Source organism: Phoenix dactylifera, unplaced genomic scaffold (assembly GCF_009389715.1).
Source record: "Phoenix dactylifera cultivar Barhee BC4 unplaced genomic scaffold, palm_55x_up_171113_PBpolish2nd_filt_p 000257F, whole genome shotgun sequence".
NCBI classification, from domain to species: domain Eukaryota; kingdom Viridiplantae; phylum Streptophyta; class Magnoliopsida; order Arecales; family Arecaceae; genus Phoenix; species Phoenix dactylifera.
The window spans coordinates 122,628-266,806 of record NW_024067750.1 but is presented as its reverse complement, the minus strand read 5'-3'; the positions used below and the strand labels follow the sequence as shown (position 1 = coordinate 266,806).

Sequence of the window (144,179 nt, the reverse complement as noted above, 5' to 3'; positions counted from 1 at the left end):
CCGGCCGCCACACCTTCGCACGGACTGGCACCTTCCCCCCATCTGGAGTCGCTGAAGCTCCCACGAAAGGGTCCACGACCGGTTCAGCCCTGGGCGGACTCCTGAAACGCTTCAGCAGGCTCAGGCCCGGTCCACTCGGTCGAATGCCCCCACTGGAACTGGGCCGCACCTCTATCCGGCTCAGACTCGGCAGAGCCCGGCCCAAGCACTGAGTTGCCTCGGCACCTGACCCGGAGCCCGCTCCGAGTTTACTCGTTTCACCCGTCAGCAGACTCGCTCCCGCCTCTGATACATCCTTCTCTGGCGTCCTCCAGCGGGCCACCTTAGTCGGCTTCTGCCACCCTTCAAGATCGATCGGTGAGACCGTTGATGCCGACCCTTCCTCCGTCCGGCTCGGACCGGGACCGGGCGACGAGGGCCCCATCCCCTTCCTTGCACCGGGGCCGGATTTCTCCTTCTTCCAGGATGCCGACGAGGTTGACCCAATCCGATTAGTCACAAGCCATGGGCCAAAGACACCTTCCTCCCGGGGCCGATCTCCCCCTCTCTCGGCTTGCGTAGGAACCTCCGTCGCAGCATCCCCATTGCCAGCCTTCTCAGATCCAGTTTCAGACTCCGCCAGTTTCATCCCCTCCGCCACCGGAGACACAAACTCACAAACTGCCGCCGAATGACCAACCCGCCCACACTTGGAACATGGGGCTGGCAGGTTTTCATAGACGAAACCCTGCCAGAACTTTGTGTCTCCACCCGCCGATCTCCCCAACACCCATGTTCCCAGCACAAGTGGAGCGGAGACGTTCAGTTCCACCTTCACCCTCGCAAACCCGTACCTCCGTCTATCCTCCGTGTAACCATCCAAAGCCAGGGGAATGCCAGCCCTCGCCGCAACCTTGAATATCGTTTCCTTCTTTCAGAAATCCAACGGCAGTCCGGGGAGGCGGAGCCAAACAACCACCCGCCTTACGCCGCCGGTCCCCGGGGCGAAGTTGGGGCGCCACCGATCCATAGCGAGGAGCTGTCCCGCCACTGTCCACAGACCATTCCGCATAGCAGCCTCCCGGTCCTCTTCGTTAGCAAATCTAATGGCGATGATGCCGTCCACCAGAGAGAAACATTCGACATCATACTTCAACTTTCCGACTCGCCGGATTTCCTTCGCCACCCAATCTGCCGGAATGTTCCTCCCCAAGCTTCTCACAAGGACTGTAGTGCTCCTCCACTCCGACCGCACGTCTTCCAGTTTCTCTTCCGATACTTCGACTACCTCAGTGAATCTCTTCTACAACTCTTCCAGGTCACGGGAGGGAGTCCGATGGCAGATCCACGCCGGCTGCCTCGGCGCGCCTTTCGCCACCTCCGCCCACGAAGGACGCTTAGCCGCATTCCTAGGAGTGGTTTTACTCTGCTCCCCAGCCTTCGCCGACACCGCCGGCGCCGGCGTTCCTCCCCCAGCCTCGGCCATTTCACCCCACCAGCACTGTTTGACTAAATTCCCCAAAGATCACCCCCCTTAGCACGGATCTCAAAGCAGCCGCCCGCTCGCCCCCCGCTCCTCACAAATTCCAGGTCTAATCCCTTTCCACACTCGCAATGCGTACTTGTGGGCGGTTTTGTCCGCGATGGCGTCGGACAAATGTTCGGCGAAACGCGCCTGTCGGTGCGCGGATTCCCAGCTTGCTCCTTAGAATTGGTTCATTCCTCTAGATGGCAATATGGATGTTCGTTCTTTCACCACGGCACAGTGGAGCAAGGTGCAGCTCCTAGCCACGTGTCTTCCTTCTTTTCGTAAAGACTTATTTTTCTTTTAGAAACTCTGTATGCTCATTTCACTCTCCATTTCGTGTTCTAAGAATTTGATAGTCTTTCTTCTTCTTCTTCTTGATATGAAAAAGTCTCATAAACATCAAGCCATACACCAAGTGATAGCTCTCTCCGAACACCCTTAAGACATATCTGGTTTAAAAATTAGTATTTAATCTTAAAATTTAATAGCTCTCTTTCTCTTGAGGTGGAGGCTGAAGCAGCCTAACTCCGACCTCCAACCATGAGCTCACACATGCTATTAAGAAAAAAACGAAAACTTTCGTTAGGTGAACAAGTCTTCCTCGGATGGAAGCTCAAGAGTCCAACATCGATGGGATTAGAACTTCTCATTTATAAAAAAGGATTTGATGTACCAACTATGCGAAGAAAAAAAAAGAAATACACCACATAAAATACAGTACTCTACTTTCTTTTCTAAGTTTTACTCTTCTCTGTTGTTCCCCAAAGTTTTCTCTCTGATTGAAGCATCAAAAGGCATCGGTCTGTTGCTGGAAATTGGACCCGGGGGCGATCGTGAGCCGAGAGGGGAGGAGGCTAGTAGGTGGTGGAACAGTAGGTGGCGGCGCGTCGGCTGGTGGCGTCCTCCTGGAGGATCCTGCAAGAAAGCCGGTGGCCGGAATCTCCGGCGCCGGCCCTCCGATGCTTAAGTCAGAGGGGGGCTAGTATATGAGTGGAGTAAAAGAGGAGAATGTTTGTTCCTGTCCGTGTTTTTTTTTTTCCCCAGGTTCCCTTTTATAGAAGGATATTATATTACCTGAGAGGTGACAGGGTGAATTGTTTTTTTGTGATAATTGGGCACGATCATGCTCATTAAATGGCGTTGTGGAGAATAAGACCGGATCAGACCGGAGTCAGCAAACTGTCATGGTTGATCGGATCTGTTGGAGTGGTTGAACCGCCGGCCGTGGTGGGCCTGGGGTTCGTAAATGGCAAGTGCATTGATTGCTGAGTGAACCGGTGATCAGGGAGAGCCATACGCTTTGATGGTCCAGTGATCCGGAGATCATCTTGAGCCATGTTCATTTAATGGTTGAGTATATTGGAGGTCCGCAGGGGTCACACGCATTAATGGTAGGACGTGCCGAAGGCCTGCGGAGATCACGTGCCTTAATGGCTTGAGGACAGAAATAGAGTACGATGGGGTCGGGTATTTAGTTGTCAGATTCTCTAGGGGATTAGGCTGAGGTTGAATATTTGGACAAGGCATGGGCTCGGCACCTGGTCGGGCGCCGAGCCGAGCTAGTTGCTCGGCGGGGTGCCTCCAATTTGAGTGTTGAGGTCGGGCGCCCTTTTGGTCGAGCGCCTTTCTGGTCGCGGCTCCCTGGCCGAGCGCCTTTCTGGTAGGCGCTCCGTGGTCGAGCGCCTTTCTGGTCGGTGTTCCCTGGTCGAGCGCCTTTCTGGTCGGCGCTTCCTGGTCGAGCGCCTTCGAACTGGCACGACTTGGGTTTTCCCCCCAACACTACCCCCGACCTCCGAGTTCCAGCTGGCCATCAGCTTGAGCGCGGGAAGTAGTTTTAGTCGGGCCATTATAAATTAAGGAAATTTTGAATTATCGCGCATTTCGAATAATCGCGCGCTTCGAGGTGCTTTTAATAGGTGGCATCTCTTATTTTCTGAAACGTCTCATTATTAGGGTGCCTTCTCCGAAGCGTCCTCGCGTCGTGGGCTCATGATAGGGCTGCACGATCCGACGAGGCGCTTCTGTATTCGAAGCATCAGCCCGAATTGAATGTGGCGCTCCGTCTTTCGGGCCAACACGCGTCGTGATCTGAACGGAGAGCAGCGTTTTTTCTCGCTGATCTGGGCCGTTGGAGGGATCTATATAAATCCTCACCTGGCCTCCAGCTACTTTCCTATTGTCTTCTTCCTCCAGCTTTTCTCCGTCCGAAGCTTCTTATCTCCGGCATCCTCCACAGGTCCCCCCCTTTTTTTCCTTTTCTATCTTCTCAGAACCCTTCTTCTTCCTAATGGGTCCCGGTCTGAGTGATATCGAGTCCACTATGAGTGAGCTAGAGGTCGAAATGGTCGAGGAATGGTTCTTTCCTCGACGAGGGTTCCGTTTGGAGCCCGCGAGATTGGGGGATCGAGTAACGAATCCCCCGGTAGGCCGGATCGGAGTGTACGTGGAAGCACTCTGGGCCGGCCTACGTTTTTTCTTTCACGGGTTCGTGAACGAGTTGCTTACGGAGTACCAGTTGGTCCCGACGCAACTCGCTCCGAATGCCTGGAGGACAATCGTCGGTTTCCTGTCGCTGTGTTTGGCGTTTGGGATTCCGACCTCTTTAAATATTTTTCGACAACTTTTTGTGTTGAAGTCGAACCCGGAAGACGGAGAGTGGCTCTACGTCGCCCTTCGGGTGGGTCGGCCACTCTTCCAGGGTGCCCCATCATTCATTCATGAGTGGAAGAAGAAATTCTTCTTCCTGGGCTCCGAGCGGACATGGAGGTTTGACCCTAGGTGGAGGCCGAGCCGACTTAGGACCGTCAACAAAGTCTCCAAGCTTTCTATGCGCGAGCAGGGGATCCTTGACACCGTTCGCAGCCTCGGGGACGGTATTCTGCTGAGTGGCCTCATAAGCGAGGACGCTTTAGTGAATATTGGCCTGAGCTCGGCGCATCCTCAGGGTAAGGGTAATAATAGAAAGTCACTTCTTTATTCTGCTATTAGTCTGTGTTCTAATCCTGCTCGCCCTTGCAGATATCGCGAAAATGGTGACCAAGAGCGAGGTCCTGTACGCCCGATTTCAGAAGAGGGAGGCCGAGCTCGCGGGGGAGCCGACCGAGCCGAAGAAGAAGGCGAAGGTCTCGGCGACCGCGGCGGCCGAGACGGGCACTCCCAGCACCGCACATTCTGAAGCTGGTCGGAGGGAGGGCCCAGGTTCTAGGAGCGCGAGCTCCGGTGGGGCTACGATAGCGCTCCCGTGCCCGGCGCCAATTTCGCAAATTCCTGGTCGGCAGGAAGCCCCGAGCGCCGACCAGCGGGGGAGGAGTTCTTTGGCGGGTTTGGCGCTTGCACGCCCCGCCCCAACTTTGCGGCAGTCAGATCGGCCGCCTGTCCGACCCCAATTCCCCAGTCCCGAGCCGGGGAATAGTCAAGGAGCTGCGGGGTCGGCTCCGCCCAGGCCAGCCGAGGCCGGCCTTCCGGGCTCGTCGGGCCCCCGAGAGCGGGTGCCTTACGCTCCCGGGTGGGCAGTTTTCGAGGGCGACTCGGCCCTCGATAACCCTCAGGTAGCGTGCGAGGTTCTTCGGGTCGCGCTGCTCTCGGCCGACCAGGCCAAGATCCGGTCCATGAATTATGGCGCCTTCATGGATTCTGCCCTTTGCTCTGCCGTCCGGGTAAGTTCATCTCTTCGTTCGTGCAACTATATTTGTGCAAGTTTTATTTTAAATTTGTTTCTCACGCCCCTTTTTTACAGCATCTGCACGAGACGGAGATGCTGATGCATATAATCCAGGATTATCGAGAGCGAGCCCGAAGGCATCAGCGGGGGCACGAGGAGGCCGAGGCAAGGCGTCTCGCGTCCGAGGCCGAGCGCCAGGAGCTCCAGGCGAGAATGGGGGCGGCCGAGGATGAGATTCGGGCTCTGACCGCCGAGCTCGAAGAGGAGAAGGGCGCGCACGCACTTGTCAGATCTGAAGTGCGCGCCGCGGAGGCTCGTCTGGTGGAGGCCGAGTCATCACTCGCTATACGCGAGCAGGAGGTGGGGGAAGCTCACCTCAAGGCCCAAGAGCTCGAGGCCCATTTGCTCGACGCGCAATCTTTGCTCGTTGATCGCGATCGGAAAATAAAAAATTTGGAGTGGAAGGCCGCCTACCATGAGGCTCGGGAGAAGGAGGCTCGGGAGCAGGCCCGGGACACCGTTAAACTCTTCCATGAATCGGAAGAGTTTCGCGACTTACTGGAAGAGGAAGGCGTAAACGGGCTCATCCAGGGCTTCAAGGACTTCCGCAACCAACTGCGGCGACTTCTTCCAAACTTTGACCTTAACCTACTTCAACTAGGAGCGGGGGTCGAGGAGTCGGAGGCAAAGACGGAAGCTCCAGCAGCTGACGGGGCTGCCCAGGGCCCGGCCGAGGCGCCCGAGGCTGCTCCCGAGGCCGCCGAGGTTGCTCCCGAGATTGCCGAGGCTGAGGTAGGAACCTCGATCGCAGAGGAACCGGCCGTTCCTGAAGTCGCCGAGGACAGTAGAGCTGAGCCTTAAAAGTTTTTCTGTTCTCTTTACTTTTGTAAATTAGGATGGCCTCCATATTGTTAAGGCCGAGCCCAAACTTTGTACTTAGCCTACGGGCTTCTTTAAATGAATACCTTTAAATAAATATTTTTTCGTAACTTATAATTGGTTTGTGTTTTCGATTTTTGGTAGACCTAAGTTTCTTCACTTGGGTCCGCTTTAGGTTCCAAGGACTTGGGCTCTGCAGCCCCAACTTTGTCCGCTACATAGTTAGACCTGCGTTTAGGCTCGGCGTATTTATCCAGTCCGAGCTCAGGTCCGAGTTTTCGCTGCTCGGACCTTCGACCAGCAATATCGCAATGCTTATGTCTAAGAGGATATGCTTGGGCTCGGCAAGCCTTCTCGAGCTTAGCTCAGGATTCGGCCGAGCCCTAGGACCAAAGGTCACTAAACTCGAATTTTATTCGGACTTAAAACTCAGACTTTAGGTTGCCGAGGCGGATTGTCGGACTTCTTTCGACAACCGAGTTGGATGTCCCGAAGCTCGGGATGAGGATTCATCGAGCTGCCGGTATAAACTAGGCTATGGCTCGCGGTCGAACAGTGCATGTGGGACGGGTGAGGCCGAGCAATGATTAGCCCGACCAGGTACCTCGACGCTGGTCGGGGTTTCATTCAGGTAATTAATTAATCAGGAATGAAGTAAATGAAATAATGTGAAGACATTAATCGAATGGGTACCTGGTACCATGGGCGTCTTACGCCGAGGCTGTGAACTTTGCTCGACGATTTTGAGGATGCTCTTCTTGCTCGGAGTCCGTTCTTTAGGGATGCCGGCATAATAGAAGCCAATCGCCATCAGAGATTGTCGCCAATCACAAATATTTCACTGATCACGAACAGGAGATCGAGCCGAGCTCGATGTTCGATGGAGATCGAGCCGAGCTCGATGTTCGATGGAGATCGAGCCGAGCTCGATGTTCGATGGAGATCGAGCCGAGCTCGATGTTTGATGGAGATCGCATCTCGAACTCACGAACTCACGAACCCACGAACTCACGAACCCACGAACTCACGATCATCTTCAGGGAGACCACGTAGGTGCTCCGTCATCCCGAAGTATCGGGGCATCCCGACCGTGGTCGAGGTATTTGATGGAGATCGAGCCGAGCTTGATGTTTGATGGAGATCGAGCCGAGCTCGATGTTTGATGGAGATCGAGCCGAGCTCGATGTTTGATGGAGATCGAGCCGAGCTCGATGTTTGACGCTCCAAGATTTCGTCAAGGCGTCCGGCTCCGCTTTATGCTGATTGACGAGCCGGGCCAGGTCTGGCACCATGAGACAATCATTAGGAGAATTGGCGAATTTGAACAAGCGCACATAAACTGTTGTAAAATGAGATTTATGATTAAAAAATGGGAAACCCCTCGGGGTTCTACTGGTAGTACACGCAGAGATTTTCAGAACTCCAGCTTCGTGGAATGGGAGTCCCATCGAGAGACTCCAGCTTGTAAGTTCCGGGCCGCCGGACGCGTGTGATTCGGTAAGGTCCCTCCCAATTTGGAGCCAGTTTTCCTTGCTCGGTCGGTCGGGAGGCCTCGGCTCTTCTAAGGACGAGGTCCCCTGTTTTGAAGGATTTAACTTTGACTCTGGCGTTGTAGTACTGCGCTATCTTTTGCTGGTACCTTGCCATGCGAACTTGGGCGGCCTCCATTGTCTCCTCGATTAGGTCCAGGTTGTTTTTGAGCTGTGAGGAGTTGGAGCTGGCATCATAGTGTTCTACCTTCGGAGAAGGGAGTCCGATCTCCAACGGGATGACAGCTTCCGTTCCATATGTTAAATTGAAGGGAGTCTCGCCGGTGGGGACACGGAATGTGGTCCGGTAAGCCCACAGGACATTGTATAGGTCTTCGACCCACTGTCCTTTAGATTTGTCGAGCCTGACTTTGAGTCCCTGCAAAATAGTACGATTTGTTACCTCGGCTTCTCCGTTTGTCTGAGGGTGCGCGACCGAGGTGAAGCGGTGGTCGATGCCAAGCTCGGAGCAGAATTCTCTAAAGCGGAGGTTGTCGAACTGGCGGCCGTTGTCCGATATGAGGATGCGGGGGAGTCCAAATCTGCAGATTATTGACTTCCAGACAAAATTCCGCATCTTCTGCTCGGTGATCCGGGCGAGTGGCTCGGCTTCCACCCACTTGGTAAAATAGTCGATGGAGACGACTAGGAATTTTATTTGCCCGGTCGCCAGAGAGAATGGTCCCAGGATGTCGATTTTCCACTGGGCAAAAGGCCAAGGGGAGCTGATGGAGGTTAATGGAGCCGAGGGTCGGCGTTGGACATTGACGTTTCTTTGGCATCGGCCGCACCTTCGGACGAGGTCCAAAGCATCCTTTTGGAGTGTCGGCCAGTAATACCCTTGGCGCAAAATCTTATAGGCCAATGCTCGTCCCCCCAGATGATTTCCACAAATTCCTTCATGGACTTCACGCATTGCATAATCAGCCTCTGCCGGGCGGAGACATCTGAGGAGGGGAGAGGTGAAAGATCTTCGATAAAGCTTTTCCTCGTGCAATATGTACCAGGCGATGGAACGCTTCACTCGGCGAGCCTCACGTTCATCACTGGGGAGGACTTCGTCTTGCAGATAGCTGATGAGCTCGTCCATCCAGCTTGGCTCGAACTCAATGCAAAGGGCCTGCTCGAGCTCCTCCGTGCTGGGTTTTTGGAGATACTCCAGTGCCGCTGTTCTGGGAAGCTCGCTCATGCAAGAGGACGCCAGCTTTGACAGCTGGTCGGCTCTAAGGTTCTCTGACCTGGCAACATGTTGGATGTGGAAAGAATTCAAGGTCGAGGTGAGGTCTCGTACCTTCCGAAGATACTCCTGCATTGTGGGGTCTCTGGCTTCGAAGTCACCCAGGATTTGGTTGACGACGAGCTGAGAATCGCTAAAGGCCCTCAGGTCCTTCACTCCTAGCTCTCTGGCCAACTTGAGCCCGGCAACGAGTGCTTCATATTCCGCCATATTGTTGGAAGCAGAAAACTCGAGGCGTAAGGCTTGTTCGGCAACCACCCCCTCCGGGCTGGTGAGGATGAGACCCGCTCCGCTACCCCCCGAGTTTGAAGAGCCATCGACGTGCAAAGTCCATGCCAAACTCGGGGTCTGCTCTGTGGGCGTAGGCTCAGGTTCGGGCTCGGCCTCGTCCGGTATGGTGCACTCGACTATAAAGTCAGCGAGTGCCTGCGCTTTGATCGCCGGTCTGGGTCGGTACTCGAGGTCAAATTCTCCGAGCTCGACGGCCCACTTGGTAATCCGGCCTGCGCGGTCTGATCTTTGCAGGATCTGCTTTACTGGCTGGTCGGTCAGCACGGCCATCATGTGGGCTTGAAAATAGGGTCGGAGGCCCCGAGCTGAGATGACCAAGGCATAGACAGTCTTCTCCAGCTTGGAGTATCGGGTCTCAGCATCCCTCAAGACCCGGCTGGTGTAATATACTGGCTTTTGGAGCTTGCCCTCCTCCTGAACTAGGACCGAGCTTACTGCTACAGGGGAAACAGCTAAGTACAGGTAGAGGAGTTCACCCTGCCGAGGCTTTGTGAGGAGGGGAGGGGAAGCAAGAAGGTGCTTGAGCTCTTCAAAAGATTGCTGGCACTCGGCCGACCATAGGAAGTTTTTGGCTTCTTAAGAGTCGCAAAAAATGGGAGGCAGCGCTCGGCCGATCGGGAGATGAATCTCCTGAGAGCTGCGACTCGGCCCGTAAGCCGTTGTACCTCTTTGACTGTCCTCGGAGGCGTCATCTCTTGGAGTGCTCGGATCTTTTCAGGATTGGCCTCGATACCCCGCTGCGTAATGATGAAGCCAAGAAATTTGCCCGAGGTGACTCCGAACGCACATTTGACTGGGTTGAGCTTCATTTGGTACCTTCGGAGTGTGGAGAATGCTTCATCAAGGTCGGTCACATGGTCTTGCGCCACCTTGCTTTTCACCAACATGTCGTCAACATAGACCTCCATGTTTCGGCCTATTTGGTCTTTGAAGATCCGGCTGACCAACCTCTGATAAGTTGCTCCGGCATTCTTTAAGCCGAATGGCATTACTTTGTAGCAGTAGGTACCCCCGTCGGTGATGAAGGCCGTCTTTTCTTCATCTTCTGGCGCCATATGGATCTGGTTGTATCCGGAGAAGGCGTCCATAAATGCCAATAGCTCATGTCCCAAGGTGGAGTCCACGAGCTGCTCGATGCTGGGGAGTGGGAAGCTGTCCTTTGGGCAGGCTTTATTCAAGTCGGTGTAGTCCACGCACATGCGCCATTTCCCACTAGCTTTTTTGATGAGGACCACATTGGCGAGCCACTCTGGGTAGGATATCTCCCGAATGAAGCCAGCCTTGAGAAGTTTATCAACCTCCTCGGCTGCTGCTCGTTGTCGTTCAGGAGCGGCACCTCACTTCTTTTGTCGCACAGGCTTGCAGGTTGGTTTTACTTGGAGCCGGTGGACCATGATCTCTGGATCTATCCCCGGCATATCCGCGGGCGACCATGCGAAGACATCTATGTTGTTCCGCAAGAAGTTGACGAGGCGATCCCGGGCTCTACCCGATTCTTCTGAGGGCCGACCCGTGCCTCCAGGGTTTTAGCTGAAGGTTGGTCTGTTGCTGGAATCGACACTTCGGCCGATTGCTTCGCCTCATGGGTCGCCATGTAGCATCGTCTTGCTACCGCCTGGTCCCCACAAACTTCGCCAACTCCTTGGCTGGTGGGGAATCGCATGAGCAGGTGGCGAGTTGAGACCACGGCTCAAAGAACGTTGAGACCTGGTCTTCCAAGGATGGCGTTATAAGCCGAGGGCAGGCATATCACAAGGAAGGTCATTCTCACGGTACTTTCCCGGGGGGGCGAGCCCGACCGTGACCAGGAGATCGACCTCGCCCTCTACTGGGACCGAATCCCCAGTAAATCTGACCAACGGAGCATTCATCCTCCGTAGTTGCTTTTCTGTCATCCCTATTTTATAATAGGCATCAAAATACAAAATGTTCGCCGAGCTTCCATTATCGATTAAGATGCGTTTTACATCGAATCTATTCATAACCATAGAGATGACCACAGCATCATCGTGGGAAGTTTCGACTCTCTCCAAGTCATCATTTGAGAATGAGATAGTTTCCGAGGCGCGTAGGCGCTTCGGGGAGGTACCTTCCCCTGAAACTTCTCCGACCGAGGCTTCGCCTCGGATGGTGTTGATGGTGCCGACGATGGGCCTGTTGGCGTTTGAATCTTCAGGCTGTGCAGCTCTCTCCGCCGGCCTCTTTTCTTCACGCCGGCCTCGCACAAATCGATAGCACCCCTCGGCGGATGAGCGCTTCGATCTCATTCCGGAGCTGGAAGCAGTCCTCCATATCATGGCCATGATCCCGATGGAAACGGCAGTACTTCCGGGGATCACGCCGGACTCCAGGATCTCGTCTTGGAGGCGGGGGCCAGAAATAATCCCGACCCTCAATCTCCATGAGAATTTCGGCCGGAGGAGCAGTAAGGGGAGTGTAGTTTTCATACCTCCCTTCGGGTGCTCGAGCCCGTGGTGGAAACCTCGGGCGGAGTGGTAACCTCTGCTGAGGCGGTCCCCGTAATCGGGGTGGACTCTTCAGACGGGGCGGATTCTTGGCTCGGCGCGGGGACGGGCTTCTGGGCTGGCCACGCTCCTCGCGGCGTCTTTTCTGTTTCTTGGAAGTCTGCTTGGTCCCGCTCCGCCTAATGGCCACGGCTTCCTCGGCCTTTGCGTACTTCCGCGCCCGAACCAGCATTTCAGTAAGGTCCGCAGGGAAATTCTTCTCGATGGAGAAGAGGAACCTATAAGACCGGGCTCTTGTCTTTAGTGCCGACATGGCAATTGACTGGTCAAGCTCCCGGACTTCCCATGTCGCGGCGGTGAATCGGTCCAGATACTCTCTAAGGGACTCTTCCTCCTTTTGTTTTATATCAAGGAGGGAGTCCGATGTTCGCCGTTGGGGCTGGCTGGCAGCAAAGTTGCTGGCAAACTGCCTGCCGAGCTGCTCGAAGGAGGAAACGGTACTCAGCTTCAACCCGGTAAACCAAAACCGGGCTGGTCCTCGGAGCGTTGCTGGGAAAGCTTTGCACAGCATGGCCTCCGAGGCTCCCTGTAGAGCCATTAAGGCCCGATAACTTTCCAGGTGGACAAGAGGGTCGGTCCTGCCGTTGTAAGGCTCCACCTGAGGCATCTTGAATCGTGGCGGGACCGGCTCATCCTCAATTTGTTGGAAGAAGGGGGACTTCGTGGTGAACTCGAAGTCACCATCACGTCCCGACTTCCTTCCATGGAGCGCCTGAATCTGGCGCTCCAGCTTCTCGACCTTCTTGTCGAGTTCATCATTCTGGGGGATCACCGCGGCGGCCTGCTTCGGAGCAGGTTGCCCTGGGACCGACTCAGCCTCTGATGGTTGTGGCCAGCCACCAGGACCTCTAACTGGATGTTCTCTCCAGAGGGAGGCCTGGACTTGAGAGTCCTGACCTCGAAGGGGGAGTCCGCTTGCAGGAGGCACCGGCTGAACTGGGGCCGGAGGGAGCGGTGCCGTCGGGATGCCCCTGGGTTGCAAGCTTTGGACAGCGGTGGCCAAGGCCTGCACTTGTTGCACCAGGGCATCGAACTGCTCCGGCCGAACTTGAGTTGACTCGGCCGGAGGCGGCGAGTTCTGGACAGAGTGTCCAGGACTGGGTGGAGGACGTCGAGAGGCATTGGAAGCCCCCTTACTTCTCAGTTTCATGGCCGCAACTCGGGCCCTTCCTCTAGCGCCAACTGTTGCTGGAAATTGGACCCGGGGGCGACCGTGAGCCGAGAGGGGAGGAGGCTAGTAGGTGGTGGAACAGTAGGTGGCGGCGCGTCGGCTGGTGGCGTCCTCCTGGAGGATCCTGCAAGAAAGCCGGTGGCCGGGATCTCCGGCGCCGGCCCTCCGATGCTTAAGTCAGAGGGGGGCTAGTATATGAGTGGAGTAAAAGAGGAGAATGTTTGTTCCTGTCCGTATTTTTTTTCCCCTCAGGTTTTCTTTTATAGAAGGATATTATGTTACCTGAGAGGTGACAGGGTGAATTGTCTCTTTGTGATAATTAAGCACGATCATGCTCATTAAATGGCGTTGTGGAGAATAAGACCGGATCAGACCGGAGTCAGCGAACTGTCATGGTTGATCGGACCTGTTGGAGTGGTTGAACCGCCGGCCGTGGTGGGCCTGGGGTTCGTAGATGGCAAGTGCATTGATTGCTGAGTGAACCGGTGATCAGGGAGAGCCATACGCTTTGATGGTCCAGTGATCCGGAGATCATCTTGAGCCGTGTTCATTTAATGGTTGAGTGCATTAGAGGTCCGCAGGGGTCACACGCATTAATGGTAGGACGTGCCGAAGGCCTGCGGAGATCACGTGCCTTAATGACTTGAGGACAGAAACAGAGTACGATGGGGTCGGATATTTAGTTGTCAGATTCTCTAAGAGATTAGGCTGAGGTTGAATATTTGGACAAGGCATGGGCTCGGCACCTGGTCGGGCGCCGAGCCGAGCTAGTTGCTCGGCGGGGTGCCTCCAGTTTGAGTGTTGAGGTCGGGCGCCCTTTTGGTCGAGCGCCTTTCTGGTCGGCGCTCCCTGGCCGAGCGCCTTTCTGGTCGGCGCTCCCTGGTCGAGCGCCTTCGAACTGGCACGACTTGGGTTTTCCCCCCAACACGGTCCATGAAAGCTCCGACGATCTCCTCTCTGTTCTGCTTCTTGTGTGCAGATTAGTGCTTCTTCCTTCCATGCAAATTCATTAGTGCTCTACAGACCTTCGGATCGGATTTTGACGGCAGGGACAAATGAGCCACGGAATAAAGGTAGCCCTCTCCCAACAAGCCTGAATTATTTTTTTTATATGTCCACCATCTTCGAACCTAGATTTCAGATACGGCCATCTAAAGACTTTATGAATAGACGTCTAAGCTGGCAGATTACAAAATTTAGGTCTCTAACCTATGAATACATAATTCAATAAACTAAAGCGACAGCAGCAAAAAGTTCGTAAGATCCTCACCATTTCAGAACCCAACACAACAAAGGCAGAGAAAAGATTATTTCTGCAACCACTTTCCGCAAATGCACCTAATCAAATCCTAGCATATTATGAAAATATTATTTTCTTCCTTACTTCAAGAGTCTTTTATCTTTTCATCGAGACACAAACCTATGCACCTTGAACCTGGCATTGTATGTTGCAACATCCGGAGGTACACCCTTCTTCTGCAACTTATCCATAAGGGAAATTGCAACATCACAGTGTTGGATCGTATTATAGATGCATCCATATTCCGAAAAAATCTTCGAGGCATCGTCAAGATTACTAACTTTGCAGTAACCATGCATGGATCAGAGCACCATAAGTAACTACAGAAGGCTTGCAACAATCATCGACTATCTTGTTCACTGACCACAGTTGGAAAATTCCCAGCTTTGCATGAAATAGCGATTAAAGTTGTTGAAAAAGAAGAAAGAGAAAAGAGAATTGTATTTCTGCCTGTCTGTTATAATATACAGGAGCAGCCTTTATATAGACTAGGAGGCTGATGAAGTTTAGTAAGACCGACTAAGTTTAGCACAATCAATCACAAATTAATCAAGATGAAGTTTAGTAAGGCCGACTAAGTTTGGCACAATCAGTTATAAATTAATCATGATCCTAATCAATTATATGATTTTAATATTCTTCCTCAAACTCAAGGTGGTAAAGTAGACACCAACTTGAGTTTGAAAACAAGAGATCGCAAGATGCTAGGAGGATGAGCTTTGGTGAAGACGTTCGCAATGAGGCAAAGAGAAGACAACCAAAGTTCAATGATGCTTGTAGAGAAAAACACCATAGAAGAAGAGCAAGAGATCTTGAACTGGATGATAAACAAGTCGAGGTAGCAAATATAACCGAAAATTGAGGACTAGGATGGTGCCATGCAGATGTACGCCTCCATGATCGAGAGAGGGACCACGCCTGCCAAGTTTAACGCTGCTGACGGTACGGTTTGACGCGCTGCTGCCGGAGTTTGGAGCAGGACCGCACCTACCAAGTTTTTCCGCTAAGTTTTTGACGGTACGGTTTGACATGCTGCTCCATGCTCAATGATGCGGTGGAAGAGAAGGTCACCGACACGGAGGAACAGAAGCATGTGCTTAGGGAGCTTAACTCCCTCAAAAGGAGCACTGGAAACGGGTGCTCAGGGAGCTTAACTCTCTCAACAAGAACACTGGAAGTAGATACTCAGGAAGCTTAACTCCCTCAATAGGAGCATTGAAAACGAGTACTCAGGGAGCTTAACTCCCTCAACAGGAGCACTAGAAGCGGGTGCTTAGGGAGCTTAACTCCCTCAATAGGAGCACTGAAAATGGGTGCTTAGGGAGCTTAACTCCCTCAACAGGAGCACTAGAAATGGGTGCTCAAGGAGCTTAATTTCCTCATCTCCGGTGGAATAGGCACCATGTGCAGCGTAAAGAAGAAAGGAAGAAAAATAACAAAAAAATAATTAAAGAGAAAAAAGAAAAAAGAAAGAAAGTTAAAATTTTAACAGAATCTCGATAAGAAAAAGAAGGCTTTGACAGTCGTCGAGACCGAAGCCCCGGCTACCCCCCCAAATGAGGCAGGAGAAACAGAGGATCTGCGAGCGACGACGACGACCATAGAAAAGAAGAAGAGAGGACGACAGTAGGTTACATGATTGGTGGCTCTAATACCATGTTGAAAAAGAAGAAAGAGAGAAGAGAATTGTATTTCTGCCTCTCTGTTATAATATACAGGAGCAACCTTTTTATAGACTAGGAGGCTGACGAAGTTTAGTAAGGCCGACGAAGTTTAGTAAGGCCGACTAAATTTGGCACAATCAATCACAAATCAATTAAGATGAAGTTTAGTAAGGCTGATTAAGTCCAGCCGCCTCCATTGCGCAGAGCAACTCACGCCTTATCCAGCTTCTTCTTGCAAAGTATCAAGTCGGAAGCCATTCTTTTCCACAGATGACACCGTAGGGGCATGCATCCTCCAACCTGCCAACCTGACTCAATTCAGATACAGTGCAAACTACATATATGACCAAGTCCAGAGAATGTCCCTCCCTGATCATTTGTTCGCAGGAAGAATTTTTCCTCAATAGAATATTTTTCTGGAATGCTGATGCTTAGATATATGATGCTTGAAAAATTGAATTTTGCATATTTGATTAATCATAATAAAAACTGACTTATATTTGGTTGAGCATCTACTTTGTTTGGAAATATTATGTAAAATATATGTTACGCTCTTAATAAAAGAAAAGATTTTATTTCATTTTATTAAATGCTTAAGAATATTTTTGAAAAAAAATTATTTCAATCCTCAGCCGATGTAAATTGGACTTTGCCACATTCTACATGATTTTTTTTCTATAAAAAATCAAAATTTTATTTTTATGAGAAAACTATTTTTTATTTTTTTTAATTTCAATTAAACATGGAGTATTTTTTTATTTTTTGTTAACCATTTTTTTTCTCTTTTGTGCATTAAATGAATCCTGAGCGGCTGCACTTCCGGTAACATCAGCCAGAGCATGCTGTTTTCATCAGTATTTGGACTGGTGCCTCATCCATGAGACGACTTGCAGAGTTGGCTGATAAGGATCCCATAAGTCAAATTCCGGATGTCCATCAAGGCTGAAGGTGATGACGAAGATTTGAGGCAAATGCGTGGATCGAGTTGAAGAGTGCTATTGGATCAACTTGAAAAGACCCTAGCTTAAGTGGTGAATGAAATCCAGATAAATGGCCAAAGAGGATTTCATTTAGCCGGATGATAAAAAGTAATTCACTTTCATCTTTTATTTAATCTGTGCAATTTTTATTTTTTTCAACGGGTACAACAGTTTTATTTTGATAAAGTTATTTGTTGCGGAGGCCAAAATAAAATTTTTCATATAATTGAAAAAAGTTTTCTTCCAAAGATTTTAAAAATAGTATTCCTTTATTAACACCTATTCAATCATGCAGAATTTTTAATTATTCTTGTTTATTACAATTTTCTAGTTGGAATTGATGGAATGATTAACTTTAATGAATCATAAATCAAACCTTGAGTCACTATATCCATCTTGAATTGAACTCTGAGATGCGTGCACAGCTTCGATCAATCGAGATTGCTCTGATTTGGACAGAGATTAGCGAGAGATCTTCTAGAGAGAGAGCTCTTAATGCGTGTATTAGAGAAGAGGTCTAACAGGCTATTTATAGCCCTCTTCAGGGACCAAACGCCGTGGTTAGTTACACCCGTGAAGAGTCAGCCCCCATCAAGGCAATCTTTCACTGCCATGCAATTACCTCAATGCCCTTGTGATTATTAGGATTTACAAGTGACACTTGTCAAGATGTGGGTTCTAATTAAACGGGATTAGGGTTTTATTAAACAGGACCATATTGACGCCATTTGTCAATGTGGGCCACAACTTGATGGGATCCCAACATTCTCCCACTTGGACCATATTGACGCCATTTGTCAATGTGGGCCACAACTTGATGGGATCCCAACATTCTTCCACTTGGACCATATTGACAAGTGAAATATCCTTAGCACTTGAATTTTATAATCTTTGTACGCGTGTTCTTTCTATTCTGATATCAATTTGGGCAAACTTTATATTTGACTACTTTGAAAATAATAATACGAACCATCATGGAAATAACACCTATTTGATTGGCGTATAACCTTCCATGATCACTATATTACTAAACCATCATAACCAAACCCTTATGAATGAACTTCTTATAAAATCCATTCTTTGGTCATAATTTTTGCTACCATAGTATGCATAAACCATATGAATTTATTAAAACAGAAAATATAATAAATGTGATTTACAACCATCTGAAATGTGCACAATAATACATCAATTAATTTATACAAAAAAGGCCCATTTGACCGACATGCTCCTTATGCAATCCCGGGGCTATTGCTTTGGTCAAAGGATCTGCCAACATAAGCACAGTATTGATGTATTGAACTGAAACTTTATGGTCATCACAATTTTTCTTTATAACAAGATATTTCACCTCCATGTGCTTATTTCCATCAGATATCTTGTTATTTTTTATTGAGGAAACTGCTGCTAAATTATCACAATATAACTTTATGGGCCTTGAAATAGTGTCCACAATCTGTAGGCCCGTGATAAAGTTCCTCAACCAAATAGCCTGTGTAACTGCATCATAGCATGCTAATAACTTAGCTTCCATTGTTGAAGCAGCTGTCATCTTTTGCTTCGAACTCTTCCACGAGACTGCACCACCAGCTAGTAGAAAGATATAACCTGATGTTGACTTTCTACTATCTGGACATCCTGCAAAGTTTGAGTCTAAGTATCTAACTATCTTCAAGAGATAGGATTTGTTGTATGTGAGCATATGATCTTGAGTTCCTTGAAGATATCTCAATACTTTCTTTGCAGCTCTCCAATGTTTCATTCCTGGATTAGCTTGAAATCTCCCCAGTAATTCCACAACATATGCTATATCAGGTTTGGTACAGACTTGAGCATACATTAAAGTCCCAATTAGTAAAGCATATAGAAATGCTTTCATGTGCTCCCTTTCAATTTCATTCTTCGAAGATTGTGATTGGCTCAACTTTTCACCTTTAGTAATAGGCACTAGGCTTGGTTTGAAATTTTTCATACCAAATCTCTCCAACATTTTCTTAATGTAGGCTTTTTGAGATAGACAAACTTTTTTCTTAGATCTATCTCTATGAACCTCAATGCCGATGACATATGAGGCTTCACCTATATCCTTCATATCAAAATTACTGGAGAGAAATTGCTTAGTCTCTCTAAGCAATGCCAAATCACTACTAGCAAGCAAAATGTTATCTACATATAGGACTAAAAAAATAAATCGACTCCCACGATTTTAAGATAAATACATCTATCAACAACGTTTTCTACAAAACCAAATATAGAAATGATGTTATTGAATTTAAGATACCACTGTCGGGATGGTTGCTTGAGTCCATATATAGACTTATTTAGCTTGCAAACTTTTTGACTCTGACCTTCTGAAACAAAACCTTCAGGTTGTTTCATGTAAACTTCTTCCTCTAAATCTCCATTAAGAAATGTAGTTCTCACATCCATTTAGTGCAGCTCTAAGTCAAAATGAGCCACCAAAGCCATAATTATCCTTAAAGAGTCATTCTTTGAAACTGGAGAGAAGGTCTCATGATAATCAATACCCTCCTTTTGAGTAAATTCTTTGGCAACAAGTCTGGCCTTATGTCGCTCTACCTTGTCCTTGGAGTCTCTTTTAGTTTTAAAAATCCATTTGCAGCGTACTGCAGTAGCTCCAGGAGGTAGTTCAACTAGATTCCAAACATTATTTTTAGCCATAGAATCTATCTCATCTTTCATAGTATCTAGCCATTTGGAGGAATTTACTGAATTTATGATTTGTGAGAAATTTATTAGATCATCTATATTTCCGATGTCATAATCGCTTTCTTGAAGGTATACTATATAAGCTGGTGGAATTGGAGATCTCCTTACCCTTGATGACCTTCTTAAAGGTATACTATATAATCTGGTGGAATTTGATCCATTGGTTCTATAGGTGGAGGCGCAACATTCTCAGTGATAACTGGCACAGATTCAAGTGGAACATTAATAGTAGCTCATCCTCCTCCAACTCCAAATCATTATCAATGATAGATGGAGGAATCATTGGCTGCTTATTTGAATCTTGAACACCATACGGAGTTTGCTTTTCCTCAAAATTAATTTTTTGAGATTTTATACTCCTACTGATTTGGTCATTTTCAAAAAAATCTAGCATTTCTTGTCTCTACAATCCTCAAAGTATAATTAGAACAGTAAAATCTGTATCCCTTGGACTTTTCTGGATAACCAATAAAATAACAACTAATGGTTCTAAAGTCCAACTTTTTCTCTTGTGGGTTGTACACCCTTGCCTCAGCTTGACACCCCCAAATATGTATATGTCTTAACTAGGTTTCCTACCTGTCCAAACTTCATAGGGTGTTTTTGGGACAGCTTTAGTAGGAACCCTGTTTAGGATATACGCAGCGATTTTTAAGGCATCACCCCACAAAGAAATTGGAAGAGATGAGTGAATAATCATACTTCTTACCATCTCTATTAATGTTCAGTTTCTTCTTTCCACAACTCCATTTTGATCAGGAGTACCAGGCATAGTGTATTGTGCAACTATACCTTGCTCTTGAAGAAATCGAGCAAATGGACCTAAATGTTGTCCAGTTTCAGTACACCTACTGTTGTATTCACTACCTCTATCTGATCTCACAACTTTAATCTTTTTATTAAGTTGTAACTCTATCTCTGTTTTGAAAAGCTTAAAGGCATTTATTGCCTCAGCCTTATCATACAACAAGTAGAGATACCCATAGCGTGAGTAATCATCAATAAAGGTGATAAAATATTTATGACCAGTAAAATATGGGGTCGAAAAGGGCCCACATATATCTGTATGTATGAGATCCAATAAATTTGTGCTTCTTATGGCATCTTTCTTAAATTTGTTAGTCTATTTTTTCTTGATGCAGTCTAAACAAGTTTCAAAATCATCATAGTCAAGAGTTGGTAAAATTTTATCATTTACTAATTTCTTGATTCTTTTTATGGAGATATGGCCTAATCTTCGGTGCCATAACATAGAGGAATTTTTATTTATCATGTTACGTTTTAATCCATAATGTTCTTTATTTTGCAAGGATAAAAGGGATAGCTCAAAGGATGTATCAAGGTCTAATTTGAATAAACCATCCTCTAACAAGCAATTACCACCAATAATATTATTCAAGGAAAGGTTTACAAATGACCGTCCAAATGAAATGGTAACAATGGAGCAATACCCAACTAAAAGAAGATATTGGGTATTGCTCCATTCCTTCAATGATTTATATACACTAAGACAAAAGGAAGTAAGTTTAGAAACAGATATCAAGTTTCTTGAAAATTCAGGTACATAGAAGGTATTTTCTAGATACAAAATATGGCCAGTCTTTAAGGTCAATTTGAACGTTCCAACAGCTTCCACATGTGAACGCATCTTATTTCCCATTATGATGCTTTGTTCACTTTCCGTTGGAATTCTTTTGTTCAACAATCCCTGCAAAGTTTTACATATATGGATAGTAGCACCGGAGTCAATCCACCATATGTTATGAGGTACATCAATAAAATTTGATTCATAACACACTAAGAAAAAAAAGTACCTTTCTTTTCGAGCTATTTCTTGTACTTGGTACAGTCCTTTTTCAAATGTTTCTGTTTTCTATAGAAGAAGCACTTTATTTGCTTTTTATCAATCATTTTAGCTGACACTTTCATTTTTCTTCTTCTTGACAGGAATATGATGACTGGTACAGCCAATCTCTTTATGTCCTTTTCCCCTATAATAGGTGAGATAAACACTCTCTTGCCTCTCTTGTTTTATTCTCTGCTCCTCATCAACACACATGGCTAGAAGTTGATTTATAGTCCATTTTTCTGTATGTGTGTTGTATGAGATCTTAAATGGTGCATACTCTATAGGCAGAGAATTAAGAACAAAGTGTACAAGAAAAGTCTCTGACATGTCTACTTCCAATGATTTTAATTGGGCAGCGATGTCACGTAACTCCATAATGTGCTCGCGTATGCCACCATTATCATAATACTTTAAGGAAGCAAACCTTGATATTAAGATGCTGGCTAGGGCTTTCTTTGAACTCATAAATTGCTCTTCTACTGTTGTTAAGAATTCTTTTGCAGTTTTGCAATCAGGAATTGAGCCCCTTATCTTTCTGGAGATATGATTTTGTATGAGTAAAAGACTTAAGCGGTTTGACCGCTCCCACCTCTCATGCAACTTTTTCTCCTCTAGCGTAGTTTCCTCCATGGGGACAGGTAGCATGTCCTCACGAAGTGCCAGATCAATATCCATGCATCCTAAAGTAAATGTCAGTCTTTTTTTCCATTTCGAGAAATTTGAACCATTAAGTATTGGAATGCATGATGTGGATTGTGAAAAAACTGTCGGAAACAGAGCTGCAAAACATATGCTTACTATCAATATGCATGCTATAATTACACTAAAACCTTATCTAAATCACTAACCTATATTAGCAATTTAGTGAATAAATCAAAATTAACTTTATATGATTTACCCCTTTATGATAAAACTAATGCATTAAGTGTGACATTTAATGAACTTTATATATCTAGTTAGAAAAATCCAAAGAATAACAGCCAGATCAGCTCCAGATCGGTGGTGGAGCACTAGGCTCACTTAAGTACCAGCCTTTCTTAGGCACGTATGCCTTTTTGACAAGTTTTTCTTAGACACCGTTATTCAATGGATAAAATTTTTCTAGATATTGTTCAATATTAATAAAGAATTCAAGGCCTTTGGGCAACAAGATTTCATCATAAATATCATACTAATAACATTATTTCATCCCATCATTAACCATGTATAATGACTTTCCTTTGGGGCCGGTTCATTTTATATGATGCAACTATTCAATTTCATGAGATGGTGATAAAAGACTTTTTATTTATTAAATTAAATTAAAGCATTCTAAAATTTATGGGATACTTTGGCTCGTCACCACAAATATGCAAAATTTAATCATTTTTTATGTCTTTTCTTATATAAGATGCTTTGGCTCATCTCATGCATACATCACCCTTGACTCATGAAAATATGAATAATATAAACAATCATGTATCATCATAAGAAAGCATATAAATTGATCATTTATGCAATAAATTTATTACATGGAGTAATACATAATTGTCAAAGTACTGTTCTGTAATGAAACTTTAGCAAAGGGACCACATAAAAATATTTTAGGACCCTTTTGATAATTCAACTTTCGGCTGGGGACCATATATGAATTTCAAAAGCTCCTTTTTCAGAATAACATATTGTCAGGGGTTTAACAGCAAAATACACAGTTTAGTCAAAAGGATTCGGGTTTCGGGTTGTGGGCCGAGACCCAATAACCCGAAACCTGTTAATCTCTTCACCCTTTTTATTATTATTATATATATATCTATATTTAAATGGATTCGGATTTCGGGTTGGAACCCAAAACCCGAAATCCGATCCACTTACTTCATCTTCCCCAAACGAGGCTGATCGAAAGAAGAGGAGGAGGCAGCCAAAATCAGTGATCTCCTCCCATCCTTTCGGTGGTGCAACCACTGCCGCCGGCCGCACGGAGGCTGGTAACACGGCCACAGGCCGCGGGGACGGCCGCAGGGTGGGGCTGGAGGCCGGTCGACCGCGGAGTTCGGTCGCAGGGTGCGGCGCAGCCCGCGGTCGCGGGCCACAGGGGCGTCGGCCGCAGGCCTTGCTGCGGGTGCCGTGGGAGGCGCGGCTGGCGCCGTAGCAGCAGCCATGGCCGCTTAGCGGCGGGCCGCAGGCCATGACGGCCAAGTCCCCCTTTCCCTTTTTTTTTAATTATGCCGACGAGAAGAACACTTCCCCTTTGCACGGTGGCGCGGCCGCTAGCCGGTTCGCTCGCCACCGGTGGCCTTTTCGGCCACCCATGGGAGGAGGGTACGGCGGCGGAAGCCTGAGCGCCGCCGCCCTTCTTCCTTTTTCCTTTCCACCCGCCTCGGCCATGTTGGCCACGGCGGTTCGCAACCGCTGTAGGCTCGCCGGGGGTGGGTCGCAACGGCAGCCGGGGAGGCGGCGGCCATGGCTGCCTTCTCTCCCTTCTTCTGTTCTTGAACATGGGTGGAAGGGGTGGAAAGGTTGAAGGGGTTTAGTCCCATATCGCCCAGACAAACATAATTCCTTGCTTTAAGTAATATGGGCAAAAGTTCTGATTTCGAGATAGGAGTTTAGTCCCACATCGGCCAGAGAAAAATCTTTCATATGTTTAAATAACATCGGGGTCTCCAATTTTCTCAACAAACAGATCAAACGGGTATGATTTATTTTGGAATCCAATCTACCCACTCTGATACCATTGATGGAATGATTAACTTTAATGAATCATAAATCATACCTTGAGTCGCTATATCCATCTTGAATTGAACTCTGAGATACGTGCGCAGCTTCGATCAATCAAGATTGCTCTGATTTGGATAGAGATTAGCGAGAGATCTTCTGGAGAGAGAGCTCTTAATGCATGTATTAGAGAAGTGGTCTAACAGGCTATTTATAGCCCTCTCCAGGGACCAAACGCCGTGGTTAGTTACACCCGTGAAGAGTCACCCTCCATCAAGGCAACCTTTTCCGGCCGTGCAATTACCTCAATGCTCTCGTGATTATCAGGATTTACAAGTGACAATTGTCAAGATGTGGGTTCTAATTAAACGAGATTAGGGTTTAATTAAACGGGATCCAACAGGAATAACTCATGAGTCACTATGATCAATTATTCCAACTGTACCGAATGCTCATACGGAGAATCTGAGCATTATGATCAAATTCAATTGCATTTTGACCATATATCTGAATATTCAGCATCCACCATGGAAAAAAACTGGGAAAGAGGGAGAGCCACCATTCATCTATTTTTTTTTCTGTATTTTTTTTCTATTTTTTTTCACCAGCAAATTCATACATCTCCAAAATCTTTTCATGTTCCCAAAAACAGCTTACTTTCCAAATTTTACAATCTTAGCCGCTCATTCTAATCATACTTTGACTCTAATTAACAAAAATAACTATGATAAAAATTAAATAGAATTTAATTTGACAACATATTAACCATAACAATTCTTACATGTACACAATGCTCATATAGGAAAAAGAACTCCTAGGTCTGGAATCATAGTAGTTGCTTCAAAAAATTCTTTTTTTCTTATCCTTTCCAAGAGGTACAAACACCCTGCGTAGATTATAAATGATAGTTATAATAATGGTGGAGAAGTAAAGGGTACCCGATGGCATTCGGAGATGAATGTAGACTTGTTGGGCAAAGATAATCATTTTGGTCCGGGTAGAGGTGGCGACACGGGTCTGAGCTGAGGAAAGCATTTTTTTTTTTAATTAGATTAACTCTTTCAATTGAATGAGTTTGAGTAAATGATGTATGAACGAAGACACAAATGTTTATTCGCAATCATAACTAGATCTTTATTTTTTTCAAAAGAAAAATTGAAGCCAAAAGCCATAAAACGATAATTTAGGACAAGGGGCCCTGGAAAATAAAACCAGACCGCTTTCTGAGTTACAAGAATAGTTGAAGGGGTTTATTTGTAACACTATCTGTGCTTTTACTAATATCTCATTGCACCATGAACTATCGTAATCATCTGTTGAACTTGGAAGTTGATGCCATGGGTGTTCCCTCATCCAGCGGCAGCTGCAAGCGGCATTGTTCGTCGAGCAGAGGGGCCGAGGCACCGACGAAGGCCGCATTCATGTAGGTGGTGGGCTCTGAGTGTATAGATTCCGATCTAACATCACCAAACTCGTCATCGGCATTGGGGCCACCCACAATCGCTCCAATGTGAATGTTGGCGTTGGGTTTATCGGTGTTGAAATAATCTGCAAAGCCTTCCCCGCATCCCACCTTTTCTGGATGAACTTTGATGGATGCTACGGATGCACCTCGGTGGTGTATACGCTGGGGGTATTTGGTGCCGTACCCCACCATGTATGAGTAGCCCAGTGGGTTGTCTCCTAGTATGTAATCCACCTGAAAGAAGAATCGCATTAAAAATTTCTGCGAGCAGGAACTGATTCAATAACCAGGTTGTGCATTTATTTAACCGAAGCTGTATTTGTTTGCCTGCGATTTCGCAAATGCTCTGATTTGAGCAGTAGAATAATTAGCGGAGCTGCACTGGACTCCACCAATTCCAGCAGACTCTAAACGATTGGAGTAGTAAAAGAGCACCATGGCAGCACTGGTCACGTATTGCAAGTTGACAGTGTCGCGCGTGAACAAAAGTCCTCCTGGACGTGCATGACAATAAGTTGATAATACGTTAGCCTACGAAGAGAAAGCATAGGTGGAGTTTAAATTCTGTTCTTGCTCAAGAAAGAAGGATGCAGTACCCGGTGTTGTTTGGATCTTGACGGTGCCACTTCCCGGCATCAACGAGCATACAAATCCATCAGCATGGGTCTTGTATATAGCTAGATCATTCTTCCCTGCCAAATATTCCTGAAAGAAGAATCACATCGAGGGTGTTATATGGTGGTTTGTGTCGTTTGCAACGGAGAGTATGTATCAAGGAAAGGATATATATACCTTTGCAAGCAATGCCTGTGCTCCAACGAATTTGTTGTCCCAGCTGAATTCTGGAACAACATCACTCCAGTTCTGATTATTCGATACGAATGTCAGATATTGGACGTCTTTAGTTGCTTTGAAGAGCCAAGTAGCACCCCATAGAAGCTCATCCTATAGAAAAGATAGGATTATTATTTAGATGATTATGATGTGCAAGATAAGTCGTTTGGAGAGATTTAGAGCTGATTCATGAGAGCAGAAATCTTGCCTCATAGCCAGAGAAGGAGCAGTAGAATGGACAAGAAGCTTGGTATGATCCTCTATACTTATCGGCAAATTCGAAAAGCTGATCATCAAAACATCAATAATAAGCATAACACAGAGAGGGAAATCTTGTTCCCAAAGAAACAATCAAGTTAGATCCAGACCAAATGGATCAAGGAAGAGAGTGTAGCTATTGATATTTGCTTCACTTACTGCTTTTGCTTCCTCTAACAGCTTCGCTGCATAGTCGGAGTCGACACTCTCGAACACCATGTAAGCAGAGGCAAGGGCAGCGGCAGCATCTGCAGCCACCTCTGTGCCTGGTGTAGCAGCAGTGATCTCGAATAGATTCCGGGGTGTGTCCATGTCCTCTGGGCGCTCCCAGCAGGAGTGGTCTGATCCATCACCTACCTGCCAATTGCCAAAGGACGCATCTCATATGGTTGCAATGGATGCATCGATAGGTTAATTTAGATGTCACACAAGCAAAAATATTGACCTGAGTATAGAGTGTGGTTGGCGAAGTGTGAGCTTTCAATATGAAGTCCGCCCCCCATCTAATAGCTGAGTGCAGGTAGTCGAGCTGGCCAGCAGCGGCAATCTGTGCCTCGTACTCGGTTGCTGCCCAGCTCAACAGTGCGACGCTGAAGGACATTGGCCATCCAAACTTGATGTTGTCTCCAGCATCATAGTAACCACCAGTCAGATCAACCTGAAGAGAAAAATAACTGTTGAAGATTTTTTTTTCTTTGTCAAAAAAAAGTATTCCCTAAACTCATTTACGTGTTTCATGTTAATTCAAATCATTTTCGAGCATATAATTATTAAGTTGACCAAATGGTTAACACTTTTCTTATGTTCTATTCTGTTGGTCCTGGGTGCGATCATGCATCTAAGAACTAGAAGTCGCAGTGCACCAAAACGCAAAACAAGAGAAAGAGATAGAAACTCAATGCAACATGATCTAATTAATGTCGGATTGTTTGCTAAAATATACATAATATGCTACTAGGATTACATTGTCTATCTGGCCATCTGTCAGAGCTGAGTCCCCTCTCCACTCGACTCGCTGGTCAGCCGGCAGCTTTCCAGAGCGCTGCCCTTCGAAGAACAAAATGGCCTTCGCCAGAGCATCAGTGTAGTTGTAAGACCCATTCGAGAGGCCCCTGACATCACCACACTGATCTACTGCCTCACCATTAGCCAGGCCAAATACCATTGCCCATAGGCACACCACAATGACCAAACTGTTCTCCTTCTTCCAAGCCATTGCTTCTGGTTGATAGATACTGTAGCTGTATCTCTTGCTGTGATTTTAGTCTTAAGGAAACATGTATATATAGTGATCACAGAACAAAAAAGTTCGACTCTTTAAACTCCCTCTCTGCACCCAACGTAACAGGCTAAAGGTAAGATGATGGACTCCCCATACCTTTCTGTTTCTCCATTTCACTCTTTGCACCCCCCGGCCCATACTACCTTTGCCTACTTCCCTGCAAATAAGCAATGATTTCTTACTTGAAGAAGTATTGAGTAACATAGGCCTTCGCAATTTCTCTAGAAAGTGAAACTTTCGAATGGTGCGAATTGATTATTTGGTGACGTGAAGAAAACGAGAACAGTTTCAGAAACTGAAAGGAAAAAGACGGGCCGTTTGGTAGTTTTGTGGTATTTAACTTTTTCGTATATTTCTGTGCCTCAGATTGTCAGAAAGAGTGGAAATTGGCGCGTGTACGGCTGGGATAAGAAGTTGCAACCAAGTTTTTTTTTTTTAGGTGGAACTAAAGGTTGCAACCAAGTTGCCGCATAGTTGGATGAATGCCTCCACCATGTACCCCCATAGTTGTTTCGTGCTATAAAGCAAAACAGCCAAATAAGCTCATGATTTGACGTAATGTGCGGGGCCCACCTTGCAGGCCATTTGACATTCTAACCCTTCAACTGAGGCTAGGATGAGGTCATATCACACCTAGCTGAGAGGGTCCGATCCCTTCCGATTTCGGGGTATGCGGGTCCAGATACCCGAATGTGGAGCACATCGTGTAGAACCGAAGTGAGGGTGAAGGAGCTCTCCCGAGTGCTCCGGCTGGAGCATGAGCCAGGTTCAGAGTGTGTCTGGGTCTGGCGCCTAGGCCTCCATCCGAGGGTCGCACTGTTATTATAGAAGGTCGTATGAGATTGGCTTCCGACGAGAGCAGTGCTTAGCGGACGGGGTTTGAGGGTGCCCCCGAGTGCGTGGCATGCAGAGCCGTTGAGTCGATGGGCCATGCACTGTTTCAGTGCCCATGGGCAAAGGCGGCGTGGCGTGCGGCGGGGCTGCCATGGGAGGGTTGGTTTCAGAGGGACCAGTTCTTATGGACCATCCGTTGGTGGTCGGACAACCCACTGACACGCCAAGAGGCAGCTAGAGCGACCTGCACAGCATAGCAGATATGGCTGGCAAGAAATGCTCGAATTTTTGGCGAGCAGAACATGCCGCCAAGGCTCGTGGCGGAGAACGCCCGGGCGCAAGCGGTAGAGATTAGTTGTGTTTCCTCCTTAGAAGGACTTTTGATAGCTCAGGATATCTGGGGTTCCCATTCTATCTCGGCAGCTTCTTGTACGGTGTTTTTCATCTGAAAGCCCCCACCCCCAAGCTTCCTCAAGGTCAATTTTGATGGGTCGGTGCTGGATGGTGGCATAAAAGGTAGAGCGGGTTTTGTCATTAGGGACCCGAGCTCTAAGGTCGTGGCGGCGGGAGGTTGTCAGTTATTTGACTGCACGGTTCCTGGAGCGGAGCTGAGAGCTACCTGGGTGGGTCTTCGATATGCTCAGCATGTGCTCTCAGCTAGTTCAGTCATTTTGGGGGGTGACTCGGCTATGATTATTAGTTGGATCAGGGGGGTCAGAGAGTCAGTGCTGCCGACCATCCCTTGATACGCGATATCTGAATAATGCTGAGGGACGGAGGGGTGGTCCAGGCGAAGCATGTGTTTAGAGAAGCCAATGGAGCTACAAATTGGGTGGCCACGTATGTGGCTAACCATGCTAGTAGTATCCTATGGGCAGGGGATGGAGAGCTGCCTCGAGAGCTCCGTGATATTTTATTTTCCGACTTTATTGGGTGCATCCGTACACTACCAGAAAACACGCGTATAGTGACGGAGATTCCCGTCACTATACCGTGTTTCCGGTTACTAATATGGAATTTGTGACCGGAGCTTCCGTCACTGACTTCGTTACAAAAACACGCGTCGCTAAATTCTCCGTGACGGCGGCGATTCCCGTCACTAACCTCCGTGACAGAACCGCCGTCACTAAGCCGTTACAAATTCAAGAATTAAATATTTAAGAAATTATGTATTTCCCGTCACTATCCAGTTGCGGAGTTAGTGACGAAGGCAACTTGGTCACTGATTTTGTCACAGAATGCGGTCACAAGTTTGGTCACTAATCTGTCACGACCTTTAGTGACAGATTTAGTCGTCACAGACATGGTCACACATTTTGTCACTACATTTGTCATTAATCCCGTCACTGACCTAGTGATAAGTTTACGGTCACTAATTGGTTACAAACGCGCTGAGCAAAATCAATTTTTATTGACCAAAATCCTGTCACTAAGTTTATGACTGCTCGTCACAATAGTTGGTAAACAATTTAGTAACCAAAATTTGGTCACCGATCACAATCTAATAACCTGGTACATTTGGTACATTGATTGGCACATAATAATAATAACAATAATATCATTAATAGCAAAGGCATTCAACATTACGCAAAAGTCATTTTAAATGTCATTCAAAATTGGCATCAACATGTCCTGAATCCATCAAAATCAAAGTCTAAAAATATGTCATAAAGATCAACAGAGATTTCATTCCTCCTAGGAATGCAAAGACCTATCATCTAAGGCAAAAACAATTATAATGAAGCATGATCAGCAGAACCAGAATCACCATTACTCCCCCGATCTGCATGCCTTGGTCCAAAGCCAATCTCTTCTCTCATCTTTTGAAGAACCTCCTCTTGCCATTTTTTCTTTTCCTGCTCAAGAATACGTAGAAGGTCTTCATGAGTGTACAGCTCTGGAGCTTGACTTGTAGAGGTGGAAGCAGATGATGATTGCCCAATAATTCCAGTGAGATCCTCTAGGGGACTAAAGCCATAGACATGGCCATGAGTTGGGACACCAGTTGCCTCAAACCACAAGTCATAATCACGTGGAGGAGCATCTGAGGTGGAGGCATCACCATATTTTTTGGAGTATTCAGCTGAATACTTTGCCTGCCAGTTGATTTAAAAGAAGAGAAAAACATTATGGTGGATCAAACAAGAGATAAACATGAGCAAGCTCAATAATATTTATGAATCATAAAAAAATTATACTTACCATGACAGCTTCACTTCTCTTATCTACATATCCTCCCATGCCTTGCTTTGTCTTATGCGTCCGATTAAAAGATTCAACTATTGTTGGCTCCCTGCCTAACTTTAATTTCTATAAAAGAGAAAAGAAAAAATTCATTAACATATAATGGGCTAATTTAAGATGACTGAACAATAATATAAAAATTATTATAGAAATCTAATTGAATAAAGATATGTACCAATCGTTCGTCATGATTGACAAATGTGATTGATCCTCCACAGTGTTTAGAGATGCTACCGTTCTTCATGGTGTTTCTATTATTTTTGTTGGCTTCTGATTTCTTCTTCCATTTTGGGGAGATCCAAATATCAATTAGCTTATTCCAATTTTCTCTAGAGATCCAATTAGGGGGTTTATCACGGGCTTTGTTTAAATCTCCTTTTGCTTCCAGAAGCTTTTGGCTTCTGACCTTCCCTAATGAGGTTGTCAATCGTCGCTGACAATGCTTGTTCCAAACTTCATGCACATGATGCAATTGTCCTGGAAGAATTGTGTGTATCTCCTAACAATATATAGATCGCAAGTAATCAGACTTACTATTTGTTAAGGGCAAAAGTTAATGATAAGAAATATAAATTAATTACATCACCTCAAATTTGTTCCACATTCCAACTTTAGCATGTGTAGGGACCTCCCTCCATGACAACCACGGACCATTAAAAAATTGGCGCATGATAGCAACAGCTTTGTGACTGACCTCATAATCAAGAAACCTGCAATTTAAAAAATATTCATTAGAAAATAAATTAAATACTTTAAATGCAACAAACACATAAATTCAAATTAGTGATATAAGAAAGTGATATTTTCATACATTCCTCTTTTGCACCTAACAATCACTTTTCCATTTGCATCAACAGGGGCTTTAAGGGTTGGTTCTGGGCCATTGCTCTGTCTTGGATCAATTCCAAGTTCATCATTCATCTGATCCTCATTCATTGTATCCTCATGATTTTGCACTGCACCATTCATTTCTTCATCATTTATTTCTTCATTTGCATCCAACTCTTCAATCATGTCCCCATCAGGAATGTAATCATCATCATCATGACATTCCTCGACACGCTCAGGCAACCTAGGAGGTTGAGGAGGAACTTGAGTAGCAGCCAGTATTAAAGCTGCTTTTCCATTACCTATTGCTTTCCCTTTTTTCTTGGCCATAACTGCACAACAATAAAAAGTTATAGTTATTTCACAATGTAAATGTCAACAAATTCAATCAAAGTAAAGAACAATCAGTGGACCTGTTGCTTTCCCTTTGCTCTTTCTCATGTCTGCACAACTATAATTTATAAGTCTAAAATTAGTTATATTAGCATTCATAAATATACATGTTGTATTTTAATCTTCCTCAGCCTCATGCTCCTCTTCCTCAGTTTGTTCATCTTCAAAATCTTCTTCTTCATCCTCAAGATCCTCTTCCATTTGGTTAGTTGTCAACTCAATTTCTGCTGCATCAATATCTTCTGCATCTCTATTAACACCAACCAAAATGTCTGGGTCATCAAGCTCATCTGTCATCGAGATTGGGGTAGGAATCCTGTAGTTTTCTTCTTGATAAAAATCAGAAAAATTTTCTTCTGTCCCACTAGGAAGGAACCTACCTCTAGCTTTTGTCTTAATTACTGCCCACCACAATCTTCGATTCTTCTTCTTACCTGGGTAACCAGTATAGAACACCTGATGTGCTTGTTGAGCTAATACAAACGGATCATTGGTTGGAAGTCTTAGTTTGTAATTGATCTCAACGAGGCCATGTTGAGGATGCACTTTCATACCCTTATCTCTGTCATACCAGTCACATTTGAATAACACTACTTTATTACCAATCCCAAAATAGTCTAACTCGATAATGTCAACCAACATCCCATAATAGTCACTCTCAAAGTTATTGTAACTGCTTCCCTTAATGCACACACCACTGTTGAAGGTTCTTTTATCCTTTCCATATTCTTTGGTGTGAAATCTGTACCCATTCACAAAGTAGCCTTTATAACATTTAACTTTATTCCCAGGGCCATATGATAGGTCCTTTAAGCGCCCATCAACATGATTTTTACTGTCATTAACCTAGCATGATAAAAATAATATCGTAAGAATAAATCAAGTGAAAGTCTAATTTATTATTATATTTATGAATTTACAGCTCACATATGATCTAAACCAAGCCGGAAACTCCATTTCGCGTCGTCTTTCCAAATCAATTTGGCTTATATTTGGACAAGATTGCCGGATATAATCATCAAAATACCTACAAGACAAAAGCTATAATCACATATATTGTACTCCATATGCATTTTTAAGCATGATTATAATTAAGTACTTGTGTAACTTACTTTCCAAAAGGTTGAACCTCCACACAATTAAGAAGAACATATAACTCAGCAGCATTAAACTCCTGAGTAGTCAAATGCCTTGCAGAAGGTTTTCCAAAAGGTCGACCTTGATGAGTAAAAATGGATAGACGATCCACGAGATCAAACTCCCCTTCATCTTCATTACGGGAAACTTGATTTAACCTCGTTTGTATAGAAGGCTCAAAATAATGCGAACAGAAAGTTGATATTTCTTCTATGATGTAAGCCTCGACAATAGAACCTTCAATCGATGCTCGATTCTTTACCTTCTGCTTTATATCATGCATAAGCCTATAAATAAGATTAATATGTTAATTTCTCAAATTTAATGGATACAAAGAAACTATATTAATGGATTTACAGAAATTGTTACCTTTCAAAGGGGTACATCCATCTGTACTGCACGGGCCCCCCAACCTTAGCTTCATAAGCTAGATGAACAGGTAAGTGCTCCATTGAGTCAAAAAATGCAGGAGGGAATATCTTCTCAAGTTTGCAGAGAGTTACCACAATATTTTTCTCAAGAACCTCCATATCTTGGACACGCAAAGTTGTGCTGCATAAATCTCTAAAGTAACAGCTTAATTCTGTCAATGCATCCCACACTGGTGCTGGCAATACTTCACGGAATGCAATTGGAAGCAATCTCAGCATGAAAACATGACAATCGTGACTTTTTAACCCGTAAAACTTATAATCATCCAGGTTAACACACTTCGATATGTTTGAAGCATATCCATCAGGCAGTCTTAACCCTTTCACCCACTCGCAGACCTCCATTGCTTGGTCTTTGGACAATACATAGGAAGCTGGAGGCTTAACTAGCTTTCCATTAACAAATTGAATCCTCAACTTAGGACGCTTGCAATACAACTCCAAATCTTGCCTTGCTTTCACATTATCTTTAGTCTTCCCTTTTACATCCATACAAGTGTAAAATATATTGAGAAACACATTCCGAACAATATGCATGACATCTAAATTATGTCGAATAAGTAGTGTATGCCAATAGGGCAACTCCCAAAATATGCTCCTTTTCACCCAATTATGATCTTTACCGAATCCAGGAATGGTGTGCTTAGGAGCTTTCAAACCAAAAGTTATATTAGGCAAAGCAGAGATCCTATTTTTCAACTCCTCACCAGACAGTCGACGAGGTGGGGGGTCTGTCTCTATTCTACCATTGAAGAAACTATCAACTTGGTATCTGTATGCATGGTCCATGGGCAAGAATTGACGATGGCAGTCAAAAAAAGAAGTCTTCCCACCATGTTGTAGTGTAAATATTTTTGAGTTCTCCATACAATACGGGCAGGCTAACTTTCCATGCGTACTCCATCCTGAAAGCATGCCATATGCAGGAAAATCATTGATAGTCCATAATAAAACTGCCTTCATTTGAAAATTCTCTTTTCTAAAGATGTCATAAGTGGTGACCCCTACTTCCCATAATATTTTAAGTTCATCAATCAAAGGCCTAAGCAAGACATCAATACTTTTGCCAGGGCTCTTAGGTCCAGAAATGACTAAACTTAGAAAAATGTAGGGTCGTTTCATACATATTGATGGTGGAAGATTGTAAACTGTTACGAAAACTGGCCAACAAGAATAAGGACGAGCTGATTGGCTAAAGGGGTTAAATCCATCCGTACATAACCCAAGTCTAACATTACGAGGCTCGGTAGAAAAGGATGGATGAATGCGGTCAAAGTGCTTCCAAGCCTCCCCACAAGCAGGATGCACCATCTCATCTGAATCACCTCCCTTCACATGCCATGACATGAGTTCAGCCATACTGCTTGACATAAAAAGCCTCTGAAGTCTTGGTGTTATTGGAAGATATCGCAACCTTCTATAAGGAACATCTTTTCTTCTACCACCACCATCATTTCTTCTGAGTTTATAACGAGGATGACCACAAATAGTACACTCAATCAAATTCTCTGTTTTCTTATAGAATAGCATACAATTATTCTCACAAACATCAATACTTGTATACTCCAACCCCAACTTCCGAAGCATCTTCTTTGATTGATAGAAATCAGAGGGTAGCTTCTCACTTTCCGGCAACATATTCTTCACTATTTTCATGATTCGATCATAGCAAGATATACTCATATTAAATTCAGACTTGCAATTTAATAATTGACTAATAGCAGATAACTTAGAGTGTTTTTTACACCCTTCCCACAAAGGTACTTCTGCATCTTTCAACAAAGAATAAAAATCTGCAGCATCCTTGTTTGGCTCTTCCTCATGATTAACTTCAAATGCACTTCTCAAATGAAGTTCCTCTTCTGGACCCATAGCTTCCATCACCATGGTTCTATATTGCTGACCATGTTCACAACCAACATCCATTGATGTGGATGCTTCTACTGCACTTGTCCTTACAGGAGCAACTGCACCAAGTAACTCCCCATGTGCAAACCATGTTGAATATCTCGGTGTAAACCCCTTTCTCAACAGATGAACATTGACCGTATCACGGTTAAGAAATTTCTGGTTGTCACATCTTATACAAGGGCATCTAATCTTATCACCACTACAATACTCTAACTGAGTAAATGCAAACTCAAGGAACCCTTTAACTCCATCACAGAACTCAGCTCTTATATAACCATTTTCACTAAGTCGGTGGTACATCCAATTACGATCAACTGACATAGTTCCTCTAAAAATCAAAAAAATAAAACAACATAAGAAAGCCTAGAAAATATTAGAGAGATGATAAAAAAAGAAAACAACATAAGAAAAACCGAACCATTAAAAACACGAAAGGCAAGATCGTAAAAAATGTAAAAGAAACAAAAACTGGTATGATATTTATGAAGATGAGAAGTTATCATAAGCATGACAAAAATAAGTCATTCAATCTTGTCCCAGCATCATTGACATTAAGAAGGCATTCAATCTTTACAAAAAGCTGAACATAAGGAATTAACCTTTACAAGTTATCTGTTCATTCATCTAATACCAGCAATATTCAAAAAGCATTTAATCTTTACAAAGACAAGGAATACAAGTCAAATCATCCAAATTTACATATGGAATACTATCTGCTTCACATAGAACAAATGTGAATATACATGATCGCCTCTGATGCTAGGAAAGCATGGTACTTCTTAGCAAGCTTTTTGACCAGCTTCTTGATTGCACACTGGAAATAACTCACAACCATGAAGCAACACCACTTTCCACCACTTTCCATTATTCCTTGCAGATGAACAATGATTGTAAAAATGAATAACATGACGAAAAAATTAAAATCCATGAACTTTACATAATCCCAACCCATCAACCCTCAAAATTACAACAATAATCAGTGAAGCAGTCTAAATATATGCAAACCATTGGTAGGACTAACAAATGTGTCAGAATAAAAATGCATAATATTAAGGAGCTCCTCAAGTACAACATTATTTTTGTCTATTTTAGCAACAGTAAATTCGACACAGTGCCCGTATCATGATTTACCCAACCAAGTGATGTGTCCAAGTATCATAATAAAAGCAGCTACTCAGATATATCAAAGTTTCTTTCGTCTATTTTAGCAAAAAAAAAAAATTCCTCCTCTCTTTCTCTGTCTCCCGTCTCCACCCAAAACAAAACCACTGTCCCCACTCCCCACTCTCCCACTGTTCCGAGCTGTCTCGCTGCCCCACCACCTCTCTCTCTCTCTCTTTCTCTCTCCGGGCTTGGGCAAAATCTACCGGGATCGAGCTTGAAGAGGAGGAGGAGGAGGAGAAAACTCTTACCGGTGACTGTGAGTCGGTGACCGGAGCCGCGGAGGTTGCCGTCCGGGGGAGAAGGACGCGAAGAGCCACCGGCCGGTCGTTGAAGAGGCGACGACACCGAGAGGAGGCGGCTATCAGGCTCTCAGCGAGGGAAAAGGGGGGGCGGGGGCGGCGGCGGCGGCGGCTCTCAGCGAGGGAGGGGGGCCGGCGGCGGCGGCTCTCAGCGAGGGAGGGGAGGCAGCGGCGGCTCTCAGCGAGGGAGGGGGGGGTGCGGCGGCGGCTCTCAGCGAGGGGGTGCGGCGACGGCTCTCAGCGAGGGAGGGCGGCGACGGCTCTCAGCGAGGGAGGGGGGCCGGCGGCGGCGGCTCTCAGCGAGGGAGGGGAGGCAGCGGCGGCTCTCAGCGAGGGAGGGGGGGGTGCGGCGGCGGCTCTCAGCGAGGGGGTGCGGCGACGGCTCTCAGCGAGGGAGGGCGGCGACGGCTCTCAGCGAGGGAGGGGGGGCGAGGGAGTGGGGGGGGGGGGGCGGCGGCTGCTCTCAGCGAGGGACGGGAAGGGAAGGGAAGGGAAAGGTTAGGGTTTTGGTATTTAAGTCGGTTTGCAAGCCAAATTGTATATAGGCTGATTTGGGCTAAATCGGTTTGCAAGCCAAATTTCATATCAAATTTTTTTTTTATTTATAAGGCTGATTGGATGGGACTTGCAAGGCAAAAATATTTTTGAACTATAAAGTATGGTAAAAAAATTCTATAAAGCAGGAAACTTGCAATAGGGGTGCAAATGGGTCATGGCCGACACCATGAGATTTTAAAATGAGAAGAAGAAATTTGAGTTTTATAGAGAGCAATTGGAATTTGGATTATCGAAGAAATTTGGGCGGAACGGCGGGCACACTTAGTTTCATTTTGGATATTCCTCCTTTTATTTTTTCTTTTAATTTAGGTTTACTCAAAAATAATATTTTTAATATTTTTGGAATTAAAAATTAAATTTGGTGACAGAAATTTTTGTCAATAATCTGTTACTGCCAAAAATAATCTTTTAAAAATTTATAAATACTAGAGTTACTATATTTGTGACGGCTGCATTTGTCACTGTCTGGTTGCAATTTTGGTTATCATATTGCTGACAGATACCCCGTCACTATGATGGTCACTAAGGTTTGGCGCCCATCCTACCCGCGCATTCTGTGACCGGTCTGTCACTAAACGGTCACTAAGTTTACACCACGGTGACCAAATTTCTGTCGGTCACTAATCCGTCACAAATAGTAACTGATAACGGTCCGTCACTAATTTTCCGTCACTATACGCGTGTTTTCTGGTAGTGGTATACGTGTTGTATAGATCACTCGGTATAGCAAAAAAAAATTATTTTTTCTTTTTTTGGTAGCGTGCATAAGTTCTGGTGATTCTTAATGAACAAAATTTGCACGCAAGCACCCACGCAAACATTTTTTTTTTTTTGACTATTATGGCAAAGTGCGCGCACACACATTTTGATCTTTTTTTTACCATTATGGCAACATGCATATACATTTCAGTGATTTTTCTTCTTTTACTATTTTAGCAACGTGCATGAGTGATCCTCAACTAGCAGTACATATATTTTTTATTTTCTTTTTTTTACCATTATGGCGACATACATAGATTCCAATAATTTTTAATTAACAATATCCATGCATGCATGCACAAATAAGGGAGAGGTGTACTAAGTCGATACCTGTAAATACCAAGAAATTCATAGATTTTTTGGAATATGAGCAAGTTGGTTACCAAAATATTGTTTGTGCATATTGCACTAATGACCTATCTTATAAACTGGCAATTATGTACAGATTGGTAATGCAATGGCATAGATCACCAACTAGAAATTGCATAAATCCATTGAAACGTGGACCCATAAGTAAGTTCATCTATTGCAGTTGCCATCATTCTTTTTGCCCAAAAACCACAAATCTATCTGTTTATGGCTACATAATGGAGACCTAGAATGTGTGCATTGAGATGCCTGTTTGCATCATGATCCATTTTTTAATGTATTGTTGAACTTCTACATAATGGAGACCTGATGCAATAGACTCTTTCCATTTCATTATGATTATCAAAACTAGCCACAAAATTTAAGTACCACATTAGAATTGAGTTTGAATCCAATAAAATAAGTTTCCAATGATATTTCAGATAAAGGAGTTTTAAATGATATAGTTTGAATTGGCAAATGTTCTCCAAGCGTCCTAACGATCATAGAAGTTATCAAATTCATGTCCTCCTTGAATTTGAGTTTGAAATAGAGGGATTCAGTCTCTCAATCATGACTAGCTACAGATTACGCTGGGGTTGTGATTACGATGGTCCGACGTTGTACGTAGAACAACGAGTTGTATTAGATCATGCAGGGCTCTCTCAATCGCAACTATTGTACAATACACTGGTTGCCATAATTGATAGGCTGGACATCGATCTCCCGGTTGTCATGGTGACGGATTTAATACTATTACTAATTTGATTATTCGATTATTGATTGGAAGGGTGGCCATTGAAATTAGCTGGAACTGTTGCTTGCGGCTACAAGGCCCCCATTCGAAGGGCATGCTTGGAATTTTAATGAGATGAAAAAATATATATACTTGTTTCTTTTTTTTTACAACGGACAAGTTACATTCATCTGGCATAAATATATCCAAGAAAGTTATAAAACAACAAGTCTTCTAAGTAACTCCACCTCTCCAGTCCAGAGGACCACACCCAAATGGTCGGCCACGAAAGAAGCCACCCAACCCGCAACCCTATTCACCTTTCTACATATATGCCTCACCCCCAAGAAGCTAGTCGCACTAGCTAAGCTCCATATGTTTTAAAGTAGGGGGTGGCATCGTACCTCCCTGGCACGCTCCTAAATTTAGCTATCCATTATGGTTGAGTCACTTTCCAGCAAAATGGCGTTGACTCTCAGCACACGTCGAGCATGACAAAGGCTGGCCCAAGCAACCTTCAATTCTACCCCAGGTTCCGAGATGTCATATATCGGGCTCCCCCTTGCTGCCGCCACTCTAGAGTCCGTGCCTTTGATCACAAAGCCTGCTCCGCCCCTCCTACCGCCATTTATCACGCATTCATCAAAATTAATCTTGAGGAAGCTCGGGAGTGGAGACTCCTGAATGCTAAACACTATCTGAGATGCTACAAGAGCAATGGCAGAGTCCCAAATGCCCCGAGCTATCAAAGGCTCTCTAATAGGACCAACATGGATGATCTCTGCTGCCTGCAACCGAGCCTTCTCCAGGACTAGCCCTGGCGGTGAACTGCTCTCTCCTAAAATTCAGGCATTGCTAGCTATCCAAATATGGTAAGCAACATATGCGGCCATAACCGCCCTAGGTCGGAAGTGTGGCATAGCTGACCACCTTCTCAAATTCTAAAGAAAGGAGTTAGCTGAGGTCATCGTGCGATACACCTTCGGTGGGACATCGCCATGATCTCCACACGCACTCTGCTCTGCCACACCAAAAGAGGACACGATCGAAGGACTCCTCCACCTCGCACTTGAGGCAAGCCGGAGGAATGCTAAATCCATGTTTGCTCAAGACGGCTCCAATCGGAAGGCTTCCCTAGATCATCTTTCAAAGAAATACAACATTTCTCGGATGAGGACCAAACCTCCAAATCCAGGCATAGTCCCATCTCTGAGTCTACTTTCCCCTGAAGAGGCCATAGAGATCCCTCGCTCTGACCCTCGAGTTGCAAGTAGAGCACCGGATCCTCAAATCTAGAGCATTGCACCCTAGAACTGCAACATGCCACACTCTCTTTGCTAGGTGCTCCTCGAAGAAATAGTTGAACTGGCTGATATCCCACCTCCTTCCTCCGGGTAGAAATTGATCACAGACCTGCATGCTGTCCATAGCCTCAACATTGATCGTAGTTGGCTGGAGCCTCAGAGGGAGGTCATCCATCCAAGAGTCACCCATCATGTCCACACATCGCTCATCTCCAATCAGCCATTTGGTGTTGGCCAACACCATCAAAGCATGCACGCAGTGTTGAAAATAAAAAAAACTTAAATGCGCACACGGCCAAAATCTCGGGCCACGTGCGCATTTGAGAAAAAGGTAACGCCCAGCGGGCGTTACGCATTTGAAAACGGACGCGTTTGAAAACACGTCCGCAAAAGACCAAATTGCCCCTGTAAAAACTCCTATTTAAACCCCTTGATTTCATCTCTTTGGTAGCACAAAAAATTTGAGAAAAATAGTGGAAAAATTCTGAAAAAATTCTTCTTCCTCTTAGCCACTTCCAATTTTTGTTTTTACATTTTTATTAAGTTTATTTTGTTCTTTTCATTCCGCTCTTTGCTGGATCTGCAAGTCCGATCGGGTTCGCTTTGACTTCTTCCGAGACGTGCCGAAGAAGAAGTTGTAGGGTCGTCGTATCTCCGAGAAGGATTGCCGGGTGACCTGTACGTGGGGGCAAATACTTCTTTAGGACAGCGTCTACGCGCTTCGACCTGCCTTCAATCAGGCTACTTTCTTCTACTTTTGTTTTTAATTTAATATTAGTAGATTTGTAGGATTTGAAATTCTATAATCTAAATTTATTAAATGCATAGATTTATTTTGTGCTAGAATAGATTTATTTTGCATTGAAATAGAATTATTTGGATGCCGAATAATATGCATGTATATTATTCCCTTTAAGATTTTCCTTTAATTGAATTAATAGATTTATTGTTTATTTATATGATATATTGCTAACAATCCAAAGAAGTATTTGTTTTTATTTATTGTTAGTAATATATAATTCATTAAATTCTTTATTACAATTGTGGCATATTAGATTTTAATTGCAATAATTGTCTTTGCTAGCACATCATTAATAATAAATTATTCTAAAGAGGTAATAATTTGGTTAACCTCCAAGATGTTTATTATACCTCCATTTGGACTCCTCAAGGAGTAATTTCCAGATCCTATTGAAACGAAAAATTCGGAAATTGGTTGATACATAATAATAAATCTATTGAATTGACTTATTAGATCTCAATCAATTAGTCTAATAAAGAAATAAATCTTTTAATTCATTGAATTGACATCTTAATTACAATAATTGATTTGCTACAAAATTAGTAATTAATTATTCTAATAAGTAAATAAATCAATTCTAATATATATAATTCATTGAATTGATAAATTAGATTTTAATTACGATAATTGTTTGCTAGAATTAAATTTAGTAATCAATTGTTACTAATTCGGAAAGGTCAAACGAAAAATTCAAAAATTAGTTAATCCGTTTAAATTTGCATTTAGGTTATTTTAAATATTGAATTTGTGTGATTTCTAGTGATTATATCCACTAACTAATAGTGTCTAAGAAAAGTTTGTCAAAAAGGCATACGTGCCTAAGAAAGGCTGGTACTTAAGTGAGCCTAGTGCTCCATCACCGATCTGGAGCTGATCTGGCTATTAGCTTTTTGGATATATCAATTAGACATCCAAAGTTCAATATAAATATTAGTGCAATCTTTTGACATAGATTTTTTGCCTTCAATCAGGTTTCTGTCTCTATTCTGTAACCCTGATCCTATGGCCTCAAACACTAGTGACCACCTTAGTGCCAAACCTGAAAAATTTGATGGCCATAACTTTAGGAGGTGGCAGAACCAAATGCGGTTCTGGCTCACGACATTAGAGTTAATCTCAGCCATAGGTGAAAGTACTACCGAAGTTGATAATGGGTCCAACCCAACTATCTCTTCCAACACTGAACATTCTGCCTCCACTGGCACACCCTCTAGGATATCTGATGAGATAGATTATCATTGTATCCATAGAATCCTAGGTGCTCTTTCTGAGATGCTGTATGATATCTATTACACAGCCAAGAGTGCCAAAGAACTCTGGGACACCCTAGATAGCAAATATGGTCTTGATGATGCTGGGGTAAAGAGGTTCAAGGCCTCCGATTTCAATAAGTTTAGGATGGTGGACTCAAAGCCTATGAATGACCAAATTCATGAATTTGAAACCCTGATCCACCAGCTTAGGACTAATGGAACCAACTTGGATGAATCATTCCAGGTAGCCTGTTTGATAGATAAACTACCTACTTCCTTGTCTGATTTTGCCAAGACCCTGAGCCATACCCAAGGAGTTCTCACCCTAACCCAAGTCTTAAACTCTATTAGAATTGAAGAGCAGCATAGGCTCAGAAATAATACCTCTACTGGACCCAAAAATGATGCATATAATGTAGAGGCTCCTCCTAAGAAAAATCAGAACCGACCCTTCCGTAAGAATTTCAAAAAGAAACCCTACAATCCTAGAAACTCTAACCACCACTACAATGGGAAGCCTATTCAATCCCAGGAGCAGAAGAAGAAGAAAGAGGAAGGTGGTGCTCGTTTCTATTATGTGTGTGGTCGGACCAACCATTTGTCTCCCCAGTGCTTCTATAAGAAAACTGCACCTCTTCAATCTAAGAAGAAGGGTCCACACACATCCAGTGCTCAAGTCAACATGGTGACTTCCGGCGCTGGCTCCTCTGAGACAGCTTTCAGGTTTGTTTCCTTCACTCCTGAAGTTAACATGACTTTACAAGCACTTGATTGATGGATTGATACCGGAGCTGGTATTCATATTTGTTCGGATCGCTCCTAGTTTTCTTCTTACCAGATCTCAAGTAGAGGAGCTGTGATCATGGCAAACAGCTCGGAGGCGCGTGTGTTAGGAGTAGGACGTGTGGACTTAAAGCTTACATCTGGAAAAGTCCTGTCCCTGCACGGCGTCCAACATGTTCCAGTTGTTAGGAGAAATCTCATTAGTAGTTCCTTGCTTGTCCAGCAAGACTTTCGTCTTGTTTTTGAGTCCAATAAGGTTGTAATTTCTCATGGTGTAATGTTTATTGAAAAAGGATTTCTTAGTGAAGGATTGTTCAAGTTGAATGTAATAGCTCCTTTAATAAATGAAAATCCTTTGATTATGAATATAGAACCCCCTTCTATTTGGCATGGTAGATTAGGTCATGTAAATTATAATTCAATTAAGCAACTTATGAACCTAAATCTAATACCAAAAAGTGATCTTAAGAACCATGAGAAATGTCAAATTTGTGTAGAAGCTAAACTTTCTAGGAAGCCTTTTAAATCTGTTAATAGAGATTCTGATCTATTAGAGTTGATCCATAGTGATGTTTGTGACTCTGGTAGAACTTCAAGGGGAGGCAACAGATACTTTGTAACATTTATAGATGATTTATCGAAGTTCTGTTACATCTACCTAATTAAAACCAAGGATGAGGTGCTCAGCAAATTTAAAATTTTTTAGATCGAAGCTGAAAACCAACAGGAAAAAAAAATTAAAATCCTTAGATCAGATCGGAGAGGTGAATATACATCAAATGACATAACTTAATTTTGTGAAGATTATGGAATCATTCATGAAGTGACTGCTCCCTATTCTCCCCAATCAAATGGAGTAGCAGAAAGAAAAAATAGGACTTTAATGGATATGGTTAACTTCATGCTTATAAGCTCAGGAGTACCAGAGAATTTGTGGGGGAAAGCTTTAGTTTCAGCCTGTTATATCCTTAATAGGATTTCCTCTAAAAATAATGATCTAACCCCATATGAAGTTTGGAAACATAGAAAACCTAATCTTAGCTATTTGAAAGTGTGGGGGTGCTTGGCAAAAGTTAAAATACCTAATTTTAAGAGAAAGAAAATAGGGCCTAAAACAGTGGATGCCATATTCATAGGTTATGCAGCCAATAGTAATGCCAATAGATTTCTAGTGATAAATTCAGAAGTAAGTGATATTAGTAATAACACCATCATAGAAGCCAGAGATGCAACATATTTTGAAGACACCTTTCCACTTAGGACTAGAGTAGATAGCGGTATAGCTAGTAGCTCTAGTAGAATAATGACAAGAGAAATAGAAGTAGAAGCAGAACCTAAGGAGGAGTAAGAGATCCAGGGTAGAGAAAACATTTGGAGATGACTTCTATATTTTTCTTATAGAAGACTCTCCAACTACCTTTGAGGATGCAATGAAATCCTTAGATTCACCTTTTTGGAGAGAAGCTGTGGACAATGAGATACAGTCAATTATCCAAAATCATACTTGGGAATTGACTGATCTTCCTCCTGGTTGTAAAACTATAGGGTGCAAATGGATCTTAAAGAAGAAACTTAGGCCTGATGGCTCTGTAGATAAATTTAAGGCTAGATTAGTTGCTAAGGGTTTTACTCAGAGACCTGGGGTAGATTTCTTTGATGTTTATGCACCTGTAGCTAGGATTACTACTATTAGGATCCTTATAGCATTAGCCTCCATTCATAGATTAGTGATTCATCAGATGGATGTTAAGACAGCTTTTCTAAATGGAGACTTAAATGAAGAAATTTATATGGACCAACCAGAGGGATTTAAAACCCCAGGCCAAGCAAATAAAGTTTGCAGACTAGTCAGATCTCTTTATGGTCTTAAACAAGCACCCAAGCAATGGCACTTGAAATTTGATGAAACCATAATGACATTTGGATTTGAAATCAATAACACAGACGAATGTGTATATCATAAGAGAGTTGGACACAAATTTGTGATCTTGTGCCTCTATGTAGATGATATACTGATCTTTGGGACAGATCTTCAGATAATTGATGAAGTAAAACAATTCTTAAGTCATAAGTTTGATATGAAAGACTTGGGACAAGCTGATTTAATTTTAAATACCAAAATAATTAGAAATGCAAATAGTATTGAGTTATCCCAAAGTCATTATGTTGACAAGATACTCAATAAATTTAATTATTCCGATTGTCAGCCTGTCTCTACTCCATTTGATCCCTCTACTCATCTTAAGAAGAACTTAGGAACTCCTATCCTTCAAAGTCTATATGCTCAAATCATAGGCTCACTAGGATTCCTAACAAATTACACCAGGCCAGACATAGCATATACTGTAAATAGACTTAGCAGATATACTGTTAATCCAAATAGAGATCACTGGACAGCATTAGAAAGGATCCTTAGGTATCTTAAGGGTACCAAGTCCTATAGATTGCACTTTAGTGGATTTCCAGCTATTCTAGAAGGCTATAGTGATGCCAACTGGATCAGCGACACCTTAGATGTTAAATCCACCACAGGATATGTCTTTCTTCTACGAGGTGCTGCTGTGTCTTGGAAATCCACCAAACAAATCTTGATATCTAGGAGTACCATGGAGTCTGAACTGATAGCTTTAGACACTACTAGCACTGAGGCTGAGTGGCTCAGAGATCTACTAGTAGACCTTCCTGTAGATGAGTCACCTTTACCACCTGTCTCCTTACATTGTGACTGTAAATCTGCAATAGATAAATGCAACCAAGAAAATGCTAATGTAAAAATGAACAGGCACTTAAAAGTACGTCATAAATCATTGAGATATAAATTGAAAAATAATGTTATTGCCTTAAATTTTGTTAAATCAGAAAATAACTTGGCTGATCAGCTTACTAAAGGCTTGTCTAGAATAGTAGTTCTAGAGTCGTCGAGGGGGATGGGGCTTCGCCCATAAAGATAGATCACCACGGTGGGAACCCAACTTTAAAAGGTTCAATGGGTAGCAACAAACCGGAGTGTGACTAAGAGGAGCACTATTTCATGTTTTTCTCATCCCTATGGCGCTAGTGCTCATAAAAGCAAGCGGTAGGATGAGTTCGTTTGTATAACTCTTAATGAGTCCGAGACCCAAGTGGCAGGAGCTTCCTTGCTAGCTTCCTTATTAGGACTCACCTATATGTGCAGTCGTGAGGCCGCGATTATGGAAAATGGGCGATTTCCTAAAAAGCACATGATGGATATCTGCGCATGGCCATAACAGCGCAACCCGCTTAGAACCCAGATCGGGCTATATTATGTGTGTTGTGGATTTAATCTGAGCCATGGACCGAGGTTCAAGGTTAAGGCCACCTTGGCTCCACAGATGTAATCAATTGTCACTAAGTGAAGGTTCAAACCGAAAGGTACCTATACCTATTACATAATATAAGATATCCAGCATTTTATTTTGATTTTAAAATTATTTAAGTTTTTTGTGGGGGATTGTTGAAAAAAAAAACTTAAATGCGCACGCGGCCAAAATCTCGGGCCGCGTGCGCATTTGAGAAAAAGGTAACGCCCAGCGGGCGTTACGCATTTGAAAACGGATGCGTTTGAAAACGCGTCCGCAAAAGACCAAATTGCCCCTGTAAAAATCCCTATTTAAACTCCTTGATTTCATCTCTTTTTTTTTTTTTTGCTAAAGTGATTTCATCTCTTTGGTAGCACGAAAAATTTGAGAAAAATAGTGGAAAAATTCTAAAAAAATTTTTTTTCCTCTTAGCCACTTCCAATTTTTGTTTTTACATTTTTATTAAGTTTATTTTGTTCTTTTCATTCCGCTCTTTGCTGGATCTGCAAGTCCGATCGGGTTCGCTTTGACTTCTTCCGAGACGTGCCGAAGAAGAAGTTGTAGGGTCGTCGTATCTCCGAGAAAGATTGCCAGGTGTGATGCGGGATGAATGCGAGGGATTTAAACATAAGGATTATCAGTAAGTTATGTTGATTAACTAGCCTAATAGCAGCAGAAAATTCAGTCACATATGGGATAAGAAAACATTAACATGAGCATAGTAATTTCAAGACTAGTTACCCGCATGTACTAATTCATTTAGGACTTAGAAGAATGGACCGTTGTGGTTGAGAAACCACTTGATTAGGACACTTCCTTCAATAAATCAGACCTAGAGTTGAGGTTTACCAAACATTGAACTTCTGAAATTTTTTTGGAGGAGGATCCTTGATCTCACTCTCGAAGGTTGATGATTGGATGACCAAGCTTCATCTTCCGTTGCAACAGGGCCCTTTTGCTATTGGTTTGGAAGGATAATTGACCCAATGACATGGAGTACTTTAAGGACCTGCAAAGAAATAGGGATTAGAACTTTGGCGTGAGAGGGGAATGGAAATCACAAAAGAAAAAGGAGGCGAGAGGAGGTAGGGCAGCGGTGGATGTGGTAGTGGCTTTAGGGCCTCACGCCCAACTTGGAACAAGGGCCTCACGCCCAACCTTCTCTCAAGGTGACAAAGCAAGATTGCTAAGGAAGAAAGAAGCACTTTTTATTCATTCATCAATTGAAATTACAAGATATCATGAGGAGGTATTTATAGACTTTCCTCATGATTTGAAATTTAAACACATAATGAATGGCGCTCCACATTTGAAGGCTTGGTTGCTAGAGAAAAGGAAAGAAAGTTGGCCGGCTTTAAGGGGGAGGATTTGAAAAGTTGTTGGCTCCCATTTGAAATTTTCTTGCATTTAAATTGTGGCCGACCTCTTGGACTTTGAATTTGGGTGACGTGTCAACTTGTATGAGGTGGCATGGTGATTGGTTCTTCTGATGAGGTGGCATGACGTTGCATTGGTTTCTTTGATGAGATGATGTGGTCGGCTCCTTATGCTTGACTTCATCCTGGTTGGCGTGCTTCCATTGGTTGGAGTGGTGGTGAGGTGGCCAGCTGATGTTGATGTGGATGCCGAGGTGGTGCTCCAAGGGTGTGCAAAGGTGGTGGTAGAAACATGCAACATGTCCTGACTTGGCTTGCTTTCTGACTTATTGAGGCTTGCTTTCTGACTTATTGAATTTATTTACAGGACTCGATCAAAGCCACAGTGACCTTGAGTTAATTGATTGGAGTCTTTTCTGGATTCTGGTGCCCGCACCAATTCTCCCGGGGTGGGAAGAATTCGACTCTGTCGAACAGGGGTTGGTTTGGCTGTGGTACTTTTCTAGGAGATCTGGGTTAAGTCTCTGTAGGTCCTCTCGAGTAATCCATGAATCATCAGATTTTGGTCGACCCTCCCAGTGAACCAAATAGCGTTGGTACCCTTTGTTCCGGGTGGTGATAGCTTGATCATCCAAAACATGTTCAACCCTATCTCTCGATTCTGGAAATGTGGCTGGAGGGCACTCAGGTGTGGGTTCACTCTCAATGGGAGCATGATCAAAAGGCTCACTAGGTATCAATGTTGGTCCCTTATACTCTATAAGGTCTGAGATGTTGAAGGTCGAGCTAATACCAAAATCAAGGGGTAAGTCAACCACATAAGCGTTAGGTTCAATTTTCTTTAATATCCTAAATGGACCTGCACTGCGGGCATGCAATTTTTTCATAGTTCCCGGGAGAAACCTTTCAGGTTTTAGTCTAATCATTACATAGTCTCCTTCAATGAATTCCTTAGCCCGTTTGTGACGATTAGCTGCTTGCGCATAAGCTTTGTTACTCATGTCAATTTTCTTACTGATTTCATTATGTAAATCCCTGACATGTTGTGCATATGATTCTGCTGTCTCTGAGACTCGTGCATGTGAGGGTAATGGAATAAGATCTACAGGTTTCCTAGGTTTATATCCATGGACAATCTCAAAGGGACTCTTTCCTGTGGATCTATTGACTGAGCTGTTATAAGCGAATTCAGCGCGTGATAATAGGAGATCCCAGTTTCCTAGGTTGTCACCGACAAGGCATCTCAATAAGTTCCCTAGACTCCGATTAACGACTTCGGTCTGACCATCAGTTTGAGGGTGGTAGGCAGTGGAGAATTTGAGTTTGGTTCCTAGCATATGCCAAAGGGTCTTCCAGAAATAGCTAGTGAACTTAACGTCTCTATCTGATACGATGGTCTTGGGTAAACCATGTAGCCTAACCACTTCATTTAGAAAAAGTTTAGCTATTTTTGAGGCATCATAAGTCTGGGAACAAGGTATGAAATGTGCCATTTTGGAGAATCGGTCTACCACGACATATACTGAATCATGTTTTCTCAGGGTTTTGGGTAATCCTAACACAAAGTCCATGCTAATATCTTGCCAAGGGCATTCGGGGACTGGTAGGGGAGTGTATAGACCGGTGTTTTGTCGTTGTTGCTTTGCTGTGGTGCAGGTTCGACATCGGGCTACTATTTGGGCAACGTTTTTCTTTAGACCTGGCCAAAAGAACTGGTCTTCAACTTCTAAGATGGTTTTGTTCCTACCAAAATGACCAGCTAGGCCTCCTGCGTGGATTTCCCAAACTAGAAAGTCTCGGGTGGAGGTACGGGGAATGCACAACTTATTTCCTTTGAAGAGGAATCCGTCGTGAATGGTAAAATCGGAAAATTGGCTCGAGGGTCCTTGACGGATTGATTGGTAGGTTTCCTTAAAGTCGGGGCAATGTTCATACTCCTCCTTGAGCCTTTCAAAACCTATGACTTCGGTACTAACAGAAGTGAGGAGCATAGATCGTCTACTAAGGGCGTCGGCAACACGATTTTCTTTTCCAGCCTTATGTTTCAGGACGAAGGTATAGGCCTGGATGTACTCTACCCATTTCGCATGTCTAGGGTTCAACTTTTTCTGAGAGTTGAGGAAACGTAGGGCTTCATGATCGGAGTATAGGACAAACTCTAGTGGCAGAAGGTAGTGTCTCCAGTACCTTAGGGCTTGGACCACTGCATACAACTCTCTATCGTAGGTAGAATACCTTAGCTTGGCATCGTTTAATTTCTCACTAAAGAATGCTACTGGGTGGTTTTCCTGACTTAGAACGCCTCCAATCCCGACTCCTGATGCATCACAGGCAACCTCGAAAACTTTGGAAAAGTCGGGTAATCTCAATATAGGTGCTTGTGTCATCTTGTCCTTAATCTCTCTAAAGGCCTTTTCAGCTGCCTTGGTCCACTCAAAATTTCCTCTCTTAAGGCAATCAGTAATGGGGGCGACAATTGTGCTGAATCCTCTAATGAATCTCCTGTAGAATGTGGCTAGACCATGAAAGCTACGAACGTCATGAATGTTTTTGGGTACTGGCCACTCGATTATGGATTTGACTTTTTCGGGATCGGCAGATACTCCTTCAGTGGTCACGACAAATCCTAAAAAGATAGTCCTATGTGTCATGAATTCACATTTCTTTCGATTAGCATAGAGGCTATCTTGTCTAAGTGATTGACAAACTTGTCTAAGGTGATTTAAGTGGTCATCTTTTGTTTTGCTATATATAAGAATGTCATCGAAATAGACCACTACAAACTTTCCAATGAATGTCCTTAAAACTTGGGTCATGATCCTCATAAAGGTACTAGGTGCGTTGGATAAACCGAAAGGCATCACTACCCATTCAAATAAGCCGTCCTTAGTCTTAAAGGCGGTTTTCCATTCATCCCCCGGCCTAATTCTTACTTGATGATAGCCACTCTTAAGATCGATTTTGGAGAATACCGTGGCTCCGGCCATCATATCTAACATGTCGTCTAGACGGAGAATAGGAAAACGGTATTTGACGGTAATCTTATTGATGGCACGACTATCTACACACATTCTCCAAGTGCCATCTTTCTTAGGGGTCAGAAGGGCAGGTACTGCACAAGGACTTAAACTCTCCCTAATGAACCCTTTCCTAAGTAACTCGCCAACTTGCTTTTGCAATTCTTGGTGCTCTGAAGGATTCATCCTATAATGGGGTAGATTGGGCAAGGTGGCTCCTGGAACTAGGTCTATGGCATGCTGAATGTCCCTTAAAGGTGGTAGGTTGTCAGGAAGATCTTTAGGAAATACATCTTTGAACTCCTCTAAGATTTCAACCACTTCTTGAGGGTGTGCTACTGGGGTTTGGTCCAGGGTCTCCTTAACAGCCAACATCCAAATGGGTGAACCTTCATTGATCTCTTGCTCTAATTCCTTAGCATTGATTAGGTTCAATCCAGGTTTCTTTTCCTTCAGACTACTACTAGCTCCCCTCTTAATGTTGTCCTTAGGTGGGGTAGGGTGAACTACAATTTTCTTTCCATTATGATTGAAGGAACATGAATTTGATCATCCAAACAGGGTAGCATCATGATCGTATAGCCATGGTCTGCCTAGGATAATGCTACTTACTCCCATAGGAAGGACATCACACCATACCTTCTCCTGATAGGATTGGAATTGTATCTGGACTTGGCATCTAAGTTTAATGGGTATTGAGGTCGAATTTATCCAAGATACCTTATAGGGATTGGGATGGGGTACGGTAGGCAACCCTAAACTCTTGATGGTGTTGGTTGATATGGCATTGACACAGCTTCCACTATCTAAGATGATTTTGCAGGCTTTTTCTCCTATTTTGATAAAGGTTTGTAGGATGTTGGTCCTACGCCAATCTTCTTGTTCTTTAGCCTGGGTCAATATACATCTCACAACTCCTAGAAATTCAGACGTCTCAATGATTTCTTCCTCTTCTTCATATTCATCTACCAAATTGGTCTCTGCTTCGTAGACTTCTTCTCCATAATTCTCTAGGGTCTCAGGATCTTCTTCTTCTACTTCTCCTATGTGTAACGCTCTAGTGGGGCATTGGCTTGCATAATGTCCTATTTTATGACACCTAAAACAAGGGACATTGTTTTCCTTTCTACCTTCAGGGGCTTTTCCTTTGTCGTCCCTACGAGCCTGTGGAGTGATAGGATTGGGTCTGTGTGATGGGTTTGAACTTGGGTTTGGCCTGCTTCCAGGGTTGCTAATCCTATTGGGTTCAGGTCGTCGAAAAATGGGTCCCCTCTGGAATCGTTCGCAGTCTCTGGCAATCTGGTAGGCTTGGTCTAAATCATGAATTTCCCTTAAGAACAATTCCCTTTGAATGTCCTTCTTAAGACCAGCTCTAAACCTAGATAGGGTTACGGCTTCTGACTCGACTATGTTGCACCTCATAGCGAACTCATCAAATTTGGCAATGTATTCAGATACAGTTTTCCCTCCTTGATTTAATCTTTGCCATTGATCTAGTAACCTCTGTTCGTAGGATAATGGGACGTATTTCTCTCTTAGCTTAATTTTCATCTGTCTCCATGTATTGATAGGTAGTTCTTCTCTTTGCCTAGTGATCCTCTCAATATTTCCCCAGTATAACCTTGCATGTCGTGTCAACCTAAGCTTGGCAAATTTGAATTTTCTTTCTTCCGACATTTCATACCACTCAAAATATTGATCCATGTCATTTTCCCAATCAATGTATACCTTAGGGTCTAGACTTCCTTCGAAGGAGGGTGCATCAAGTCTGATACTCCTAAGGGCTCGTTCATCCTGGTCTACATGATCCTGTTGTGGTCGTCGCTGATTATGTTCAGGAGTGAAAAGGTGGCGATGGGGTTGGGGTGTCAATTCAGGTTCCACGCGGGTCTGTTGATTTTCCTCTAGGGTTCCTAGCCTCTCCTCAACTTGATCAAACCTATTGTTCAATTGTTTGAACTGCTCAGTCATAGTCCTTAGGATGGTCTCAAGATTGGGGTCCATGGCTTCAATGGGTTGTGTATGTGATGGGTTGTAGGGTGATCCTGATCTAGTTGTCATACAAGGCTCAAGACAAAACAAAATGACTAGCCTATGCTAGGGTTTGCTAAATCTAAATCAAAGACTTATCTAATCAAAATTGGTTCACCACTTGCCCAGGCCAGTTGGACCAAGAGTTCGTGTAACCGCCATTAACCATACTTAGCTGACACCAACCGCTTAACGGGGCTGGGCAGATAAGATGGTAGCCACGACCCTGATCGGAACTTTTCTAGACAGCAAGGAATTAGCCAAATTCAATTAGCCTAAAGACTCGTTGTGGTTTCTAAGTTAAGTTGGCTAGTTGAGTTTTAAATTAGGCTTAGGTTCTAGATTTATGAGGGTGGTTGTTTTGGGCTAAGGAAAGGTGATGAAATCCTTCCCTCATGTTGCAATTAGAGTGCCCTTAATATGATTTATGATGGATGCAACTATTTTAAATGTCCACACAAGTTGAGATTTAAAATTTCAAATTTCAAATTTCGAATTTAAATTTTTGAATTTTGAATTTCAGATTTGAATTTTAGTTTTCAGCTTTTGAATTTCAAATTTCAAATTTCAAGTTTAAATTTCAAATTTAAATTTTGAATCTCAAATTTTTTTTTGTTTCAATTTAAGTTCCCATTTTTAATTTCAAATTTTGAATTTCAAATTTGGATTTCAGATCTAATATTTCAAAATTTTAAGTTTTGAAATTCGAATGCAAAAGTCATATTGGAAATTTCAGATTTGGAAATTTTAGATTTGGAAATTTCAGATTTGGAGCCCAAACCTAGAATTTCAAATTTAACTTTGAAATTGTTAACTTCAAATCCTAAATTTGTGGAGATCAGATCTCAACTTTAATAACTAAAATTCGGAATTAAAATTTGAAATATTCAGATTTAATTCATAAACTTAATAAGGCATGCAAACTAGGATTTTGGCATCAATGGATTTCAGGAAAGTGCAGAAATTTCAGCAAGTGCAGAATTTCAGCATAATCAATGTGCGTGTCCTAATTAACCTTGCTCTGATACCAAAAATGATGCGGGATGAATGCGAGGGATTTAAACATAAGGATTATCAGTAAGTTATGTTGATTAACTAGCCTAATAGCAGCAGAAAATTCAGTCACATATGGGATAAGAAAACATTAACATGAGCATAGTAATTTCAAGACTAGTTACCCGCATGTACTAATTCATTTAGGACTTAGAAGAATGGACCGTTGTGGTTGAGAAACCACTTGATTAGGACACTTCCTTCAATAAATCAGACCTAGAGTTGAGGTTTACCAAACATTGAACTTCTGAAATTTTTTTGGAGGAGGATCCTTGATCTCACTCTCGAAGGTTGATGATTGGATGACCAAGCTTCATCTTCCGTTGCAACAGGGCCCTTTTGCTATTGGTTTGGAAGGATAATTGACCCAATGACATGGAGTACTTTAAGGACCTGCAAAGAAATAGGGATTAGAACTTTGGCGTGAGAGGGGAATGGAAATCACAAAAGAAAAAGGAGGCGAGAGGAGGTAGGGCAGCGGTGGATGTGGTAGTGGCTTTAGGGCCTCACGCCCAACTTGGAACAAGGGCCTCACGCCCAACCTTCTCTCAAGGTGACAAAGCAAGATTGCTAAGGAAGAAAGAAGCACTTTTTATTCATTCATCAATTGAAATTACAAGATATCATGAGGAGGTATTTATAGACTTTCCTCATGATTTGAAATTTAAACACATAATGAATGGCGCTCCACATTTGAAGGCTTGGTTGCTAGAGAAAAGGAAAGAAAGTTGGCCGGCTTTAAGGGGGAGGATTTGAAAAGTTGTTGGCTCCCATTTGAAATTTTCTTGCATTTAAATTGTGGCCGACCTCTTGGACTTTGAATTTGGGTGACGTGTCAACTTGTATGAGGTGGCATGGTGATTGGTTCTTCTGATGAGGTGGCATGACGTTGCATTGGTTTCTTTGATGAGATGATGTGGTCGGCTCCTTATGCTTGACTTCATCCTGGTTGGCGTGCTTCCATTGGTTGGAGTGGTGGTGAGGTGGCCAGCTGATGTTGATGTGGATGCCGAGGTGGTGCTCCAAGGGTGTGCAAAGGTGGTGGTAGAAACATGCAACATGTCCTGACTTGGCTTGCTTTCTGACTTATTGAGGCTTGCTTTCTGACTTATTGAATTTATTTACAGGACTCGATCAAAGCCACAGTGACCTTGAGTTAATTGATTGGAGTCTTTTCTGGATTCTGGTGCCCGCACCAAGGTGACCCGTACGTGGGGGCAAATACTTCTTTGGGACAGCGTCTACGCGCTTCGACCTGCCTTCAATCAGGCTACTTTCTTCTACTTTTGTTTTTAATTTAATATTAGTAGATTTGTAGGATTTGAAATTCTATAATATAAATTTATTAAATGCATAGATTTATTTTGTGCTAGAATAGATTTATTTTGCATTGAAATAGAATTATTTGGATGCCGAATAATATGCATGTATATTATTCCCTTTAAGATTTTCCTTTAATTGAATTCATAGATTTATTGTTTATTTATATGATATATTGCTAACACGCAGATCTCCCTCTATATAAAGGAGCTCCTCCATCCACCCTAGATCTCCCTATTAGCAGTCCACAGACCATATTTGGCCCTTATCACCATACTCCAAGGCCCCTCTTCCTCTCTCATTCCCAAGAGTTCTATGATGGCATGCTTTACCTGCAGCTTAATCTTGGGGCGGAAGCAAATGACAAACTTAAGAAAATTCACTCTTTGGCCGGAGAATGCGCAATAGCCCTTTAGAATCCGCTTCAGCAACACTGCGTGCCTCATGGAAGCCTAGGCTAGTAGGAGACAAGCGTCTGCAAAGAGCAAATGAGAGATTGGTCCGGCCCTTAGGGTAGGTGTGTAGGCATCTAATGCCTAGTCCAGGCAGGCAGCCCGCAGGGCTTGAGAAAGCACATCAACACAAATAATAAATAGGTATAGAGATAGAGGACAATCTTGACGGAGCCTGACCATGGAGCAGAAGAAAGTTATCGGCGTGCCATTGATCAAGATGGAGAAGGAAGGAGTCCTCACACAGCCCAATGTCCAGCTAATCTACACTTTATGAAAACCAAAGCTCTCACGGCCCAATGTTCAGCTAATCCACACTTTATGAAAACCAAAGCTCTCGAGGGAATACTATAGAAAATCCCAACAGACTCTATTATATGCTCTCTTCATATCGAGCTTGACTGCCATGAGTCCTTGCCGGTACGAAGCATGCTAAAAGTCAGACATGAACTCCTGAGCGTTCAAAATATTATTTATAATGCCCCGCCTACCCAGAAAAGCTCATTGCTTCGGGCTAATGAGTCTAGGTAACAGCGGCTTCATGGTGCCTACCATAATCTTCGCTACTGTCTTGTAGAGGGTGGTGCAAAGACTGATTGGCCTAAAGTGAATGAGCTCCAAAGCATCTCATTGCTTCGAGATCAGTAAGTCTTTCCAAGGATCCGCCATTGTAGCTGTGTTGAAGAAAGCGGAACAACCCTCTATAACCTCCCAACAATGCTCGGATATCTCCTGAAAAAATAGAGAGGAAAATCGTCTGACTTGAGGCTTTATCTTCTATCATGGCCAGAGTGCCCCCACACCTCACTCTGTTCTCTTCCGTTTGGCAATCGTGAAAAGTCCTTCTAGAACATATTCGAGTTTATGTCATGGAAATAATTGTTAAAAATAAATCAGCCCCCCATTCTTCCTCCCTGCTGCCCAATACTGCAGCATCACCTGCAGCACGGTCGCTGCCCCCCAAAACCCGCGCCACACCCTGTGACCTTCTCTCCACTGCCGACCGGGCTCTCTACCCCGGCCGACTTTGCGACTCAGTAATCGCCATGAACTCCAAGTGCGGGGACCTCGTCTCTGCAGTATGGAATTTGATGCCACGTGGATTTTTTGATCCGACGATTCTGATAATAAGAACCAATTAGAGCCCGACGGATTATCACAAACTTCCGTCCCTCTTTGCCTCTCCTCTCTCCTCCGAGCCCCCAAAAATCCTACCGCACTTTTCTTATCTCTCTTCTCTTCAATCTCTCTATCAATGGTCCTCCTCATCCATAGCTTCCCTAAGATATTGTCTGCATCCAAGCCTTACTGCTCTCCTTGCCTCTCCTATTAGCCTAGATGCACAAATATAATTGATAAATCAATAATTGAATATTTTTAATATTCATAAACAGTAAATAAGAAGAATAAACTAGCAAATTATTTACTTAAAAATAAAATAATAAAATGAAGAAATAAAAAATTTGGTCTGTGGATCGAAGCACGCTGACGCGCTGTTCCAGAAAAGTTTATGCCCCCCACGCATGGATCCGCTGACACGGATTTCTAGAGATACGACGATCCAATACAGAACCACATTTTTTCTATTAATACGCCTTCAGAAAAAAAAGAAGAGCACGTTCACGCTTGCAAATAGCTCAAAAGAAACTTAGAAAAATAATTAAAATTATGAGGAGAAGAGAATAAGAACAAGAGAAAGAATAGGAATTTTTATTGTCTTGAAATGATCCCTAGAGCCCTTTACATAGGCTCAGGCACGTCAAAAGAAGCAGACTCTCCTTCCGCGAATTGATGATATGTCTTCTTGTGCTCCTTTGATCCTGTGGCCTGTTGCATCTTGGCCACCCATGCTTCCTTCCTTCTTTGGGGGTCATTCTATCCTTGCTCTTGCGCGTGGATGCATAATACTTGTCTTAGCCTATTTTCTTTTAGGATCTTTCCATGTTTGCTCCCTTGCTTGCGCGCAGATGCTTGACACTTGGCCATTGACCAAGTCAATGCAGACGCAGGCCAAAACAAGCAGAAAGCCTATTGACGCGGAATTTGAATTCCAATTTTAAATTTGGAGAAAAGATTTAAAATATTTAATTTAATTCAACATCTCCTCTCTCTTTCTCCCTCAAAGGTGCTCCTAGCTCATTCATGGCTTCCTTGAGGCAGCGTTTTGTGTCTTTCTTCTCAGCGAGGAATTCGAGCCTCTTCTCCTCTTCTCGCCTCTCCTACCCTTCAATCTCTCTCTCACCTCATCCATGGCTTCCCATAGGTGGCGTCCATGTCTTTCTTCTCCTCTCTTAATGTCAAGGGATCTGTGAAACGGTGCTCCTCATCCACGTCTTTTCCCGTATCTTCCTTCTCAGAGGGAAAAGGGGATACAGAGGTGAGAGGGAACGGAACTCTTTGAGTTCAGTTGAGATGATGCAGTTAGTTTTCCCAATGGAGATTGGATTGGTTTTTGCTATCAAAACCAATCTATCACTCAGGATGCATTGACGGATCCTAGTTTTATCCTTCATGCAGAAGAAGGATTCACCTTCCTTCCCGTTGGATCATGCACCAGACCATGAACACTCTGAGATATGTGCGGTAGGTGATCTAACGGTGAATTCGCGCAAAAGAAGGTGAATCCTCATTTCGCGCGGACGATATAACCGCGATCCTGCTCCATCCCGCATCAAAGAAACACATCAGAATGTTTCAGAGGGCCCACTGAAAAGGGCCGTAGCTACCAGCAACTTCTGGAGACAGGTCGCCATCCTATCCACATCATACTTGCAACCAAGTAATCCAAAGTTGGTTTTCCTCGTAAACCCCGGACTAATGTTATTGAAGAGCCTCAAATTCTGATTAATGCCGGCCGAGCATTTCTTACCCGACGAAGATTTCGTGGTGGGGGCGATAACTTTAGGTGAACGACACGTAATCCATGTTATTCCACTTATATTCTCCACCCCCAGTCCACAATCCTTTCAAGCAGACGCTAACTACAAATTCCCTCTAAAGCACAACTACTTGTGTACGTCTTTAAATTAGTTTTCCCGGTTAAAGTCGAAAGAATTAGTCCTGCCACTTGATCATGTGTTCCCTCAAAGTCAAGCCTCTGATAATTAGTAGTCCAATAATATCTAACTCCCTACATTCATCCCAAGAATAAGAAAGAAACGGAGCGTACTGTTCCAACGTCCCGTTTAACTAATTTATTAACCAAACTCTGTCCTTCTACCAAAAGGTGTTTAATTTGTATACCTTATATTTACCATAAATAACATAAGAGAAAGATCATCACTTTTAATTTAAACATATAATATAAGCATCTCGAGTCTCAACTCTTAAGGTAGGAAGTTGGCCGTGTGCCTGCATGCATGCACAAGAAAATGGCCCTCTCCTCTTCGCCCATTTCGATTAGTAGACACGAGTGCAAACCATGGTTCAGTGATTGCCAAGCTCCATTGAAAAGTTCAAATAGCCAAGGACGGGCAGGGCGGTTGAACTGCAAGGAAAGTAGTTGAGATATTGTTGGCGTTCTCTGTCACACGCGTGCTCCTTTTATCCTGGCTATTGTTGTTGACGCTTCCCAACCTATTCCCACCTTCCGGTACATCTAATCCGCAGGAACAAAAATTCTATCATCTCTCCGTTTTTCTTCCCCTTTAAATCCTGCAGGGCTCCCTACCCTTTCGATAAACTGGTATGAGTCTGATGGAACCTTTGGAAGGAGAAGCACCACCTTTTCCCCACTTCGATCCTTGCTTCTCACCCCCACTTGTACCACCGGGCTACTGCCCTCCCGGTCTCTCCAACCAACGGCAGCAGCAACAAGAGCCTTCTTCGCTAGGCTGTGGAGAAGCGCCAGCAATTGACTGGGCTTCACTGTTCTTACCGAGCTCGATAGGACTGCAGCAGCCGACGCCGGCGGGATTGTTACAGAGTCTGGAGAGACCAAGCGAGGCCGAAGGCAATGCTACTAAAGGTGGTGGTGGTTGCTGCAAGGAGAAAGGAAAGGGTGGAAGGGCAAAGAAGGTAAGCAGGCCGAGGTTTGCATTCCAGACTAGGAGTGCCAATGACATCCTCGATGATGGTTATCGATGGAGGAAGTATGGCCAGAAGGCGGTGAAGAACAGCATTTATCCCAGGTCTGTTTAATCTTAATCTATTTCTTTTATTGATCTATGTCAAAGAAAAATTTGTCTGTCGTCAAGAGGGGATAAATTTATCATCACCTTCCAGTTTTCACTCTCTGATGCTTGACGGCCTTCATATGACATTCACCTGCAAAATCTCTTGTAAATATGATGGATCATAGAGACAGATGGAAGTAGGTGGGAGAACAAATAATAAGAATGCAGTGTACGTGTTTCTACTATAATTTATAACCTGAAGAGTGTAATCGATGATAACGAGTAGCTGATACTACCTGCGATGCAAGAAATTAATGGGAGGTGTCACAAGTTTCATGATCCATACAGCAGCGTATCTCAGTTACCTTCAGGGAAAATCATACAAACGCGTTCCATATATAGGGCTTTCATCACCACTTCTCATCATAGATTAGCTCGATTTCGTAGGCTCACTTCAGGTTTCCAAATTGGGAGCTTAAGGTAGAGAAAGATTACGCTGCATCATGATTCTATGCGTAATCTTGCATGTGTGGTAGCATATTTCGTGCAACTCAAGTCGCATAGGCTGATAGGGGTTACTAATTAACATTTTTTTTTGAAAGATGGGTTACTAATGAGCAATGGCTCATTATTTTATGCCTCCTATATGGTTTATGATATTATCAGGATTACTTCTGTTGAGCATTAAATTGTAAATTAAATATTCAAAAATACAATTGTAAATTAAGGTTCATTCATACATATGTCCACACATCATAATCCTCCATGTACCCAGGTTGTTGAATTTCATAGGCATGCCGCTGTAGATTATTAATACTCATTATATCTGCAACATTTAACTCCATTTAAACCCGTTGTAACTTGGAAGCATAGTGCATTTCCTGGTTCAAAGTGGAATCAATTGCTTTGTGTACACTAGCAAACTAGGACATGTTAGAAAACAAAGCCACCAAATGCACGAATATTGGCAATTAGTCTAGATGATGCTAATTTTAGTTAAGGTAGCATACTTTGTAAGAAATTTCATTGATTTAAGGAAAAAATGGTTTAGAAATCTTAGTATGGAGGTTGTCGTTTAGCAAAGAAGTACAAGAAAAATTAACATTAAGGAAAGTGTTGATGACAAGGGAAAAAAAGGATACTAGATTTACTTACATTTTATGAATTAATAGAAAACCTATATCCTAAAGACCAAAAAATAATTCATCAAGTCTTAACTAAAGACTAGTTGCACTTCAATTATTATATACATATTTGAAATAGTACTTTAGTTTCTTTTTGATAACAATATTTTTTTTTTTGGAGAATATTTTTGTTAGTATTTTCATGTGATGTTGAACGAGGTTAGGTTAGGTTAGGTCAGATGAAATTACATGCTTAAGCTTCTATTTTGGTGCAAGTTGGACCTGATCTTTGGCTATAATTCCATTTATTCATGACTTTTTTGCTTTAGTTAATATGTGTGTGTGTGTGTGTTCAACTCTTGCTATTTGTGCAATTTTTATTAGTTTTATCATTATCTTTCTATGTGATCACTTTAGTTCATGCATATTCTTGTTCTCATTTTTGGACTTTTTTACCATGTTATTATGTGGATAAAGAAGCTATTATCGATGCACGCAGCACACATGCAATGTGAAAAAGCAAGTTCAACGTCTATCCAAGGATACAAGCATTGTTGTTACTACATACGAGGGAGTACACAATCATCCATGCGAGAAACTAATGGAAGCTTTGGGCCCTCTTCTCAAGCAGATTCAATTTCTCTCTCGATTTTAACTTTGCTTCTATTAAGTTGGGTAAAGAAAAAAGTTGCCCATCTTTACAAATTATGCTTGCTCCATTCTCTAAGATGTATAAAGATATGCCAACTTTAGTTCAACTTGTATAAGCTTGTAACATGAAAAAAAAGACTTTTTCTTGGTGCAACTAAAACTTGCCTTACCATGATGCAACTTGTTGTGTGATTTCTCTTCTTTTCTTGGACATACAATAATCAAAAAGTTTGAAACGAGGAACACAAGGCATGACAAACAAGCCAAAATCTCAAACTAAGTTAGTTTTGGACAGAATCTAATGGGCCTTCTTTGAGTTTGTAAGTATGGAAATAAAACTTTTAATGACAATACTCAAAAAGAGAGTAATGGCGATATTGAACCTTCATGCGAACACTCCGTCGTGATTCAACCATTTGAGAAGTGCATTAAAATTGGCTTTTATGAGTCAACCTTTTTCCTATTCATCATATGTTTGTTTCTTTTTATGGCTTCCTCTCAAGCTAACACCAACTCTAGAAAAAAAAATTCAAACATCTTTTATGAAAGATGCCGAACTTCAGCATTGTATCCAAAATAATAGAACTTCTAAAAATTACAATGGCATCCAACATAACGCAGTCCTTGATATAAGAACTAGTTAAACTTTCAACCGGGAAATATGGACTACTAATCATAATACACTATAAGGAGACTGAGCTTCAATGAATACATATGTTTGGTAGCAAAAGATTATTTATAACCAAGTTGAAGCAGCTTGGATATGTTTTCTATTTTTGATAGACCTAGACATTGCATTGCTAACGTACCACTTTTTACAAAATTGTTGCTCCATGTTGAATTTGATAATAATAGCAACCAGTTATGTCCATTCCCAAGAGGTTGCTCTACGAAATTTGTATTATATCAATTAAAAACCAGGCAGCGGATAGGATAGTAGATGAAGATTTACAAAAAGCCTTTGATTACTTGGAGAAATCGGCATTACCTCCTGCATTGTCTTATATTGTCGATGCGCATGTCTATGGTGTGCTTTTGAGATTTTGATTTTGAGGTTGTTCTCCCCCGTACCAACCGAAAAAAAAAAAAAATTATTGGAATCAACAAAGTGAAAGCTCTTTCGTGATCTCAATGAATTAAGATACCTGTTCCCTTTCTTAAGAAATAAAAAAAATAAAAGCTATATGTAGAATGTTTTATGAACAATCAAGGATATGTTCATTGGTATCATCATGCTAGCTTTATCTTCTCAACTAGCAACACAAGGCAAGTTCATCTTTAAACCCCAACCACCCTTTACTTACCACTCACCAATAACTGCTGATGCTGATAAATATGACTTTATTCGAGAACACAAGAATTCTGATACACTCTCAATTGAATAAGTCAATGTTTATGCAACATCAATTCATTTTCCAAATATTATTAAATTATAAATGGTTGACTAGGTCTTCTTTAAGGTTGGAGAGTGGAAACAAGTATGTGCTACATGCGACTCGATTATTCTAGATTCACATCCATCCTGGTAATAAAATTCGTTTCTTTAACAAAAAATCTTGGTGGGTCTACCACCCTAGGGTCAGCCTAGCAAATGGATCCATATCAGACGCGGACGGCACGTAAACAGTTTCTCTATTCCCCTTGGTTCGCCGAGCTGTCGCAGTATCTGAAATCGGAGACTGCATTCCAGACTTCCCTAACACCGTAACACGGTCGTTTGACTGAAGTCCTGAGTCAACTCCGCGGTCGGCCTCCTTCCCCCTCTCTCTCTTTAAATTCCTTTCCTCGGTGTTCTCCTCTAAAGCCTTTTAGTTGCACTTCTATTCGCATCTCCTCCTCTCTTCTCGTTGCGCTCGCCGCTCGCTCGCTCTCGGTTCCCCTCTCCCATGGCGGCGGATCTGGTGAAGAGGGCGAAGGAAGCCTTCTTCGAAGACGGCTTTGAGCTCGCCCTGGATCTCTACTCGCAGGCGCTGGAGTTGGACCCCAAGAACGCCGATCTCTACGCCGACCGCGCCCAGGCCAATATCAAGCTCAAGAATTTCACCGGTGATGAAGAAAATTTCAGCTCTTGATACATTGTTCTCGGAGATATTTCCACTTCCGGGCAATCTTTTCTAGGGTTTTCGTCTTCTTGCTTGTCGTTTCTCTTGTTGATTGATTACTTGGTTCTTGCGAGATTTTTGTGTTCTTTATATATTTGATTGATTTTTGAATTCGAATTTTAGAGATGCTTTTTCTTGATTTCTTGTTCTTCTTCGTCTTCTTCTTCTTCGACTGCTGATTGACATTTTGTAGCCGAAACAGTTCTTGCTACATTGCTCTTAGAGGTGTTTGCACTTCTTGGTGATCTTTTCTAGGGTTTTCGTCTTTTTGCTCTTCGTTTCTCAGGAGATTCTAGTTGTTCATTGATTTCTAGGTTCTTGTGAGATTCTTGTGTTCTTTATATATTTGATTGATTTGTGAATTTGAATTTTGGAGATGGTTTTTCTTGATTTCTTGTTCATCGTCATCTTCTTCTTCGACTGCTGATTGATTTTTCTTTTCTTTTTTTTTTTTGGTACAGGCTGATTGATTTTTCATAGACAGAATAGTTTGTCCATGTCATCAGCGCTGTGTTAATCTTTCTTTTTAAATTTCAAGACTGTGCTATGAATGGAAAAAGATGTAGTCCTAGACAAAACCGCTATCCTAAGACCGCCTATCTTTACGTGGACTGCGCGGACGTGATCTTTCATTTGTTTCTTCTTTTCTTGTTCTCTGTTTCTTGTGCCTTTTGTTGCTATAGTTGTTGCCTGTTGCGAAAGCTAGTTGCATCAAATGAATTAAAGTTGTTGGGATAGTTACTGGTTTGTGTTTCTTCTTTCTCTTGTTTGATATCCCTTCTCTTCTTAAAGCACTGCTTGTTCTGACAGTTATTATATGATTGATCTTGCTGTTGAGGGGACTGAGGGGCCTATAATAGAGCTGTGGAATTTTGGAATTGAGATCAAGGAGTTATTTGATTTGATTTCTATTTTTATGGTTGTTTAGTGGTTGACTTTTAGGTTAGGTCTTCAATAAATTTTATACCAATGTTTGTCGTATTGCTCCGAACCAGCCACCTACCTGGTCGGAATTGGCATGAAAACAGCATTCAGATTGGTACATGCCCCGAGTTGGCCCGTACTGAACTGCAAGCAACCTGAATTGAGCTTAACTGTTCCGTGCTGTCTGGTACGGCCTAAAATCTCAATGCGTACCATATTGTACCGACCTGTATTGCCTAGTTTCGAATGCTACCATGATAGAAAGTGAGAAAAAAAGGTCGGGAGTTGTTTTAGCATGGGATGCATACCATATGGACCATACTGAACCGACATTGCTGGTACAGCATCAGTGCCAAAATTGTGGATCTTGTTTTATAGAGTTTTCTAGAAATTGAACGAACTTTCATGCCATGCAGGTCAAATCCTCAATTTGTAGGATGATTATTCAATCTGTTCTCTCTTCTTCTTTCTAGAGAAGACGAGTTAGAGAAGCTGTTTTGTTTTGATAATTCATATGCAAGAGTTTTTGATTCTAATGACATCAGTCTTCAGATGGTAGTGATTAGGATTACCGAATTTGAATAGTTTCCTATTAGGACCCACTAAGTGATCCTTGATCATGACAAGACTTCGACTTCAATTTGGACTTTTTCGGAAAGATAATCATAATAATTATTTTACATTATTGATCAAGTGGTTATTGTAGTGAACTATAATTGCATGACCTTGAGTCATTTTTGATGGTCACTAGTCACTATCAATAATCCGGAGTTGTTTCACAGTGGACCCTATCTTGACCATCTATTTTAACCATCATGGTTATAAAACCTAATCTCATGATTACAGCAACTTAACTCATGCTGCTGCTCTGTGAGCTACAACTATAAAGTTCAGCTGGCCTGGGTTATATGTGTTCAGAATAATATATGGAGCTACTTCCTGACAGTCCTTGGCTATACAAGCTCAAATAGTATATTGTGGTACCCGTGACAGTCTCATTCAATTTCCTTAATATTACTAACATGATGGTTGGGATCTTAGTGATGTTTCGCCACAGTTAAATTATTACAGTATAGCTTTTTAAAATGGGCCATGATGGTTAAGGAGAATATCTTCTAACATGGTGCAGGACTATATTCTTGCTTATATATTAAATTATGATATTTAACTAAGTGATTTGTGCAAAGAGGGATTGTGAAGTAAGAACTATGTTGCAAGGTTTTTATTCCAACAATCTATTGAAGGATGTTTCGAGTATATTGGTTATAATCTATAAAAAATTTGATATTCAGCTTGCTTCTGAGCATTTTGTAGTTTAGAATACTGTTTTGTTATTCTTCTTTTCTCTTTTTTAATACTATTCAGAAGCTATCCATCTCTATTTTGCGTCAATAATCAATATTTTTTTGCATGGCATAAACGGATAGCAAGTTAATGTCAACCTTTTTTTTCTGTGCAGAGGCTGTTGCTGATGCAAACAGAGCATTTGAGTTGGATCCTTCATTGCCAAAAGCTTACTTGCGAAAAGGGTTAGTTCAATGCTCTTGTAGTATATCCATCACTTATAGTGAACTTTGTTGTATATCTTGTTCTTTTGGAAGAGCATTTATGTTTCGAGGAGTCTTTCCCATTTTCCACCTTATATTATATATAAATCAAGTAAATGACATTATGAACTTATGATGCCTGCAATTATGATATATCATGCAATATGTTGGGTCAGCCTCATCTGCAAATTGTCACGCCCCGAACCCGGGGCCCGGGGCGCGAGCAGACGCCGCGCACCTGCAGGGCGGACCCCGCAAGCACGCAAGGCAGATAGATCAGATCAAGCATCAATAGCTAATTAAAGATAAATTCCAGTTTTCATATCAAATGTCCATATATACATAAGTCAAAAGAAAAAGTCAATATCTACTAGCTAACTACATCATGATCACTCCATCCCGTAATCCCCATAATCATATGTCATCACCTGCAAAATGTAAATAGTAGGAATGAGCTAACAGCTCAGTAGGCAACATCATGCAATAAAGTCATCCTATAACATGTCATGATACATATGAAAAGCAGCTAAAACTCATAAATTCAAAATCCACACGATAACCCGTAAATCCAATCTGAGACTCAAAATAACTCAACCGCATGACTACGGCCACATCACCCAGTGGCATGGTTACACCGTAGTGCCAATACAACTCTCCGAAGAGCTGCTCCACTGAGCCAACGCACCACTGTGCCGCACCCCCTGGTGCCAATCTCACGCTCCACCGAGCCGCTCCGAAGAGCAAAAATGCACCCCTGTGCCGCCACTATTCTATCACCGGTGGTCGCGGTGTTGGAACTAGTTCCTCAGTACAAGTCGACAGGGCCAACGTATCATCCCATTGGCGGGGCCTAGACTATAATCACGCGGATTTTAAAAATCAATAATTAACTTTCCAAATCAAGTCATGATCAAACTCCCAATAGTAAAGTACATAACAGTTTATGAAATTAAATATTAATTTCTAATTCTAACACATAATGCCAGTAATAAATTAATAGTTTATGAAATTAAATGCTTAATTCTAATTCTAACATATAATGACAATAATAAATCATACATCAACGTATGCATGATACATGTTAAAATTCTACTTTAAAGCAATAGGTCACCTACCTGGGTTCGCTTAAAAATCCCTGCCACAGATATCACGAACCTCTGATTAAACATAAATATTAATTTTTTAATTAACTAAGAAACATAATTTAAACTAATTCCAACCCCTTAAACTCCTAAGTTCAAAGATCCAAGAATGGGTCCCTAAGATCAAACATAGACCCTAAGAACAAGTAAACTACATCCCAAAAATCAGAATCCTTTAAACCCAAACCAATTGTGGCCTCAACACAGATTAGGCCCAATTGAACCAAACCAGATTACAGGTCCAGATCAGATCTCGGGCCCAAACCAACCCAGCCCACAGATCCAATTTGGCCCGACTCAGCCGAAAAACAAATCCCCAGTCCAACCCAGACCAGATCTGATTAGACCATAACAAAACCCATTCATGGAATAGGTGGAACCGGTTCACAATATAAACCCGGTTCAAGATCTGGTTCACAAATAAGGCATGGATTTCAAAGCAAGGAAAAACTCAGGCCGAATAAAGAAGAAGAAGAAGAAGAGAAGAAGAAAGAAGGAAGAGAAGAAGAAGAAGAAGAAGGAGAAGAAGGGAGGAGGGTGGCTGGTGGTTCCGGTCGGCCCTCGGCGGTCGACCGTGGCCCTCGGCGGCGGCGCTCGGCTAGCCGCCATCGGCTACCCCACCATCACGAGCGGCGGAAGAGAAGAAGAAGAAGAGGAGAAGGAGAGGAAGAAAGGGAGGAAAGAGAGGGAGCTCGGGGCTGGGAAGCCCGGCCCCCGTTCGCTACCTCCGGCCGAACTCGTTTCGGCCGGATTGACCCCGGCCGGCCCCCGTCGGCCGGTCAAATCCCAAAAATAAATCTTCTGAAACAGGGGAATGGAACCCGGTTGGCATCCCTCATTTCTCTCCCCTTAAATCCCAAAAAAAAACAATAAATAGGTTGCCTTTCTCACCTCTAGTCGTCGACGTGTGGTTCCCCGGCGGCGATGGCGGCTCCGGCGGTGACGGGGCTCCGGCGACGGCAGCGGCAGTGGCTCTCAAGGAAGGGGAAAGAGGAGAGGAGGAAATGTTAGATTTTCTTCTTCTTTTTTTTTTTTTTTAGAGGAATGGGGAGAAAGGAATGGGCTGGGATGGGGTTCTCAGAGAAGAGAAAGAGAGGGAGAGAGAGAGAGGGAGAGGGATTTGCGGGGAGGGGGAGGGGAATCTGCTGGCCGTTTGGCCAGCGTGTTCATCGTGGGGATGACCACGATGAACAAACTGAAGTCGTCATCCATTGCCGACTTCAGTTCATTGGGCCCAAGGACGGGCCCAATTTCAGATCTTTACACACTAACCAACTAAAAAGAAATTTCGTCCTCGAAATTAAAACATACCTCAATCCGAGAACAAGGCAGGAAACTTCTCTCTCATCTCCTCCTCCAGTTCTCAGGTAGCTTCTTTCTCACTGTGATTGCTCCACTGCACCTTTACATAAGGAATCGTGCGCCTCCTCAAAACTTGGTCCTTCCTATCCACTATACGGATAGGTTGCTCAACATAAGAAAGATCTGCGCGGAGCTGCAAAGGTGCCACTTCAATCACATGACTGGGATCAGCAATATACCTCCTCAACATAGAGACATGAAAAACAGAATGAACCCCCGATAAAGCAGGTGGAAGTGCCAGCTTATAAGCAACAGCTCCAACTCTCTCAAGAATCTCGAATGGTCCCACATATCTCGGGCTGAGCTTACCCCGAACTCCAAATCGCATTACCCCTTTAGAAGGGAACACTCTGAGAAAAACATGATCTCCGATTTGGAATTCCAGATCCCGCCTCCTAATATCAGCATAACTCTTCTGTCTGCTTTGAGCTGCCCGAAGTCGCTCTCTGATCAGCTGAACCTTCTCCACTGTCTGCTGAATAATCTCTGGACCCAGAATTTTTCTCTCCCCCACATCATCCCAACAGATAGGTGATCTACACTTCCTACCATACAACGCCTCATAAGGAGCCATCTGAATACTTGCCTGGTAGCTATTGTTATAAGCAAACTCTACCAACGACAAATGATGATCCCAAGAACCCCTCATATCAATAGAACAGGCTCTCAGCATATCCTCTAGAATCTGAATGGTCCTCTCGGACTGCTCATCTATCTGTGGATGAAAAGCTGTACTGAAGCTAAGAGTGGTCCCCAAAGCTTTGTGCAAACTGCCCCAGAAATGAGCCACAAATCGGGAGTCTCTGTCAGACACTATAGATACCGGAACTCCATGTAGCCGTACGATCTGCTCAATGTACAACTCTGCAAATCTCTCTAGTGTCATCCCAGTCTTAAATGCCAGGAAATGTGCTGATTTGGTCAATCTGTCTACAATCACCCAGACTGAATCATTACCTTTGAGGGTACGAGGTAACCCTGACATAAAATCCATAGTGATATGCTCCCACTTCCACTCTGGGATCGGCAGGGGCTGAAGCATACCAGCTGGTCTCTGATGCTCAATCTTAACTTGCTGACAAGTTAAGCATTGAGATACAAACTGGGCAATCTCTCTCTTCATATTGTTCCACCAGAACACAACTTTCAGATCCCTATACATTTTTGTACTACCAGGATGCACTGTATATCCCGTACTGTGAGCCTCCATAATTTTCTTCTTCAGACTAGGATCATCTGGAACACAAACTCTGCCAATGAACCTTAATGAGCCATCCTCATGTATATGAAAATCAGGCTGAGATCCAGACTCAACATCTTTCTTGATCTTCTGGAGCCAAGAGTCATCCACTTGCGCTGCCTTAATTCTGTCAATGAGTGTAGGTTGGACTCGCAAGTTTACCAACTTCAGGGTAGCATCCTGCAGATATACCTCTATTTCTGCCCTCCTCAGATCCTCCAGGATATTTCTCTGAGTAGTAATCAAGGCTGCAACATTTCCTGAAGATTTTCTACTTAGAGCATCTGCTACCACATTTGCCTTCCCAGGGTGATAATGTATAGATAAATCATAATCCTTCAGTAATTCCAGCCACCTTCTCTGTCTCATGTTCAGCTCCTTCTGAGTGAAAAGATATTTCAGACTTTTATGATCAGTGAAAACCTGGTATGTCTCTCCATACAGATAATGTCTCCAGATCTTTAAGGCAAAAACCACAGCTGCAAGCTCAAGATCATGAGTGGGATAATTCTCTTCATAGGGCTTAAGCTGTCGGGAGGCATAAGCAATAACCTTCCCATTTTGCATTAACACACAACCCAAACCCTTCTTGGAAGCATCACTGTAAATGGTAAAATCAGTACCGGTAACTGGTGGGTCAGAATAGGTGCTGATACTAGACGGTGTTTCAATTCCTTGAAGCTTTTCTCATACTGATCCGACCATTCAAACTTCACTCCTTTGCGAGTGAGTTGAGTCAGGGGTCCAGCAATACTAGAGAAGCCCTCCACAAACCTTCTGTAATAACCGGCTAGTCCAAGGAAGCTGCGAATCTCAGACACATTACTCGGTCTGCTCCAATCAACCACAGCTTCAATCTTCTTTGGGTCAACCATAATTCCTTCCTTAGAGATAACATGCCCCAAAAACATCACCTTGTCCAACCAAAATTCACATTTCTTTAATTTACCATACAACTGATTCTGCCTCAGAATCTCCAAAACAATCTTCAAGTGATGCTCATGCTCTGCCTGACTCCTTGAATATATCAGAATATCATCAATAAATACTATGACAAATTTATCCAGAAAAGGCTTAAACACTCTGTTCATCATCCATAAATGCTGCTGGTGCATTAGTCAAACCAAAAGGCATAACAAGGAACTCATAGTGTCCATACCTGGTACGGAAAGCAGTCTTGGCTATGTCAGACTCCTTTATTCTCAGCTGATGATATCCAGATCGAAGATCAATTTTGGAAAATACCTGAGCACCCTGAAGCTGGTCAAATAAATCATCAATCCGGGGCAGAGGATATCTATTCTTAATAGTCACCTTATTGATTTCCCGGTAATCAATACACAGTCTCATACTACCATCTTTCTTTCTTACAAATAATACTGGGGCACCCCAAGAAGAGACACTAGGTCGAATGAAACCCAGATCCAATATCTCCTGTAATTGGTCCTTCAGCTCCTTTAGTTCAGCAGGGGCCATTCTATAAGGAGCTTTAGACAAAGGTGCAGTACCAGGGATTATATCAATAGCAAACTCGACATCTCTATCAGGAGGTAAGCCAGGCAGATCATCAGGAAAGACATCAGGGTACTCACTGACTACTGCTATATCCTCAATTCTCTGTTCAGACTGTTCAGAATCTGCAATTGCGGCCATAAAGATGGGAAACTCCTTTCTAAGAGATCTTATGCCCTGCATAGCAGACACTACCTGAGAAGAGACACCCCAGTCATCACCCATAAAACTGAACTCATCAATACCCGGGATCCGGAAGGTCACCCTCTTCAGAAAACAGTCTATGGTAGCGTGGTATGCAGCCAACCAATCCATACCCAAGATTACATCAAAATCATGCAGATTCATAACAATCAAATTAGCTCTCAAATCTCTACCCTCAACTAGTACTGGACAGGAAATGCAGATCTGACTAACTGTCATTGTACCCCCAGCTGGAGTACTAATGCATAATTCCCTCTCTAAGGAAGAGTAGTGTAAATCGCACTTATGCACATATGAAGATGAGATAAAAGAATGCGTAGCACCAGAATCAAATAACACATAAGCATAAGTGGAAGATACCAACAGTGTACCTGTCACTACAGTGTTGGATGCCTGAGCATCCTGCTGAGTCAGCGCATAAACTCGTCCCTGGGTACGAGATCCTCCTCCCCTTTGCTGCCTGGGGACAGCTGACTGGGTAGCCTGTACTGGAGTGAAGGAAGTCTGTCGTTGAGGAGCTACAGAACTCGGTGGCCTCTGCGCAGATCTAGTACGAGGACAACTGGAAATCCTGTGACCCGGCTGACCACACCCGAAACAAACTCCAGAAACAGTCTGAGTCTGAGGGCACTCAGCTATCCGGTGGCCCTGCTGACCACACCTGAAACATGCCCCAATACCAGGCCGTGTCTGAAGACACTCAACAGCTCTATGTCCAGTCTGGCCACACCTAAAGCACACTCCTGCTATCCCCCTGCGATCCGGTGCAGTCCTCCCATGTGGAACTCGCTGCCCTGCTCCTGGACGGAACTGCATAGGTCGGCGCAGATGCCGCTCACCGTCAGAATCAAAGTCCCTGGTCCTCTTCGACTTTCCTTTCTGAGCATCCTGTGTCTCCTTCCAGATGATCTCCATATTTTTAGCTCTGTCAACTAGGTCATCATAATCAGTCGAGTGAACAGCAGCTAAACCCTGACGCAGGCGAGGCCTCAGTCCTTCCTCAAATCTACTCATCCTAGATTTAGGGTCTTGGACAAGAGATGGTGCAAAACGGGACAACCGATCAAACTCAGCCTCATAGTCCTCCACAGTCATACTCCCCTGAGAGAGGCTCAGAAACTCCCTATCCAGCTCCCTGATACGACTGGAAGGAAAATACTTGGAGTAGAAGGCCATGCGGAATCCCGGCCAGGTCACAGATCCTGCATCCTGCATCATGGTCCTCTCCACAGACTCCCACCAATGATGAGCCCGGTCCTGAAGCATATAAGTGGCAAATCTGATCTTTTCCTCCTCAGTACAACCCATGGCCCTGAAGGCCTTCTCCATCTCATCTATCCAACATTCGGCCTCTTGGGGATCGGTAGTTCCCTTGAAGGCCGGAGGAGCCAACTTCCTGAACTCTGCTATACTCCTCCCCTGATCTGAAGAACTAGCAGAGGGAAATAGCTGCTGTGGTCCCCTCTGCTGTCGAACTAACCCAACCACATCTCTGATCAGCTCCATCACTTGGGTCGATCCTCCCATCCTGCTCTCCTGGCCATGATCTGGTCCATCCAGTACTGTCTGATCAGTCTCGTCCCCCTGGACTCTCTCAGTCGGATGAGAAGTGGCTGGATCACTCCCGATAGTCTCGATCAGGCGGCGAGGTGCCACACGTGCACGGCGGGGCGGCATGCTGATACATACACAAACAACACAACATCAGGGTTAGATCCATCCACCGTAAGATTTTCTACCCCACTATCATTTCTTCACATGTGTCCCTATATTCCTAAGTTTTTTTTTTTCACGAATAACACATCATTAGTGTTAGATCCACCCACCCATAAGATTTTCTACCCCACTCTCATTTCTTCACATGTGTCCCTATATTCCTAAGTTTTTTTTAATTAATTTTTAATTATTATTATTTATTATTATATTTATTATGATTCTGTTATAATGTTCCTAGTGATCTTTAACCTATGCTCTGATACCAATAAATCTGTCACGCCCCGAACCCGGGGCCCGGGGCGCGAGCAGACGCCGCGCACCTGCAGGGCGGACCCCGCAAGCACGCAAGGCAGATAGATCAGATCAAGCATCAATAGCTAATGAAAGATAAATTCCAGTTTTCATATCAAATGTCCATATATACACATAAGTCAAAAGAAAAAGTCAATATCTACTAGCTAACTACATCATGATCACTCCATCCCGTAATCCCCATAATCATATGTCATCACCTGCAAAATGTAAATAGTAGGAATGAGCTAACAGCTCAGTAGGCAACATCATGCAATAAAGTCATCCTATAACATGTCATGATACATATGAAAAGCAGCTAAAACTCATAAATTCAAAATCCACACGATAACCCGTAAATCCAATCCGAGACTCAAAATAACTCAACCGCATGACTACGGCCACATTACCCAGTGGCATGGTTACACCGTAGTGCCAATACAACTCTCCGAAGAGCTGCTCCACTGAGCCAACGCACCACTGTGCCGCACCCCCTGGTGCCAATCTCACGCTCCACCGAGCCGCTCCGAAGAGCAAAAATGCACCCCTGTGCCGCCACTATTCTATCACCGGTGGTCGCGGTGTCGGAACTAGTTCCTCAGTACAAGTCGACAGGGCCAACGTATCATCCCATTGGCGGGGCCTAGACTATAGTCACGCGGATTTTAAAAATCAACAATCAACTTTCCAACTCAAGTCATGATCAAACTCCCAATAGTAAAGTACATAACAGTTTATGAAATTAAATATTAATTTCTAATTCTAACACATAATGCCAGTAATAAATTAATAGTTTATGAAATTAAATGCTTAATTCTAATTCTAACATATAATGACAATAATAAATCATACATCAACGTATGCATGATACATGTTAAAATTCTACTTTAAAGCAATAGGTCACCTACCTGGGTTCGCTTAAAAATTCCTGCCACAGATATCACGAACCCCTGATTAAACATAAATATTAATTATTTAATTTACTAAGAAACATAATTTAAACTAATTCCAACCCCTTAAACTCCTAAGTTCAAAGATCCAAGAATGGATCCCTAAGATCAAACATAGACCCTAAGAACAAGTAAACTACATCCCAAAAATCAGAATCCTTTAAACCCAAACCAATTGTGGCCCAACACAGATTAGGCCCAATTGAACCAAACCAGATTACAGGTCCAGATCAGATCTCGGGCCCAAACCAACCCAGCCCACAGATCCAATTTGGCCCGACTCAGCCCAAAAACAAATCCCCAGTCCAACCCAGACCAGATCTGATCAGACCATAATAAAACCCATTCATGGAATAGGTGGAACCGGTTCACAATATAAACCCGGTTCAAGATCTGGTTCACAAATAAGGCACGGATTTCAAAGCAAGGAAAAACCCAGGCCGAATAAAGAAGAAGAAGAAGAAGAAGAGAAGAAGAAAGAAGGAAGAGAAGAAGAAGGAGAAGAAGGGAGGAGGGTGGCTGGTGGTTCCGGTCGGCCCTCGGCGGTCGACCGTGGCCCTCGGCGGCGGCGCTCGGCTAGCCGCCGTCGGCTACCCCACCATCACGAGCGGCGGAAGAGCAGAAGAATAAGAGGAGAAGGAGAGGAAGAAAGGGAGGAAAGAGAGGGAGCTCGGGGCTGGGAAGCCCGGCCCCCGTTCGCCACCTCCGGCCGAACTCGTTTCGGCCGGATTGACCCCGGCCGGCCCCCGTCGGCCGGTCAAATCCCAAAAATAAATCTTCTGAAACAGGGGAATGGAACCCGGTTGGCATCCCTCATTTCTCTCCCCTTAAATCCCAAAAAAAAACAATAAATAGGTTGCCTTTCTCACCTCTAGTCGTTGACGTGTGGTTCCCCGGCGGCGATGGCGGCTCCGGCGGTGACGGGGCTCCGGCGACGGCAGCGGCTCTCAAGGAAGGGGAAAGAGGAGAGGAGGAAATGTTAGATTTTCTTCTTCTTTTTTTTTTTTTTTAGAGGAATGGGGAGAAAGGAATGGGCTGGGATGGGGTTCTCATAGAAGAGAAAGAGAGGGAGAGAGAGAGGGAGAGGGATTTGCGGGGAGGGGGAGGGGAATCCGCTGGCCGTTTGGCCAGTGTGTTCATCGTGGGGATGACCACGATGAACAAACTGAAGTCGGCATCCATTGCCGACTTCAGTTCATTGGGCCCAATTTCAGATCTTTACACAAATATCAGTCATATTCTTTGCACAAGCTGTACATGTCATGGGCTGATAGTATGTCTCAAGCTTGTTAGTTGCCTTTTGAGGTTGGTTTTCCCTTCAAAATTTGATGATGCATGTTTACTTTTTATTGACAGAACTGCTTGTATTAAACTAGAGGAATATCAGACTGCAAAGGCAGCCCTTGAAGCTGGTTCCTCTTTGGCACCTGGGGACTCGAGATTCATACGACTGATTAAGGAATGTGAGGAGCAAATAACAGGTATTTTCTGTGTTTTAATTTGATGACTCCTCTTTGTCCATGATGAGCACCAATTATATTTTCTACCTAACACCCAAAGTTATAACAAGGAAAAGTCTTGAAATTAAATTCAAGCTTGTTTACATCTTTTAAGGGTGCAACTTATGGCGGTCAGCCGGTCACCCTTAGAAGTAGGGGAGTTAGTAAGCTGGCCTTTTCTCAGTGCGATACTCCAACAGTTATTTGTAGGATTAGACCACATTTGATTTCCCCATCCATTCTGTGTCCCTTTTGTGAAATCACATAGTGCATAAGCACTATGAGGACTCGAACATGGGATATCCCATACAACAGAACAAACAACCAAAAGCATATGTATGCCTCACATAATGTACATACTTCTGTATGTCTGGTGCCTATCATAGGCATGTCACAATATAGTTTTTTACTTATTACAAGGTTCGCTGTACCGGTCGGTACCGGTCGGTACCGAGCGTACCGTACCCGTACCGATGGGTACCGGTATCGGTACACCAATGTCGGTACGGTCGGTACTGAGCGTACGGTACCGTACCGACACTCGGTACGCCTATACTAATGCGGCACCGGTACGGGGTTCGGTACCGGTACGGCGAACCTTGACTTATTACTTTAATATCAAACCCATCATTTTGGGTCAATATGATATTAGATTTAAGGTAATTCAAAATTTCAAACTCTCATTTACTTTAGGGATTTTTGAAATGAGACATTCCAAGACTCCGTATATTATTGATATTGCTGGAATGACTTAAGCGATGTTTGAAGCCAGTTTTGGTACCCATACTAGTATTAACGGATAGTGTCAGTATGATACATTTCTTGGTACCAATACTCGGTATGAGGGTGTACTGGGGACTGGTTCCCTACCAATATGGTATTTTATGCTGCTACTAGTCTGGTACTTAAAATGTTGGACTGAGGTATGTTAGGAAGTCCTACTGGGAGGCATAAGTGATTACTAAGCATTTTTAAATATGATAGTACTAAAATCAAGGGAATTGTAAATGATCACACCTCTTTTCTTTCTTAAAGAAAGCCTTTCCCAGTGCCCCCCTTCCTCTTCTTCTCTCAAACGAGGCAAGAACAATTTATATAGGGGGCTCAAGGTCTTCATGTTGAGCATTAGCTTGACTTTCTCTTAGCTTTCTTTATTTTGCAAATTTATATGCTTCTTATTTGTTGTTATTGTCATCATTATCATTTTGGATAAACATGTGAACAAAGGAGAACCAGATTTAGGACATGCCAAATTCATGTAATATCATTGATCTGATAGAGGAAACTACTGAAACATATGCATCATTTCTATACTTAAGTTTTGCATAAAAAACAGGGTATTAGAATGTCAACAAGTTTTGCTAGATCCAAGTCATGATGGATTCATGCTTGTCTTCTGCATTTTAAACATGACCTGAACTCAGTTTGGGTCTCAAGGTATGGGCCTGAGTCTCGGTAAGTAAATCTCAATAGGACTAGGTAAGCTTCAACCAACCTTTTCAAGAAATTTGGTTGATCTGATCCGATCAAACCTAAGACATAAGCTGCTCTATGTTTTATGTTTCAAACTGAGAAATACATCTGGTTTCTTACTTTATCTTTTGTCAATTAAATTAGTGAATCTGGCACATTTCTTGATATGGGACTCTTGGGCTTTAAGTTTACAAAAATTCATGCAAAATTTAATAATCATTTCCTAAGTTAAAATACTGAAATAAAGATCTGACCTCAAAATTATCATTCTGATACTAACAGTGCTGCAGTTAAGCTGTCAATTAACAGCCTCGAGAATGCCCTACGTATTTTTGTTGCTTAGTTGAAGGGACCCCCCTCCCCCCACAACCACAGCAGTGGCCTTGTTTGAGAAAAGGGGATTGCTCCAGCCATCTATTACACCTTTAGTGTATCCAATCAGATACTTAAATTACACTACTGCAATTGGGTTATCAACTAACAACCTAGATAATGCCCTGCGTAGTTGAAGGGAAGAGAGTTCACCCCTCAACTTCTCATGAGAATCACATGGGATGGACTTGTTTGGGAAGAGGGAGTGGCCTAGCCATTTATGACGCCTTTAGCCTGTCCAATCAGATTCTACTTAAATCTAGATTTAAGGAAATTCTTCTTAATTTGTTGGTCTTGGTTCAAGGAGAATTAATTGAGCCAGGCTAGGGAGAAACCTACTTAAGGATTAAATAGTGGGTAGATTTGCTAAACTGTTCATAGGTTGGACTTGGGTGCTCAAACCTCTGCGCAAGATTTGTTGGCTCAAAAAAACTAGAAAGCTGACTTTATCCTTTAACATATCAAAATTGATTAAACAAATTTGTTGGTCTTGGTTCAAGGAGAGTTAATTGAGTTAGGCTCAGGACAAACGTTAAGGATTAAATAGGGTGTGGACATGAGATCCGTACTGAGAGGAATGCTATGATATTTAGACCTAGTGATCACTGCTGGGCAAAATCGAGATTCTTACAACTAAACTGTTAAGTCAGCTAATACTAGTTGAATTCTTTTAAAAACATGAGAGTACATAAATGTGGCCAATGACTCTTGTAGTTTCCTAAGTGATCATTTAGCTTATCAATTCTTATTTAAGATTCTTAAATTATGTTCATGTTCTTGCAGACGAGATCAGAAACCTGCCTGAAAAAGTGACACCAAGTGCAATTACTCCTTCAAAGGATGTTGGGCATACTGATGATACGTCTTATCAGTCTACTATTGTTTCCCCAAGCAAACTAAAATTTAGGTATTTAAATTACTAATGGTAAATGATTATTTAGCTTTTCATGCATAATCTATGTGAAGGTTTCATGGCGAGATTGCAAGTCTTGAAGAAATGGCCATACAAGGCAAGACTAAATGGCTGCAATTCTTGAAGAGTCAAACACGGGAATTGGCAGCCATAAATATGGAATAACAGAAAATTAGTTTTATGTTTTAGCTCAGCCACTACAAGGCCTTTTCATTTTTATATTGTTGAATAAAATACCACTTTTTGAGTATTTTAATCTTTTTTGTTCTTATTGTGGTATTCTATTTTCCAAGTATATTCCTCAAAGCATATCACAGTATTGCAAGGTTGAAAGGATCATTTTTGTATGTAGCAAAGTTAATACTCATTATCAAATACTAGTTGTAAGATTTAGTAGGTAGAATTTTGAAACACGTCTGTAACAATGTGCAGTCATTGTGTCTGTTCTATCTGCTGTTTCTTTTTAAAAGTGACAGCAGATTAGATGGTGTACGTGTAGAGAGGGTGGCAAAGATGTTACAGGCGGGTTGTTGCTTTCTTCTAAAGCTATTCTGATTCATATATTTAACAATCCATAATGCTAACATAGCAATCTACTTGCCATCCTTTAATCATAGTGCATTTTATTAAGCTTCTTTATACATTTATTTTATCTCATCTTCCTTGTTTGATCTTGCTTTTGTACTTTCAAATTGCAATAGAGTACTTTGCTTTATACAAAGGATAGAAGAACAAAATGAACTAAAGAGTGGTGGATGGGGTGGTTACTTAAATGCCACAGGGCAAAATGGTATCCTAGAAACAACTGACAGAAGCTCTCACACACCAGAAAGGTCCTCCTAGCTGAAAACCAGCAATAATAAATGCAACACCTACATGTTGCTGCCCTTTTGTCCAATTGTCCATTAAATGCACGGATATGCACATTGACATGCTTTTTCTTCTTTTTTTTTTCCTTTTTGTTGCAAGAAAAGGGACCTGCCCCAATTTATAACTGCTCAAAACTGTACTCTCATGTATCCCCCAAAGCAGACATATCATTGTTGTAAAGTCATTTGTCCAGACTCCAGACTACCCAATTGGAAATCTGATTTCCTTCTTTGCAGACTGGAATGTGGAATGCATGATGCATGTTGTTTTATTAAAAAGTAAAATAATAATTGCTATGGGCATAGGAGGATGTGGAATAAAATATAAGACATCTAAACAGAAAATAATAATAAAAGCCATAGGAAGGTCTTGAACCTTCAGAATTTGTGGTTAAAAGCCACACATTCACTAGTTAGCTGTCCCATGTTTTGACGAGATGGGAGAAAGTCAAGGTAGGGAAACAAGGGATAGGAAGAACCGGCATGGGAAATGCGAATAGTCGGACTCCTCATGGATGGGCACATTAGAGGAGTTGGCATTACATAGTAGAATAGATATATGTCAAAACAGTTGAAGGTTAACCTGTTATCATTAAATCTTTAATATTGTAGTTAATAAATTTTTGGCCATAGATGTGCATTAATGTTAGTGCTTCTACAAAAAAATGACCTTGTAGAGGGTCCGAACAACCCAATCTTGGTGCAAATCCAAAATGCTCAGGCTCATACAATCTAATGCCAGGGATTGTAAAACTCTGTCCAATCACTTCATAGAGGAAGACGTGCACTTCCATTCTACTTGTATGGTCCACTTTATTTCCCATTTTTCTAACCCATACAACTTTGATAACCTCACCTTTCTTTTGCAAATATACATGGTATGCCATTTGCGTACAGCTATAACCCAAGGATTCTATTGGTTGTGATTTCATTTATGTTTTTTCATCTTCATAAATTTTGAAGCAACAAAAATCATTTGTTGGGGGGGGTGTCTATTAGCTAGGTCTGCAAATTGACAGAGCATGGGCTGAAGTGCTAAACAGAACTTTTTTAAGGCTAACCCTACTTTATGTCATAATATAGCCATAATATAGTGACCTTTATGGGGCTTAAACTGTGTAAAGCTAGTTCTAGTTTAGGGCATAAAAGCATTTCCGTGTATACACAAAGTTCATATATAATAAGACTTTGGAAATTCATGAAAGGTTTATTGGTAAGTTCACCATTTCAAGTCATAACATGTGCACACATACTTTATTAAAGGAGCAAGTTGGGATCTTTGGATAAGTCAAATTTGCCCTTGGGTGGAAATTTGATAGGCTTTTATGGAAAATCTTTTTGTCTGATGATTTTTTGTGTCTAAGTGCGTCCAGCTATAACCCAACGATTCTATTGGTTGTGATTTTATTTATGTTTTTTCATCTTCATAAATTTTGAAACAACAAAAATCATTTGTTGGGGGGTGTCTATTAGCTAGGTCTGCAAATTGACAGAGCATGGGCTGAAGTGCTAAACAGAACTCTTTTAAGGCTAACCCTACCTTATGTCATAATATAGCCATAATATAGTGACCTTTATGGGGCTTAAACTGTGTAAGCTAGTTCTAGTTTAGGGCATAAAAGCATTTCCGTGTATACACAAAGTTCATATATAATAAGACTTTGGAAATCCATGAAAGGTTTGTGGTAAGTTCACCATTTCAAGTCATAACATGTGCACACATACTTTATTAAAGGAGCAAGTTGGGATCTTCGGATAAGTCAAATTTGCCCTTAGGTGGAAAATTGATAGGCTTTTATGGAAAATCTTATTGTCTGATGATTTTTTGGATCTAAGTTTTGCAGACACAGATGATCAATTCCATTTCTCTTTCCCACAATTCTTGGACCGACATCCCAAATTCTCTCTCTCTCTATCTCTCTCACTCGCTCACACACAGACACACATACATACACAGTTTAAAGTACTTCCTTATAAATCTCTCTCTGGTATAATAAGACTTTAATATCATATCAGATCCTGATCTTCTGTATAATAATGATTAATTGGGGTTTCAGATTTCCTTAATTTCGTAAAGGAAATATTCTGAAGCCTTTGCTATATCCATCCATGCAGGACTCTCTTTCTCAATTTCTACTTACATGCGGCCACATCTCATGACACCCTTCTCCCAACTCACCCCCTTACCATTAATTGCCTTCCTCCCCAGAACACACAGCACACACACACACACGAACACATTCCATCCTCATATGGCCTCTCCCATTCCCCCTCTTTCTTTATTAATCATCACCATTATGTATCTTATTTAGCATCCTCTGAATATACTAATTTATAATGAATTAGATAGAAAATGTCACCATTAACAAGAGAGGAATAGAACAAGTCTATCACTTGTTAAGAGATAGATGTTTTGCTCAAGGAAAAGTCTGGTTTTTTTTTTAATTTTCTTCTTATTGTCTCAAATTGATCCTTTCTATTAATAACATATTTTTATATTTAAAATAGATTTTCTTATAAATTTTGGATTCTCTTTGCTTTCTGTTGATTTTTGTTTTAAACCAAAGGTGCATTCCATGTGCTTTTTGTAGCATAGTGTGTGTGTGAGCACATATCGAAATGTTACAGTTGCAATCCTATTAGCAGGACCTTCCTCTTAGAAGAACTATTTGCCAATTTGGCCGTATAACTATAAAAATCCAAATTGTGCTTCATGATTTACCCATCTTAAAACACATTTGTTAGAATATAATTGGTTTTGATGCCTAAATAACAGGCTAGTAAAACAATTCATCTTGTTGGAAATTGTCCACTAGGCTACCACTTGATATGTACAAAGAAACAAGCAAAATATTTAAATCGTGGATGTACACTATAAATTATATGATTCTATATTCAAGTGGTGCAAAATATGTAGTGGGACATCAAAATCAAGAATATCCGCAATTAATCATGATCAATGACATCTTAACTTGACGAATTATGGGAAGTCTCAGATGACATTACAAATCATTTGATTAATTTAAGGTTTAGAAGTAACCTACTTCATTGTAAAATGTATATATCACAATAATTATATAGATTTTGTTAGTATTTATACTCTCTCTCTCAGCCTGTCAGATGAACAAATGAATAAAGAAGCAGAGGGTTCTAGCAACGAGAGAACTAGGGCTGCAGCCACATGAATATTGTGCCTCACCTTTACTTGGACATGGGAAAGCTAAATGCTTCATTAGACCTGTATTTTAAGATCTTAATTAGAACTTCTTCCTTTGGTTCATTGGTACCCAACTTCATCTGCATTCTATGCATCCTTTGCCCCATCTTCTATGATTTGATCTCTGTGATTCTGTCCTTTTCCGATGTTTACCTTTCCATGGCTTCCTCGTCCTCCTATTCCTTTCCTCTTGATAGAAAATCCCTCCCCTACAATCAAGCTTGCTGTGCTTCCTTCCCCTACAGCTCCTCTCTTGTATTCTCTTCCATCTTTTCCTAACAGGGGGCAGGGGTGCATTTGTAGGATGGGGTGGTGGAGTGATGGTTGGAGGTAGCAATAGTGGATAGATAGAGTGGTGGAGGGGGTGGCTGGATGCAGGAAACTGATTTTGGGTTGGGGTGACGTCCAATGCGACTGGCCTAACTGAGGGGTGGAATTTCGTGGAATATAACGTGTGCATTATATATGGAATGTGATAAGATTCCTTTCTCTTACTAGTGCACATGCCTATAGATTATGGTTTCTACTTTCAAGTAAGAGTTAACAACAACGTTTTATTTTAATACAGACATGAGTTCTACAATACTTCTATAGAATTGGTTTTGACCATTTTCGCGAAGGGCATCCCGGCTGAATGTGTGAATGTTGACTTTGGTGAACAAATAGTATGTTTTCCCTCAAGATCATATGTCTTGCAAAGTTTTCTTTTTTTATCTCCTTTCTTTCATTTTATGTGATTCTTTACATGCATTAGTGTATATATTGTTTTCTTTTCAGTTGAGTGTCTCCATCAATATCCCTGGTGAAGAAACCTATCATTTTCAACCGCGTCTATTTGCAAAGGTGTGCTCAAATCTTAGATATTTTTATTTTGTGTACATGATGTTATTATCATGATACAATTAGTTCTTGTTTAGCCTTTGTACGCTCGTAAGATATCCTTAGTTCCTTACCTCTTTCCTGATGAACTATATTTCTTCCAACATCATTCAAAATACACTGTGACAATGATTTTTATTGGTTTCAAGCATACTTAAGCTCGTCTTATTGCATGTCTGGGGTGATATGAGTTAGTAACACTTATGCTATGTTTCTACTATATTGTAAATTTATTAAAAATATTGAAGATTATCCTAATCTCACTGGTATCTGGTTTAGAGAAGGGGAAATTCATTGACATGTTCGCCTTTTAAACATGCAACCTGTATCATTGTTATTGCTCATCAATAGAAGAAATAGGCTTTGAAAGTACCCACTTTTCCACAAAATCTATAATAGCAGTAAGGGGTCAGAATATATGATGTTGCCAGGCTTTTTCTTTTAAGAAAGAGGCTTTAGGTAGTAAAAAAAAATCCTGAGCTTAAGCTTAGGCTTTAATTGGCAACTTAAATTGATTGTCATGTTGGATGTTGAAAGGTATATGTATCATCTTTCTCTATAATTCATGGGCTTACCATCCATAACTTGAGTGCATTGTTGCTTACATCAACGTTTTCGTATCAAGTCTTCAATGTTTTGTTCATGTAAACATCAAAGTATTAGATTATCAGACAGAAAAAGGTCAAGGGTGCTGGATGTGTCTTATCATGCATTATCTATAATATTTTTACATATTACAGGATATATATTGTCTTCCTTTCCACATGATCTAGCTTTTTCTTTGTTGCAATCCCCCTCCTTTGCTTGTGTTTGAATCAAGTAATGCTTGAACCAATTGTATTCAAACTGGTAGCATGCAATGTATATTTTTAATTAACTTGTTTTGAAGTGACTAAGTGCTAGCAACGTTTGCCAAACTGGTGTTGGCTTGCGATCAATTCGGTATAGTACTGGTACATATCATACCAAGCTGGGGTGTACCAAATAGGGGGAGGGAGAGGGAGAGTGGGAAAGGGGGAGTAAGAGAGAGAGGAGGGAGGGAGAGGGGGGCTTATTGAGAGTGGGGAAAGAGAGGAGAGGGAGGGAAAGAGAGGGAGGGAGGGAGAGGTGGAGGGGGAGAGAGGGAGGGAGGGAGGTTCATGGAGGGAGAAGAGGGAGGAAAGAGAGAGGGAGGAGAGGTGGGAGAGAGATGGGGGCTTACCTAGGCATCAATCGGTGTAAAAGAGGGGAGAGAGAAAGAGAGAGCGGACGAGCAAGAAGAGAGAGCGAGCACTCTCTAGAATCTTTGGTGTCGATTTGGTTCGATATAGGCCAAATCACCCAGTTTGGGTTGGTTCAACAAACACTGAGTGGTAGTGTTGTTGTTTGTTGTGTCTGATTCAGGTATCTATTTGATAATTAATACCCTTTCGCCTAATTTTTTGGGGCTATTTTTTTTCCCTTTAATTGATTTTTGGCAACCAGATTATACCTGAAAAATGCAAATATCAAGTGTTGTCTTCAAAAATTGAGATTCGACTTTTTAAAGCTGAAGCCATCACATGGACATCCTTGGAATTTGGCAAAGAGAAAGCCCTTCCACAAAAGATTAATGCATCACCAGGTGATGATTCTTTATTTTTCTCTCATACTTGAATTTGCGTTCACATATCTATTATTGTTATCTTAATCTTATGGCTGCATTGTTCCAATTTCATTCAGTCACTATATGATGAGACTATCTTTGTTGACCTGGAAGTACTAATTCTATGGCTCGCTTGTGACTTTATCGAAGAGCTTGTTTATTTGTTTGCATCTATGCACTTGCTTTTATCTCATGGATGTTATGTTTCTCTTCGTTGGCTTTTGCATCAGCGTTGTGCATGAATTCTATTGTTATTTTTTTTATCGAATTCAAAAAAAAAAAACATTTACTAGATATTCATCAACCTAATATTAAAAAGAACGTCCTAGTACAACAGAAGAGGTTGTTTCCATGTTTCAACCTGTGACACCTAGATCATAGTTGAGCAACCTTACCATTGTGTTAAGGCCCATCCTCTATCAATCAACTAATATGATGTGTAAAAGTGTTTAATAACTATCAACTTTGTCTCTTGTCATGCTATCCAACTCCTCATGGATCGGAAGGTTGTCTAGTCAAAGTCTTACTTAAAAAGAGAAATTTTTCTTTGACCTAGCTGTTTCGTGCCCCATATACTGTTGAACCACCCTATCAGCAGGGTGCAAGAAACCTTTTTGGGATTGTCATACCCTCGTAATACTCAGCGAGATCTTTGCTTTGGCATCTAGAATGCTGAAAATGGACACTGTATGAAAAAGGTTTGGCCTTCAAAAGTTATGGTTCATGATTGGGTCTTGGATATGCTGAATCTTGCTCCTAAACCATGTCAAGACCTATATGAAGTGGCCAAATTGGTCCTCAACGGGTCGGATGATCCTCCTAGATCCGATTACACCAATCACCTTCTTATGCCATGCCTAGTACTCTAAAAACCACTGTTTGGTTCCCTCTTAAGTTTGAATAAATTAACCTAATATATTGAAAAAATATACTAAGATATTTGAATAAATGAATAAGCTAAGGCACTTGTTACTCTTTGATTGAGAAAAATTATTCGGTGAAAATGGCCAAATATTCTTAACGAGGTTGAAGAGGAATAGGAATATAAAAAGTGCTTTGGCTTTTCTGTAATCTCAAAAATACTCTTCCTTGTTCTTGTTTTATTCGAGTGCCAAAAAAGTTCGTTAAATAAAGCTGGATATGTGGACTTTCTTCTGCTCTTTTCCAAGTCAATCGCTAATTATATAGGGCCTTCCTGGAAATAATTTTTCACTTTTGAGGTTTATTATATAATTACAAGCTAATTTGCCTTATCAACTCTGTAAGTTGGCAAGTTTACATGTTACCTTCTTAGCATGCTTCTAGTTGCAAGAATTACATTGCACGATGCATGGACAAGAAAGGCTATGGAGCTTGAAGACTTTGGCCAATATTGGATTAGCGTCAGGATAGTGGTGTACTTGTTGAGAATTGGCCACATGCACTATTTGGAGTCACCTTGCAACATGTCTTTATCTTGACTCAATGATTTGATGGGCCTTTTCACTCCTGATGTGAGTCTCTATCCATTACTTACAGTTTGAAACACATTCATAGCATCCTTGTTCATTATTTCTTCTCAATTTGCAAAGCACTCATCAACCCCTCCCTCTTCCTCCCTGGCCCCCAAAAATGAAAAAAAGAGAAAAAAGAAAAAGAAAAAAGAGAGAAAAATGATAGAAAAATAAAATGATCATCTCTCAAAATTGTACAGTGTGAGTGCGGCCATTCTTCTCCATCAAATCCTCACACCATTCCCATCTCTCCTATGCATCTGTTATTTGGATTTGCATTCTAACCCCCGAACTATCATCTTTGTAAATACATCCGATCAATATGCCATGGATGTAGATGAAGAAAAGAGGTATTCAAGAGGAGGAAGGGAAGAATAGGGACAAGAAGATGAGATTAATAATGAAGGGAAGGGAGAAAAGAACATATAATGGTACAATATTTTTCAGTCTATTTGTTGCTATCCATCCTTGCAGCTATCCATTCTGTTAATGGTCATGTAGCATCATGCAACATATTCAAGTGCAGACGGAACCTAAAACCTCTCTCTTGCGATAAAAACTGTAGATTGTAATGGACATCATTTTTAATTGAAAAGAAATGTATAGAAAACCAAATACCAAATAAGATGCATTTGCAGAGCCCCAAAATGAGTTGATAATTTCTAATCTATTATAGGGTTGTACGAAATTTTAAAAGAAACGAATCCCTAGGCGACTTATGCAAAGTGGACCACTTAGATACATGTTAATGGTTAGCTCAAATGTAGGGACCACCCAGGTTCCTAGGCCTCAAGCAGGGTTGCTTCAAGGCTTTGTAAGTCTAGGCTGTCTAGGTGGATGATATATAAAAAAAACAGTGGTAATTTTGTGTTGTAGAACTTTGGGTTTTCTAGAGGGTTTTGCTATGGCACTCCGTTATAATACTTTATAAAAAGCAAGGAGACATATGGACCATCCAATAGATTAGGGTATTTAAGGTATTTTCTTCTTAATAGGTTAGCAATAGGTTACTTACAAGTTATCAGCCTCCTCACATTTTTTTTATTTTTATGAAAAGAAATATTATTTTTATTATTTTCTGTTCGGACTTGGTTGAACCAAGCCAAATGGAAAGTTAGCTCAAACCTTTCTTTCCCAATCTCTTTTTTTATATTTTTTCAAAATGAAAAAATATTTTAATATTTTTTTCTGAAACCCTATTCTTTTGTAATCTTCATTTGCCTCCCCAAGCGGTTGAGGTCTAGTGGCGAAGACGATGACTCAGGTGCTTCCGATGCGCTTGCCATCTAGGATATCTTGCTGCAGTTGAGGCGAAAGAGCTACAACCACCTCTATGCAAAGATTTGCGAGCTCCTACAGCTCATCAATACCCCACTCGCTAACATCACTTACAAACACGCCCTCCCCCATCTCCCGGCCACCTCCGTCCTCCGTTTGTGCTCACTCTTCGCCTTCTTGTCCCAACTCATCTCCTCACCCATCTTCGTCGTCACCTAGTCTCGCTGCCATCGCTCCATCTCTGGCTCTTCTCCTCCGTCGCGTCCTACCTATCCTTCGACCTCTTTGGGACAATTTCCTCCGGCCCGACGAAGGTCAAGCCTATTCTGGCCCTCTACAATGCCTTGTATGCTTGCTTCTTAAACCATTTGGGACGATTCCAAGATCAAAAAAAAAAAAAAATGCAGAAACATCGACAAATCGAGTAAATTAAATTGAGAGTAGAGGATCGAAATATATTGTTCGTATCTAAGTCGATTCCTGCCACTAGTTCGATGGATTTCTACAAATCCATCATAATTGAGGGAAGGATGAGGGTCTCCAAACCAAGAGGGATATCCTTGTTGGAGTACGGAGGGGGAGAGTGTTGGTGGCATTGGGGTTGAGGAGGAGGAATGGGCTTTGGCAATGGCCCTCGAGTTCAACGAAATTACGGCACGAACCACCCACTATTTAAAAATGCCCCTGAAGTTCAATAGAATTACTGCACCAGCCATGCACACTACTAGCTACAACCAGTTGCCGGTGGGTAAGTCAAAGCCATCCACATTGAATTGGATGGTTAGAGATTAATCACATGTGAAAAGACACAAATCCTTTGGAGTAGTGTAGCATTTCCCTTTTCTAGAACTTCCCTGTGATGTATATTGCAAATTTCTTTGATAGCATTTATTCAAATTCTGATTTTTTTTTTCTTCTTTTAGTTTTCCTTTTGATTGCATTACAAAAGACTACAACCATAATCTGCAATCTTTGCCCAACTATTTAGGGTCAGTTTTATGACCTTTATTAACCATTTATCCAATTAAAGCTAAATCTGTCATTGCCCGTCTACGAGACCCCTTTTTCAGGTAAATACATTATTTTTTTGTTTTTCCTTTTCTGCTGAAGATAGACACATTATTTCATTGGCTACCTGAAATATTTTCTGTTCAAGACCTTAAGATTTATACTTGTAATGTAGCTAATGTTTCTATATACATCCGTATTTAGGTTTTCCTCATTTTTGCGAAGATCAGATATTGCTTTGTTTTTGTCTTCACCTTCAAGTTTGATGTTTTGTAATGTCAGCTTCAGACATGATATTGTTCAAGTATATGGAAATTAATTGTTACATTTTCTCTAGTCATACGATAGTCTATAGAGATTGCCTAAATTGGACCCGGGGGCGACCGCTGGGCCAGGAAGGGGGAGCTCCGGTGAGAATCGGCGGTGATCGGCGGCGGTTCGGCGGTGATCGGCGCCCTCCGGAAGACCTGCAAGAAGCCGGTGGCCGGGATTTCCGGCGCCGGCCCTCCGATGCTTAAGTCAGAGGGGGCAAGTGTGAGAATGGAGACAATAGTAGAGAGTCCGGATTTTTTTGCTTCCCCCCTCTTAAAATGGAGGAGTCCCCTTTTATAAAGGGGGCTGGGTTATCTGTGATGTGACGGGGCAAACGGCCTGTCGTACAATCTGGTATGGAGTGGAAATTAATGCCCGATCGTGTGAGTCAACGCTGTTACTGTTGGAGATTAGGTCGAAGTTCTCGAGTCATCGTTGAATCATGTTATCATCAGTTGTCAAGTAGGTTTGCCGTAAGAGGCTCAATGTCCGTAGACGTCAGAAGCCATACGCTTTAATTGTTGAGTGAACCGGAGGTCGGAAGAGGTCATACGCTTTGATGGTTGAGTGAACCGGAGATCATCATGAACCATGCCCATTTAATGGTTGAGTGTGCTGGAGGCCTGCAGAGGCCATGCGCAATAATAATTTGACGACAGTGGCAGGATACGGTGAGGTTGCGTATCTGGAGTCAGACTTCCTTAGGGAGTTAGACCGAGGTCAAATATTTGGATAAGGCATTGCGGAATTCGGCACCTGGTCGGGTGCCGAGCCAGTTGCCAAGCTGGGCGCATTCTAGTCCGAGCGTCATCAGGTTGGATGCTTCTGGTCGGCGCTCCCCGGTCGGGCGCTTCCTGTTCGGGAGCTTCCTGGTCGGCGCTCCCCGGTCGAGCGCTTCCTGTTCGGGAGCTTTCTGGTCGGCGCTTCCTGGTCGGAAGTTTCCCGGTCGGCGCCTTCCGCTCCAGGATGCCTTATATTTTTTCCCCAACACTACCCCCCGACTTCCGAGTTCGAGCTGATCACAAGCTCGAGCGCGGGAAGTAGTTTTAATTGGGTTAATACGGATTAGAAAAATTTTGAATTATCGCGCGCTTCGAGGTGCTTCTAATGGGCGGCGTCTCCTCTTTCCCGAAACGTTTCATCATTAGGGTACCTTTTCGTTTTTCGAAGTATCCTCGCGTCGTGGGCTCATGATGGGGCCACACGATCCGACGAGGCGCTTCTGTGTTCGAAGCGTTAGCCCGAATTTAATGCGGCACTCTGACTTTCGGGCCGACATGTGTCACGATCTGGATGGGGAGCGGCGTTTCGTCTCGCTGATCTGGGCCGTTGGAGGGATCTATATAAACCCCTGCCTGGCTTCTTATGGTTTCTCTCTTATTGTCTTCTTTTTCCTTCTCTTTTCCTTCTCAGTCTGAAGCGGCCGTTCCGACGTTCCGCCATTACTTCCGGTGAACCCCCTAAGGTGTCTCCCTCTTGAAACCTTCTTCCTCCCCTCTTTTTCTTCCCTATTTCTAATGGGTCCTGGTCCGAGTGAGGTTGGGTCCACCCTGAGTGTTAAGGAGATGGAAATGGCTGAGGAATGGTTCTTTCCTCAGCGCGGGTTTCGCTTGGAACCCGCGGGGTCGAGGGATCGGGTGACAAGGCCCCCTCCGGGCCGGATCGGAGTGTATACAGAAGCGCTCTGGGCCGGCCTGCGGTTTCTTCTTCACGGGTTCGTGAACGAGTTGCTAGCGATGTATCAAATCGTCCCGGCGCAACTCGTTCCAAACGCGTGGAGAACTATAGTCGGTTTTTTGACCTTATGTCTTTTACATGGGATGCCAACCTTTGTCAATGTCTTCCGGAGGTGCTTTTTACTGAAGTCTAATCCGGGTGACGGGCGGAACCCGCGGGGTTGAGGGATCGGGTGACAAGGCCCCCTCCGGGCCGGATCGGAGTGCATACAAAAGCGCTCTGGGCCGGCCTGCGGTTTCCTCTTCACGGGTTCGTGAACGAGTTGCTGGCGATGTATCAAATCGTCCCGGCGCAACTCGTTCCAAACGCGTGGAGAACTATAGTCGGTTTTTTGACCTTATGTCTTTTACATGGGATGCCAACCTCCGTCAATGTCTTCCGGGGGTGCTTTTTACTGAAGTCTAATCCGGGTGACGGGGAGTGGCTCTACCTTGCCCTTCGGGATGGTCGACCACTTTTCCAGGGGGCTCCCTCATCCATTACCGGGTGGAAGGATAAGTTTTTCTTTTTGTCCTCCGAGCGGGCGTGGGGGTTCAATCCTCGGTGGGAGCACACTTGGCTCAAAGCCGTCAACAAACTCCCCATTCTGTCCAAGGGCAAGCAGGAGATCCTCGATGCTCTTCGCGGCCTCGAGGAGAACATCCTGCTGAACGACCTTGTGAGCGAGGACGCTCTGGTCAACGTTGGCCTGAGCTCGGCGCGCCCTCAGGGTAAGGGTAGTTTTTGTTTTTCTGTTCGGTCTTTTATTTCCTAACATTTGACCGTTTTCTTTATTCTTTCGCTTTCAGACATTCCGAAAATGGTGACGAAAAGTGCGGCCCTGTACGCTCTACCGTTGCTTTAATGCTAGATCTGACCTGAAACAATAAAGACAAGGAAGTCCACCCACCAGAGCCTGGCTGGTGGAGGATCCTCTGATATCTAAGTTAGACACAATTCTCAGGAAATAGAAAAAGGTCAGAGAGTTGCAATGTAGGAGAGTCGAAAGAGAACTTATCTGGAAAAGTTCGAGAATGCAATATACATGCGAAGGATGAAGCCCATCGTTGAGTAATTCGGGGGCAAGCGCTGGCCATTATGGTAATAGTCTGTGTGTCTGACCCATGACTTATACCCGTGCTTCTCGACCATGCGGATTGTGCGTGCTTCATATTTATTTGGAAACAGATCATGCTCATGGCCGAGCTGTTGCCAGCCAGGAGTAGAGTTCGAAATGTGATGGACTCTTCACTCGTCTTTTAGGTCAGTCATGTGGTAAGCTTGCGACTATGTGGCAAGTGTTCTTTGGTTAATTTGCTATGTCGGTATAGTTAGTTCCGAATATGTTACTATATATTCATATAAACCACCATATTTAGATGACATGAGATAATTACCTAATGTTTTAAGAATATTTTAACCTATGCCTGCTCCTTTCTCTCTTTTTCTCTCTCCTTTGAGAGAGAGAGAGAGAGGGAGACCGGGGAAAGGTTCTAACCTCACCCACTACCATATTCGAACTCCCCTTTCACTTGGGGCTGACGTCCAGGTTCGTGAGTAGACGGAGCCACTTGCGAGATTGGAGTGCTAAAATAGAGACCACCAAATTGAGGGTCAAACACTCATGTCCCTTGCAATTTCGGAAAGTGGTCATACCATCTGGACCAAGTCCTGGTGACATTCCAGAAGAGGGCGGCCGAGGCTGGTGGGGCCCCTCCCGAGCCCAGGAAGAGAGCCAGGTCTTCGTCTGGCGCGGTCGCCGAGGCGAGAGCGGCTGGTCCAGCTCGGGCGGGAGTTCCAAGCTTCGAAAAAGGGGGAACGAGCTCTACGGGGGCTTCCGCGCTCGCGTGCTCTGCCCCCATCCCACAGCAATCGGGTCGGCTACCTGTCCCACCCCAGCTCCCCGGTCCCGAGCCAGGGAGCAGTCAGGAGGCCACGGAACCACATCCGCCGAGCCCAGCAAGGCCTAGCCCACCGGGCCCGTCGGGTACTCAAGATCGTCAGGAAAGGGTGCCTTATGCTCCTAGTTGGGTAGTCTTCAAGGGTGATTCGACCCTCGATAATCCCCAAACGGCGCGTGAAGTTTTTCGGATCGCACTGCTCCCGGCCGACCAGGCCAAAATCAGGTCCATGAATTATGGCGCTTTTATGGACGCGACCCTTTGTTCTGCCATCCGAGTAAGTTTACCTTTTCATTCGTGAAGGTTCGTTTTAAATTGGTCTTGTTTCTCATCTCCTTTCGCAGCACCTTCACAAAATCGAGACGCTGATGCATATAGCCCAAGACTACCGGGACCGGGCTCTAAGGCATCAGCGTGGGTGGGAGGAGGTCGAGGCGAAGCGCCTCGTATCCGAGGCCGAACAGAAGATGCTCTAGACAAAGGTGGAGGCGGCTGAGGACGAGATTCGGGCTCTGACCGCCGAGCTTGAGGAGGAGAAGGGCGCGCACACCCTAGCCAGGTCAGAGGTGCGCGCTGCAGAGGCACGTCTGGCCGAGGCCACTTTGGCCCTTGCTACCCGCGAGCAGGAGGCGAAGGAAGCTCACCTCAAGGTCCGAGAGCTCGAGGCCCGTTTGTCCGAAGCTCAATCCCTGCTCACAGTTCGTGAGCAGGAAATGAGGAATTTGGAGCAGAAGGCCGAGCAACACGAGGCTCGGAAGGAGGCCAGGGAGCAGGTCCGAAACGCTGTCGAACTCTTCCGTGAATCAGAAGAGTTCCGAGACCTGCTCGAGGAGGAGGGGGTGAACGGGCTCACCCAAGGCTTCAATGACTTCCGTAATCAACTACGGCGGTTCCTCCCCGACTTCGACCTCGATCTGCTTCAACCAGGAGCGGGGGTCGAGTTCGAGGCGGGTACTCCGGCGGTCGACGAGGTCGCCGAGGAGACTGGGTCAGCTGCCGAGGAGGGTCCAGCGGGAGCGCCCGAGGCTGCTCCCAAGGCCGCCGAAGACGGCCATGCCGAGGCTTTGGCCGCGGAGGAACCAGCTGCCCCCGAAGCCGCCGAAGATGATAGGGCCGAGCCGTAGGACGGTCATTTTTTGTATCTTTTTATCATGTGTAAAGAAGGATGGCCTTTATGTTGTTATACGGCCAAGCCTCGATTTTGTACTTGGCCCTCGGGCTTTTCTTTTAAATGAGTATACTTTTCTATGATTGATCCAAGTTTTGTTCCCCAATAAATGTAAATTTCTTCGATCGAATTCACTTTATAGACGGGCTCTGCGGCCTTGACTGCATCCGTTGCGTGGTTAGATTTAGGTTTAGGCTTGGCATATTCGCCAAGTCTTTGAGCTCGGGTCCCAAGTTCCCGCTGCTCGGACCTTCGATCAGTGATATTGCGGTGTCCAGGTCCAAAAGATATATCCGGGCTCATCAAGCCTTCTCGAGCTCGGCGTAGAATTCTGCCGAGCCCTGGACCAAAGGTCACTAGCCTGACTCAAGTTTTATTCGTACTCCGCGAGCTCGGACCTCTAGTGGCCGAGGCGGATGTATTCTCCGACTTAAACGGGTCCGATAAGGGTCCCAAGCTCGGGATAGGGTTTCGCCGAGCTGCCGGTATAAACCGAGCTAAGGTTCGGCGTCGAGCAGTGCATGCGGGGCAGGTGAGGCCAGGCGACAATCGGCCCGGCTGAACGCCATGGCGCCAGTCGAGGTTTTATTTGAGCACTTAATAAGTGCAGAAACGAATGAAATAATGCAACCTTTGATTAAAATGTACCTTTTGTAGTGTCAGAGTCGAGCGTCCCGTGCCGAGGTTGGCAGTCTTGCTCCTCGGCTAATTTTTGAGGGCGCTCTCCTGCTCGGGGTTTGCTCCCTGGGACGCCGGCGTATTAGGAGGAATAACCCATTGATTTTGTGTGCGTCGCTTTATCATCCGCGGACCTTTCGGGAGCACCGTTGTCGATCACGAACGTTTCGGAGGGCCGCGAAGGTACTACCCCGTCATCCCGAGGTCGAGGGAGCTGGGCTCGCACTGTCGACACTCGGGGCATCCCGACCTTAGTCGAGGGGGCGCTACGGGGGGCCGCGAAGGTACTACCCCGTTGTTGGTGCTGAGCGCCACGGAGGGCCGCGAAGGTATTACCCCGTCTTCCCGAAGTGTTGAGGGGTCTGGGCACGCACTGTCGACACTCGGGGCATGCCGACCTTAGTCGAGGAGGCGCTACGGGGGGCCGCGAAGGTACTACCCCGTTGTTGGTGCTGAGCGCCACGGAGGGCCGCGAAGGTACTACCCCGTCTTTCCGAAGTGTCGAGGGGTCTGGGCACGCACTGTCGACACTCGGGGCATCCCGACCTTAGTCGAGGAATCGTACGCGAGGTCGAGGGGTCTGGGCACGCTCTATCGACCTACGACGCTTTCCGAGGTCGAGGGGTCTGGGGACGCACTGTCGACCTCGAGGCATCCCGGCCTTAGCCGAGGTATTTGAGGGAGATCGAGATCGAGCTCGACATAATGCACTCCAGACTTCTGGCCAAGGCGCCCGGTGTTAATGTCCGCACGAGGTCGTATGCACTGAGCCGGGCCAGGTCGTCTGAGAATCATGAAATATGTAGTCATTAGGAGTGCTGGTTAAATGATTGCAGAAATTATGGAGAAGGCGAGATTTATGTCCCGATCAGAGGACCCCTCGGGGTTCTACTGGTAATACACCCGGAGATTTTCAGAGCTCCAGCTTCGTGGAATGGGGGTCTCCTCAAGAGACTCCAGTCTGTACGCTCCGGGCCGCTGGACACGCGCGATCCGGTAGGGTCCTTCCCAGTTCGGAGCCAACTTTTCTTGCTCGGTTGGCCGAGAAGCTTCGGCCCTTCTGAGGACGAGATCCCCCGTTTTGAAAGATTTAACTTTGACTCTGGCGTTGTAGTATTGTGCCGTCTTTTGTTGGTATCTTGCCATGCGGACTCGGGCGGCTTCCCTTGTCTCCTCGATTAGGTCCAGGTTGTTTCTGAGCTGCGAAGAGCTGGAGCCGGCGTCATAATGCTCGACCCTCGAGGAAGGGAGTCCGATCTCCAACGGGATGACGGCTTCTGTTCCGTATGTCAAATTGAAGGGAGTCTCGCCGGTGGGTATACGGAATGTGATCCGATAAGCCCACAGGACGTTGTATAGATCCTCGACCCACTGTCCCTTGGACTGGTCGAGCCTGGCTTTGAGCCCCTGTAAAATAGTTCGATTCGTTACCTCGGTTTCTCCATTTGTCTGAGGATGCGCGACCGAGGTGAAGCGGTGGTCGATGCCAAGCTCGGAGCAGAACTCCCTGAATCGAACGTTGTCGAACTGGCGGCCGTTATCTGATATGAGGATGCGGGGGAGTCCGAATCTGCAAATTATTGACTTCCAGACGAAATCCCGCATCTTTTGCTCGGTGATCCGGGCGACCGGCTCGGCTTCCACCCACTTGGTGAAATAATCAATGGAGACAACCAGAAACTTTCTTTGCCCGGTTGCCAGGGGGAATGGTCCCAAGATATCAATTTTCCATTGGGCGAATGGCCAGGGGGAACTGATCGAGGTCAACGGGGCCGAGGGTCGTCATTGAATATTGGCATTCCTCTGGCACCGGTCGCATCTCCGGACGAAGTCTAGTGTGTCCTTTTGGAGTGTCGGCCAATAATATCCCTGGCGGAGGATCTTGTGGGCCAGTGCTCTGCCTCCCAAATGGTTCCCGCAAATTCCTTCATGGACTTCCCGTATTGCATAATCCGCCTCGGTTGGGCGAAGACATCGAAGGAGGGGGGAGGTAAAGGATCTTCGGTAGAGCTTGCCTTCGTGCAGTAGGTACCGAGCGGCTAGACGCTTGACTCGGCGAGCCTTGCGCTCATCACTGGGGAGGATTTCGTCCTGCAGGTAGCTGATGAGCTCGTCCATCCAGCTCGGCTCGACTTCGACACAAAGTCGGCTCGGGTTCCTCCGTGCTGGGCACTTGGAGATACTCCAGTGCTGCTGCTTTGGGGAGCTCGCTCATGCGGGAGGACGCTAGCTTCGATAATTGATCTGCTCTGAGATTCTCCGACCTGGCGATGTGTTGGATGTGGAAAGAGCTCAGAGCCGAAGTAAGATCCCGCACCTTCTGGAGATATTTCTGCATTGATTGCTCTCTGGCTTCGAAGTCTCCCAAGACTTGGCTTACAACTAGCTGGGAATCACTGAAAACCTTCAGGTTTCCGACCTTCAGCTCCTTAGCCAGCTTGAGTCCGGCAATAAGTGCTTCGTACTCCGCCGCATTGTTCGAGGCGGAAAATTCGAAGCGCAGAGCTTGTTCCGCCACTACTCCATCTGGGCTGGTGAGGATGAGGCCGGCTCCGCTACCCCTCGAGGTCGAGGAGCCGTCCACATACAAGGTCCACGGCTGCTCTGGGGGCTCCTCCACCGTAGGCACAGGCTCGGGTTCGTCGGGTACAGTGCATTCCACAATAAAGTCGGCGAGCGCCTGGGCTTTAATTGCTGGCCTTGGTCGGTATTCAAGATCGAACTCCCCGAGCTCGACTGCCCACTTCGTAATCCGTCCAGCACGATCTGATCGCTGCAGGATCTGCTTCATTGGCTGGTCGGTGAGTATGGCCACCGTGTGAGCTTGAAAATAGGGCCGGAGCTTCCGGGCTGAGATGACCAGAGCAAAGATGGTCTTTTCCAACTTGGTGTACCGGGTCTCAGCATCCTTTAAGACCCGGCTAGTGTAGTATACCGGTCTTTGAAGCTTATTCTCCTCTCGAACCAGGACCGAGCTCACTGCAACTGGGAAAACAATCAAGTACAGATAAAGGAGCTCGCCCTGTTGAGGCTTTGTGAGCAAAGGAGGAGAAGCGAGAAGACGCTTTATCTCTTCAAAGGCTTGCTGGCATTCCGCCGACCACAGGAAGTTCTTCGGCCGCTTGAGAGCCGCGAAGAACGGGAGACAGCGTTCGGCTGATCGGGAAACGAATCTCCCGAGAGTAGCGACCCGTCCCGTGAGCCGCTGTACCTCCTTTACTGTCCTCGGGGGCACCATCTCTTGGAGTGCCCGGATCTTCTCAGGATTGGCTTCAATTCCCCGTTGGGTGATCACGAAGCCGAGGAACTTGCCCGAGGTGACCCCGAATGCACATTTTGCAGGGTTGAGCTTCATCCGGTATCTCCGAAGCATGGTGAATGCTTCGTTGAGGTCAGCCACGTGATCCTTCGCCATTCGGCTCTTCACCAACATATCGTCGACATAGACCTCCATATTTCGGCCTATTTGGTCTTTGAAGATTCGGCTGACCAGCCTTTGATAAGTTGCTCCAGCGTTCTTTAGGCCGAAAGGCATTACTTTGTAGCAATAGGTGCCTCCGTCAGTAATGAAGGCTGTCTTCTCTTCATCCTCCGGCGCCATCCGGATCTGGTTGTACCCTGAGAAGGCGTCCATGAATGTTAGGAGCTCATGCCCCGAGGTGGAGTCCACGAGCTGGTCGATGCTTGGGAGTGGAAAGCTGTTCTTCGGGCAGGCCTTGTTCAGGTCGGTGTAGTCCATGCATATGCGCCACTTCCCGTTGGCTTTTCTGACAAGGACCACATTGGCAAGCCACTCCGGGTAGGGTATCTCCCGGATGAAGCCGGCTTTAAGGAGTTTGTCGACTTCCTCAGCCGCCGCTCGTTGTCGTTCCGAAGCAGCACTTTGTTTCTTTTGCCGTACTGGCTTGCAGGTTGGTTTCGTTTGGAGACGGTGGACCGCAACCTCCGGATCTATTCCTGGCATATCAGCGGGCGACCAGGCAAAGATATCTGCATTGTTTCGCAGGAAGCTGACGAGGCGATCTCTCTCGCGATCATCGAGGCCGGAGCCGACCTGCACGGTTAGCTCGGAAAAATTTTCTCGCAAGAAAATTTGAATGAGTAGCTCACCAGGCTCGACCCGCTGCTTTCGAGGACCGACCCGTGTCTCTAGAGTTTCAGCCGTGGGCTGATCGTCTGCTGGTGAGGTCGACACTTCGGCCGGTTGCCTGGCTGCATGGGTCGCCATGTAGCACCGCCTTGCTACCGCCTGGTCCCCACGGGCTTCGCCGACTCCTTGGCTAGTAGGGAAACGCACAAGTAGGTGGCAGGTTGAGACCACGGCGCGAAGGGCGTTGAGCCCTGGTCGTCCGAGGATGGCGTTATAGGCCGAGGGCAAACGCACCACGAGGAAATTCATCTTCACGGTACTTTCCCTGGGGGCGAGTCCGACTGTGACTAGGAGGTCGATCTCGCCCTCTACTGGAACTGAGTTTCCAGTAAATCCGACCAACAGAGCGTTCATTCTCCGTAGCTGCTTTTCTGCCATCCCCATTCTAGAGTAGGCCTCAAAATACAAAACATTCGCCGAGCTTCCATTATCAACTAGGACACGTTTTACATCAAACTTGTTTACGACCATAGAGATGACCACAGCGTCATCATGGGGAGTTTCAACTCTCTTCAGGTCCTCGTTCGAAAAGGAGATGACTTCGGAATTGCGGGGGCGCTTTGGTGGAAGCCATTCTTCAGCTGGTTCCCCAGCCGGGGCTCCCCTGTCTATGGTGTTGATGGTGCCAGCGATGGGCTTGTTGGCGTTCGGCTCTCCATGCTGTGCGGCGCCCTCTACTGGCCTCTTCTCTTCACGCCGGTTCTGCACGAACCGGTTAAGCACTCCCTGGCGGATGAGCGCCTCGATTTCGTCTCGGAGCTGGAAGCAGTCTTCCGTATCATGGCCGTGATCCCGGTGGAAGCGGCAGTACTTCTTGGGATTGCGCCAGGCCCCGGGGTCCCGCATTGGTGGCGGAGGCCGGAAATAATCCTGACCCTGGATCTTTGAGGATCTCAGTTCGAGGAGTGTTAAGGGGAGTGTAGTTCTCATACCTCTCATTGGATATGCGGGGACGCGGTGGGGATCTCGGACGTGGCGGGGACCGAAGTCGGGGCGGTCCCCGCAGCCGAGGCGGACTCTTCGGGCGAGGCGGGTTCTTTGCTCGGCGCGGAGACGGGCTTCTGGGGCGGCCGCGCTCCTCGCGACGCCTCTTTTGCTTCTTGGAGGCCTGCTCGGCCCCACCCCGTCTAGAAGCAACAGCTTCTTCAGCCTTCGCGTATTTCCGCGCCCAGACTAGCATCTCGGCGAAGTCGGCTAGGAAATTCTTCTCAATGGAGAAGAGAAACCTATAGGACCGTGCTCCAGTCTTGAGTGCCGACATGGCTATTGACTGGTCAAGCTCACGGACCTCCCAAGTTGCGGCAGTGAAACGGTCCAAGCATTCCCCCAGCGACTCTCCCTCCCTTTGCTTTATATCGAGGAGGGAGTCCGAAGTCCGCCGCTGGGGTCGGCTGGCAGCAAAGTTAGCAACGAACTGCCTGCCGAGTTGCTCAAAAGAGGAGACTGTGCTGGGTTTCAGCCCGGTGAACCAAAGCCGAGTTGCTCCTCGAAGCGTCGCTGGGAAGGCCTTGCAGAGCATGGCCTCCGAGGATCCTTGGAGTGCCATCAAGGCCCGGTAACTTTTCAGGTGGTCGAGGGGGTCGGTCTTGCCATTGTAGGGCTCCACCTGTGGCATCTTGAACCTCGGCGGGACCGGCTCCTCCTCGATCTGGTAAGAGAAAGGGGACTTTGCGGTAAACTCGTAGTCACCCTCACATCTCCCCCTCTTGCCATTGAGCGCTTCAATCTGGCGCTCCAGCTTTTCGACTTTTTTGTCGAGTTCATCATTCCGAGGGATCGCCACAGCGGTCTGTTCGGGTGCAGGTTGTCCTGGGACTGATTCGACCTCTGACGGTTGTGGCCAGTCGTCTGGACCCCTCGCTAGGGGCTCCCTGTAGGAGAATGGTTGGGCGGAACCCTGGCAGCGGCACCGCTCCTCACCGTTGGCTCTTGAAGAGGCGTGGAGATCGCGGCCTTGGGGGGCCGGTCCACTTGGAGGGGGCACCGGTTGGGCCGGGGCCTGAGGAAGTGGTGCTGCTGGGACGCCCTCGGGTTGCAGGTTTTGGACGGCGGTGGCCAAAGCCTGTACTTGTTGCACCAGGGCATCAAACTGCTTCGGCCGAACTTGCGGAGTCGAATCGGCCGGAGGTGGCGAGTTCTGGACAGAATGTCCAGGACTAGTTGGAGGACGTCGAGAGACATTAGAAGCTCCCTTGCTTCTCAGCTTTATGGCCGCGACTTGGGCCCTTCCTCTAGCGCCAACTGTTGCTGGAAATTGGACCCGGGGGTGACCGCTGGGCCAGGAAGGGGGAGCTCCGGTGAGAATCGGCGGTGATCGGCGGCGGTCCGTCGACGCGTGGCGCCCTCCGGAAGACCTGCAAGAAGCCGGTGGCTGGAATTTCCGGCGTCGGCCCTCCGATGCTTAAGTCAGAGGGGGCAAGTGTGAGAATGGAGACAATAGTAGAGAGTCCGGGTTTTTTTGCTTGCCCCCCTCTTAAAATGGAGGAGTCCCCTTTTATAGAGGGGGCTGGGTTACCTGTGATGTGACGGGGCAAACGGCCTGTCGTACAATCTGGTATGGAGTGGAAATTAATGCCCGATCGTGTGAGTCAACGTTGTTACTGTTGGAGATTAGGTCGAAGTTCTCGAGTCATCGTTGAATCATGTTATCATCAGTTGTCAAGTAGGTTTGCCGTAAGAGGCTCAATGTCCGTAGACGTCAGAAGCCATACGTTTTAATTGTTGAGTGAACCGGGGGTCGGGAGAGATCATACGCTTTGATGGTTGAGTGAACCGGAGATCATCATGAACCATGCCCATTTAATGGTTGAGTGTGCTGGAGGCCTGCAGAGGCCATGCGCAATAATAATTTGACGACAGTGGCAGGATACGGTGAGGTTGCGTATCTGGAGTCAGACTTCCTTAGGGAGTTAGGCCGGGGTCAAATATTTGGATAAGGCATTGCGGAATTCGGCACCTGGTCGGGTGCCGAGCCAGTTGCCAAGCTGGGCGCATTCTAGTCCGAGCGTCATCAGGTTGGATGCTTCTGGTCGGCGCTCCCCGGTCGGGCGCTTCCTGTTCGGGAGCTTCCTGGTCGACGCTTCCTGGTCGGCGCTCCCCGGTCGGGCGCTTCCTGTTCGGGAGCTTCCTGGTTGGCACTCCCTGGTCGGCGCTTCCTGGTCGGGAGTTTTCCGGTCGGCGCCTTCCGCTCCAGGATGCCTTATATTTTTTCCCCAACAGGCTACCTGAAATATTTTCTGTTCAAGACCTTAAGATTTATACTTCTAATGTAGCTAATGTTTCTATATACATCCGTATTTAGGTTTTCCTCATTTTTGCGAAGATCAGATATTGCTTTGTTTTTGTCTTCACCTTCAAGTTTGATGTTTTGTAATGTCAGCTTCAGACATGATATTGTTCAAGTATATGGAAATTAATTGTTACATTTTCTCTAGTCATACAATAGTCTATAGAGATTGCCTAATGAGCTTAATGATCAATGATTGCTTGACACTACTTATTTGATTGTATCGTATCTAGCATGATCAATGAACGATGATAATTCTTGTGTACTTCTGGTTGAGCTCTTTTGTCGCCCGTCCTGATTGAAGTGACTGGTTGTGTTCCATCTAGAATGTTAGTCTCTATGGACCGATAATTCAAAAGTGATGTAGAATTTGTAAGAATGTAGCTAGAGCATTCTCAGTGATCTCACTTTGCTAGTTATTGATGATTATAAATCCCGCCCTTTTCGTTCTGCAGCTGTGAAATTCCAAAGGCCCTCTTACCCATCTTCAAAATCCAAAGTAGATTGGGATAAGCTGGAAGCCCAAGTAAAGAAAGAGGTAAATTGGTCCTCCACCTCCCCCTCCCTCCCTTCTCTTGCTTTATTAAAACTAACGTTATTTCTTCCTGTGACATAATATCATAGGAAAAGGAAGAGACGCTAGACAGTGATGCAGCATTAAACAAACTGTTCCGTGATATTTACCGAGATGCAGATGAAGACATGCGACGAGCCATGATTAAATCTTTTGTAAGATAACTCATGCCTATATTCGTAGCATGACTTAAGAATTTTTTGGACAAATTACTTCAGTATTTTTCTGTCGGCAGACCTTTAACCTGTTCCTTTTGGCAGAATAGCACTGCTTTTATTCTATCGTAAAATCAGAATAGTGAGCGAATCTTTTTTAAACCACAGTTTTAGGCTAATCTTTTTTAAGGCAATTCCTTATTGGAGATTATAGACTTTGTTCTTTAAGAGAAACTAATTTGCAGATTGATCCTTTTTTTATAACTACTTTATGAAAGAAAATCTTTTTTATAAGGCTAGGCTGTTGCAGATTTTTTTGTAGATTTTAGTTGAGGAATAACTTGTTTTTTTTATATGCACAAGTTTCTCTTCATTTGGTTGCCTGATATGGTTTTGTAATTTGATGTAGGTGGAATCAAATGGAACGGTGCTGTCAACAAATTGGAAAGATGTGGGTTCAAAGAAGGTGGCCGGGAGCCCGCCTGATGGCATGGAACTGAAAAAATGGGAGTATTGACATTCAATGTTGTGGTAGTTAAATTTGTATAATCCATGTGGGAGTCAAGTGTTAATAAATTTGTTAATTATCGCATTCGAGGATAAAATGGGTTTGTTTCTGTAGTTGTTTATTGGACATATTGTAGTCTCTTGTATCTTTTGTTTCGTGCTATAGTGTCTGGTTTCTTCATCGTGGCAGCTTGTCTGAACAATTGGTAATTTATCATTTTAGTTGGGATTTCAAGCTTTTTGTTCACTCTTAACATTTCCCTCAGTAAGCGGAATTTCTTTCAATTTTCCTCAAGTTCTACTGCCTGTATGTTAAGACTTTTTTAATCTTCCATTATTTTGTTAATTAATATTTACCTGATGATTTCTGCTCAGAGTTTCCTTTGGAAAAACAAGTCACATTGGCACTCTCTCTCTCTTATGGGTCTCTAGATAACCAAATTGGATGATTGGATGTTTGACACCTTATAAAATATTATACAGTCTGGAGTTGTCTGTATCAGGTACTCTGAACTTGAGTTTGCCTATAGGATTTTTTTTTTCGTTTTTGTCACTTTGGGTAACATACCTCCTCTAAGGTAAATTTGCATGCGTTGGTTCTGTTTTTTTTAATTATTTAAATCCATTTTTTCTAAATATTATCTCAATGACCCCAGTTTTTCCAATGCTGTTTCAAGCTTAATACTGCAGTTATTTTGGCTTTTTTCGTTCATGTCCTAGCAAGCGCGACAAGGTATCGTCCTTGTATGGTTTCCTGTCGAAGCGCGGAAGGCCTAGTCTGGAAGCAGGATATGCTATTCAGGGTAGCTTGTTATCCCTGACACTGGAATAGCGTAGGATGAGCATAAATTATTTTATCCTCATTTAGTCATTAAGTATAGCCGACATATGCAGGTTATTATTTGGTGTTATATCCTTTCTTTTTAGCTACTTTCTTCTTAATGAAAGATTCTTTTAGATATTCTCACGAATCATGGGATTGGCGTGGTTCTGGGGACCCATAGGGAACCACAGATCCTTGGCTATCACGGTTTAGCCAAAAGTATCGGGGATTGGTAGTTCCGGCCTCCAAATGTGGAGTTTGCCCGCATACACCGGGGAGAACCGGAGAAGAGGGGATGACTCTGCTATCCGACCTCGTATCCCCTTCCCAGACTATACCTAGAGTGCGATCCTGTATTGCATGCTTCAAAGGGTTGGTAAACATGGAGGTATTTCCTACTGAGTACTTGCCAAATGGTTGGAATCGCTGCTTGTTTTTGTGATGTTCTCGACTGACATGGAGGTATTTGATTAGAGGTTTCACACATGTAAGCTACCGGTTTGCGGACATTTTTGTTGAGCCAGTAACATGGACTATGGCAGCAGTATTTTAAAATTACCCTGGGCTGCGAAAATCTCTTTAGAGGTACCCCATGGCAGCTGAAGCCTCCCAGTCCTAGAAAATAGTTTCCAGTCATCTGTATTTATAAAGTTTTGAGAGTTTATATAGTTTCTAAGCTTGGTCCAAAAAATGTTGTTAGCCAAGGTTCAAACATAGCATTGGTTTAACTTTTTGATCTCCATGGCCTTTAGCCAAACCTACTAGGCCTTCGCCTTTAATATTCAAGCAGCAGCAGCGGATGAGGGAAACTGGACTTATTGCGACTAAATTCAGCATATTTGTTCGGCCATTTCTGTTTGTCACACTAAATGATATGCATGTGAATTTTTCTGCCATTCTAGATTAAGAATATCAGGTAAAAACTTAACGGTTTCTCCCACAGCTGATAAAGTGCAGCTTCACGAGCTGAACTGATCAGGGGCCAGGCCTTGGGCCTAAACTCTATTTATTTTTAATATAGCTTCGGGTCAGGCTTATGTAAAATTTGATATTTTTTGTTTCCAAAACCGGCCCATGATCAGCTCTATCTGTGAGTTGCCACATTTCCCGATCCCAACAATGAACTGTTACAGCTGGTTATCTACTATGAGTAACCAAAAAAACTTAGCTGGGTGGACCGGTTGGCAACTAATCAGCATCAGGGTAAAGGTGTCTCATGAGTAAGGTTGCAGGAAACTTTTCATGGCGTCGTATGCGGACGAACAAATAGGAGCAGCTGGAGCATGGAACAGCAATCTGGGCTTCAGACCTTGAACTAGAGCTCGGCTTCCATATCCGGCTACCATTTTCTTAATATCCATAATAATGTATCGGCACCAGAGACACCCCGTGGAGACGTGTAAGAGAAGAACTATTAAAAGCTTTTCATCAAGGAAGCATATGAACACACAACATCTCAACAATTTGAAGTGAGCATTGAAGTACTGCAGCTCATGCAGCTTACGTACTTCGGATGCCGCCTCATTCAAGTATAAATAATGTTATTATCATAAGATTTCAACGGAGATTGAAGCCAACAGCTTTGGAGTATTTAAAAGTTAATTCTGGAACAGCCATTGACAACAGATTAAACTGACAGGACCACATTATGAATAATTATTCAACCAAGAAGAGTAAAACAGAATTGCAAAAGACGAATAATTAAGCATGACATAGAGTAAGTGACGACAGTATTAGTTAGATAATTGAGGCGACTTCTGTGTGCATGTACAAGAGAAACAAAAGGTTAATCTCTTCTTCATGTATTTACAATCCTAACTCCTTAAGCTCTAAAAACTATATATCTACCTGGAAAAAATCAATGGCAAGCACAAGATGATTACAAGCTCACATGATTAACAATTATTATAAGATATCTGCAGTAACTTTCAGTTCTTTAAGGTTTTGGCATAATTAAGCACAAGATGATTACAAGCTCACCTGATTAACAATTATTATAAGATATCTGCAGTAACTTTCAGTTCTTTAAGATTTTTCAACCAAGAAGAGAAAAACAGAATTGCAAAAGATGAATAATTAAGCATGACATAGAGTAAGTGAGGACAGCATTAGTTAGACAATAGAGGCGACTTTTGTGTGCATGTACAAGAGAAACAAAAGGCTAATGTCTTCTTCCCGTATTCACAAACCAAACTCCTTAAGTGCTACTCTACTTTGGTAGAGAAAGAACATGAAAATAAATGCCATTCCAAAGAAAAAGAGTACGGAGTCATTGGCTTTCCCTATAGAGCAATAGACAGAACCAAGGCGAATCTCTTTATTAGGCACGATGACAATCTACGTCATGTTGACCTTTGCTAGAAAGCATCCACTCGGCCTGATTCCCCCGTCTAGACCGCTACCACAAGTCAAATAATGATATTAGTCAGAAAGGCAGTTAGTAAGCAAGTCGAGTAAGACAGCTATTATTAAGTCGAGCGAGCTTTCGGTAGTTTATCATCTGCCAAACTCAAGGGAAGTGGAAAACCAAGAAAAAACTTTTGCTAGTTCGGTAGCTATCCAACGGGCAAAGAGTCGCATTCCGGTCAAACTCTTGAAAGCAATCAAGCGTGCCAAGCGGGAGCTATCCAATCAGCGCGGGCAAGCAAGTTAGGGTCTTTTATCCGGATTCGTGCTATGAGAAGAAGAAGAAGAAGAAAATGAAAGTTGCTAAGTCAGATAAAGAACCGGTGGATGATATTGAACTTTTTTAATGAATAAAGAACCGCTTAGAATGGCGGGCATACATGAAATGCTTATTGGCCCTAAAAAAAAGTGTTTAATAAGAAAATTCAATGACAGAGCCTTGCGGGCTCATCGGTCCCTAACGCAAAAGAAAGGGATGAGTGCCGCTTAACTGACTTAGGACTGAAAGAAGGCGGAACATGCACTACAGGAAAAAGGACCTTTCCCGACGCATTTTTGGAGCTTTGCCGACGCTAATTAGCGTCGGCTAAAATACCCCCGACGCAAAGCCAAGCGTTGGCAAAGCGTCGGATATACCAGAGTGGGAAAAGTTTTTGCCGACGCTTGAGTAAACATCTGTTAGGGCACCATAATAAATTTTCCCGTCCGCCTCAACCATAACTCCACTATTTTGGGATTTTCTAAATTTTTCACGTTTTTTTGTATGAAATTTAAAACCATTTATAATGAACCCATCATATCTGTTGACAATATTGTTCGGACCTCGAGCAAGGACTATTAATTCATTGGAACAATGTCTCTCCATCATGATCGGTACCTAAAAAATTTATGTCAGATAATAATTAATTTTACAAAGTTCCGATCGTAGAATATAATAAAAGACCTAATAGGATTCAACGTCTAACCTGTTTTAATAACCATTCAGGAAATAACTCAACCAACCATCTTTGCTCAATCCTTGGGGTAGGATGAATGTTATTGTTGGCGCTTCGCTGAGCCACTAAAAAATCTCTGCATGAGAAAAAAATTATTTGTTTTGAATAATATATCTGATATGACAGTAAATTGTGATTTGTTATAACCATACTGACCTGCGATACTCGGATATTAAGTCACTGTGGAGTAAGACATAACGATGTGCCTGTGCCAATAATTTATGATGAATTACAGTACTTTCAGCTTTCCCCACAAATCTTCCACCAGATGAGAACTTGTACTCCTCTGCATTATGTATAATATCGTAATTCCTTTGTGGTCGATTAAAAGCAGTTTCAACTCCTTCAAGGTATCTCGAGCAGAATGTCAAACACTCATCAGCAATATATCCCTCCGCAATCGATCCCTCGGGATAGGCTCGATTGCGTACATATTCCTTTAAGCGCACAAGATACCTTCAACAGTAAATTTTAATGCTCAACATCAACATCGAGGATGATAATAGGATATATATTCATATTAATAATAAATATGGACATTAGAGTTTAGAATATTACCTCTCAATAGGATACATCCATCGGTAGTGAACCGGTCCACCAAGTTTAGCTTCCGCCGCTAAGTGAATGAGTAGATGAACCATAATAGTAAAAAACCCAGGAGGAAAGATCTTCTCCATATGGCACAGTGTTAGTGCAACATTAGACTCCAATTGATCAAGCTCTTTGGGATCTAGAACTTTGGAACATAATGCCTTAAAGAAGGATGATAACTGAGTCACAATTGCAAGAACTTGTTTCTGTGTTGATGATCTTAAAGCCAATGGGAAGATATCTTGCATCAAAATATGGCCATCGTGACTTTTTAGATTCGTAAGTTTTCGCTCTTTAAGATTAACGCATCTTGAAATATTCGATGCATACCCATCTGGAACCTTCATATTTTTCAAAACCGTTAGAAAAAGATCTTTCTCTGGAGTAGACATTGTGTAACATGCAGGAGGTATAAAATATTTATCATTGGGTTGTTCTTTCGGATGAAGCTCTTGTCTTATGCCCATGTCTTTCAAATCAAGACGCGCTTTCAAGTTGTCTTTAGTCTTTCCTTCAAGATTTAACATTGTTCCAATCAAATTATCACAAACATTCTTTTCTATATGCATGACATCAAGATTATGTCGAAGAAGATTATACTCCCAATAAGGTAATTCAAAGAAAATGCTCCTTTTTTTCCATAACTGCTTCTGTGTAGATACCGAGTTTGTGCCATCGTCATTTTCCTGTTCATAAATACTGTCATCATTCTCGAAGTTGTCAGCGTCCTCAAAAACCTGTGTCACTTAGCTGCCAACATCCCCTCTTCCCCGCTTCTTTGAACTGTTGAATGCCTTACCAGGTATATAGTTAGCGCCATGAGTTTGTTTAAGAACTTCAGTTCCAGTTGGTGGAATAGGTGCAGATCGCAACTCTATGGTACCATCAAACTGATTATTCTGATGTCGAAATGGATGATTGGCTTCTAACCATCTTCGATGACCCATATAACAGAATTTTCCTCCATGTTTTAACCAATATGAATGAGTTAAATCTCCACAACAAGGGCATGCAATACGCCCCTTAGTGCTCCAATCGGATACATTAGCATATGCAGGAAAATCATTAATTGTCCAGATAAGAGCTGCACGCAATTTGAATGTTCGGCCAGTGAAAGCATCAAATGCATCAACACCCTGCCATAGCTTTTTCAATTCATCTATTAAAGGCTGCAGAAAAATATCTATATCATTACCTGGGCTCTTATCACCGGAAATAACCATTGACAGAATGAGTGAAGATTGTTTCATACACATCCATGGTGGCAAATTATATGGAACCAAAATAACTGGCCAAGTGCTGTATGTAGAACTCATCGTTCGAAATGGATTAAATCCATCTGTTGCCAAACCCAGCCTTACACTGCGAACATCAGAAGCAAATTCGTGATGCCTATCATCAAATGCTTTCCATGCTAAACTATCAGCTGGATGTCTTAACATTCCGTCCCTTGTACGTCCTTCATCATGCCATCTCATTGAGGAAGCCGTCTTTGATGATGCATACATCCTTTTCAATCTAGGTATGAGAGAAAAATACCTCAAAACTTTAGCCGGAATTTTTTTAGACTGTGTAGCATCCACTTCATTCGACAAATCATGCCCGTCTTCATTTTGTTTTTTCCATCGTGAAGACCCACATGTTCGGCACGAATCTTCATTAATATTATCACCACGATATAAAATACAATCATTTGGACAACTATGAATCTTCTCATATCCAAGATTTAAGTCTTTTACTAGTTTTTTGGCTTCATAAGAAGTTGACGGCAAAATAACACCTTCTGGAAATGCATCTTTTAATAATTGAAGAAGCATAGTAAAAGACTTCCCAGACCATCCATTCAAATATTTCAAATGAAATAAATGCACCATAAAAGAAATCTTCGTAAATTTCTTACAACCCGGATATAGTTCATTATCACAATCTTTCAGTAAGTTATGATACCGAGTTGTGTTATCTTCAGAGTATATAGGTTCCTCAACAGGTAAAAAAGCGAGATTGTCCTACTTCCGTCATTGTCTTTGGCTTATTTTTCAATTCTAATGAGGATACCTGCTTCTTTGCTTGCTTTTCTCGATCAAGCATTCCTGTGCTTAGCAAAGAGGTAGTAGCATTTGGGGTGGAAAGAATTTCATTTTCCGGATAAGCCGGCACCGCTCTTGCTTGCTGTCTGTATGTGGTAGGGCCTGGTCAACTGCCCGGCCACCTCTTTAGCTCATCTCTTGATGTATAGATTCAGTAACGGTATGCTCATCACCTATTGGAGCTCCTTCTTGCTCTCCACTAAAATCTGTTAAATTTCTAATATTATGTTCAAGAGCATCTCTGAGTAAGCCCCTCATATCATCTTCTACAACAGGATTTCTGTCTGTGTTACTAGATCCAATACTAGCAATGTGTTCTATAACTAAGGGTTGGTTAGATGAAGACGACAATTTAGACTCTCCATGAAATATCCATTCTGTATAACCCTTCAGAAAACCATTCCATACCAAATGTTCTTCAACAATTTGTGGAGCGATAGCATAACAATTTACACATTTTTGACATGGACAAAAAATATTCTCATTCATTTCAGATTTCTCAGAAGCAAATTTAACGAAATTCTGAACTCCATTCAAATATTCGGCACTGGATCTCGACTTATTTATCCAACTTTTGTCCATTCTATTAAAATACTGATTGAACTGCAAGTAATATAAAAAAATATTAAACGAAATTAGGGTATGAATCACCAATACGAAATCAAAATATAAAATCTTTTTGAGTCATTTTTTGGATCATTAGCAATTTTTTTATCACTTGCAAAGTACAATATTATTCTAGGTTTTCAAAAAGATGCAAGTAACCTATTGTTGTTCATTTCTAATATATATGCTCACCTAGATATTTTGTTATGTATAGATCAAACAGGTGGAATGAAGTAAATCCATTCTTATAAATGGTCGTCGTGACAACCAAAGTAAAGTCTTCAGAGAAAGTGGACTTGTTTAAGGTTTATCAGATGTTTAAACTATAACTGGGAAAAAAAAATGGAATTTAAACTGGCTTTGAATGAAAGACTGCACAGAGTGAAATCAATAAGAGGTAAAATTTGATGTGAGGAGAGGATATTGAAATTGTCATTCTCCTAGTAAGAAGTGTAAATCTGTAGCCAGAAGTGAAAATCAGTTGTTTTTAATAAACAAAGAAGATGATAGTGAAAAATAACTAGTTTCTCCCTTCTGGAATGAACTGGATTTTCAAGAACAATAGGACTATGATGTAGAACCAAAACCTTTTTAGAATAGTTATCCTGGGATAAACAAGTTTGACTGGAAAAAGTATTTTATGCTCATACCTATTTCGAAAATGCTGATTGATTTCAAGCCTCATGCCAGTTCTGTTCCCGACCCATATGCTGCCTAGAAGATCTTAAAAAAGTTCTCAAGAAGCATCTAAAAACTGCACCCAAGTATTGGCATAAACACAAAAATCCAAATAGATCTACGATCAGACATTTTTCCTCGACTAATTCCGATAAAACAGTTAATGATTGCAAGAAAAATATCCAATTCATGTGCGCCATGAATGTAAATGTGAAGGATCCAACAAACCATATAGACCCAAACCATAGGAGATATCCTTATCACTTGGCTAGGCGAGGGCCAAAACAATCCTTAGTTTCATACAAGTTCAGGGATGCATCAAGTGAAACCGGACATGACAAAATTAAACCTGAATGAGCACAATTTATCACAACAGCAATCAATTTAAGACAACCAGTTCAGTATAGATATCAAAGTAAGAGTTATATATTATTTTATAAATCATGCTAGTTTCTCTTCAGAAACAGGATGTAAAGGAAAGGGGGCAATTACAAGTCTGTCAGCTTGAAAGCATCAGACATGTAATCTTCAACTCTATTAGTCCTTTGACATTTTACAAGCAATCAACTAGTTTCAAGTCTTTTGATGCTAAAAACCAAAAACACTATGGTTCCAGATTATGCTATAATGCTTTTGACGGCTGTAAATCACCAGAAACTAGTGACTATCTAGTTCAGTAATTCTAGAAAGGTTGTCAAGAATCTTAAAAGAGAGTATGAGGATCACTTACCTCAGACGACCGCCGAGTAGCTAGGGCTCGGGATGGAGGTTTGATGTCGGCGCGCAGCTAGGGCATCGACCGAGAGAGGATGAGGAGAGGGGGCCGGGCGAGCGTTAAAGACAAGAAGAAAACAAACAGGAGGAGGAGGAGGAGGAGGAAGAGAAGGAGGAGGAGGAGGCTTACCTCAGACGACGGCGAGGTCGACGGCGGCGGAGAAGCGGAATCTTCGATCGCCGATCGAGGCTACGGATGGAGGTGAGATCAGTTTGCAAGCCCTGAAAACAAAGAAGAGGAGGAGGAGGAGGAGGAGGAGGAGGAGGAGGAGGAAGACGGCAGCGGGGAAGCCACGGATCGCGATGGAGCTGAGAAGACGGCGATGGAGCTAGGGCATCGACTGACTCGACCGATAGAAAATGGAGGAGACGGGGCCGGTTGGGGGGTTTAATGTTTCCTAACGACGCTTTTAAGCGTCGTAGATTCTAAATATTTGACCGACGCATCAACGCGTCGTCGTTTCTTTGGATTTACCGACGCTTATTAAAAGCGTCGGCAAAGGTTGGGCTGGGCCAAACTTTTCCGACGCTTTCCCTAGCGTCGGGAAAACACAGACCCCAAAACTCCCATTCGTTGTAGTGTAAGGTTTCTAACGACGCTTATAAGCGTCGTTGTTTCTCAAACTTATAACGACGCTTTATAGCGTCGTTGTTTCTTTCGCTTTTCCAACGCTAACCCAAAGCGTCGGTAAAAGTAAGTCGGGAAAGGCCTAGTTTCCTGTAGTGATGGATCCGTACGGGGAGAAGAGAATCTTCTTTGGCTTGATCGAAGGTTCCTATTATTTCAATAAGAAAGATTAGGCTTGGTGGAAAAGAGGCATTCGCTACTTCCGAATCGGAGTCTGAATTTTCCTTCTTCGGCTCTCCCAGATCGGTTATGTCGATCGGCCATTACACCCTCTCTCTGACTATAGCCCTTTGCAACCAAGTGTGCGAGGAATTATTGATTCAAAAGCTATGCTCCTTCAAGCCTTTTCCACTCTTGAAAATACCATTGCCATAGAGAAAATGAAATAGTATGCTTTTGTCGGGTAGCTTTCTTAAACTTTCCTTTTGATGGTTGCTAAAGACGGAAAGATTTCATATTGAGAGTACGAGTTTGATATAAAGCTGCTATGATTAAGATAAAAAAGAAACTAGTAATAGAATATGGATGGATAAAAATATTATCCATTTTTTTTGGATCAGATTTGGCGGCATGGCCAAGTGGTAAGGCGGGGGACTGCAAATCCTTTATCCCCAGTTCAAATCCGGGTGTCGCCTGATCAATAAAAGACTTTCAATTTATTATTCTGCTGATCTAACTCGACAAATTCTTGCCCCGCAAGAAGCGGAGGCAAACGACTAGGCCTGTCGATACTTAGTTATGGATTCTAATCGATGGGATCATTTCTTTCGGATAGGTCGGGCTCGGTAACATCTTTGCCAAGGACTTGTTCCCTAAAGAAGGAGGCGGGTGGGGTCGGTAAAGGTTGGTAAGGTTAGGGCAGTGGGTTTAGTTTCAATTCCCAATCCAACGTATGAAGAATCAGAAGTCCTCCTTCTTATTATCTTTCTATAGTAAGGAGGGATAAAGCATGGTATACTGCTATGCGTTAAAGAGACAAACGTCTTCATATCAGCTTTCTTGGAGGGGATTCCTCCCCAATACCACATGAGGTGTAAACCAACATGTTTTTCAGCTCTCCTATGATTAGACGTAGTGTCGTTTCTGAAACTCCTTCTATCTTCCAACCTAAAGAAATCATGGAAATCCCCACGCTTAGCCTCTCTTATCCGGCTATCTATTGCACTGCTGCTTTTCTTCTCTTGCTTAGTACGTGGAGGAGCATCAGACCTGGGGATCAGGCCATTAATCTAGGATCACGTCTGTAAATTCTATTTGGTTTTTAAATTGAATCCCTAGTTAGGTTTTTCATTTGGAGATAGAAGAGATATGGAGTTTCAAAAGGATGTCCTGATCATATTTAATATTCAAATTTTACGTAAGGTTAAGGAAGAAGGTGTAATAAGTAATAATTTCTTGTAGGTTGTGATTAGTCTTACTAGAGGGATTTTTGGAACTGGTCGATTTGAGATTGTAAGTTTTCTTCACCTTTGGTGATTTTATGGTGCATGTCGTGTGTTTTAAAAGGATTAATTCACAAATGATGGATCAGGGCGGTGCTTTGCTCTATGCCTATCTACTTTATGTCTAACACTGTTGTCCCAAAGATGGTGTTGATGAGGATTGAGAGGCTTGCTTGGAGTTTCAATTGGGGGACACAGGGCTGTGGCCGAAGGGTGCATCTAGTGGCTTGGGAGTTGGTATGCCAACCGACTAAGGCAGGGAGGCTAGGTGTTCAGTCTCTGCTGACCAAGAGGGAGGCGTTGATTGCTCGGCACATAACCAGAGTTATTTTGGAGCCATAGTGTTTTGGAGTCATGATGGTCGCCCGATATGGCCATGTTGGGAGCAGCGTGACCCCATCTAGGGGTCAGAAGGCATCACCAATTTGGCGCAAGATCTGCAGGTACGTGCCTATGGTCTTGTCCAAATGCAGGTGGATGATTGGTGATGGTCAGTGGGTGGACGTGGTGGAGGATGCATAGGTGGACGAGTTCCTCTGAGGCACTGGACAACCCTAGTCAGTGTTTAGGCTAGGGAGGGACTCTGGGTGCATGACTTTCTTCTTTCTGGGGGGGGGGATGGGATACCTATTGGATTGATCTGATGTTCAGAGAGCCACTTGCAGAGCGGATTCGATCACTCCCAGTCCGGGGCACCCCTATCCTGAGGTCAGGGTATGGAGCACGTCCTGCAAGTCTAGAGTCAGAGTGGCCAATGTCTGCTGCGTTGTCCAGGGTGGAGGGCAGTTGGGGGTGGATTTCAGCTAGATTTGGCGATTTGGGCTACATCCCAGACTGGCCTTATTTTTTTGAAAGGTCACTTGGGGTCGACAGATGAGTCGCTGGACCATGCTATTTTCCAGTGCCACCGGGCAAGGAGGGCCTGGAGGTGGGCGGGGTTCCCCACAGAGATTTGGTGTCAAGTAGCATCCTTTCTGCAGGTGCTTGGACGTTTGGCTGGAGCCTCGCAATCCAAGCTGGAGGTGGTGCAGGCGATCTATACTGCTTATCAGATCTGGCTAGTAAGTAACGCATAGACGTTTGGGGAGAGGAGCCCCCCACCGGGGGTGGTGGTGGAGAGAGTGCAGCTGCTGGCGGTGGAGATCTCTTAGGCAATTTGTTTGGATAGACCTTTAATAGCGCGAGACATATGGAGCTCTATCTCTACTCGTAGAGTGCCCCGCATGGTGTTTTTCACGTGGGAGACCCACCCCCGAGTTTTCTCAAGGTCAACTTCGATGGATGCATCCTCCAGGGCGGCAGGAGGGGAGGTGCGAGCTTTGTTGTTAGGGGCCCGAACTCCAGGGTGATTGCTGTTGGGGGCTGCCAGATGTTTGACACCTCGATCTTCGGGGCAAAGTTGAGGGCCGCCTGGTCTGGCTTGAGTTATGTGCGGCGTGTTTTGCAGGTGAGAGGTCCTTGAGGGTGACTCTACAATGGTCGTTGGATGGATCCTGAGGGTTTAGGTGGGGTCGGCGATTACCACCCACTACTGAGGGACATTCGAGCCATGGTTGTGATGGGATGGCTATTCAGGCGAAGTATGTGTTTAGAGATGGTAATAGGGCTACAGATTGGGTGGCATCTTTTGTCGCCAACCATTCAGAGGATCACCTATGGTGGGAGAGGCAAAGTTGGTAAGTGCTCTTCACGATGTATTGCTTTTTGATAATGCACCATATTTGAAATGAAATGTTTTAATACTGCATTTGAAATAAGATGCGAAATTTTGATTAATATTGCTATTGAAATGAGTATTCTTATTGTATGTATGAGAAAATTGGTTTGATGAGGATATGTGAAAGCTCTCTAGTCTCACTATGATTTGGGTCTAGTCAATGAGATTAATTGTTGGCCACATATCAGAAACTAGTACTATAAAAAATAGTCTTTTCCGACGCTTTTTAGAGCTTGTACCGGCGCTTATAAGTATCGATAATTTTGGTGCTGATGCTTTCAAAAGCGTCGCAAAAGTGTCAGCCAGGTGCGAGTGGAAACTTTTTTTGCCAACGCTTTCGAAAAACATCATCAAAAACAAAAGCTATGCCGACGTTTATAAGCGTTGGCCTATTTTGGAGTCCGTCGACGCTTATAAACGTCGGCCTTTGTCGAGCATCCCCATATACAATATGCTTTCAAAAATTAGGAGTTTGTTGTCAGAAATTCAATAATTTGTCGAAAATTCAACCCCATATATAATAAGCATCAGCCTGATCATGCCTAGAAAATACAAGCTCGGAAATATGTTTCTTTTACAAACTGCATTAATGTGATGCTGCAACAGAGAAATATATAATCTCATCTGCGTGCTAATGATTTTTTTTACAAATCATAATAAATTACATATAATCTCATCAATGATGTTTTTTTTACAAATTACAATAAACTGCAAAAGATCCCCTAATCCCATCCCCAACATCATCTGGGGTTTCATTTACCAATTACCAACAAAAAGATACCCGATGCAAGTTTCTTTTCTCCCCTCCCAACAAAAAAAAAATCACATGGGGATCTACCAGTTACCTGCCCTAACCCCAGAAGCACCTGCCTTCTTCAAACTCTTCTTCTTGACGATGAAGCTAGCGTCGATGAAGAAGCTCGAGGAGAGAGCGAGGATGAGGCCTGTGATGTTGTCGGCGGACATCCTAGTGTAGGACTTCACCCAGCTCCTCCCCGATGCTGCCTCCGGCGCCATTGTGGAGAAACCCTATCAATCTGGCTGTTACAGCAAGATTCCCGGCCTTCGAGGGTAGAGAGACGGCGGAGGGGCGGATTCGCAGTCCTGATGGGTCATCGCCGCTTCTATCGCCGTCGGTCGCTTTTGTCTTCTCGGAGATCTAGCGATAGTGGGGAGGCCTCGTGGAGAGAAGATGCATGTGGAGGTACCGTGGGATCCGGAGCTAGGATTTCCATCCTCCTCCTCCTCCTCCTCCTCTCTCTCTCTCTCTCTCTCTCTCTCTCTCTCTCTGAGCGGCTAGGTTTCCAACTGTGGCATCTAGGGATGGGCTTTTTTTTATAATGAGACTAGTTGAGTGTCGTGGGGATTCCGACGACGCTTTTAAGTGTCCTCTCCCCACTCCCTATGTTCACCTCCGACGACGCTTAAAAGCGTCGTCTATGCTTTTCTCTTTTGTTTTGGCCTCCGTCGATGCTTAAAAGCGGCGTCTTATGGGTTGCTTTCCCCACCCACTCAATTTGGAGCTGTTTTATGCCAACGCAACTTAAAAGAATCGGCAAATTTTGGCGTTGGAGCCAAAATTACCGACGCTTTTGCCTAGCATCGGCGTGTATGCATTGGTGTTGCCCCTTTTTCATGTAGTGTAGTTTATTCTAAATATGACTGGGTAGCCATTATGAATACCTTAAAATTATGGAGGATAGAGCAATTTGATTGGAGAAAATAAAAAAACAAAATTCAAGACTTTGAGGCATTTAAATCGCTACCTAGGCGCTTAAATCGCTATCTTCAAGGCAATATTTGCCCTCACTTAAATAATAAGTTTGCTAACGGATTCTTGGCAAATCACGTCGAGGATACAACAAAGCCTTATTGAATTATGTAAATACCAATTCTGAAGAATTCACCAAGAACTCTCTAAGAAACTGTTTAAACGTTGAAGGAATAAAAGTTTCGAGAAGAAAAGAAAAAAGGTGCTTTTTTTGTGGCAAGGCCCTATATTTATAGTCAGAATAGATACAATGGCAGTTTTCAATAGTAATGCAACTCTTCAATGTAAATTTGATGGCTAAAAACCAACGGCTGTCTCATAATGATGAACAGGTGCAAAAGCATCTTTCTAATATCACAAGGCTTCAATTTTATATTGAAATTTATCTGATAAAAATACTGTGAAAAAAATATTCGAAAAAATAACCGTCATCGGTCAATGACTATTATGCTCTACGTTAGGATCAGTTTTGCAAACGATCATGTTGCTGGAATTTGGACCCGGGGGCGACCGGTGGGCCAAGAAGGAGGGGCTCCGGTGAGAACAAAGGAGCGGCAGTGCGACGGTGCACGACGTCCTCCGGGAGACCTGCAAACAAGCCGGTGGCCGGGCTTCCCGGTGCCGGCCCTCCGATGCTTAAGTCAGGGAGGGGAGTGTATGAACGGAGATAGAAGCAGAACAAACAGTATTTCCATCCCCCCCTCTAATGGAGGAGTTTCCCTTTTATAGAAGGGGCCGGGTTACCTGTGATGTGACAGGGCAAACGGTCTGTCGTACAGTTGGGCATGCAGTGGGCATTAATGCTCGATCGTGTGAATCAATGGTATTACTGTAGAAGATTAGGCCAAAGCTCTTAGGTCGTCGTGGAGTCATGCCATCATTCGTAGCCAAGCGGATTTGCCGTAAGAGGCTCGATGTCCGTAGGCAACGGAAGCCATACGCTTTAATTATTGAGTGAACCGGATGTCCGCAGGATCCATACACATTAATTGTTGACAAAGGCAAAACGTAGACTTTCGGTCGTGCTGCGGGAGGGTGTAACCTCAGCGTGCAGGTCGGACGTCTTTGGGTTGGTAGAGCTATTCGGGTGCTTCCGGGTCAAGGGGATCTGCTCGGTCGGTCCCTGGTCGGAGGGGCACGCTCGGTCGGCCACTGCTCGGAGGGGGTCTGCTCGGTCGGGCCCTGGTCGGAGGGGATCTGCTCGACCGGCCCCTGCTCGAATGGGATCTGCTCGACCGGCCCCTGCTCGGAGGGGATCTGCTCGGTCGGGCCCTGCTCGGTCGGGCCCTAGTGACTTCAAACGTGGACATTTTTTCCCCAACACTACCCCCCGACTTCTGAGCTCGAGCTGCTCGCAGGTTCGAGCGCGGGAAGTAGTTTTGGCTGCGTTAATGTGGATTAGAGGAATTTTGAATTATCGCGTGCTTCAAGGTGCCTTTTCGTTTTTCGAAGCGTCCTCGCGTCGTGGGTTCATGATGGGACCACACGATCCGACGAGACGCTTCTCTACTCGAAGCGTTGGCTCGAATTGAATGCAGCGCATTAATTCTCAAGGTTGACGCGTGTCATGATCTGAGCGGGGGGCAGCGCCCCGCTTCGCAGGTCTGGGCCGTCAGAGGGGTTTATATATAAATCCCTCCTTGGCCATCTCCGATTTTCCTCCCATCGTCTTCATCCTCTTTCCATCTTCTTCCCAGTCTGAAGCGGCCGGTCCTCCATTATCTCCGGTGAACCCCCGAAAGGTGTCCATTTCATTTGCTCGGAACTCCCCTTCTTCTCTCTTCTTTCTTTTCCTTTTTTCCTAATGGGTCTCGGTCCGGATGAAATCGGATCAACTATGAGCGAGCTGGAGGTTGAGATGACCGAGGAATGGTTTTTTCCTCGGCGAGGGTTCCATTTGGAACCCGCTGGGTTGGGGAGTCGGGTGACGAACCCCCCGGTAGGTCGGATCGGAGTGTATTTGGAGGCACTCTGGGCCGGCCTACGGTTTTCCCTCCATGGGTTTGTGAACGAGCTGCTCGGGAAGTACCAACTTGTCCCGGCGCAACTCGCTCCAAACGCATGGAGGACAATCATCGGGTTTCTGTCCCTGTGTATGGCATACGGGATCCCGAGTTCCGTGAATGTCTTCCGGCGGCTCTTCACTTTGAAGTCCAATCCGGGAGATGGGGAGTGGCTCTACATCGCCTTTCGGGCAGGTCGGCCGCTCTTCCAGGGTGCTCCGTCGTCCATTCACGATTGGAAGAAAAAAATTTTCTTTTTGGGTTCCGAGCGGTCGTGGAGGTTCGACCCTAGGTGGAGGCAGAGCTGGCTCAAGTCTGTCAACAAACTCCCTAGGCTTTCCACGCGCGAGCAGGGGATCCTTGACGCCGTCCGCAGCCTCGGGGACGGTATCCTTCTGAGCGGCCTCGTGAGCGAGGACGCTCTAGTGAATGTAGGTCTGAGCTCGGCGCGTCCTCAGGGTAAGGGTAACAGTAGGAAGCCTTTCTCTTTTTTTTTATATATAGCATTTTGCTTGCTTATCCTGCTCATCCTTGCAGACATCGCGAAAATGGTGACCAAGAGCGGGGCTTTGTACGCTCGGTTCCAGAAGAGGGCGGCTGAGCTCGCAGGAGAATCGCCCGAGCCGAAGAAGAAGGTGAAGATCTTGGTCAACGGGGCCGCCGAGAAGAGCGCTCCTCGAGTCGACCCCTCCGAAGCTGCTAGGAGGGGAGGTTCGAGCTCCGAGCTCGGGAGCTTGGGGGGGTTGCTATGGCGCTCGCGTGCCCAGTGCCGATCTCGCAGGTTCCTGGTCGGCCTCCCGTCCGACCTGAGGGCCCGGCATCCGAGCCGGGCAGCAGCCAAGGGGTTGCGAGGCCGCCTCCGCCGGAGGCGACAAGGTCTGGCCTCCTCGACCCGCCGGAGAACGAGGGCCAACAAGAAAAACGGTCCTACGTCGTGGAGTGGACAGTGTCCGAGGACGATTCAGCCCTCGAGAACATTGACACGGCGCGGCAACTTTTCCGCGTTGCGCTCCTTCCAGCCGACAAGGCGAAGATTCAGGCTATGAGCCTGAATCAGTTTTTGGAATCGACTCGCCTCTCTGCTATTCGGGTAAGTCTTTCGTTTACTGTCACTTGTTCCCTACGCTTTTAGCTTCGATGCTCTAATTTTATTCTCGGCCTAATTTGTCTTGCTTGCAGCACCTCCACGAGATCGAGACCTTGATCTCGATCGGGGCAGACTACAAGGAACGAGCCCGTCGGTGTTTACGAGCGCAGGAGGAGGCCGAGAAGAAGGCAGCAGAGCTCGAGCTTCAAAAGAAGGAGCTCTTACTCAGGCTAGGGGGCACTGAGGACGAGGTCCGGATCGTGGCCGAGGAGCTTAAAGAAGAAAAAGCCGCTCATGCTCTGACTAGATCAGAGCTGCGGGCCGCCGAGGCTCGCTTGGCTGAGGCGCAGTCCCTGCTCGTTGTCCGCGAGCAGGGATAAAAAATGCAGAGCTCAAGGCCGAGGAGCTCCAAGCTCAACTTGGAGCCCGGGAGAGGGAGGCCCAGGAGCAGGTCCAGAGCGTCGTTCAGCGCTTCCGCGAGTCGAAGGAGTTTCGCGACTTGCTCGAAGAGGAGGGCGTGAATGGGCTCATCCAGGGCTTCAACGACTTCCGCAACCAAGTGAAGCGGCTCTGTCCCGACTTCAACCTCGATCTGCTTCAACCGGGAGCGGGGGTCGAGGGGCTTGAGGAAGAGGGCGAGGCTGCTGCCGAGCAAGGTCCAGCGGGAGCGTCCGAGGTTGCCGAGGGTAGCCGGGCCGAGATCAGCTTGGAGGAACCTGCCACCGTCGAAGGTTCGGCGGGAGTCTCTGAGGCAGGCCCCGAGGCTGCCGAGGATAGCGGAGCCGGAGGGATCCTGGCTGCTGGCGCCGACCTTGCCCCCTAGACCCTTTTCTTTTCTTCCCCCCCCCCCCCCCCTTTTTTTCTTTAGAGGACAGTCTTTGCTTGTTGTACGGCCGAGCCTCGACTTTGTACTCAGCTTTCGGGCTTTTCTAAATGAGTATTCCTTTTTAAACTAGTGTAATTGATTCTTTTCTCAGGGAGTCTTAAGTTTTTCTGAGTTTATGAATTCGGGCTCTGCGATATCAACTACGCTCATCACGTATTTAGACTTAGGTTTGGCATATTTGCCAAGTTCGGAGCCAGCTTCCCTTGCTCGGTCGGCTGGAAAATTCTTTTCGATGAAGAAGAGAAACCTGTAAGACCGGGCTCCAGTCTTGAGTGCCGACATAGCTATTGACTGGTCCAGCTCACGGACCTCCCAGGTTGCAGCGGTGAAACGGTCCAAATATTCCCTGAGCGACTCCCCCTCCCTTTGCTTTATGTCGAGGAGGGAGTCTGAAGTCCGCCTCTGGGGTTGGCTGGCAGCAAAGTTGGTGGCAAACTGCCTGCCGAGCTGCTCGAAAGAAGAGACCGTGCTGGGTTTCAGCCCGGCGAACCAAAGCCGAGCTGCTCCTCGAAGCGTCGCCGGGAAGGCCTTGCAGAGCATGGCCTCCGAGGATGCCTACAGTGCCATCAGGGCCCGGTAACTTTTCAGATGGTCGAGGAGGTCGGTCGTGCCGTTGTAGGGCTCCACCTGGGGCATTTTGAACCTCGGCAGGACCGGCTCGTCCTCGATTTGCTGGGAAAAGGGGGACCTCGTGGTAAACTCGAAGTCACCCTCGCGTCCCGCCCTTCTGCAGTGGAGCGCTTCAATCTGGCGCTCCAGCTTCTCGACTTTCTTGTCGAGTTCGTCACTCTGGGGGATCACCGCAGTGGTCCGCTCGGGCGCAGGCTGCCCTGGGACTGACTCGGCTTCTGACGGTTGCGGCCAGTCGCCAGGACCCCTCACTGGGGGTTCCCTCCAGGAGGATACTCGGGCATGGAGGTCTTGACCTTGGAGGACCGGTCCACTTACAGGGGGGACCGGCTGAGCTAGGGCCTGAGGTAATGGTGCTGTCGGGATGCCCCTAGGTTGCAGGCCTTGGACAGCAGCGGCCAAGGCCTGGACCTGCTGCACCAGGGTATCAAATTGCTCTGGCCGAACTTGGGGAGTCGAATCGGCCGGGGGTGGCGAGTTCTGGACAGAGTGTCCGGGGCTAGGTGGAGGACGTCGGGAGGCGTTAGAAGCTCCCTTGCTTCTCAGCTTCATGGCCGCGACTCGGTCCCTTCCTCTAGCGCCAACTGTTGCTGGAATTTGGACCCGGGGGCGACCGGTGGGCCAGGAAGGAGGGGCTCCGGTGAGAACCGGGGAGCGGCAGTGCGACGGTGCACGACATCCTCCGGGAGACCTGCAAACAAGCCGGTGGCCGGGCTTCCCGGCGCCGGCCCTCCGATGCTTAAGTTAGGGAGGGGAGTGTATGAACGGAGATAGAAGCAGAACAAACAGTATTTCCATCCCCCCTCTAATGGAGGAGTTTCCCTTTTATAGAGAGGGCCGGGTTACCTGTGATGTGACAGGGAAAACGGTCTATCGTACAGTTGGGCATGCAGTGGGCATTAATGCTCGATCGTGTGAATCAATGCTATTACTGTAGAAGATTAGGCCAAAGCACTTAGGTCGTCGTGGAGTCATGCCATCATTCGTAGCCAAGCGGGTTTGCCGTAAGAGGCTCGATGTCTGTAGGCAACGGCAGCCATACGCTTTAATTGTTGAGTGAACCGGATGTCCGCAGGATCCATACACATTAATTATTGACAAAGGCAAAATGTAGTCTTTCGGTCGTGCTGCGGGAGGGTGTGACCTCAGCGTGCAGGTCAGACGTCTTTGGGTTGGTAGAGCTATTCGGGTGCTTCTGGATCAAGGAGATCTGCTCGGTCGGTCCCTGGTCGGAGGGGCACGCTTGGTCGGCCACTGCTCGGAGGGGGTCTGCTCGGTCGGCCCCTGCTCGGAGGGGATCTGCCCGACCGGCTCGTGCTCTGGTCGGGCCCTGGTGACTTCAAACGTGGACATTTTTCCCCCAACAGATCACTTGCGAGAACTTTCTATAGTCACCAATACGGGCTTCTAAGTCTGCCTTCAACACCTCGCCGATCCCAAAATTTCCAAGTGGCTCTATTCTCCAGGGCGTCACTGCTTACGTTGACGAAAAGCAAGCCGAATTTTCTAATTTCGCCATACGATCTCGTTCCAAATCCTGCGACTTCGTCGCGGATGCAACATCTCTCTTCATCTTCTATACGCCCAAACACTACTTGTCATTAGTTGGACCATCTTGTTATTTCACCGCCAACCTGCACTTTTAGTTTCGAGCTGGTTCATCCATCAACAACGCGACGTTCCTTATCAAAAAGGAAACCGGGACAAGAAATATCTTAACCCGGGCGAACTGGAATACAACTTTGAAAAGTATATTCTAAGAGCAGCCGCAGACTTGGACTACAAGTAATATAAACGCAGCTGGTTCGCGCGTTCTAGTCTCCTTTCTTTATGATATCTCTTTTTTTCTGAATATGTTGGCTGCACACAAACTCCGGTCAGGTGCCGTTATACTAAAAAAAAAAATTCTCAACTCCGGTCTCCTATTCTATACCCATAATATACATAGTGGCATAAGTGGCCCGCCTCTCCTCAACTCTATCTCTAGCTATCTCTAGCTAGTAGCTCTTCCTCAACTCTCCCATAATACCTTCCTCTCGGTGCTCTATTAGCCGACCACTAGTTTCTAACGATGAAGGAGATGGTGGTGCTCTATCCAGGGACGGGCATGGGCCACCTGGTGCCCATGGTGGAGCTGGCCAAGCTCTTCCTCCGCGACGGCTTGGCCGTCACCGTCCTCGTCATCAACACCCCATTCAGGCAAGGCTCCGACGACTCATTCATCGCCGCCGCCGCCTCCGCTCACCCCTCCCTCTCCTTCCACCACCTCCCTCCCGTCTCCCTCCCCCCCAACCCCCCCACCGACCCTTGGATCCTCAGGTTCGACATCCTCCGCCAGGCCACGACCCACCTCCGCCCCGTACTCACCTCCCTCTCCGAGACCTCCGCCGTCCGCGCCCTCGTCGTCGACTTCTTCTGCACCGAGGCCCTGGACGTCGCCGCCGAAGTAGGCCTCCCCTCCTATATCTTCTTCACCACCAGCGCCTCCAACCTCGCCGCCTACCTCTACCTTCCAATCCTCCACTCCGCCACTCCTGGCAACTTAAAAGATCTCGGGATCGCCCCGATCAACTTCCCCGGCATCCGGCCGATTCCGGCATTCGATATGCCGGCTCGACTCCAAGACCGGAACGACGACTCCTACAAACGTCTCCTCTTCCACTTCGAGCGCTTACCGAGATTCGACGGCATCCTGATCAACACCTTCGAGTCGTTGGAGCCGCAGGCGGTGACGGCTCTCAGAGACGGCGTCTGCCTTCCTGGCCGTCCAATGCCTCCCACCTACTGCATCGGGCCGTTGATTGCCGAAGGGAAACCAAAAGCACGAGTGCATCACGTGGCTTGACTCGCAGCCGAAGGCGAGCGTGGTGTTCTTGTGCTTCGGGAGCAGGGGCTCCTTTGCCGCGGAGCAGCTTAAGGAAACGGCCACCGGATTAGAGAGAAGCGGACATCGGTTTCTGTGGGTGGTGCGGGCCCCAAAGAACGGAGACCAGACGGCCAAGGGGTAGTTCTAAATACACCCCCCCTATTGCTCAGGACACCCCCCAAAAATTAAAAAGAAAATACCCAAACTAACCTTTAGTGTAATTACCATATTGCCCTTGAAATTTTCTCAGTACACCCCTTCCTCCTCCTCCGTTTCGTGCTCCGTTCGGCACTGGATCGCCGAACAAAATGCTTCTGTTCGGCTGAACGGTGCCGAACAGAAGGCTTCTGTTCGGCGATCCAGTGCCGAACAGAAGGCTTCTGTTCGGCAACCCTCAACCGAACAGAATCCTTCTGTTCGGCGGAGGGAAGGGGAGGAGGGGTAGGAGGGTGGGGAGGAGGCGGCGGAGGGGGGAGGGGTAGGAGGGGCAGTTGGAGGAGGGGGAGGTGGAGGAGGAGGAGGAGGGGGAGGTGGAGGAGAAGGGGGAGGAGGGGTAGGAGGAGGAGGAGGAATGGGAGCAGGGAGGAATAGGGGGTGGAGGAGGAGGCAAAGAAGGGGGAGAAGGCGGAGGGGGATGCAGAGTAAGAGGGGATGGGGATGGGGGGCGGAGGTAGAGGGGTGGAGGAGTAGGAGGAGGGAGGAGGGAGGAGGAGGAGGAGGGTGAATAGGCGGAGGAGGAGGGGAGGAGGAGGAGGCAGAGGCGGGGGGTGGGGAGGTGGGGGGTGGGGAGGGTGGGGGTAATTTAGGAATTTTTAATTTTTTAGGGGTGTCCTTAGCAAATGGGGCGGTGTAGAGAGTATTTAATTTTTTTTTAATTTTTGGGGGGTGTCCTGAGCAATAGGGGGGGTGTATTTAGAACTACCCGACGGCCAAGCCTCCCGGGCCACGGCTCGAAGCGGATCTGGAGGCGATTTTGCCCGTGGGGTTTCTGGAACGGACCAAAGACAGGGGTCTGGTGGTGAAGTCGTGGGCCCCGCAGGTTGAGGTGCTGGCCCACGAAGCGGTCGGCGCTTTCGTGACCCACTGCGGATGGAACTCGACGCTGGAGGGGGTGTGCGCCGGGGTGCCCTTGATCGCGTGGCCTCTCTACGCGGAGCAGAGGATGAATAAAGTGATGCTGGTGCAGGATATGGGTCTGGCGGTTGCGGTGGAGGGATACGATAAGGAGTTGGTCAGAGCGGAGGAGGTGGAGGAGAAGGTGAGGTGGGTGATGGAGTCGGAGGGAGGGAGCGAGTTGAGGAAGCGAGCGGCGGCGATGGCAGACAAGGCGAAGGAGGCGTGGAAGGATGGAGGGTCGTCCGAGGCGGCGTGGGTGGAGGTGGTGAAGGTTATCAAGAACGGTGGCAACGGAGTCCGTGGATGACTCGATTTCTTGCGCTAAATATTCAGATAGCTTTTTATTTTTTTAAGGATGCTTGTTATATCTTTCGTTGAAATAATATAGATGTGAAAGTGAAATCAGATAATATTTGTTCAGATTTATTTTTATATCTAAAATTATTTAGATATTAAAAAAATTAAACATCCTACTAATATCTATATTCTAATCTAATCTGTTAAAAAAATTGAATATAAATATGGCTAGATAACTATATAATCGGTATTAGAATATTTAATTCTATTTATAATTATATTTAATTTTATATGGCACTCATGAAGATTTAAAAACAATAAATGATCATGTTAACATCCTATGAACTTGGTTTGTCGTCCATTTAATAATATTTTTAATTTTATGGTCATAAATTTTAATTATCCGATTTATATCTATTTTGGTATTCATACTTTCTGCATCCGATTTATATCCATATTTATTTAAAATAAATAGAGATATAAATTTTTGTATCCGAATAACATCTATTTTCATATCAAATCGAAAGGTCCAAACGATATAAGGACTATGCCGAACAAGGTCTTTCTGGATACCCTCAGGTTTAGCTTTGAGCTGTGCAGGTTTTCTTTAGTTTTCCTACTTTTTCAATCATCGTTTCATGAGCTCTACATTCCATATACAATATATAGTATTCTTAACTATGCTAGCTCTACGTGACCATGATTGTTGTAAGATGCATGGACCAACTGTTGGCGAACTTTTTGTACCAATTTTAAGGAAAAACTGCAAAAAAAAAAAAAAAAAAAAAAAAGCTAGACATGGCACCTAAGACACTTTCTTAATATATTTATTTTTTTAATATGAATTTTATTAAAATTATTATCCCGATGATTACATTTTCTACATGTTAGGCCGCACTCCAAGTTATAGCACGCCAATACTGGCACTGGTTAATTTGTAAGATGGAAAGAAAGAGAATGATTGTAAAAGAAAAAAAATAGTCACAAGAAAAAAGAGAATAAAGTTGTTAAAATCATATAATTGATTAGGATTATGATTGATTTGTGATTGATTATGCTAAACTTAATCGGCCTTACCAAATTTTGTTAGCCTCCTAATCTATACATTGTAATGGATAAGTAGAAATATAATTTTCTTCTTTAATTTTTTAATTTTAATATGCTATCAGAGCCATTAATTACGTAACCTACTATCGTCCTCTCTTACCTTTGCCATGATCGTTGTCGCTTTCAAAGTCTCCTACTCCAGCAGCTTTTAAAGTCTCCTTCTTCCCATCAAGATTTTATAAAATTCTAGCTTTCTTTCCTTCTTCTTTTTCTCTTTAATTATTATTTTTTGTTTCACTCTAAATTTAAAAAAAAATAAATTGTTGGGTGCCATAGTTGGTTTCTTCACGTGACGGGGGGGGGGGGGGGGGGGGGTGCGAGGATGGGGGCAGGGTTGGTTTTTTCTTTCTTGGGTGTGTTTAGAACACAAAAAAAAAAAAAAAACTTTTTTTTCTTTTTTTTTTTTTTGGTAGAAACGGCATTTCATATAACTCTAACTTGAGTACATCCAGCCAAATCAAAAGAAAGCAAAGGGTAAAGGGTGGGAGGAATATCTCCTACAGATGTCCATATGACCTCCCCAGAGTGCCGGGCAACAAAAGAGGCAACCCAGTCTGCCACACTGTTCGCCTCCCGAAAGACATGTGATGCCTGGAAATCGCTCATCTCCTGAGTCAATCGCCGAGTCTCACGAATGAGGGGATGACCATCACCATATCTATCCACTCCTCGTATCCAGTCGATCACCACAGAGGAATCCCCCTCAAGACATATATGCTCAGCATGAAGTACCCGCCTCGCATATGCTATGCCCTCCCAGGCTGCCCGCAACTCTGCCCCAACTACGGTGAATCCCGGCGTACGGCACCCACCAGCAGCAATGAGCCTACCCAGATAGTCTCTAATGACAAAGCCAGCTCCTCCCGACACCCCGTCCACCGACATACTACCATCAAAATTCACTTTTAGATAACCAAGGGGTGGGGGTACCCAAGAAACTAGGGCAAACCTGGGCGCTGTGACAGCTGAAAAAGTACCCCAGATGTCCCTGGCTATCTCAGAAGTGAAGCTAATGGCAGCTGTAGTAATCTCCCTGGCATAAAGCATGGCTCTGTCCACCACCCTCCGTGGGGGTAATCGCCTACCCTCAAAGATGCCAGCATTCCTGTCCAACCAAATAGAATAAACCAGATATACCCAGCAGATGCCGGCCTCAACAGTGCTAGGCCTCCTCATGGAAACCCTCAGCCAATGAATCAGGTCCTGTGTCGACTCGACTGAGTGGGGTAAAACGGATGGTGATAGACGCCAAATCTCCCTAGCTCTGGGACACTGCAAAAGAGCGTGATCAATCGTCTCCTCGGTCTCCGTGCACTCCTCACAACACTGAGTAATCCTCATGCCCTGCCTCACTAGCAAGCTTCTGGTCGGTAGGCAGCCCCATGCCACCTTCCAGATGAAGAGCGCCACCCGCGGATGAACCCGCATCCTCCAGATCCATCCTCCCTCTATCTGCCGGGCTGGCTCTCGGCTCAGAAAAGAGTGAATATCCCTGGCCCTCACCTGAGATCGCCCCGACGGCATCCATACTAGTCTGTCCAACTCCTCTCGGGCAGGGATATGTAGGGCCAGGATCATCTCTGCCAACTGCTCCCCAAAAGTCTCTCTGATCAACTCCATCCTCCAGCAATCACCCCCTGGCTCCATCAGATCTCTGACCCTGAGACCGGCTAACCTCGACGTATCCACCATAACTGGTAATCTGCTAATAGGCTGCTCCGTCACCCAGCAATCCTCCAACACATCAATGGACCGTCCATCTCCAATGGCCCATCTAATCGCGGGAAGCACCAACCCTGCCCTAGCACAAATCTCTCTCCAAACCGGTGAATGGCGACGCCCAGCATGGGTCCCAGGCGCTAGGACGCCATACTTGGCCCTCATCAGTGAAGACCACATGCCACTGGGCTCCAGCACAAATCTAGCAGCATGCCGTGCCGCTAGGACCTCCCGTCTCGCCACTAAGGACTGCACCCCCAAACCACCATATCTCGTTGGCTGACATACAACCTCCCATGCCATAAGAGGGATACCCCCCCTTCCACTGTTCCTCCCCCAAATAAAGTTCCTATAGATCTGCCTTTTTTTTCTTCCCAAGTGCTTCATGTGAGGACTTAGAGTTTGGGTGTTCACCCTCCAAAGCCGAAAACACAACTGTTCTCCTCGCTGTTTTTTTATTATTATTATTGGGCATTGTCTTTCTCCCAAGCTGAAACTCCAAGCCAATTTTTTCTTCCTCGTATTCTCTCTTCCGGCGGCTCTCCGTATTCTCTCTTCCCAAGCCGCAAACCAAGTCTTTCTTCTTCCCCGTGGGGGTTTCCTGGTTTTTCCGGCGGCCTCCGCAAGGAGGAGAAACCCCGTTCGCATTGCGGTCCGGCGGAGAAGGAGCCCCCCGCCGCCTGCGAAAGGATCCGGAGGAGAGTTCAGTGGCCGTTCCACCGATCCCTTGTTTCTTCGGCTCTGATCTCTTCTTCTTCGGTTCAGATCGATTGGCCGCTCCCGCACCTTCTGTGGCGCCAACAAGAGCTTCTTTTGAGGACAGCGGCGAGGTAAACCGGAGCGCCTTCGCTGACGCGATCCGCGTACCTACCGGTCTTGAGGAAAGGAGCGATCCTCCCGACGAGGAACTGAAGCCCAGCCCTGCTGCACCTTCGAGTCCCGCACCCGGCACAGCGCCATAATCACGCTCCTCACGGCTCCCTCCTCACCTTGATCATCGCCTTGATCTCTTCCTCCTTACGTGTACAATATGAGCGGGATGCATGGAAGGAGGGAGGCATCGATGCAACTGGAGCTCTAATGGTCTTAACACTAAAAGTCATTTCATGCGCAATGAAATACAACAATGGGCTATTGAGAGTTGAAGTAACTTTGCAGGACCAGCATACGAGATGAAGGATTATCTTGACTAGACAAAAAAAAAAAAAAAGAAGAGAGGGAGGGAGAGAGAGAATAGAGAGAGAGAGAGAGAGAGAGAGAGAGAGAGAGAGAGAGAGAGAGAGGATATGGTCTCATTTTGAAGACAGAATGCAGCGTTATTGGTAAGCAGATTTTGTTCCTTCGGAGATGAGAGAGTTAAGCTCCCTGAGCACCCGCTTCTGGTGCTTCTATTCTTTTATAGAGGCGGTGGCGACACGCATCAAACCGTATTGTCAGGTGCAGTCCCGCTCCAAACCCCAGCAGCAGCACATCAAACTATACTGTTAGAAACTTGACGGATAAACTTGGCAGGCGCAGTCCTACTCCAAACTCCAGCAGCAGCACGTCAAACCGTACCGTCAGAAGTTTAACAGGTAAACTTGACAGGCGCAGTTTCGCTCCACACCTCAGTAGCAGCACGTCAAACCGTACTGTCAGAAGCTTGTCGGGTAAACTTGGCAGGCGCGGTTCTGCTCTAAACTCCAGCAGCAGCGCGTTAAATCGTACCATCAGAATCTTGATGGGTAAACTTTACAGATGCGGTCTCGCTCCAAACACCAGCAGCATCGCATCAAACCGTATCGTCAGAAGCTTGGCAGGTAAACCTGGCAGGCGCAATCCCACTCTCGATCATTGAGGCGTACATCTGCATGGCACTACCCCAGTCCTCAATCTTCGGCTTTATTTGTTGCCCCGACTCCTTCATCATCTAGTTCGAGGTCTCTTGTTCTTCTTCCATAGTGTTTTCCTCTACGAACATCATTGAGCTTCGGTTGTCTTTTCTTTGAGATCTATCCTCGCTGCAGACGTCTTCACCAAAGCTCATCCTTCTAGCATCTTCTGATCTCTTGTTTCCAAACTCAAGTTGGTGTCTACTTTACCACCTTCAGTTTGAGGGGAATGTTAAAATCATATGATTAATTTGGATCATGATTGATTTGTGATTTATTATGCCAAACTTAGTTGGCCTTACCAAATTTCACCTTAATTGATTTGTGATTGACTGTGCTAAACTTAGTCGGTCTTATCAAACTTTCTTAGTCTCCTAGTTTTATATAAAGGTTGCTTCTGTATATTGTAATGGATGGGCAGAAATACAATTCTCTTATTTTTCACTTCTTTTCTAAATATTTCAACAAAAGTGTTATCCAAAATGCCCCAAAGTGCATCATATTATATAAAAGTGAAGAAAAAGTAACCTTCCGTGATAACAATAGTAAATGAACTTTTGTTAACGGATAACAAAAGAAAACAAAGGATCTTTTGGTCAAAGGAACCAAACAGTAAAAACAATTAACTACCTTCCCTAAAGCATTAAAATACAAAATACGGGCTAGGCCCTACGGAATGGGTGTCGCCCTTCCATAAAATGGCCTCGGTATGATGTGCTGCAAAGGAGGCGACTTAGTCCACTGTACTATTCGTCTTCCGTAATACATGTGTGACCTCAAATGAGTTGATGCCCTGCAACACTAACATCCTAGACAAGTGGGTAGAATCGCTGCTTGTTTTTGTGATGCGCTTGCTGATCTTGGAAACAGCATGTCGACTGACATGGAGGTATTTGATTAGAGGTTTCACACATATAAGCTACCCGTATGCGGACATTTTTGTTGAGCCAGTAACATGGACTTTGGCAGCAGTATTTTAAATTTACCCTGGGTTGCGAAAATCTCTTTAGAGGTACCCCATGGCAGCTGAAGCCTCCTGGTCCTAGAAAATAGTTTCCAGTCATCAGTATTTATAAAGTTTTGAGAGTTTATCTAGTTTCTAAGCTTGGTCCAAAAAATGTTGTTAGCCAAGGTTCATACATAGCGTCGGTTTAACCTTTTGATCTCCATGGCCTTTAGCCAAACCTACCAGGCCTTCACCTTTAATATTCAAGCGGCGGATGAGGGAAATTGGACTTATTGCAACTAAATTCAGCATATTTGTTCGGCCTTTTCTGTTTGTCACACTAAATGATATGCATGTGAATTTTTCTGCCATCCTAGATTAAGAATGTCAGGTAAAAACTTTACAGTTTCTCCCACAGCTGATAAAGTGCAGCTTCACGAGCTGAACTGATCATAGGCCGGGCCTCGGGCCTAAACTCTATTTATTTATAATATAGCTGCGGGTCGGGCTTTTGTAAAATTTGATACTTTCTCTGGCCAAAACTGGCCCATGATCAGCTCTATCCGTGAGTTGCCACATTTCCCGATCCCAACAATGAACTGTTACAGCTGGTTATCTACTATGAGTAACCCAAAAAACTTAGCTGGGTGGACCGGTTGGCAACTAATCGGCATCAGGGTAAAGGTGTCTCATGAGTAAGGTTGCAGGAAACTTTTCATGGCGTCGTATGCGGACGAACAAATAGCAGCAGCTGGAGCATGGAACGGCAATCTAGGCTTCAGACCTTGAACTAAAGCTCGGCTTCCATATCCGGCTACTATTTTCTTAATAGCCATAATAATGTATCGGCACCAGAGACACCCCGTGGAGACATGTAAGAGGAACTATTAAAAGCTTTTCATCAAGGAAGCATACGAACGCAGAACATCTCAACAATTTCAGGTGAGCATTGAAGTACTGTAGCTCATGCAGCTTCCGTACTTCGGATGCCGCCTCATTCAAGTATTATCATAAGATTTCAACGGAGAAAATTTTTTTAATTCTACGATCCGAAGCACGTTCATACAATGAACGACGTCCCGTTCGAATTCCGCTGCGAACGGGGCGTAATTCAGCATTTCACACATATAAGCTACCGATTTGCGGACATTTTTGTTGAGCCAGTAACATTGGACTTTGGCAGCAGTATTTTAAAATTACCCTGGGCTACGAAAATCTCTTTAGAGGTACCCCATGGCAGCTGAAGCCTCCCAGTCCTAGGAAATAGTTTCCAGTCATCTGTATTTATAAAGTTTTGAGAGTTTATATAGTTTCTAAGCTTGGTCCAAAAAATGTTGTTAGCCAAGGTTCAAACATAGCATTGGTTTAGCTTGGTCCAAAAAATGTTGTTAGCCAAGGTTCAAACATAGCATTGGTTTAACTTTTTGATCTCCATGGCCTTTAGCCAAACCTACTAGGCCTTCGCCTTTAATATTCAAGCAGCAGCAGCGGATGAGGGGAACTGGACTTATTGCGACTAAATTCAGCATATTTGTTCGGCCATTTCTGTTTGTCACACTAAATGATATGCATGTGAATTTTTCTGCCATTCTAGATTAAGAATATCAGGTAAAAACTTAATGGTTTCTCCCACAGCTGATAAAGTGCAGACGAGCTGAACTGATCATGGGCCAGGCCTTGGGCCTAAACTCTATTTATTTTTAATATAGCTTCGGGTCAGGCTTATGTAAAATTTGATATTTTTTGTTCCCAAAACCGGCCCATGATCAGCTCTATCTGTGAGTTGCCACATTTCCCGATCCCAACAATGAACTGTTACAGCTGGTTATCTACTATGAGTAACCAAAAAAACTTAGCTGGGTGGACCGGTTGGCAACTAATCAGCATCAGGGTAAAGGTGTCTCATGAGTAAGGTTGCAGGAAACTTTTCATGGCGTCGTATGCGGACGAACAAATAGCAGCAGCTGGAGCATGGAACAGCAATCTGGGCTTCAGACCTTGAACTAGAGCTCGGCTTCCATATCCGGCTACCATTTTCTTAATATCCATAATAATGTATCGGCACCAGAGACACCCCGTGGAGACGTGTAAGAGAAGAACTATTAAAAGCTTTTCATCAAGGAAGCATATGAACACACAACATCTCAACAATTTGAAGTGAGCATTGAAGTACTGCAGCTCATGCAGCTTACGTACTTCGGATGCCGCCTCATTCAAGTATTATCATAAGTTTTAAACGGAGATTGAAGCCAATAGCATTGGAGTATTTAAAAGTTAATTCTGGAACAGCCATTGACAACAGATTAAACTGACAGGACCACATTATGAATAATTATTCAACCAAGAAGAGTAAAACAGAATTGCAAAAGACGAATAATTAAGCATGACATAGAGTAAGTGACGACAGTATTAGTTAGATAATTGAGGCGACTTCTGTGTGCATGTACAAGAGAAACAAAAGGTTAATCTCTTCTTCATGTATTTACAATCCTAACTCCTTAAGCTCTAAAAACTATATATCTACCTGGAAAAAATCAATGGCAAGCACAAGATGATTACAAGCTCACATGATTAACAATTATTATAAGATATCTGCAGTAACTTTCAGTTTTTAAGGTTTTGGCATAATTAAGCACAAGATGATTACAAGCTCACCTGATTAACAATTATTATAAGATATCTGCAGTAACTTTCAGTTCTTTAAGATTTTTCAACCAAGAAGAGTAAAACAGACTTGCAAAAGACGAATAATTAAGCATGATATAGAGTAAGTGAGGACAGCATTAGTTAGATAATTGAGGCGACTTCTGTGTGCGTATACAAGAGAAACAAAAGGCTAATCTCTTCTTCCTGTATTTACAAACCAAACTCCTTAAGTGATAAAAACTAACTATATGGAAAAAATCAATGCCAAGCACAAGATGATTACAAGCTCACCAGATTGACAATTATTATAAGATATCTGCAGTAACTTGCAGTTCTTCAACGTTTTTAGCCCAAACGTATAAATCGGGCTAGCCCAATTGAATTCTAGATGGGCCTGGGCCTGGGCTGAGGTCGAACTCAGACTAGGATTCTCCAAAATTTTTTGGGCCTAAGCCCGACCCAAGCCTGCAAAAACATTACGGGCAGGGCTAGAGTAGGGGGGTGGCCTGGCCCAGCCCAAACCATTTCCAGCCCTATTCTTAAGAAGGGCCCTCAATGAGCAGACTGGGGACCTAAGCTCTGGCTGCCTTTTTCTACCTGATTCCACCACAACATTTCACTTGTTTTTGTCCATGTCACTAATGGATCAGACCTAGATCCCCAACAGAACCTAGATCGAGTACGTCTCTCCTCTGCTTGTTGGTTGACCAAGACCACGTAGATCAGACTCAAAACCTAATTGGAGCTAGACTGAGTAACTCTCTCCTTCCCTTTTTTGTCAACCTAGACCAAATGACCAAGCTCCTGATTGCACCCAAACCTAGATCGAGATCGAGGTTCTCTTTTTTCCCTTTATTCTCTCTTTCTCTCTCAATTGAGAGCTAATGGTGTTCGTTATTTGATCAGAGCTCTGGAGGAGTGTCAGACCTAGGGATCAGGCCATGCATCTAAGATCACGACTGTAAATTCTATTTTGGCCTTTAAATTGAATCCCTGGTTAGGTTGTTCATTTGGAGATAGATGAGACATGGAGTTTCAGAAGGATATTACGATCATATTTAATATTCAAATTTTACGTAAGATTAAGAAAGAAGGTGTAATAAGTAATAATTTCTTGTAGGTTGTGATTAGTCTTGCCGGAGGAATTTCTGGAGTTGGTCGATTTGAGATTGTAAGTTTTCTACACCTTTGGTGATTTTATGGTGCATGTCGTGTGTTTTAAAATTGGAATTCATATTGCTTGATTTTTGAACCAATGGTTGAAAAGAAAAATATTTAAATATTTGAACTTGAATATTTTGGAAATTATGCATGTTCATATGCTTGCTTGCATAAAAAACGATTAATTCACAAATGACGGATCAGGTCGTTGCTTTGCTCTATGCTTGTCTACCTTATGTCTAACACCGTTGTCTCAAAGACGGTGTTGATGAGGACTGAGAGGTTTGCTCAGAGTTTCATTTGGGGGACACAGGGTTGTGGCCGGAGGATGCATCTGGTGGCTTGAGAGTCACTAGTTTGGCGCGAGATCTGCAGGTACGTGCCTATGGTCTTGTCCAGATGCAGGTGGCTGATTGGTGATGGTCAGAGGGTGGACGTGGTGGACGATGCATGGGTGGACGAGCTCCAGCTGAGGCACTGGCTGTCCCTAGTCAGTGTTGAGGCTGGAGAGGGACTCTGGGTGCGTGACCTTCTTCTTCCTAGAGAGGGGTGGGATACCTATTGGATTGATCAGATGTTCGGAGAGCCACTTGCAGAGCGGATTCGGTCGCTCCCAGTTTCGGGGCATCCCTGTCCTGAGGTCAGGGTATGGAGCACGTCCTGCAGGTTTAGAGTCAGGGTGGCCAATGTTTGCTGCGTTGTCCAGAGTGGAGGGCAGTTGGGGGTGGATTTCGGCTGGATCTGGCCATTTGGGCTGCATCCTAGAGTAGCCTTATTCCTTTGAAAGGTCACTTGGGGTCGACAGATGAGTCGCTGGACTATGCTATTTTTCAGTGCCACTAGGTGAGGAATGCATGGACGTTTGGGGAGAAGAGCCCCCACCGGGGGTGGTGGTGGAGAGGGTGTGGCTGCTGGCGGTGGAGGTCTCTTAGGCGATCCGTTCAGATAGACCTTTGATAACTCGGGACATATGGGGCTCTATTTCTACTTGTGGAGCGCCCCGCATGGTGTTTTTCATGTGGGAGCCCCACCTCCGGATTTTCTAAAGGTCAACTTCGATGGATGTGTCCTCCAGAGCGGCAGGAGAGGAGGTACAAGCTTTGTCGTTAGGGGCTCGGACTTGTTGCCCAGAAGACAACCCAAGGGGGGGTGAATTGGGTTCTAATTAAAAATTAGATTATTTAATTTTATCTAATGAAAATTATGAAAGTTTCTTGATTTTAAGCAAATGTAATTAAATAATCTATAAGAAAGCAGTAAAAAAGTAAAGCAGGATAAACCACAATACAAACACAAGATTTTTCTAGTGGTTCGGAGCCAACCTTGCTCCTACGTCCACTCCCCAAGCTTCTCTTGAGAATTCACTATAACCCTAAGATTACACTCCGGTTGTTTTGCAAGTTCACAACCTAACTTGTTATTTTCATAAGATCACAACGAACCTGGTCGGTTTTTTCTGGCTCACCGACTAAAACCACTTCGTTTATTTTTTCGGGCTCACAAACAATCCAGTTGGTTTTACAGGCTCACCAACCAAAATCTACACCGTTGGTTTTACGAGCTCACCAACAAAATCTTAACCCCTTGATTCAATTCCCTCATTGAATCAAGTAAACAAATATCAGAGAAGTAGAGTTTAATAATTACAAGCTTCTGAATAAGCAGATATAGCAATGTAAACAAAATGTAAAAGAAGAAGCTCTCAAACAGATTTTGCTGATGCAAGACTTGGCTTCTCCTTTACTGGATCCTCTCTTGAATGCGCTGGTAGTTGAGGATCACTTCAATGAGCCTTTAATGTGAGGAGTGCTCTGAAATCGCTTGGGATGCAATAACTCCTCTTTTTCGCTTTGAAAGGCTCTCACTTCTCTTTGGTGGTTGATAGACTTGAATGCTCTCTCTTTTTTGTTTATACTTAGAACCACCTTTTATAACTTAACTCCTCGAAAACTAGCCATTAGAAAGGAGAAAAGAGCCGTTCTGACAAAACTGCGCATCCTGACAAAGTATCCGTTGGGATTAGAGTCGACTCGCCCATCTCGGAGTCGGCTCGGCTGAAGCAGGAGACGCCTCAAGAAAACCTGGAGTCGACTTGAATTTAGGCTCTTACAAAAAGGCTCTCTATCGATCCTGTAAGAGACGGCTCGAAGGAATCGGGAGTCGACTCGCCCACTGCATCTTCAGAAGTGAAATACCAGCTCTTTTCTGGAAGACGACTCGAGTAATTCCAGAGTCAGCTCACGTTCTGGTCTGTGCAAAGATGCTCTTGGCCATTTTCTGTAAGAGTTGACTCGTGAACAGTTCGAGTCGACTCGGCCACTGCGCCGAAGAAATTACTTTGTGGCTTCAATTTATAGGAGACGGCTCGAAACTTCTAGGAGTCGGCTCGCGCACTGTAGCTTGAAAACTTGTACTCTGTTTTTCTCTGTAAGTGTCGGCCCGTGAACAGCTAGAGTTGACTCGAGCTCTGCGACTTGGAAATCAGCTCTCTGTCTTTTCTGTGAGAGTCGACTCGTGAACAGTTGGAGTCGACTTGAACACTGTGCCTTAAAAACTTGTTCTCTGACTTTTCTGTAAGAGTCGACTTGTGAACAGTTTGAGTCGACTCGCGCTCTGTGATTTGAAAATCAGCTCTCTGTCTTTTTTGTAAGAATCGACTCATGAACAGTTGGAGTCGACTCGCGCTCTGAACTCTTAAAAAACTACTCTCTGTCATTCCTGTAAAAGTCGACTCGCCTCATCTGGAAGTCGGCTCGAGGAAGTGTCAGACACTGATCATGTACCAGAGTCGACTCGAGATTTCTGAGAGACGACTCGAGTGCAAGGCAAAGAGTTAAATGGTTCCAACCATGAGTAAAACTCAACTTAAAATCCTTGAACCATTTTCTAAGGCATTCTTTCAAATTTAAAAGTATTTTATCCGAAACACTCCCTTGAATTCATTAGTACAATATGAAATATACTCAAGTATTTTGGGCTCATCAAAATCAAATAGGAGATCAACAATCACTCAGCAATCTCTTCCTTTTTGATGATGACAAAACATTGAGTATATGCAAGTGAATTTATATTTACTAAATGTTGAGTCAAAAAGATCAAAAAGAATACAATGCCTGAATTTAGTTTATCTAAGATATGAAAGGTATGAACAATAAACTTGTAAACTCAAGCCTCCCCATTTCATTTGGAATTGTATAAGCATTCATGATGTAATAACCCCAAAATATTTTTTTTTATATAAAAAAGGGATAGAATAGTCCTTTAAAATTGATATAAGGGTAAAATTAGAAGGAATCAAAAGATAATGGCATAGTTGTAGATACGTTGAAGTGGTAAGGGTAAAATTGGAAGGAATCAAAAGTTAATGGCATAACGGTAGATATGTTGAAGTGTTATGGGCAAAATGGGAATTTAATAATATTAAACAAAGGGTGAATAGTATCTTGATGTGATTTAATTGGAGGGTTTGAGCTGGCTTTTGGAATGAAACCGAGAGAAAGAGGGAGGGGGTTCTCAGGCGTGAAACAGAGGAAAGAAAGAAAGAAAAAGAGAAGAAGAAGAAGAAGAAAGAAGAAGAGGAAGGGGATTCAAGGAGGAAAGGGATCCCGGTTGCACTTCCAGCTGAAGAAAAAAACGTAGATCTCCTTCCCCTCTACGCAAGAACCTCGATTTCCAAAAAGAAAAAGGTAAATATCCATCCCTATCTAGTCTTTTGATGATATTAGGCTATACAAAGGGTGGATGTAGTCTAGAGGGATCAGATAAGGGTTGTAGAGGTGGTTAAAAGAGGAAGAATCGGATTTCGACAAATTTTTCCAGCATTACGGAAAAACTGTGTCGAAGTCCCAACTTCGGTGAATTATTTAGAGGGTCAAACGACCTCCGATAGCAATACATGTTATCTCTTTGGAATCCCCTATGAGTGTAGAATGTTAGGTAAAAATTTCATCAAATTTGGAGTCCTGAAAGTGGATCAAAACCGGGATGAAGTAACCCACTGTTAGTTCGGGTTACTGTTCATCCGGGTGGAAAATAGGGGATTTCATGCTATAATAGGGTATTAAGCCTAGATCAAGCTAAAAGGGACCTTGTACTCATGCAAGGGAGTCCCTAATACATATAAATGGTGAGTTAATTAATTAAAAAGGAAAAGAAGAAAGAAAAGAAAAGATTTAGGGAACAGGGGAGTTGAATCAATTAAAGTTCCCTATGTTATAATTGGCACGTAGATTATAGCCCTTGATACAAGACTAAATGTATTGTAAATGCATGTCACAGTTGGGCAAGAAGCTAGGGAACAAGAGGAAGAAGTTCCCCACTGCCTGCTGTAGATTTTTGGAGACGTATCAGGGCTGTGCCAGATTGACAGGTGAGTGGGAGTCATGTACTTTGCACTATGAGCATTCTTAATTCATTTTCATGAATGTCGCCAAGTGTGAATTGATTCCACTTGAGCATATTGATTGATATTGTAGTAGATTCCTCTATAATCTTGATTCTCCATGCTTGATTATTCTGTACATGCATTTGAGGGAACATTGAGAGAAATTACGAGGGGTTGATGAGTAATCAAATTGATTCCGAATTGTGAAATGATTTCTTTTGTAAATTGATTTCATTTCCTCTATTTTAAAGACTTGTGAGTCGTAGCTTGATTATACTCTTTTATGAGTAATTAAATTGGTTCCAAATTGTGAAATAACTTCTTTTGTAAATTGATTTCATTTCCTCCATTTCAAAGATTTGTAGAGCCTTCTTAGTGGTATATTGAGTTGTATTGCACTTCCTTGACCCTCACTCCTAACCCTGATGTTAGTTTATGATTGGGTCATGATCGAGTGAGTGGTAGTCTTGATCATACTCCTTTTTAGTAGAGTATTGGGAGGGTGCATTATGGCATTTATGCATGGCTTGGCAGTATCTGCAGGACACCTATAGTCGATGGGGTTAAACATCGGCCTTTGTGCACATAGTAGCCTTCTGGGTGGGCGGAGCCCAGTCCCTTCCTAGGGGGGGACACGGCCCTAGGCGTAGGATCGGCCGGTCCTACGACTTATATTCTGCTTGCCGCCGGGCATAGTAAGACCCCGCGAGGTGCAGTATGGCTTTCCGCGGATGTAGAATTCCCGCGAGGTGCCGTTTAGTATATAGATGTGAGATGGATTTCTGTCCTGGATACTGGCCGGCATTTATATGATCAGTGTGGTGTCTTATCCTGCATATGCATGTGACAGTAGGGAGTTGTTGCTGGTTCGCCTGGGGCGTAAAACCCACCTCCCGATAGCTGTCTAGCATTTATGTTATCGGTATGGTGTCTTATCCTGCATATGCATGTGACAGTAGGGAGTTGTTGCTGGTTCGCCTGGGGCGTAAAACCCACCTTCCGACAGCTGTCTAGTGATGATTTACATATTGGTGTGGTGTCATATTCGATGTATGCATATGGCAGTAGGGAGTTGTTGCTGGTTCGCCTGGGGCGTAAAACCCACCTCCCGATAGCTGTCTTGTTGATGATTCAGCCTATTGACACCTGATTTATATGATTCAGTACTATGACATGTTGAGCATATTCATGAGTAGCATATATGTTGACTTGATTATTCCATATATGCTTCAGATGAGTTGATATTGATTGTGGTGATATTGATGATTTACTCCATATTCTCTATGTTGAGTTCATGTTCATGTTGTTATTGATCTTGAGATTTCATCTCGAGCCATGATTATATTCTGTCTCATGTGCATAGTACTCTCTACTCCACTCACTGAGTATTTATATACTCACTCCCCAGTTTGATATTTTTGATTGCAGGGCAGGTATTGTATAGAGAGGAGCAGGATTAGTGGTTGCCTGCTAGCTGTGCCGCTCCATAGTATAGTATAATGTAGATAGAGGTTTATCCCCTTTTGGTGTATTATAAACCTTCTATTATATATAGTGCATAGTTACAGTCATAGATCCTGTTGTGGATATGGGTTTGACCATGGATGGATTGGGAAGCAGGTATATATATGTGTGCAGATCAGTTGTGTGCCTGTGATAATGTATTGCTATATATTGTCCAGGTGTATATGTGACAGATTATGTGATTGCTACTCTGACAGGTAGTGTGTTGTATGTATTGAGATAATCCTGACAGGTCACTATAGGAAAAGTGATCATTTTGTGCATGCATCATGCCAAATTTTTCAAGATTTATTGATGATTGATAGGTAGTAGGGTTCTACGCGGTGGCTGGTGGCCTTATGCCTACCCGCACCCTAGGACCGTCGCGGCGGCCCGCTAGGGAATGGGGCGGGGGTCGTGACAAAGCTTGGTATCAGAGCAAAGGTTAAGAAGAGTCCTGTCAGAGCAATAGGGTGAGTCAGGATTAAGTATAGGATTATACTATGGAGCATAGGATTTTTCTATATGTTAATTTATGAGTCATTTACAATTCAGTAAAATATATTATGACTCAGTGCGTAACGACTGCCCTATCTTTTTAACTCTTTTAGAGACATATAAAGAATACCTCAAAGGAGAGGACCTGCTCGTCCTGGAAGGAGGATGGAGCCAGATATAGCATTGGATGCGGGTTCTGCACATGTCGAGCCCCAAAGAGAAAAACCTCCTCCTGCTGATAGACGGAGGGTTGATGATCAAGGAGATGTAGGAAGTAGAGATACATTGATGGAACAGTTACTGGCGGAGAATCAGGCTCTGAGGGAGTAGATTGCTCGGGGAAAATCTCCTGCCCCGTCAGTAGTATCCATCCCACCTCCTGTACCTGTGCCAAGAAGTTTGGCCAGGCGAGCTCTAGATGATGAGGGGATTACTGTACAGGAATTTCTGAGGCTCAGAACCCCGGAGTTTAAGGGGGAAGAAGGTGAAGATCCTCAGAGATTTCTGGAGGAGACTGAAAAGATGATACGGAGACTGCCCTGTTCTGATGCAAGAGCTATAGAACTTGTAGGGCTTACAATGAAGGAAGATGCCTGGGACTGGTACCAGAGGCATATGGAGGACAGATTGTACAATAGGAATCCTCCAACCTGGGAAGAGTTCAGGCAAGCAGTGATGGATGAGTTCTTGTCTCCGGCTGAGAGGCAGAATCGGGCTCTTCAGTTTGAGAGGCTGAAGCAGATGCCCGGAATGAGCGTATCTGAGTACGCTCGTGAGTTC

General features: G+C 44.3%; 5 protein-coding genes, 1 non-coding gene and 1 pseudogene across 7 annotated transcripts; 4 read left to right on the top strand and 3 right to left on the bottom strand.

Moving 5' to 3' along the window:
* Window positions 1-21,386: 21,386 nt before the first annotated feature.
* On the bottom strand, window positions 21,387-21,998 carry LOC103699455. Its single transcript, XM_008781474.1, has one exon. It carries the CDS (start codon window positions 21,996-21,998, stop codon window positions 21,387-21,389), a length of 612 nt encoding a protein of 203 aa, XP_008779696.1.
* Window positions 21,999-25,170: 3,172 nt separating this feature from the next.
* On the bottom strand, window positions 25,171-32,113 carry LOC103695538 (endoglucanase 20-like). The gene is made up of 14 exons (XM_039117669.1): window positions 31,746-32,113; window positions 31,521-31,644; window positions 31,110-31,433; window positions 30,893-31,000; window positions 30,616-30,786; window positions 28,000-28,013; window positions 27,539-27,827; window positions 27,020-27,232; window positions 26,734-26,931; window positions 26,525-26,602; window positions 26,275-26,427; window positions 26,079-26,187; window positions 25,810-25,976; window positions 25,171-25,716 (listed from the first exon to the last, which is right to left on the bottom strand). Exons 1-14 carry the CDS (start codon window positions 32,090-32,092, stop codon window positions 25,327-25,329), a joined length of 2,685 nt encoding a protein of 894 aa, XP_038973597.1. The 5' UTR covers window positions 32,093-32,113; the 3' UTR covers window positions 25,171-25,326.
* A 27,715-nt stretch (window positions 32,114-59,828) lies between these two features.
* LOC103695537 (probable WRKY transcription factor 24) lies at window positions 59,829-62,271 on the top strand. Of its 2 annotated transcripts, none has more exons than XM_008776896.2 (2): window positions 59,829-60,339; window positions 61,926-62,259. In XM_008776896.2, the coding sequence occupies exons 1-2, from the start codon at window positions 59,897-59,899 to the stop codon at window positions 62,101-62,103; spliced, it is 621 nt and encodes a 206-aa protein (XP_008775118.2). In that variant the 5' UTR covers window positions 59,829-59,896; the 3' UTR covers window positions 62,104-62,259. The 2 variants fall into 2 exon arrangements, with proteins under 2 accessions (XP_008775118.2, XP_038973595.1); XM_039117667.1 differs by having other exon boundaries at window positions 59,830-60,339; window positions 61,948-62,271.
* Window positions 62,272-63,890: 1,619 nt separating this feature from the next.
* On the top strand, window positions 63,891-104,446 carry LOC103695535 (protein SGT1 homolog). The gene is made up of 10 exons (XM_008776894.3): window positions 63,891-64,145; window positions 66,585-66,654; window positions 76,446-76,570; window positions 79,217-79,340; window positions 84,001-84,097; window positions 84,210-84,275; window positions 85,776-85,914; window positions 103,381-103,463; window positions 103,550-103,654; window positions 104,064-104,446. The coding sequence occupies exons 1-10, from the start codon at window positions 63,986-63,988 to the stop codon at window positions 104,169-104,171; spliced, it is 1,077 nt and encodes a 358-aa protein (XP_008775116.2). The 5' UTR covers window positions 63,891-63,985; the 3' UTR covers window positions 104,172-104,446.
* Window positions 104,447-108,254: 3,808 nt separating this feature from the next.
* LOC120105319 lies at window positions 108,255-109,715 on the bottom strand. Its single transcript, XM_039117668.1, has 3 exons — window positions 108,944-109,715; window positions 108,542-108,841; window positions 108,255-108,267 (listed from the first exon to the last, which is right to left on the bottom strand). Exons 1-3 carry the CDS (start codon window positions 109,543-109,545, stop codon window positions 108,255-108,257), a joined length of 915 nt encoding a protein of 304 aa, XP_038973596.1. The 5' UTR covers window positions 109,546-109,715.
* A 4,598-nt stretch (window positions 109,716-114,313) lies between these two features.
* TRNAC-GCA lies at window positions 114,314-114,384 on the top strand. Its single transcript has one exon. It is a non-coding gene; the product is annotated as a tRNA-Cys (tRNA).
* Window positions 114,385-125,162: 10,778 nt separating this feature from the next.
* On the top strand, window positions 125,163-127,662 carry LOC120105321 (annotated as a pseudogene).
* The last annotated feature ends 16,517 nt before the right edge of the window (window positions 127,663-144,179 follow it).

Excerpts from the sequence above, each read along its gene's own strand:
- LOC103699455 (XM_008781474.1), bottom strand. The coding sequence starts at position 21,998 with ATGGATATTGATCTGGCACTTCGTGAGGACATGCTACCTGTCCCCATG.
- LOC103695538 (XM_039117669.1), bottom strand. The coding sequence starts at position 32,092 with ATGGCCAAGAAAAAAGGGAAAGCAATAGGTAATGGAAAAGCAGCTTTA. Across the intron at positions 30,787-30,892 it reads AGAGAAGTGAAGCTGTCATG|GCAAAGTATTCAGCTGAATA; the intron begins GTAAGTATAATT and ends ATCAACTGGCAG. Across the intron at positions 25,717-25,809 it reads GAGCATTTGCGAAATCGCAG|GTGGATTACATACTAGGAGA; the intron begins GCAAACAAATAC and ends TTCTTCTTTCAG.
- LOC103695537 (XM_008776896.2), top strand. The coding sequence starts at position 59,897 with ATGAGTCTGATGGAACCTTTGGAAGGAGAAGCACCACCTTTTCCCCAC. Across the intron at positions 60,340-61,925 it reads AAGAACAGCATTTATCCCAG|AAGCTATTATCGATGCACGC; the intron begins GTCTGTTTAATC and ends ATGTGGATAAAG.
- LOC103695535 (XM_008776894.3), top strand. The coding sequence starts at position 63,986 with ATGGCGGCGGATCTGGTGAAGAGGGCGAAGGAAGCCTTCTTCGAAGAC. Across the intron at positions 84,276-85,775 it reads AACCGCGTCTATTTGCAAAG|ATTATACCTGAAAAATGCAA; the intron begins GTGTGCTCAAAT and ends TTTGGCAACCAG. Across the intron at positions 103,655-104,063 it reads GAGCCATGATTAAATCTTTT|GTGGAATCAAATGGAACGGT; the intron begins GTAAGATAACTC and ends AATTTGATGTAG.
- LOC120105319 (XM_039117668.1), bottom strand. The coding sequence starts at position 109,545 with ATGCATATAGAAAAGAATGTTTGTGATAATTTGATTGGAACAATGTTA. Across the intron at positions 108,842-108,943 it reads TGGATGTATCCTATTGAGAG|GTATCTTGTGCGCTTAAAGG; the intron begins GTAATATTCTAA and ends TTACTGTTGAAG.